Below are 144,179 nucleotides of genomic sequence, written 5' to 3' on the forward strand. Positions count from 1 at the left end.
CCCCTTTTTTTTCCTACCAGTCAATACGTCATCCATTTCCCAAACAGAGCATGAGTTTCTGAGCTGAACATTCCATGATGTCGTATTACTTGGGGCTACTTATTTTTCATCTTGCACCATTCCCATAGGTCACGTTTCAAGCTGATATACTGTGTAACATAATAGGCCATTGCCAATTGTAAGTGCAGATACTATGACTTAACACCCAATGCTACATTAAAAAGTGTAAATAGAAAGTGCTTTCTTCCAGCTCAGGTATCAGTTACTAATCAGGACCAATCCCATTAACATGTATGTGTGTAACTTTATTCATGTGAGTAGTTTTATTGGTGTTTGATGGGATTTCTCAGGAGAATTAAGTGATGTGAATGAGTGTTGGCAGAATTAGACCCTCCGTTAACAATAGTCCATCAGATTTTTGGCAGAAAATGAACTATGTACAAATCCACAAGAAACTGCTGTCTTGACAGGAATAGCAATGATTCCACTGCCTGCTAATCTCTGTTCAGCATAGTTCCTGTTTACAGCAATATTCATCTTAATTACATCATCTATGCATGCATATCATTTAGCAACTCTAGAGGGAAGCAATGTGATTTCTTCCTGTCTGCTTTGTCTTTCTCAAAGGCTGCATGTTCTCTCTTTGAACTAAATAACAAGTCTGCTGCCTTGGGTCCTTCACATAAGGATGTAAGCTACAATTTTTCTGACAGTTCCAAAAGCTCTTTCCCACTTATTTCACTGGTTTTTAATTTATGTTAAATTCCGTCATTGGTACATGCCCCCTTTGTGAGTCACTTATTAGCATACATACAGGTATGGCAAGCTGCCATTTTCCAGCAATATTTGTCATGGTTCTGTGACCTTTCCCAGTGCAGCAAAAATAGAACAGCAAGTAACTACCTCCAGATCAAATAACTTTAGACTCATCAAACTATTTTTTTCTGTCCACTGCTTGGTTTTAATCTTCAGAAACTGCTCTATGTGCAGTGTCAAATCATTTCTCAAAGGAAGAGATCAGATCCAGCCTAAAGACTACATTACAAAGTACAACTACATGGTCACTTTTTTACAGACACTGTGTTAAGGGACTCAGAAGTCCCAGCTGTGCAGTATTTATTCATGTATATAAGAGTTTGCTTGCAGGAACAGAGACTATAAAAGCAATGAATACTGCGCTGCAATACTGTCACCCAATCCGGCTACCTTTGAGGCTGATGGGAGCTTTTCCTTTCACTTCAGTAATAGAATTGGACTCCTTTTTATGCTTTTTTTTTTTTAATTGAGGAACCTACAGAAGTTGACAAAGCATTGTTCTGCTATGTCATGGATGGGATCTCTGCTCTAAACACAAAATAATAAACTTTCAGGACTACATTCAAATAACTTATAAAACTGCAATGCTCACTTGGTTTATTCCACAGCTATAAGTAGTGGGGAATAACATGGTTTAGATTGAGCTTACTGTGAAATGTTATCTAGGGATTTAGAAAGGGAAAATAAAGCAGCATGAAATACTTGGTCAAGTTTCTAAGGGAGTGTCTTTGCAATGGGAGAGTGGGTGTTTATCTATCACGTGGATGATATCATGCCATAATTTCAACTCTTTTTTTTTAATGCAAAAATAACTTCATTCAGATCTCTTTGCATGGAATGATGGCGGATATGGCTCCATTATTGTATGGGAAAAATATTCTAGGCCAGATTTGTGCCTTCCTAATTCAGAAAGTAAGGTACTACTCAATTTGAATAGCCACATTCATTTCAATTGGACTTCTTGAGAAGTGTGGTACTACTCAGCCGGAGTAAAGGTATCTGAATCTGACTCTCTATTTGTGATACCCGTGCCTGACCATACAGTATATACACTTTTTTCACAGGTACTATGTGCTACCTGTTCTGAGATTCTGGAACTTCCTCCCCCACTTGGTCTAAATATTCCAAATTTGGCAACTGTCTGGGAACATTGCACAAGACACCTGTTAGATAAGGTTTTTGCAGAGGGTGGAGGCTGTGCTTCCTACTGCATTGAAAAGGTGAAAAGGAGTTTATGTAAGTGTCGGATTGGTTTAGTTTCTACTGAAACATTTATTTTAGTGCTGGTGGAATTTCCTTGTGTATATTGTATTTATGTGTTGAGGCCCTGAGAGCCTTGGGAATTTGGCAATTCAGTACAGCACTTATTCAGATTTAAGAGTTTGATCCCAACACCAGTGTAAATCTGGAGAAACTTCATTGATTTAAAGTGGCCTTAGCATCAGTGAAGCTGCTCCATGATGGAAATCCAAATCTGGCCCACGCCTTTAAATTACAAAAATATATATAAGTAACTGTGTCTTCTTCGTCAGAAGCCACATGCATACACTATAATTAGAAATCTGTGATGACTTACATAAATGAACTCCAGTTTTCAGGAGTTTATTAACTATCAACATCTGCCCTAAAAAGACTTAGCATAAAGCATTTTAGTTCAACAATAGTCTTGTTTTACAAACTGAAAAGTATTTGTTCAGCCATTTTAAAGCTAAGGTGAGGTAGTCTCTACTTGACATTACAGTGGGCTGGGAAACTTCCACTGCAATGATTTTCTGACAGAATGCAAATTCTAAACTTCACTCAGCTCAACTACACATAATCTTATAACTTCCATTAGTGTAAATGTTAGTCAGTTAAACAACAAGGGATTGGAATTATTTAAGCAAGTGGGGTTTATGATTCTTGTTTTTGTATTTCTTGTATTGGTTTTGTATGTGACATTGTCGGGTAACTAGTCTAATTATATTATTATTATTGTCCTAGTCACTGTGAAAATACATAGTAAGAGTCCTTGATCTGAAGATGTTAAATTGAAATAGATGAGACAGACAAAGAGCGGGAGAAGGGAAAATAAATACTTCTTTAGTTTTACACTTGAGGAACTTGGGCAGAGAGATTACACTGGAAGTCTGTAGCGGAGCAAGGATTTGAACATAAGGAAAAAAAATAGATTAAGATTTCATTAAACTTCATTAACTCATCACTTCTTGGGGTAGAATTGCTTCCCTGGAACTAGGCAGTAGTTCTGGGTCTGAAATTTCTGAAAGAAGTTTGCCTATAGAAGTTTGTGACCACTTCAGTCCAAGGATTGAGGTGTATATAGTGTAAATAAAAGAAATTATACAAAAAAAAAATCCACAACTCTGCTTCTCCAACAGGAAACCAACCTACAAGGCTCAGAAATCTCCTATTGCTTGGCAGATGGCCAAGACCAATATACCTAAGTCAATTCCACTTCCCTGCTTTTCACCATACCCTTCAATCCTCTTTCCTCTCTAGAAACAAAACTCAGGCCTTAAATGTTCTGTATTAAGGAAGGGCATAATGGGCATGATTTTTCATGTTACCTATGAATTTCCTTGCATTGGATGGAAATTGGTTCAAAACAGAGTATAATCTGGAAACTAGGAATGACCCCTTCCCAATAAAAGTGAGGAAATTCACATTAATGCTAAAACATTAGTTCACTGTTTGTGGTTTTGGTTGTTTGGTGTTTTTTTTAACAGCAATTTCAGTACCAAAGTTAATTGTGTAGCCCTGGAATGGCAGAGATCCCTGCCAATCTAGCTCTCTGACCCCTCCCCAAAGCTTATCTTTAACCCTAGGCACACACACCAGATGCAGCCTTAACCCAGTGGCTGTGGGATAAGGAGGGTTGGATCAGATGGGGTATGCTGTGAAGAGGAGACCACTCTGTGGATAGTACCAGTCCACTGTTTTGGCTCCATTAAACCACTGGCCAAAGTATCAGCTTAGGTTTTTCTGATTTTTGTGGCTGAAGTTGCATATCAGCATTATTTAAATGCCACTCTTTTGGTTGCTATTCCTTTCAATGCAAGTTTGATGTATTTATTGGCCTTGGGTTGAAATAGAAATTTCCAGTAGTTGAAAGGCTCCAGTAGGTTCACCTGGGATAATTAATGTCTTGTTATTGTAATTAAATGTCTTAATTCCATCAGAAAACACATGTATTTCCCTCATTTTCACTTGGTGAATCATAGTTTTCTTGTATCAACGGTCTTTTTTACAATTCTGTTAATTTGAGATCTGTGCTCTTATAAAAAAAGTCATTTGATGCACAGAAAATATGTTTAACAATCTCAGATGGATTGCAGCCACAGCAGAAATCAGAGGAATTACACAAGTATATAAAAAAACTGGACAAAAGTCAGTGTGATGAGATTTTAATTCAGATAGTGCAATATAAAGGGAAATAGCAAAGAATAACAAAATGGGAGAAAACTGGTTAGAAAGCAGTAAATGCACAGACTAATTTGTGGATTCACAGATTCCAAGACCAGGAGATATCATTGTGATCATCTGGTCTGACCTCCTGTATGACACAGACCACAGACCTTCTCCAGATAATGCCTAGAGCAGATCTTTTAGAAAAACATCCAATCTTGATTTTAAAATCAACTATGGAGAATCCACCACGACCATTGGTAAATTGTTCCAATGTTAATCACTTTCACTGTTTAAAAAAAAAGAAGTAAACCTTATTTCCAGTATAAATTTGTCTAGCTTCAACTTCCAGCCATTGATTTTCTGCTAAATTGAAGAGCCCATGATTAAATATTTGTTCCCTCTTTAGATTCTTGTAATTGTCACCCCTTGACTCTTTCTGTGTTAAGCTAAATAGATAGGCTGACAGAGCTCAATCACTATAAGGCATGTTTTCTAATCTCTGTCATGGTTCTCTGAACCTGCTTCAATTTATTAACATCCTTCCCGAACTGTGGGCACCAGAACTGGACAGTAGTAGTTATACCTGTGCCAAATATTGAGGTAAAATAACCTCTCTACTCTTACTCCAGATTCCCCTCTTTATGTACCCCAGGATCACATGAGCCCTTTTGGCCACAGCATCACATGGGGAGCTCATGTTCAGCTGACTATCAACCATGACTCCCAAATACTTTTCAGTCACTGCTTTCTAGTCTCCTGTCCTGTAAATATGGCCTATGTTCTTTGCTCCTACATAAATAGTGGACAACAAATTAGACATAATCTCTGTGAAGTTATGGTGTTTATGAAAAAGTAAAGGGTCTATATAAGGATATTCCTCCCTGTTTTGGAGTAGGGGGGTACTTTTTATATATGTTTGATAAGATAACACTTAGATCAGTGTGTACCATTTGAGACTCTTTGCTATACAAGACAACGTTGAATTAAAGGAATCCAAAGGACTGGGGAGGCTCATTAATGAAGACAGAAGATAATTTGATAAGTACAGTATCATTGAGAGAATGAGACTAAACTACTCCTGTCCTCATGGTTGAACAGGAGAATGTGTAGGAATAAGGCTCCACCTCTTGCATGGCAGTGTAGAACCGTAATTCAGGTGGGCTCTAAGCAGACAGGAGAAGTGAGGAAAGCAGTTTCCGAATACTACATTCAGCCCTTCCCTCCCCCCCCCCCCCCCACCCATCTGAGTATATGTGAAGGAGGTGAAGATGGGCAGAAGAGGAGGGAAGTAGGTAAAGCTATGGTTCTACCCTCTATGAACTGACCAGCAGACCTAGGTAGATGCAAAATGGCTGAAACAGCATGTTCCCTCCCACAGAAGAAAAGGTGGTTCAGGTAGAATTGTATTTCAGAGGGGTATCTTTGAGGCACAGTGCCTTCCTGGTGCTCTTCCTTTAGTGGCGCAACTACCTGCTGCTTTATACTCAGCAATGAGACTAAAGGCACGGTCTAGTCCTGACATTGGTGCAAAGATTACTCCCTGAAAATTATTTGTATGTGTTCCCAAATAACTGGACAACTTGGCTCCATTGGAAGATTTTTACTCAAAATCCCAGAACTCTCATACAGCAGGAGGCTAGTATGTTAAGATACAAGGGCAATAATGTATTTTGAGCAATGATGTATTATCAAGTCTCAACTTGTCCCAGCTCTAGCTTGGCATTAATATTAGACTGGCATAAATACTAACTTGTAATTTATCAGTTGAGGGATTATTATTTTTAATATAGTGGGGATAGCAGTCATGCTTTCCTTCCATATCGGATGCACATGGGAAGGGATTCAATAACCATGGACTGGTAGCATTTAGCTTAATTATAGCCAAGTCAAGACGTGAGTTAACAAAATACATGTCTAATTTGGTATTTACCTCATGGAATTGGCATGAAGGTAGGTTTTCCAGTTCACCTTCACAGTTGCACTATCTGGCTTTTCAAGATGAAGTTTCAAGATAAAGAAGTTTTCATTCAAACTATTATGACAACCACATTCTTGTTCTCTTTCTAGATTTCAGATTTAGAATCGTAGAAGATTAGGGATGGAAGGGACCTCAGGAGGTCATGTAATCCAACCCCCTGCTCAAAGAAGGACCAACCGCAACTAAATCATCCCAGCCAGGGCTTCGTCAACCTACACCATAAAAAACCTTTAAGGATGGAGATTCTACCACCTCCCTAGGTAACCCATTCCAGTGCTTCACCAACCTCCTACTGAAAAAGTTTTTCCTAATATCCAGCCTAAACCTCTCTCCCTGCAACTTGAGACCATTGCTCCTAGTTCTGTCATCTGCTACCACTGAGAACAGCCTAGCTCCATCCTCCCTGGAACTCCCTTTCAGATAGTTAAAGGCTGCTATCAAATCCCCCCTCATTCTTCTCTTCTGCAGACTAAACAAGCCTAGTTCCCTCAGCCTCTCCTCATAAGTCATGTGCTCCAACCCCCTAAACATTTTTGTTGCCCTCCTCTGGACTCTCCAATTTGTCCACATCCTTTCTGTAGCAGGGGGCCCAAAACTGGACTCAGTACTCCAAATGAGGCCTCACCAGTGCCGAATAGAGGGGAATAATCACTTCCCTCAATCTGCTGGCAGTGCTCCTACTATTGCAGCCCAATATGCCATTAGCCTTCTTGGCAATAAGGGCACACTGACTCATATCCAGCTTCTTGTCCACTGTAGCTCCCAGGTCCTTTTCTGTAGAACTGCTGCCTGGCCAGTCGATCCCCAGTCTATAGCAGTGCATGGGATTCTTCCGTCCTAAATGCAGGACTCTGCATTTGTCCTTGTTGAACTTAATCAGATATTTTTTGGCCCAGTCCTCCAATTTGTCTAGGTCACTCTGTATCCTATCCCTACTCTCCATTGTATCTACTAGCTCCTCTGCTTAGTGTCACCTGCAAACTTGCTGAAAGTGCAATCCACTCCATCCTCCAGATCATTAATGAAGATGTTGAACAAAACTGGTCCCAGCAATGATCCCTGGGGCACTCCACTTGTTACCAACTGCCAACTACACATGGAGCCGTTGAACACTACCCATTGATCACGATAATCTAGCCAGCTTTCTGGCTCACCAAAAATCATGAGATTGGCTTTCAAATAATGAGATTATGTAAAAATAATAGATTTGGTGTTCTTTTTATTTGCTTCCTGCTTTTTTAAGCCTTTACGTTGCAATTGGGTCACATTCTGAGGATTTCTCCACAGCCATAAGGGCTAGAAATTTACTTCTTCTTTAAGAATGAAGGCTGAAATCAACATATATCCACTTGATGCCAGGAGCTGGGACTTCAAGGAAAACAATAATTATCATGAGACTCATGACAAAAATCATGAGAGTTTGCAACACTATAATTCTATCTCTCTCTGTCTCCTTGTAATATATGAAGAACTTTTAGGCACAAAGCATGTCGTAAAGATAAAAGAGGAAGTTAATTTACAACTTAACAAGATTTGATTTTTATCTTAGTTAGCTAGCTGTTATGGTTACTTAAGTCTTGTCTGTGAAATACACAAGCCGCATCTTCTGTCTGTTTTTTTTAAAAAGCTTAGGTCTGAATTAGGCCAAAATCATTGGCCTATGTGTGGATGTACATATTATTATTTATTAAGTGCCATATTTTCTGTCATTGTGAGCTCCCATTATGTGCTTAAGAGTTCAAGGGGGCACTATTGTGTATGAGGTGTAATGCCTCCCATTGCTGCCCCTGAAGTGATGCAGCCCTCCATTAGGGATTGTGCGGAGTTGCAGCCAAAAGCCATAACACAGGATATAAATTAACGTGACAAGTAAAACCCAGAGTAAGTCACAGTATATGGGCAAAGGAAAAATGACTGTGTATGCAACTTGATATGGGCTTCTCCTGTCAAAATGAGACCAGCCATGATGAATGATGAGGAAATTGGGATGTTTATTATTTTTATTATTATTTATTCTTACCTTCCTGAGGAGAGAGTGTGGGATTATTACTTTTTGTTTTTGTTTTTTATTTGCAGCCCTCATGGACATAATTTCTAATATCTCTTTTTGATAGATTCCACTTGCAAATGAATGGGGAAAAAAGCCCATAGTACGCTCTCAGGTGAATGTTTGAAGGTTACAGGATAAATTATATTTTGCTAATAAATTAAATCAGCCAAATTAATAATAGCAAAATGCATAGAAAATCTCCACCAGGAAGGTTGAATATTTTCCCTCAGTCATGTGAAAGATCCAAATAACTCATGTGCCATTGTTAAAATTTTTCTCCTGCAAGAAAAGCAGATAATAGTTGTATCCATAGTAATAGGAAATAACTTCAGTAGCTCAGATATTGAGCAAACAATTCTTCTTATTAAAAATAACAATTTTAACTGAATCCTCTAGTTGTACATATCACTGACCTAATATCCACACAATCTATGCCCCAATCCTGCATCCTGATCCAACCGGCTAGACCATTGAGGCCACCTAAAGTCGCGTTGTTGATCAATGGTATCTGTGCTAGCACAAGATTCACTTGAGGGGATCAACCTGCAGAATTTAAGCCTTTTTGTTGTAACCTTTCTCCACACCATATTTGCCCTATTGTTTGTTGCCCCTAATTGTCAGGTCCAAAACTGGTCCCACGAACACTTATACATGTGAACAGCTCTTCTCAAGGCAGTGTTTCATTAGTTTAACTGGTACTACTCAGGTGAATAAAGCTGCAAATGTTTGTAGGATGAGGCCCTTATGCTTCATGTTCTTTCTTTCGGGAACCATAGCTTCATATTTGCTCAGTGAAGCCACTAGTTTTTCAACACTATCAAAATAATAAATAGTGATAGTAAAGTGGTAATTTGGTAAACGTTGAGTTTTCATGGTAACTTTTGTTTCCTTTTTATTGACCAATACTCATCTTTTTCTTAAAGGGATTATCAGCAATGTACCATGTGGGAGCTTTGTTTCCCAGTTCAGAGTATACCCACTGACAATTTGCTAGAGGGTTTCACCCTTCAGTACTTGCTACATATGTTTTCAAACTTCCAGTTTTTAGAGCTACATGCAGTAGAATGCATTTTTGTTGCTAATTGGCTTTTAAAATTCTTCATTTTCAGGGAGACGGGTTGTTTTTTTTAGTCAAGACTAAATATGGTGTCTAGAATTATGAAACAAGGTAGGCTGTGTAAGTCTTACCAAAACACTACAACATGGCTTTAGTGAAAACTTATTGGATTTCATAAATCTTTTCAGTCATTTGAAAGCAATTTTTCAAAGTAGCACTGATAAGTTACAAGCAGCTTATATTGTCTGAGTCTGTTCATAACCCTTTTCTTCTAACACAGTTACTTCCTGATTCATTACACATGAGTAAAAGAATGCAAGCAGAAAGAAAAATAGGGTTAAACAAAAAAAATATTTCTTATCATTTTTACTGTTCAAATTGGGGCTGGATTACAATGTCCTTTACTATCATCTCTAAATAATTTAAAGTAAACTAAGCAATCTAAATTCTTTCTGCCTAAATTATTTACGGTATAAATGTTTCCTGTTGAATGCTTTTGTAGTCACGTTATGTGTCTCAATCTAAGTGAATAAAACTATCTTTACTGCAATAATGCAAAGGTAGTGGATAGAAATAATACATGAAGTGCCTACTGTTGTTTTGCTTGTCATGAAAATGATGAAGCACACTTCAGTAACAAATTAATAAAACCCAGAGCCTCTGAAAAACTTGCAGGCTTTTTTTGTTTTTTGTTTTTTTATTTTATATGAAGTCAAAGGAAAATTTATTGGATTTGACACTTATTACTTATGGCAAAACTAGCTTTTGCTCTCATGTTTCAAGATCTATCCAGACTTTTTATGTAAAAAAGGGTTCCAAGGTGTGACAAATTACCTCCCTAAGTGAAAGCATACCTTCTACCATGTATTCAAAACACAATGTGTTATCACTCTAAATAGATACTTTCATATTATTTTGGTAACTATATATTCCATGACTATTGAATACTAAAGAGTTACTCTAAACTTTAAGATCTCAGTCTAAAGTTAATTGAAATCAATGGAAAGACTCCCTATAGACCATAAAATTAGGCCCTCAGGCCCTATAGACCATAGAATTAGAAACTACAGGCCAATAGCTTTACATAAAGTTAGATTTATCAGGAGGAATTCACTGGTCAAGAAGACTATAAAAATTCTAACCAGAATTGCTTACAGCAATCCTCGTTACCCCAACATAATGTAAAATAGTGTATTGCTAGCCTATTGTCAGGTCTGGCAGTGTCTCTGCTTTTATATATCATTTGAAATAACACATCAAAATGGCTTCCCAATATGCCAACCTCTTCATGGGCTAGATTGAATAAGAATTTCTGGAAAAATGCACCAAAAACCCTATGCTATACCTGAGATACATCGATGATATTTTATCCTCTGGACAGAAGACTTAAACTCACTCATAGATTTCACACAACTTCAACAACCACCACGCATCTGTCAAGTTCTTTCTATAACATTCCTACACCAGCAACAGCTTGCTGGACATCACGATTAACTTAAACAATGGAACCCTACAAAGAGCTATTTTCAAGAAACCCACTGATTACCACACTTCTACAGATCCAACAACCACCCCAAATGCACCAAAAACTGTTATCTCCAGCCAGGTGCTCAGATAGCACAGAACATGCCCTAAGGAGAAAGTCTGAGATACACTCATTAACATACTTAAAACTGCCTTCACTAAACAAAGATACTCCACCAGAGAGAAACGAACCACCTGAATACACTGAGAAAATCTGTTTCGAAATAAGGCTAGAGAAATCCACTGATTGCAGATCTCTATTGTCACCTGCCACCACACACTGGACCCCATACATGGTGCCATTAGGCAGTAACAACCAATACTTAAGGGGGACCATATCCTGAAAAATTTCTCCTGAACCCCCTCTTCAGGCCTTCAAACAGCCCCCCCCCAACCTTGCCAAGGTCATCAAAAGCAAGCTCTCCACAGACCAGGACACACCAACTCAAAGCAGCACCTGGCCCCACCAGAACAATAGATGCAAAACCTGCAGCCAACATCACGCCTACAAGGATCAATACCCCCCCACAACACCCCTTTCAAGATTCCTAGGTCCTACACATGCTTATCACATGTGGTGATCCTCATCCAGTGCACCAAATGCCACACTAACAGCTATGTGGGTGAAACCAGACAACCATTCAAATCAAATGAACTCAGACAGAAAAATAATAAGAGACAAAAACATGCGATCACCCATGGGCGAACACTTTTCACACAGGGATCACTCCATATCTGATCTTTCAATACTTATCCTCAAAGGAAACCCGCACAGCACCTTCAAAAGGAGAACTTGGGATCTTGAAGTCATAATTTTGCTGTACATCAAAAACCATGGATTTAACAGAGACACTGATTTTATGGATCATTACAACAATTTGTAACACTACATACTGTCTGCTACTCTTAACTGCCCACTTTGTGCATAACAATCTAACCCCCAGTTGCCCATTTCATTTCAAGTGACCATCTCTAACATGTTATCCATTCTGCTTAACAATCTGTCCCAATTTGTATTTACCTCAGACATTCTGCTTTCTTCCCCAGACCCGAAGAAGAGTTCTGTGTCTCTACCAGAGGGTTGCTCCTTCCACCAGCAGAAGTTGACCCAATAAGATGACCTCACCTACCTTATCTCACACTAAGAAAAAGCCATAGATCTAACAGAAAGCAGTTCCTAGAGCACTGTTTCTCATAAGAAATATGACTGGGCACCTCTCAAAGCAAAATAAAAATCTTTCAGTGTGTTAAAGTGAGCTATTCCACAGAATAGCAAATTAAGAAGGGATTAAATAAAAAGCAAAATCCCTGCATCAGAGCTATAGAATAAAAATGAACTACAAAGTAAATACCTCAGCTCTGGCACATTTAAAAATAAAAACCAAGAACCCCATGCGAAGAAATAAAACTCTTACTAGAAGCCCAGAATTCTCTTACAGACTGAGAGATTCACTTACCCTCCAGCCTCAAATAGAGTGAAACTCACTCATGAACATAATAAGTATCTACCACTTAAATTCCATTCTGGGACTATGTGAACCCTATGTAATTAGGATTTAAGTGGTGCAGAGGAGGTACATTCAATCCATAATGAAGAAGCTTTACTGTGACAATTTAACTTTCTGCAGGACCCCATTGATAAATATGCATATACTTTTCTTGCTTTCTCCAAACAACCTGTTTCTACATAATAGTCGTACCTATTGTTCCTATTTATGTGGTTAGCCTGGGGTAGTTACCAGCATGATATGTAGTCTAGAATTTTCTGTGTTCCTTAGATTTTTTTCTTTTCAATATTTAATACTTGGTGGTTCTTGGCTGTTTGTATTGATTTTTCCTCCTTTCCAAAAAGTGGATAATGAGGTATCAGGTAGGAAACACAGTGCATGTATTTCCCATGGTTGTTATGCAATACCATAATTATAGTGTAGCAAACTGGCTAGTGTTTACGTCAACTGCACTTTGCTGGATGTAATCAGAATTGCTCAGCTGTATGTCATAGGCCCTATGTTGCTTATAGCTAAGGAAATGTGTCCTTTAGCTTAAAAGTAGTCTTTATTTCTGGTGTGTGTCACATTGATACACAGCAGGGTCATTCATAGTGACAACTATGTAGTCATAGCCATGGATTTGCTACAATATTTGTCAATATATTCTATACTTTTGTTTATTTTTAGTAAAAATAAGCCCAATTTTCTGAAAGGAATGGAAACTTCTTATAGAAAATCAGAGCAGGTTGTAGCATTTCACATGTAGCATGAATCTCGTTAAGAGGGAAAAGCATGCCATACAACATCTTTTTTACGGGGCATATCAGTGCTGGCAGTAGCATGCCTTTCACTTCCTGGTATGCATCCTAATTACTACAGAATCCTGATTCTCTAATTGCTTTTTCAGCCTAACTTCTCACTAACACTAATCATGACTTGGCAAAGGAGTTACATGATATTGTGATATATAGGTCCCAGGTATGGTTCTGATACACTTGAGCCATGCTAGGGATCCAACCCCCTGAACCCTTTTCCCAATCTAGTACACCTTTTGCAGGGAGAAATGCAAATGCAACTTGGTCTATATTGGTTTGTTATTTATACCTTCCGACATATATATATATATATATTCACATTTCCCTGAAACCCTATTATCCGAATCTCCATATTATCTGAATTCCTCTGCAACCATGTATCTCATGCTGTGGGACAAGAAAGGGATTTGGATAATGTAGCAGCTAGGATAACACAGCAAACACAGCTAGAACTGCATGAAAATGGATCCTGACCTCTCAATTATTCGAATTCCTAATCCCCCCCCCCCCGCAAAAAAAAAATCCATGTCTCCCATACTATCAGATAATAAGGAGTATATTGTAAACACATTTGACAGTACAACCTTCTTTCCAGTTGCAAAAAGAACCAGTCTGGTGGGTCTGACCTTCAATCTAACCTGGTGTAAGAGAACTGTAACTCCTTTGAAATCAGTGATGTTACATTGGTGCAAAACTTGGGCAAGTCAGAACAGAATCAAGTCCTTTGTCTAGTTATCAACAAATGTATCTTAAAACTTGGATTACAGGCTTTATGGTACAGGGACATTGTCTTTAATGTATGTAAAGCACCGTGCATATTTATTTTATTACCACCAAATCGTTAGCTGAGGATCCGGCCCAATAACTATAACAAGTAATAATATACTGTTTCAAAATTACTCCCTTCCATCACAAATTATTTCTCTTAATATTTCTCAAGCTGGCTGACTACAAGAAAAATGCAGTTGAATAGAACAGACTGGTACTTCATGGGAAGATTGGAAACACAAATATTGGCTTGTGCAGTAATGGCAATTTACTGTAGACTTTGAAAACATCTAGAACTTTCTTTAATTTTTGTATCTCTTTCTTATGTTTTTATTACATTTTCTATCCTCTCAAACTATTTTACTACTTTTAAAACTCATTTTATGCCAACACATCTCCTTTTGCTTTCCTTGTTCGGTCTTTGCAAACAAAATCTAGTGAAACTTGCCTTACACAACCATGCAAGGAAGTAATAAAAATGGCTTGATTAACCCAGACAGTCACTTATTAAAAGTGCAGTATTAAAGTATTAAAAGAACTATACTCAGTAAATTGGAGAGTTTCTTAATACAGGAGATTAGCAGGGAGCAGATCCTTAGCTGGTATACATAGTTGCCACTCCACTAAAGTCAACAGCGATATGACAGTTTACACTAGCTGAAGATTGGTCTATGTGGTTTATTGTGGCCAAAGCAAGGCCCAGTTTTTTGAGTTCCTGAGTGTCTCTTATGCTAGGGCTGGATGGAAAACAATTCTGTTCCTCAAAATTTGTTCAATTTCCTTCAAAATATTTCTTCCTATAAAGAATAAAGCCAAGTCCTTTTGAAGGCTTTCACAAAATGAGGTGAGACTTCCTATATCATGGTGGTTTGGGTACTAAGAGTAGGAGACCCAGATTCAAGTTCCTGCTCCATATGTGAAGAACATTTCAAGTTTGATAAAACAGCTTTCTGTGATGAGAAAATACCTTAACCAGCTCTAATTCACAAATGCTATTTCTGTGGAAGGATAGATCATCGATCTAAAGTGCAGAGTCAGAAGATCTTTTCTTTTAATCAGCGAGGGACTTTGTGATTTCCATGCTATAAATTAACTAGAAATATTTGTTTGCATTTTTATTAGTAATTCCCTTTTGGGGGGAGTCTGATTATCCAGCACACATCCTGATAGTCACTGTACAGAGTGTGCTCATAGCCTCTATCCAATGCTCATTAACAATTGTGGCAAAGGATGTGAAAGAAATGGGGTTTCATTCATCAGAAATGGCAGGACAGTGAGTATCAGCATATTCTTTAATATCATTCCATTTCCCATTAATTCAACCAGTTCTTGTGCATTTAGCCATTAATAGAGGCTGCCTCTTTGTGGCAGCATAACATGCAGTCAATGTCCTATCAATGCAAGGGAAAGAATATGCAAAAAAGTTTGCACATTTGCAGTTCACTCTCTAATAACTCCAGGCCACATTGCATTTTGACTACTCCTTGGAGCAAATGCCATGCTATTAATTCATCAATCCTGCCATACAGAAGATCCATAGAAGAGAGAGATTCTTTGTTACTAAACCACAAAATCCATAAAAACCACACACATTGAATGAAATCTCATTCTAATTCCTTACATACTCTGTAGTTTGTAAGGCTTTCTTGTGATCCCATGTTATCACTGTCTTCAGCGGATCAATATATTCTTGTGATGGTTTAGAGATCATTACAAGCAGAAGCTACAACACCAAATATGTTTAGTGAAAATAGTTTGGCATGAAAAGTAGCAGGCTCTAAGGGAAGTTAATGGTTCTAGAGATTGTTATGGGATATTTTACATATATGTAACCATTTAAATTTTAGCCCAAGTTAGTTGTGACCAAAGTTCACTAGCATTTACAGTTCAGTGAAATGCTATGTGAAAAGAATTGGTGGTCTTCTGTTAATCTACATCACTACTACTATCATTGGCAGTCTGTGCATAAAATATCACAGACATGAAGTCTAAACTTCCTTCTGATGTTATCTCTAGGGCAGGGTGGAGGTACTTGGGTGTGGCAGTGTAAGGAAACATTTGCTACTGCTGCTAAACCTCCAATGGGAATAAAGAAGATTTCAGATACAAAGGATGTCAATCTAGTAACTTTTGTGAGCACTACATTCTCTTAAGTAGCCTGTATTCTCCACTTATTTAAGACTCAGGGCACATGATGGGCAATGATCTGAGTTAAATGGCTTCAGCAACTGAATCAAAAAAGTTTATTACAAATACATTTTATTGACTGCATCAGAAACATGCTCGTTTTTAAAAAGTGTATAACAAACTGTTGTGGTGACATAACAAAATGAGGTTTTACATGCCATTCTTAACCTGCACAGCTCTTGCAGCGCTGTAACCCATTCTCATTGCAAGAGGTACACTTGAGGGCTTTGAAAGAGTCTGTAAAACAGTTCCGAAACACTGACATCTTGCTCCCATGGCACGCTGAGCACGGAAGGAAGCCAAAACCACCACAGGAGGGGCATTCATGGGGATGCTGCACTCTCTGCACAAGGAAAAGGAAAGCAAGAGAGGGGAAAAGTGACTCCATTGTTGACTGTAAGCTTCAGAATAATGAGCATTCACTCTGCAATATCTATTCTAGGAAACAGCAAAATCTGAACACTGAACATTTGTTTTTGTTTTCCTACTGCTATAGAAGCTTGCTTTATCTGACCTTTCAGTTGGTAAGAGCAGCATTCAGCGGTCAGCTGAGTTCATTACAAGCTGGTGCATCTAACACAATGCTTAATGGTTTGTTTTCATTTGCCAAAAAGAACTAGCCAGGTTCTAAATATTTTATGGTCTAGTTATGATCAATTAGGTAACTTAATTGGTCTGTTATAAATTCTGGGACAAGAAACAGGATGTTTTGTGTTTATATTATGTATGGTGCATATTATAATAGTATGACTTGTATAATTTTCATGTTTGTGTTTGAATTGTGAGATTCTGTATTTGACAGTTGCTCATATCCTAAAGTGATTCATACCATCTAAACTAGGCAGAGCTCTTTGGAAAACACGTCTATTCAAATCTAAGTATTAGAGGATTATTTTAAGCTTTAATTGTAAAAAGATATATATACCAGCCACTGGTCTGATTCTTCACACAGTTTCATAAATGCCTTTGAAATCAATAGTTAAACTGGGGTAAAACAGGTGTGAGCAAGGAGAGAATAAGGCTCAGATCTCTCAAATGTTTCTAAATTGTTTTAATAATTCTGTTCTTATTTTGTTTTGCATTATTTTTGTTTTACTTTATGGTGCATTAAATTAAAAATATTTAAGAAGCAGACATAAGTCTCCTTTGATGAAAACATCACCAGTTAATTTAATGATCATCCTAGAATTTTTCATCAGAGAAATGAAATATAGCAAGTACTTACAGTAGCATGGGTATGTGGTTTTTTAGAGCTGCTGTACTGAGTGAAGGCTTTTAAGATTCATTTACAAAAGAGAGTCAATTATACATACAGTCCCTGTTAACACTGCCCAGAGGTATCATAAATAAATAATTAGTAGATTATGCTAAAATACATACAGAGAAGATGCCAATTTTTTGTCATTTCATCAAACAAATCAATAAAAGTTATGCAAAACTGTCCAGAGAAATATTTGTCTATTAGGAATGCAGATCAGTGTACATAGCCATGTAAAAAGTAAAAGGGCAAGGAGAGACAGATCTCTAGCTGGTATCAGTCAGTTGACTTCTCTTGAAGTCAATGTCAGTTAATTTCAGTTGAGGATCTGGCCCAAGACTCCCTTGAATACTTATTTCCAAATGCATCTGATATACTGCATGGAGCAGCATGTCCCAAAGTGTGGGGTGTGCCCCTGAGGCTGGGTGAGGGCAAGGGGATGACCCAGAACAATGACAGTGCGAACTTCCCCTGTGTTGCACTGATAACATGGCAGGGTTATAGAGAGGTGTGGTTAGTTTTATCTTGGGGATCAACCTTCTAATGACTGGGAAAGACCTGTGTAATGCTCCTCTGCTTAAAATGTTTGCCATATGTTTGATAGAAGTGCTACATAGAAAACTAGATAAAGAAATCAATGCTGTGGAAAATGCCTATCTGATCCTGAGTATATGATCTCTATACAAAGCTGTGGAAAAAGATCCCAGCCAAAAGGAAAACATAACTTCCCGACCCCAACTTGGCCATTAAATCATCCCTGTGTTCATGTGGAAGAACTATCATGGTGAAGAAGCTGATCCAATGTATACAAATTTAAGGCAAAGCCAGCTTTTGAATTCTTAGGGTACAGAAAGTCAAACTTAGAGGTAACGTGAATTCCCTCTTGTTTCTCCCTGTATCCCACAGACATGGCTTTTAACACTGTCTCATTCAGTAGGCAATTCCTATTTTTGATTAGTTTCTGTTGGGAAGTGTTTACAGTAAAACTCATTTTTCATATCCAGCAAAGCCCACATTTTCTGTTGCAGTTTATAATATTAACCTTTTCACTTACATGGGTATTTTTGCAACTAACTCCAAAATGATAAGAGAACCATATTCTAATCATTAAATTCCTAAAAAGTCTATTGCTGGCATTCTATGAAAAAGCAATGGAGTGCCACCTAGCAACATTACTGAAGGAATGTTACCCTTTGAAACCCTTTAGCTTTTTTCGTCTAATTTTGCCTTGAAAGAACATCTCCTTGCTGAAAGACTGGACTGCGTATAGTGAATTCCTATGTTCCGAAATCTTGAGTAAAAAGGAGTCATGACTGAATCTTACAGCTGGTTTCAGGCAAAGCCATCTCTGTAACATTTTCATTCTAGACCATGAAAAGAGACTGGTAGTAACACAAATTAACTTCAGTGCATGTACTCTGTGTACAATTATGCTCATAGTCTGCTCTAGTCTGTTATTTGTTATTTTTGTTTTAATGGCATGTAAGTGCTACTGCAGAAATCAGGACACCCATTGTGCTAGGTGCTGCACATACACATAATAAGAGATTGAGGTTACATTCTAAGCAGCCAGGACAGGCAAAGGGTGGGAGAAAAGAAGTGTTTCTGTTTTACAGATAGGGAAACAGGACATAGAGCTTGACTTGCCAGAAATCACATCTATCCAGAAATCTATCTGTGATAGAGCTGGGAATTGAATCCCCAATCTCATTAGTCCCAGACCAGGGCTTTAATCCTTCTGGCTGCTAGAAGGATGCTAGAGACCCTCCCGACAAACACAGCTTAATGACATGTAAACGACATGTCTGAATGGTCAGTCCATGAGTCCAGAGGTGGCCAGCAGATGGAGGAGTGAGGGGTATTCTGCTTCCTTCAGTGATACTACTGCTAAATTCCCACAGAAACACATATTTGTTGAGTGAAGATGGTTCAGTCACTTTTTCAGTTGTACTATATTGGATGCTGCTTTTTGTTGTATACCATGGTGTTTGTCTTCTGTCAGGATCAAACAATTTGCTGTCTGATTAGATATCAGATACCTTATGCCAAATTTGTTCCAACTCAAATAGTGGAAATTGCATAAATAGTTCTTACAGAGGATAAATTTCTTGGGTTAAATTCAGGGAAAGTGGATGTGGTCTGTTGAGTTTGGCATAGTGACAAAACCCCAACCTTCTCATGAAGTGGAGTCTTTGCTTGCTTGTAACACTAAGTAGCCATTCATTTAAAAAAAAATAGGATTTGTGATCAGTTTAAAATAGAGATAAAGGAAATACCTACCAAATAATTGAATTTTTAGTCTTTTAAAACAGTTTGTAAAAATACAATTACCTCAATTTTGGTTAAGAGATCCTGCAGCTCCCCTGATTCATTCATTGATAAAATTTTCTCAGCACCCTATTATCACAAATAAAAAAAAAGAAGGCAGATTTAGCATTGGGGGATTGGAATTAGCTGAGGATTTAACTCTTGGAAACTTAACCAGGTTGAAGAAAAAAATTAAACTTTGTTCACATGAAGCATTTTTTTATTAGATTAACCTTAGGATGGCTAAAAGGAGAAAATAACCTAACCCAAGTTCTTGCAGAACTGTCCAAGGTTTGGTGATTGAACACTATATTGCATTTTTCTTGTGAATTGCACCACAACTTGATTATAGAGTCTGTTTTTACCTTTATTTTACATTATGCACTTCCTGACAGAATAGAAAATGTCTCTCATGTCAAAAATACAATTATATAAATATACAATGCATCAAAGAATGTAGCTAAATGATATAGGGGAAACTGTATTTCAACTATTCTGGCAACTGAGCATTGAATTCAGACATAATATTCCTAATAAGAGTGAGTAAGGGCAATGAAAATTCTGTAACAACTTTGAAGTCAAAACTCTGTAGTGAATAGTAATAATTTAGGTCTGGTACATTAGGCCTGTGGATATTTCTGTGATCTGAACCAGGGCAGTAATGAAATAGTTTCTCATTTTTCTTTCTGAAAGTAAATGTTCAGAGATTACTGCAAACAAAATGAAAGTGCCAAAAAAGATGTAAAACTTTTTTTCTGTTTTTTTGTTTTGCGAATAATTGAGGGTCCAATTTGACTTACATAGCTGTGTCTTGAATAATAATACTTAGCTCTTAGCACTTTTCATCTCTAACTCTCAAAGAGCTTTACAAAGTGGCTACACCTCATTATACCCATTTTACAGATGGGGAAACTGAGGCACAAGGAAATCAAGCGACTTTTCCTGGGTCACCCAAAAGTCCAGTGGTGGTAGAGCCAGGAGTAGAATCCAGTACTTCTGAGTCCCAATCCAGTGCTCTAGTCACTAGGCAATACTGTCTCTCCTGTAGCTCAGTAATTACTCTCATTGCACCAATTACAATATTCTGAAAAAGAGACTGCTGTATGTGCATATTTGAACAGAGGCAGAGTCAGTGAGTGGCTGGAGGTTTATGCCCTAGGTGGACACAGAACTGAAGCCCTTGTGCATGGGAGCATACAGATCCCCAATTACTTCTATAACCTATTAGTTGATTGGGGCAGCAGAGTGGAAACACAGGTGTTCTACACCAATGAGCAGATCCTCAGATGGTATGCTAAGTCCCTCTCTTCAGCCGCTACATAAAATGGCAGAGTTACATTAAAGTCAGAGGTGCTATGATAATTTTTATATCAGCTGCGGATCTGCTTGTATGTAGTGTTGGGGAAGATTCCTCATTGCCTGCCCACCCACTTAGATCCCCTGTACAAAATTGTTTTGCTTTGGCTTCTGCTGAGGAATGGTATTTTTTTCTCTCTAGGTAGATACACAAGAGATGATGTGGGTAATTTTTTAATATAGCTATTGGCTCATATTCAGAGACAGTTTATAATTACAGTATTTTATTTCTTCAGATAGCAACATATGAATATTTTAGCTAACACTTGTTTAACAACGGATTGGTATTCTACTATTTCACATTCAAAGGAATTAAAAAGGAGAAGCAATATGTATCTGGCTGTGGTTAATCACAGAAGCAAAGTGACTGTGCACTCAGCTCTGCCATCTTTGTTCATGATGAATAGTGCCTTCCTCCATGAGTTGTCCTATTGAAATGTACTACAGATCATGGGGTTGATGAAATACTGCTACAAAGACTATTCCATGGCACTCTGACACCTACACATGAGCTTCTGGAGCTCTACCAGCAGCTCCCACTCCACCTCAAGCTTGAACACACCACCCTTTCATTTCAATAGGATGACTGGAGGAGGGTGCTAGTTAATGTGGGTAAGGGTGGCAGAATTTGGCACATTAACAACTCAATCATACCACATAACTGTCATTACAAATGCCAACTTAGGCCTGTCTATATGAGGTGAGAGGAGCTAAGCTCATTAGCAACTCCTGGTATAGATGCACTGAACTGGTATAAGACAGTTTGCAATGCTGTGATTTACCGTGTAACATAGCTACATTTAGGGGTTTACAGCTGCACTGATGTAGCTACATCATTGCAAATTTCCCTAAATCTAGCCAAGCCCTGAGATGACTACAGTTTATTTCCATTTAGAATAGAAATATCTATTGTAACTATGTGGTAACAGTTGGCAAAAACTATTTCTGTGGTTCGTGCTTTATGCTATTTTAATACTGAATTATTGTGTAAAGCTACTGTCACAACAGTATAATTAAAAATTTGACAGGCTTTCCATTATGAACTCAGAATTTAAAGGATTTATATTTCAACTTGCATTCACCTAAACCTTATCATCGCACCTGCAAACCAGAAATTCACTGCACCATTTTTTAATGGTACAGTAGTCAGCAAGACCTTTAAAGTCTTGAATATGCTTTTTTCTGATTAGTCTGAACTAGAAATGAAATGTAAGACTATTTTATCGGGAGTTAATCCATACTGTGGACCTGTGACTCTAAGAATAAAAAGCAAGGCTCTGTTGCTTAGGTCAGAATGCAGCAACTGTGTTTGTATGGTAGCTGCTTTTCATAACATCTGAATTAATGACACAGGCTGTGGACTAGTTTACGCCCTTCACTTATGCAGGTTCACTGGGGTGTTAAGGAGTAAGGGCTCTGCCCCATCTGAGGCCAACATAAGGGCCATCCATAAGGGCCCTAGTACTTATGGGAATCATATAGACTGTGTCCCTGATGCACATCCCCCATATCCCGGGAACAAGGGTGTAGAGAATGGGTTGTGATGACAGTCTGAGAGACGACACAACTATGGGCCTCCCTCCTCCTCCGACGCCCATATGTACCAGTTGAGTATGTGCCATGCTTTAAATAAGTGTGATCAACGAGGGTGCAATAGCTCTATCTGCATACTATTTCAAAACAGGGTCTCTGAGACTACCTCTCTCTGAAGAGCTGAAATAACTTAACTTCAAGTGCTGGATCTAGAACTATAATCCAAATCATTAAGGTTATTCATTTTAGACCCTTAAATCTACTAAAGTAAAAACCCTGCCTTTCTACATGTTTCATTTAAAAAAAAATAAATCCATCTCTATTCCACAATTAAATAACAATCTCAGAGTGTGAGGAATTTCTAGTTCAAGGAAATCCTATTGTCCGTTAGTAATCTAACATTAACCTAATATTAGTGTGGATTTAAATGTAAGCCAGAGCACTTAATGCTTGCATTAACTTTTTTGCACAGAAATGGCAAACAAAAGTCATATGTGAAAAAGGTTCCACAGGGAGCATTGTCTTAAATAATTATTTTCTTTTTAATTTTCCTTCATTTTGAGTGAGTTTTAATGCACAGGAAAGTAAGGACTAAGTTACACACTTTGCAGTCCTTGTTTAGACAATGGTTCAATGAAAGTTTTGCCCTAGTTAAGGACCACAGGATTTGGTCCTAAGAGAATTAGCAAGAGGCATAGTTCAGGGACATAGTGTCTCACACTGTCATGCCGATTAATGCACCATATGCCTTATTTGCATGAGGAGAATTGCAGAGGTGTTGTGTCTCTCTGAGCAAGAACTATCTCACAGTCTCCGTATGGGAAATTTGTGACGTGTGTATCTTTCTGTATATACCAAATCAGAGTGTGGTGTGAATAAGATATGTTGAATGAAGATACCCAAAGATCATGTCATGATCTGGGCTCCTGATGCAGAATCTGGGCCTAAATTTGTCTCTCTGAATCTCCTTTCCTCTTTATCCCCCATCTCTTTGATATATAAACTCATTTATTTTTCATTTGATTTTCAGACTGTCCTCTTTCTCTAATCTAAAGAGAGCTATCATTCACACACAACTATTTTTATCAACCAGCAATGAAAAGGAAAAAATATTATGTTTTAATGGCGTCTTAGTAAAATAAATCTGCTGCTGTAGGGCTGGGATTTATTAAAAGTTTGAAAAAATGAAAGGAGAACCAATCTAAAACTAAAACACAGAACTATCATTCTCTACCCTCCACTACACTGCAGTGGAAGTGCATTTGAGTTTAGATTAAATCCATCTTTCTTTTTGGGAGGAAAGTGTACAGTTGTGAATAGAGCTGTGCAAATAACTGATTTTTCAGTTCAGTGGCAGTTCGAAAAAGTAATAAAATGAAAAAAGTGAAAGTTTGGTTCAACCAAAACACAATGGGGTTTGATTGTTAGCTATATGATGTTTTTTAAAAAATAAATAAAAGGAATTTCAAAATAAAAGTATTATTTTGAAAATGTCAACGTTTCTATTTTTTCAGAATTTCGTTTTGGGCTTTTCCAATAAAAAAATTCAGTGAAATTAACATGAATTTACAAAATATCTTGATTGACTCCAATCTTCATTTTTTTCAGAAAAAAAAAATGATTGAAAAATTTCTCCCAGCTCTAGTTATGAATACTTCCAAAATACTAGAAGATTTTAACAAGACTTCACTTGGTTTAACTGCAACTGGCTATGTCTGGTAGTTAGCTGCTTTGGTAAAACATCCCCTGCAGTGAGTCTAGGAAGTCTTCCTCTTCAGTCATTAAATCTGCTTTTGGGTCAGTAGATTAAGGACTGACCCCTCTGCCAAAAATCATATACTTTCTTGTTTTGGTGCATCTCTCTGGATTGCCAACCTCACTGTTGGGTCATTCTTACTATTTGCTTGGCTTTTGGCAGATTTATCCCCATACAGCTAATAAAAGAGAACATTTGTATTGATGTCAAGTCTGTCAGTGAGAAGAGAAATATACAGGGAGCTTGAATGCAGCAAGCCATGTTATTAACTGAAGTTGTTTATTTTATTAAGGCCATTGTGCCAAATTCTGGTCTCACTTATATTGTTATTAATCCTGGGTACCTTCTTTGATTCTCGCTGCAGAACCCTCATTCCACAGCTGAGTGGATGATCACTCTCTTCTTTTAGAAGACTGAGTGGAACGTATGTGGCATAGCAAGTGAAGCTTAATATCACCCTCAGTTCACAAACTGTAGTTTATGAAACAGTGGCAATCTCTGTGGAACAGTAAGGTAGCCCAGCAAAGCTCCCATGTATAGAATATCTGTTCTAAGATTGCCATTAAACAATTGCAAGAAACCAAGATTAAACAGTGGTTGCTGGACTTACCAGTTTATGAAGGCAACACCTGTAGCTTCATAGATCTATAGATTATAAGGCCCAAAGGTACCTTTATGATCTTCCAATCCGACTTCCTGCATAACAAAGACCCTAATTTCTCATTGAACTAAAACATGTCTTTTATAAAACTGGCTGATATTAATATGAATAATCCACCACATTGCTGGATAAATTGTTCCAATGATTAATTACCTTCACTGTTTCTTATTTTCAGTTTGAATTTATCTACTTCAACTTCCTGCCATTGAATCTTTTTATGCCTTTGTCTGCTAATTAAAAAGCTCTCTTCTATCAGAGACAGTCTTCCATGGAGGAACTCATAGGCCATAATTAAGTCACCTATTAACCTTTTCTTTGATAATCTAATTGGGTTGAGTTTCTTCAATCTCTCAGTGTAAGGCAGGCTTTCTAAACCTCTAGTTCTTGTTGCTCTTTTTTGAACCCTTCCCAACTTTTCAATATCTCATTTTAAAGTGTGACCACCAGACATGACATGGTATTCCAGAAATGATCTCACCAAATACAGAAATAATAACACCTTCCTTCTCTGACTCTGTATTCTCCTGTGTACATTCTTATAGCCATAGCATTGCACTGGAAGCTTGTGTTCAATTGATTATTCACTATGACCTGTAAATCCTTTCCTGAGTCACTGTTTTCCACAAAACAATCCCTCATCCTGGAAATATGAACTACAGTCATGGTTCTTGGACGTATGACCTTGCATTTGTTCATATTAAAATGTATGTTGCTTGTTTCAGGGAGTAGACACTGGTTTATATCACTTTGTATAAAGACAAATAACAATACTGCAACTTTAAATGAGGTAGGGTGTATGTGGCAGCAGTAAGTACTGCCTGAGAAGAGTGGGTTTATAAGAAATGAGGCTCAAGATAAAATGGCAAACCCCAGGACATCTCTTTGAACCTGCTTATCCTAGAGAATAGGTCCCTTTCCTTGCTCCTAAAAAATATCCCTCAGAAAGTTAAAGAGCCAACCCCCCTGTCCTCCGCCATCTTTGAGGATGGTTCTCCCAGCACAGAGGAATTAATGCAACTCCAAGCTGCATTAAATCTGCTAGTTTTTCATAGGGACTTGTGGGTGTTGGTAGAGACACAATACATGTGAGCTGGGGAGAGTCAGGCATTCATCTTTACACATTCACATGATCCTACTGTTGGACAGATGATCTCAACCATTGTAATAAGAAGTAGTGATACATGTTTAAATGCCTGGGAACCTTGTCACAAAATGAGAACTGTGATTGCAGTATGGTTACATAGTCTAGGAAAGGAAAACCTAAATTTAGTTTTCAAAAGGCTAAATTGCTGGATTATTGGTCTCTAAAAATATATTATTAAAGCCTATCCTTTAGGAGTGTTATCTGCAAAATGGGGAAAACAGGTGGGGAAAAAACACCATAGGATTGTTGTGATGACATGTAAAATAGTTATGCCACACTCATAATAGTGGGGCAATGGCTGTAAGGCATTCACCATTCATACCAACAAAGGAAAATCATAGAATGTTACCACTGTTTCAAAATACAAATGCATTTTATAGAAAGATAATCAGATAAATTCACCGCAGTGTCAGTGACCGAAACACTACAACCATCACTACTTAATTTATAATAAAACCACATTTTACAAATTGTATTTTCTTAAAGAATTACACAAATTTAAATGTCATCTTCATCATCAGTAATCTTCACAGAACATGAAGCAAATAAAAATCTAATTCTTAAACCTGCTACCCATTAAAACTAGCCAAATTAAGGGGAGAAATACATTATAAAATATATTGGAAAAAATATTAAATGGATATAACTGAATTCTGGAACTATAAGCTGAATGAATAATGGAAGAGAAAATTAATCAAATATTTCATAGGAAAATAAATTATTCAGTAAGTTCTACTTAAATTTGCAAAATATCATTCAACCAGCCACTTTGCATATTTTATATACATTCTTTTCTTCCCATCACCAAAAGAGACCCCCTAGGACTTTACATCAAACAGGCCTCTGACAGCTCTGAATGCCATTGGAAAAGGATAAACGAATGCTCCGATTCTCTTTTTATATGACCCTTTTGCTGAAAATGCTGGGATACTGAAGCCAGGTGAGAAATCAGAAGGCATAACTTAGTTTCAGAGAGAGGCAGGCCCCAAACAAATGTTAGAGGAGATATCTGAGATTTAACCAGATTTTTCCATGACACGTAAACTATTTAGAAAATAGTTGGAAAAAATGTTACAAGACTTGTATCTGCTCTCATATCTGAGCCACTCTTAAAGAAGTCCCTTTCCTAAATCTCATTATCTACCTTATTTGTCTACTATAGCAAGAAAGTCAGCTGTTGGCATCTCTTCTGTGTTGGTGTAATGAATTCAACCTACAGCCCAGACAGAAGTCACTCTGCAGCTTCTGTCTAAATATCAATATCTGCATCTGAATCCAAATAGTAAGTGTGTGGCTGCAGGAGAAGTACAATAAACACATCATTTTATTTACTACCCATCTATATCAATTGTACTATTACTGCTACTGTTCAAATTGAAATGTGTGGACCATTCAAACGTGCCAAAAATAGAGAGACTCACTTGTCCCTGGGATATCTCTTCCTTAAACTAGCAATGTGAAGGAAAATGAACAGAGTATTATTGTGATGACTGGATTTGAGGAGTAACCACTGAAATAAAGCAGTGTATCAATATAACACAATCAGTTTTGGGAGAATAGGATATCTTGTCTTTTTTTTTTTTTTTTTTTTTTCCCTGTCTCCAAACACAGTTTTCCAGGTAATTAACTGAAAATCTCCACCAATTTCAAGAAAACTTGGCAAGGTGTCCGTGGATTCAACTTTTTCTTTTTATGTTTTGATTCAACATATGGCTGTTTTGGTGAACATGCCTGGCAGTAAACTCATTTGCTAGATTATTCGGAGAAAGCCAACACCAATAAAGACAAACACAGTCCAAGCCAATCCAAATGCATATTTGTGGATTTTTTATTTTTTTTCCACTGTTAGCTCAGCTTCAATATCAAGAATCTCCTGTTTTTCTATTCCATTTATTTTAATCAAATACATCTTTAATAAAACAAGTATTTAGCAACACAAACAAAATAGTTTGTCTGTCAAGTCACTAACTCACCTGTAGTGATGGCTATCAGAGTCCCTTAACACTTGCTTCATATATACATAAAGAATATTTTCTGACCTCTCAAGCTTCTCTGTTTTGGGCTTCTCCAATTCCCCTTTCTTTGGAAAACACCAATCTTTACAAACCTTTGTTGATGTGGAAGTCTTCAGGACTCTGCATAACTACAAATTAAACACTTTAAAGATCTTTAAGTAAGAAAGGTGTGTTGAACAGAGGAGATGGACCCAAACCAAAACCTGATTTCAAACATCTGTGAACTTTTAGCCTCATGGCTTGAGAATCCAAGTCTGGATTTTAAAAAAAATATCCATTTGGCCTTTAGGTCTCAACATAATAACACGTTGCTCTTTTTCTCCTCACTGTGTTTTCTTTCAGGATTATGCAGCTCTCTTCCTCCATACATAAAATGAAGAGACAGCAACTTGTGTGCAAACAAAGGGAATTTAACCACTTATGTACCTGATGTAAAAGAGTGTAAAGCTGCATGAAGATTGAAGGAGCTGAGCCCCAAACTCATAGAACAATTTCATATTTAAATATAGAGATTATTAAATAGCAGTCAATTGCTGACTGTTCTCAGCGGTGATTATTGGATATATTAGCTTTCATAAATGTGATATGAAGCCCATTTCCTGAGATTCTTATGGTTTGAACTGTAAAGATGAACTATTTCTTCAGAGGCTGAGCATAACTTGTTCACTTCCTTGTTACTTAATCATGGGCCACACCCCTACACCTTTCTCTGTTTGTTTCATCCACCTTTTGCATCTTGTAGTAACCTAGACTGTGGGCTCTTTGGGACAGGGACCATGTTTCACTGTACATCGATACAGAGCCCTGCACAATCCTTGATTGCTCCTGTAATACAAATAATAAAAGAAAATAATTTCCTATTCTTACTGGTTAGCATCTACACACAGGCTGTCAAGTGAAATTTACACATGTGCAGAACTTACCCCAAGATATTGGCCATCAATAAATACAACAGGTAGTGATGGGATTTCACATACCCTCCTGCATCTTTCATCTAGTTCTTTTCCATAGTCGCTGTTCAGAGCAATGTTTTTTTCTTCAAATTTCACTCTGTGATTTTGGAAGATCTTTCTAACAAGCTCACATCTTTCAAATGTGGTTCTCACCACGCGAAGGCTGGTAGTGTAAATTATGATGCGACCAAATTCTAGAACCGTAGATACCTGGAAAACAAAATGTTTTTAGTGTCCACTTCAGTAAAGGAAATGTTGGTGGATATATTTATTTCATGGCTATATAGATACCTTTCAGTTATTATTCTGTTCATTTGCAATATTATTTAAGCAGTAAGTACATCTTAACCTCTTTTCCAACATTATTGTTTTGGTTTGTTTTTTTCCCTCAAGCATAAGGATGAAAGAGGAGGAGGAGGTGTGATTTGGGATTAAGTTGTCATAATTATCATAAGGGTCCTAATTAAAATGGGTTTATGGTGGCTTTGCACAGTGGTGCAAGCATCTCTGAACCCTGGTAAATCAGCCCCAGTGGTTATAGTCTCCTAAAAGCATAAATCTCCAATTCTGCAGCTGTGACCTTCATGTAGGTTTGCAATGAATTCATTTTTCTTGGATTTGCCAGATACCGTATCAAATACTGTTTTGATTTCCCCACACAGTTGGGACAAAATATAACTGACTTCCCCTGCTATAGCCCATGCTAACAGATTCCTCATGAAAAACCAGTGCTTCTACCAGTAAACAAGGATGCAAGAGAAAGTGAGACAACTTTGTCTGTCTAACTAAAAAGGACCAGCATTTCTTGAGGGGCAGCTCAATACTTTGCTGAGGATTCAATCAACCGTTTTTACTTTTATAATGGTAAACTTATAATAAGGGTCAGATCCAAAGCCTATTGTAGCTAATGGAAGGGCTCCCATTGATTGCAATGAGCTTTGAATCAGAATCTATGTCTGCATATCTACGTCTTCTTCTCTGTGATAATGTCTAATGACTGGTGTATCCTCTCTGGTCAAGAGCCACAAGGAAATGTAATTACTACAGGTCTCAGCATTTAGAGGCTGAAAGACAGAGAGCGCATGGAATGCCTCCCCTCTTTAAAAATGGCTTGCATTTATAATAATGTCCAAGAACCACTGTTGTAGTTCCAAGAGATATTAAGCTCAGATAAACACTGGATAAATAGTAAAACTCCTAGATTTTTAATTAAAGCAAAATGAACTTCCAAGCCTTTTGTGTTATCCAGTGCAAGAGCCAGCACAAGGTTTCATTATTTTGGCAATGTTACAGATGTAGTCATAAGTTAGGAAACACTACAAAACAGAGATTTACAACATAGTGTAGCAATTTGTAGAAAGTGATTCCTGATGGATGATTATGCAGTTTTGAATTATGGAACATAACTGTAAAGGTAAAATTGCAGTCAAACTGCAATAAACACCACTGGGAGTGCTTGTAGTTAATGAAGTCATGATTTATCTTACTAGTCAAATTCTCAAAAATGTCACTTAGATTTTTAAAGAGTTTAATTTGTAGTTAAGAAGAATCCTCAAGAAGAACTTTCAGGTCTTCCAGATCACCAAAAGGATGCTTCAAAAATATGGAATTTACTAATTTCCTATCCACCATCCCAGGTGGTGTCATAAAAGGTCCAAGTGTTCTTTCTCTCTGGTTATACTTCTTGGCTCTTCTATTTAGGTAGGAAAAGTTAGTAGAGTATATTACTCATTGGCCTATATTCTATGGCTAGAGTATGATATAGCTCTGCTGAGGCAATTAACTCTTTCCTCATAGCTTTCACACCTCCTGAATGAGAGGAATAACTTGTCCCATATTAAAAGATTCACTATTCTACAGTAATGGTCCAAAATATTTCAGTAAGCCGCACCTGTCATCTTAGTCTTGTAAATTATATCCTCCTCCTTTCTGGTTATTATATTATTACTAACATCCATTATGCACATTTCTAAAGTACCCATCCTCATAGTATCTTGGTCCATAAAATAATATTTTTCACTTTTAGAACATTGTGCACACAGACATCTCAGATCTCTTTATGAACATTAATTTATTCTTGTAATGCCCATTTGAGATAGTGTAGTATGACAATTCCTATTTCACAAATGGGAAAACTGAGGCACATAGCAATTGAGCAATGTCACACAGGAAGGCTGCAGCACAACCATGATTAGAATCTGCTTTGGGTCTCAGTTTTATGCTTTAACCATAAGACATGCTTAACAAAACAAAGAAAACTAAACTAAAAGAAAACAAATCTTGACAATATGGTTACAGATTTGTTATGGAACTAGGATTGCTGAGTAATGATCCACAGTTAAACAAGATTCCTTATGGAGCGGAAGAGCTGATGCTGAAGTCCAAAAGATTTGCAAAAGTATTAAAAATAGAGAAGTACTGTGAATTACTTCAAAGCAGATGTTTAACATGTTTCACAGTTTCTGGGGGGAAAACAGCTACTTATGCACAAGGCAAACGTGGGTAAAAAGTTGAGCAGCTAGATATTTTTGAACTAATGGAAATGCCAACTCCAAAGAATTCTTTAACAGTGCTAATTCACAATGCAACATTTTCTGCAGGACAGAAATTCCAGTTACCGCACAGCTCTAATTTCTAAGCGCTAGTGGTTCCCCAGTCATAGCAGACAGGCTTGAAAACAAACGGTCATTATCTGGATTAGCATCAGCACTTGAGGTGTCTCAGTTGCATACAAATCAACAGAGACATGAGGAAAGTGGAGAGCTGAGGGCCTATTTGGAGTGATATCAACCAGAGATTAGGCAGGTGTATGTGTCTGCGTCTGCTTTTATGTTTCTTTATTTTGCCTAATAGTGTAGTGAAGAAACACACTTGTTTGCTTCAAAGATGTATCAAGGGCACAAGATAAATAGGAGTTCAGGGACATCTTAGTAAGCTTTCTGCAAATGGCTTTCTGAGTTAGAGACAGATTGTACTTGGCGTTGGCAGGACATTAAGGTTTTCTCCTTGGCACTATGCTGTCGCCTTCATATAGCTGCACTTGATAATTCAAAATCATACCTGTAAATATACATAAAATGGGGAAGTTAAATTATTTTTTCTCTTATTGGTACTAATTCCTATTTTGTTACCCATCTGAAGGATATTAATCCATGATGGGTACTATAGAGTATAAACCTTTATAGTAAATCAGCAGAATTCTATTCTGAACCAGTCACCCTCTGTCTTTGCCTTTCTGAGTTGTAAATGTAGGTTCTTATCCATGTTAGTTCTTACATCGCAGCAGAACTGTAATAAACTAATGGAAGCAAAAATAAATTAATGGAAAAGCATTTCAGAAAATGAGCTTTCACAATTACTCTAATGGACCTTAAAATGAGATACATTTCACTAAATATATGGTTGCATTTCAAGTTTTGAGTTGGAATAAAACAGGGGGTGTTAATTTAATTCATGGGTCAATAAACATTGAAAAGCTGTTGTTCACCCAACAGTGGTTTGATAATGTAGTAAATTACAAAGGTTCAGCTGCAATGGTTTATACTGTCCATTGAACATCCTTTTGAAAAGCTTTTATAGTGAATCCTGAAGCAACTGGAAATTGGTTTTGATTTGAGGTATCATTACCAACCCAAATTTGGCTCGGGTTCACCAAGACTTATGAACTTGGGTCAAGTTTCAGGTGAATCTGCACTGAGTTCCAGAGAAGACATCTTCATGGAATGAGTGTCAGTGAGAGATTTATGGATTCAGAAAAAAAATAAGCTTACTTTCACATCAATCCTTATACTATTTACAGCTGTTAATTTAACAGTGAAGTGCTTCCATTTGCCAATGAAGGGTCCATGTGTGGTAGCTGCTCCAGTGCCTCAAACTCTACAGCCTGTATTTCATTTGACAACTTCAAGGCAGCAGCCGCATAACTTTCAAGGGGCAAGCCCCAGTAGCTTGTCACGGTGGATAAACACAAAGGAGCAAGGCTCAGTAAGATCTGCCCTTTTTTCTATTCGGAGATAAAAATGAAACATGGGGCTAGTATGATCCTTTGTACTGTGAGGTGCAAAAAGATGAGTCAGCCCTTTTCAGACTTTGGATCTGATCCATTGTGTTTCCATTGACTTCACGGAGATTTGGGTCAAACCTTTGGTGATGAAGGAGCACACACGATTTGGGGATCCTGCCCATGCACCATCTTCCCTGATCTGCCATTGTTGGAAATAAATGCAATAATTAGCAGACTGGAGGGACTGGGAGTAGCATGAAAAGGGCTATGATGTAGGGTTAGAGAATGGTGCAGGTGAGTTTGGGGTAGGGGAGACAGCATTGGAGAGAAGGAAACAAGGGAAAGACTTAAAAGTGAGAGGAATAGCATGAGGGGGGAGAGATTGAGTTGCAAAGCTCTGAAGGAAGGATGGTGAGAAGAGATAACAGAAAACAGACTAAAATGTGAATCAAGCTAGTGAAAAGAGAGATGATAAGGAGAAGAAAGATAAAAATCACAACATCAAGTACCTTTTGTTTAAAGAAAGTTTGATAGCCAGAGTAATTGTGTGATAAAAACTGTTATGAAGTCCATGAATCCTCATGTTGTATTAATATTTTGGAGAACATTTTTCAAAGCACTACAGTGGTTTAGTTGCACAGCTATCACTAAAGTAGGAATCACACTGCTAAAATACCACAAAGCATTGGAGAATAAACTTTTTTTAACAACTTATAAACATAACACATAAATAACTATCAGTAATCTGTTATAAACTCCATTGGTATCTTTGAGAATAATGTATTGTGCTCTCATATATACCTAAATACAGCATTTTCTGTGTTTAATATTTTAAACACTTATGATGAGTGTGTCATTAAATTCCCTTCATACTGTGTGAATTCAGATCCTCCACATATTATTGTGACCTCGGTCTACTGGGCCTGGAATAGATTAAGACCAGTTACTTAGAAGTTAAAGGGTTCATGTCCCCTTATCAATCACATGAGCTGTTCTGTCCTCATTCAGTTTTCACTTTCTTTAGATTGATATCTGGTATAGGAATTTTAAAAATGAGTTACTAAATAACAATAGGTAATGCACTCCTTACTTGGTAATGGGATAATTTTTATTCAGCACTGTTTGCCCAACCTATGACTTCTTTCTAACCTGTTTTATGACATTTTTAGTAGGTGCCTGTAGAACCTATTTTGCCACCCTTACTAACACTGGATAATTCTTTACTTCTTGAATAGTCCTGCTGAAATAAATGATAACATTTAACAATTCCTTACTCTGATAATGTGAACAAGGACATCAGAATCTTCCCTTGAATGATTTTCTTATCAGCAATGTAGTCTTGTAACATAGATACTTGCTTACTGCTGCTCTGTGTGGGCCATATTCAGAGGAGACACAAGTGCTGGTCTAAGTTCCATGTCAATACAGCTTCCTGCTGGTTGCTATTCCTGTTACAACTCTCTTTTTGCCTCCTGAGTGTGAAAGTGATATCAGCTTACACTCACACCTGTGTATAATTATACCACCAATTTTTTCATTTCTGAATTTAGCCCTGTGTCTTTTAATGTACTTGTCTTTTCCCCAGTCTTGATTGGTTCAAAAAGCATATGTAATGAAACTTGGTTTTATACTTTGTACTCTAGCTAAGGCAAAATATCTCATCTGCTGCATTTGATGGTCTGGAATAATACTTTGAATCATTAATCCTGAAATGTTAACATCAACCTTTAGTAAAAATGAGATTTCTTAAGGCTCTTAGTATGTTAATATATATCATTCAAATAATTCTATTCAAGCAATAGCAAAATCCTTCACTGATGGATATAAATTACTGATACTTCCTTCTCAGGATATCATCTTGCCACATCTTGAAATGTTCTACTGAAATATGCTCCCCTTGGCCTTGTAATTAGATCATATCAGGCTGCCACAGGTATCTACTATCTGCTGACTCTTATGAAGAAGAAATTCACAGTACATCGCAAGACCTGTGCCAGAGCTGTTTTATTGGGCGAATATAGCCTTTGTAGCTGATAGTGAATCTTGCATTGAAAAAAAATATTTGGCCAACATTTTCATTCATGAGTATTAAATTAGGCTTTAGTCCATATGTAGGCATCTACATATATTGTAGCCTCAGCTGGTAAAATTCTCTGGAGCAGAAGGCTGTAGGCTTAAGATTCATACCCAGACTCGGGATTCTACCCACTGCTAACACAAGAATACAGTATTGGTTCTATTGTACCAGTAAAGGTGCCATCCATTTGATGACATGTTAAACTCAGGTCCCTTCTGTCTGTCATTGGTGGCTGACCATTTGAAAGTAAAGGTATAATGGCACCTTTAAAAAAGAATAAATAACTGGTTTCCTGACCACCATTCATTCTCCCTCAATAAGCAGGTCCTAACCTCCAATGCTTTCTGAGCAAGAAGGAATTGCAAACAGTAAGATATATATAGATACATAGATATATATATACACACACAGGTAGTTCCTATGAGCTTGTCATGTTCAAACTTAATCATCACAGTATATATCTGATTATTTGTGATGTGCTTTCAGTATACAATCACTTTGCATTTCATTTAGCTATTTATTTTCTGAACCCTTATAGTCCCCGATTCAATGAGGCACTTAAACACATATTTAGCTTTAAATTTAAGCATGAGCTTAAGTGCTTGACTGAACTGAGGTCATAGCCCTGCTTACACTTGGCTTACACAAGTACCTGACACCCTAGCAATATCTGGGAGCAAACAAACCCTGAATTTTATTTAATTTAGAAAGCCATGTGCCTTACTAGGCCTCAGGAGAATAGAGAATACATTTTAAAAACCATAAAAAGAACAGTATTCATTCCAATCCTATTATATGTTAACAGGATTTGTGTCTTCCTGCCATCTACATCATTTCAAAAACATAACCCTTTTTCTTATACCATACCTATATATCTATTTCAGGTACTATAATAGATATTGTGAATTTCTCTAGCAACTGAGCAACTCACAATCTTCAGTGTATTTGCCCTCATGACACAGGTACTCATCCTCAGTCTACAGATTAGGAACTGAGGCATAGAGAGACTAAGGCTTAATACACACCAGGAAATTCAGTAGCAGTCGATGGGAGTTACCCAAGTACATAGAGTAGCTTGCGTAACTCACATCGACTTACTAAATCCTCTTCTGCGCTCCGTCTCCACTACGCTACGCTGACTGGAAATGCCTTCCTGTCAACGCAGCATTAAGCCTTTTAAAGAGGTGGTTTAATTGAATCAACTTCCGGATCTATTGACTGGGTCTTCACTGCCACTCAATCAATCCAGATAGATCAATTTGACGGTGGTGAATTTGCCATGTGTACATAACCTTAGTGAATGGTAGGAAATCTGTGGCCCATCAGGGACTTGCATCTTAATCTCCTAAACCTAAACTAGTGCCCTCATCACTAGACCATCCTTCCTCTCTAGAGCTTTCTCAAACAGCTACTGGGACTATAGCCCATTTTCTTGCAACTTCCTATTTTGTCTGTTTAAGGTTTGTCCTCTCAGAAATACTCAAACAGTAGTATAGTTAAGAAAAATAGTTGTTACACTATTTCAGTATCCATTGGCATACAATCCAATCCAGACCAGGCAGTATGGTATCAATAATAAAACATGTTTATAAAACATATAATATGGAAGGTTGTAATCCATTTTTACATTTAAGACAACATATGTGTTTTAGGGATATCATTAAAAGAAATGACTGTAATAATAGTATTAATATATCATATTTATATTGTACCTCTATCTTAAAGTATCCCAAACCATTTGACAAATTTAATGTAGTTTTTTGATGGAATTGTGACTAAGAATGTTCAAATTGTCATATGACTAAGCACTCAAAAGACAGGAGATGAAGTTAAGGCTGGAAGGGCTGCATTTCCTCTGATCCCATCTGTGTATGCATTACGATTAGAAATGGGTGGAATTTTTTGACAAAAACATTTTTTGGTGAATTATTCATTTTGGAAAAAGAAACAAAGATGGTTCTGAAAACCTCAAGTTCCATTTTGACATTTTTTAAACAAAACATTTTGATTCTTTGATTCAAAACATCTGTAACTTTAGGTTTTTTTAAAAAAACAACAAAAATATTAAATGCTCAAAATCAAAATGAAACATTTTGTTTGACCCAACACAGTATTTTTTACTTTTCAATTTGTCAAAAATTTAACCACTTTTTTGAAATTGCCAGCAAACTGAAAAATGAATTATTTGTCCCGCAGTTATTATGATCCCACGTTATTTCTCAAATAGTACAATGTAATATCATACTGTTTTTCTGCAAGCTTAAATTTACCTACGTCTTGTCAGTCAGAATCCTGCTCTGTGCATGTTAACTAAAAGATGTGTTTTAAAGCAAGAAAAAATACTTGAAATACCAGTGAAAGGGCATAGAGCATGGCCCTTCACTGTCACAGTTTCATGGCAACAGTGCCTGTATTACCCCTCCATTCTCCACTAAGGGCACCCACTTTAGGCTTCTAGCTCCCAGCCATCACCTCTCCTGGGCAGGCACCTGTGTCCTACTCCCTCGTGATCAGGGATTTTAAAGCTGCCCAGCTCCCTATCTTGCATAGTGATATCCCCAGCAAACCAGACTGCCTGAAAATGGCAAGGCCTATGCTTTGCTTTCTCTCCAAGGGCTATGAACAGTAGGATGCCAGCAGTTATAAGCTCATTCTAAGCAAGCACATTTATTTTTAAGGTAAAAGCATTACAGAGAAAACATATTAAAAGGAGCTATATGCATGCTAAAATGTTTACCCGAGGTAACCCAACTCCAAGCTAGGGCTCTGGTTGATTTTAGTCCTTCAAAATTTACAAATGGGTTTTCCCCATGTTTACTATTCATAGGTCTTAAATCCAGGACCAAGGCTGGGCAGATAATATGCTCCTTGATACAACTCAGACCTTTGATCTTAGCCTTCTGTATCAGATAAGCACCAGACAACAACCCTCTCCTCAGGGCGTAGCTTCAAAATGCTGGGGGTTTTGCATAATCGGAGTTGAGGAATTTGCATTAATTTCTCCCTAGGAATTACCCAGCAAATCCGCTTAAAACTTGCTATCCCAAAAGTCCAGACTTGTCTGGCACATTTTCAGTACAGTCTTTTGAACTCCCAGGTCCGACATCAGTTACATCTCCCCCATAGAGAGTTCATAATAATCCATAAATTTATTGCAATAAAGTCTTTCAAAGATCCAGGCCATATCTGTCACAGGAGTAGCACTTCACATAGCACTAGGCTGGAGCACTTATTGTGCTCAAGGAGGTCAAAGACTGCAATTGTGCCTGGCTCTTTATGCTCTTGTTTCTCCTTACCCTGCACATCCACATAGGGACAGGCCTTCCAGTGTCCCTCAGAGACTTCCAATGGCCATAAAATGAGCTAATATCAGAGCATGGACTAGCACTCTGGAATTCCTAGCTTCCTGCTCCTTGGTCATTAGCTTCTGCTGCCCTGACTTCATAAGCTCAGACACAAATTTACAGCTACTAATATGCAACCAGCTCTAGGGAGGAATGCAGTTCCTGTTTAACAACAATTAAACAAAGGAAAATACTATATCCAAATAAAACTGCAAGGAGGAAGTAAGACAGGCAGAATGCATTTACTCAACTTGGAATTTGTCCAGGACATAATTTGTAACAACGATCAAATTACTAGCAAAAGATCAGTATCTGCCCATACTTGGCTGGACTTTATTTATGAAGAGTGCTCTCCCAAAAAGAACCATCAGCATTTTCTCTTTAGGGTGCACATCACTGTGTGCTTCATGATTTATTCCTTTCTACATATTCCGATAACAGAGGGATATTACTTCTGGCTTTTCATAGATTCTGGGACCTCTGCAAACCAGGAACCATAGGTATAGCAGAATGGATATCAATAATCTATTCCTTAATCTTCCAGTAACAAGGCATGGTTTTGACATACTTCTCATCTCCCTATCTCTGGGAACACTCTCCTGGAAATGGAAAGTTGGTATGTAAGAAAGGAAAACCACTCTCTGGTTCTCCCCGGCATCAGCCTGGAAAGGAGTATTTGTACAGCCAATTTATAAGCATCAAGTGTTGCTCTCCATTAAAACACAATAAAAAAAGAGAAAACATCTAGCAAGGAGAGAATGAGGAGAAACAAGAATTATTGAAAATAATTCTGTTCTCAGCAGCTCACATGATGCACTTCAAGAGGTTATTTCATTACAACATCTAACAATCTAATCTAATATCATGCCATGCGCTGATCTGCAGCGTACAATGGGCTCTCATTATTCAGCAGCACAGGTGTCACGCTAAACAAACTGCAGCTAGATGGTCTTGTAAAACTGCTGTAGTCACCATTAGATAATCTGATATTTAGGGCTCAGATTAAGATGTATATTTGCAAATCAGCTGTTTGCTAGCTGAGTGCTTTTCTCATCTACATTTACAGTCGTCATCATAATAAGTAAATCTCATCCTTCACTTCATTTCCAAAGAAAACATACTGACTTAACACAAGCAGTAGTATTTCTAAACAGAAAGGATTCTAATCTGTTTTGTGAAGCACAATAGAATATTTGATGGGTGGTAAAATACCAGTATTTAGAGGGTCTTTGTAAAGACCTCAGAGGCCCAATTCAGGCTTCGGTGGTGCACTGCCTGTTTACACCAGCTCCTAGTATGGCCTATTGTACCTATTTCTGGAAGGAAATGACTGCAGTAAGCTGTAACAATGATCAAATTTCTGTCATAAAAACAACAGACAACTGCAATAGAGCAGATGCATTAGCTGCATTTGGGCAATCTTATTATCCATACAGAGCTTTTCTTAATGAGTTACAAAAAAGCTTCGGATATTAAATTCCACTTATTGTCCTGTTTACACCCACAGATGGCTAGAAATGAACTCACCATCTCTGTATGAATGTAGTTTCCTAAAATGCTACTTATATTAGTGAGTGAAATATAATTATAATGCTAATTGACATAAATGCCTTTACCACTAAAATGCAGTCAAAATGCTGTCTCAAGAAAATCCAAAACCAGACATTAGAATCATCTGCTTAACATCCTACTTCTTAGTTCATTGATTATTCTAGCACAGACTTTCTCATTATTTTAAAATTGCACAGATCTCTGAAATGAAATTTGCTAGTCTCCCCATCCTTTTCATAAAGCTTATAAAGACAGAGAATAAGACTGCACAAGGAAAATAGCATTAAAATGTTATAGCCAGGCTAATGATCACACTAACAGCTTTTTCACAGTTGGCTTCTACAGCCTTGGGGGCATAGATAGATTTGAATCTCCCACTCTCAATTCAGAGAAAATCTGCATAGTTGCAACTACACTGGCAAAATTCAGACACAGAATTCACCACCAGTGCAGTTCCACCAATAGTAATGGCAACAGAACCTGTGTCCATATGAATTTCATCACCCACCAGCGAAACGTTGCCAGCACTGAAATGTAATGTGATTACTGTGGAAGAGCTCACAGCAAGATTGCACAACAGTTTAGGAAAGGAGGTGAAGGATATTTTATTCAACTGCAACCACAGGGCAAATTTTAAGTAAGCAGACTGGAATTACTCAAACTGAATTTTAAACAAGGTATACAACACCCCTTCTTTTGCAGAATGTACATTGGGAATTTATTCAACCACATGAAGTTAGGAACTTTTAATATATTTTATAACTTTTAATAAAGTTTTTATAACTTTTAATAACAAGTGCATGTTATCCCTCTCATCTTAGTAGGATTCCTCATGCAAAGTGTGGATACAGATCTCTCAGGCTTACTAGTGCTTGGATTCAGGGAGTCAGTTTGGTCCCACTCCTAGCTAACATACTTTCATTCCCTTAACTATATTAACCATACTGCTTTTAGCAGATCCAAGACAATACTGTATATGAATCCACTTGAGGGAGATAACCCTTTGTCATTCTATTCTGAAGAGAATGATACTGTAACATATTCCAGAATGTACTGCGTTAGAGGACGTTACCCCTAAGAAAGTTAATAGGAAGTGAATTCAGTAGGATTTCTTAAACTCTTAGGCCCCAATCTTACAAGTTGACTTCAGTAGGGCTTTCCATAGGCACAGAAGCCTACCCGCAAATCTGGGTTTGCAAGATCAAGACCTTAAGAATTTTTAGCTATATTTATTTTGCTGATTATAGAGTTAGTTATTCTGAAAGATTTTAGGGTTTACAAATTGGCCTACTAACATATGAGAGAGAGAGATCCTATTTTTGGCATTAGTCTCCTGTTCCACAGATTGAGACCCTCTCATTACTCAATGGTAGGCACTCTAGTTTAGTGAGAAATGACAATGACAGGATCAGAACATAGTCCAATCTAGTCCTCTTTGGCCAACAGTTTGTTTTTACATATACAGTTATGTTTTACTGCATATAAAATATACAGTTATATTTTACATGAAAGGAGAGAGGTTAAAAACAGAGATGAATGGGTATTTTTATGGGCAAAATCAGGGATACAAAGTCCCTGTCATGACTGTGTATAGGTGGAACAATATTTGGATTGTTTTGGTTCCATGATGTAATAGCATCATGTGAAGTTCATAAATGCAGTTCTTTTCAAATGGCTTTTCTGAGCCAGTTTACAAGAAAAAATCTAAACAGTAGAAGCCTTTTTCCCTGCATAATGAATACATGGAAAAATGCTTCTGTATCCAAAGCTAGATTCATAAGCCACATTTAATGTTAGCATTATAAACATCTATCCTGTACTTTGTATATCATCATCAGATTTGAGCACTTGTCCTAAAAATTAGCTTTCTATAGCATCTGAGCTTCCCCCAGTATGCCTACTCTGTTATGCTCTTGCTTTATGCATCAGTATGGCTCCTGTAACCACAAGTTTAATATATGGCTATAGAAACCATATTTATTGTGTGTATTGGTGTGCTATTGCCCAAGGTAGGAAATTAATTCTAACATTGTTTAATTACCTGTTGTGTAATAAATGGTTTCTCTGCTGAACAGTTTGCATCCTATTACAGAGATAAGCAGGTTCTTTTTGCTTGAGGTAACCACTGGATCCAGTGTTCGCTGCAAACTGAAGTCTTTTCCCTTTGCTGGTCCGAAATGGTGCTACAGGGTTATACCAGAAAGAATTAGTCTGGTACTCTCCTTGATTCTTTGACTGCTGAAAACAAATCATTCATTTAAGCAGCAGTTTTTAAAAGGAGCTTGTACCAATCCTCTATTACTAGTGATTCATATGAGGAGGTAGAGACTCAGGAAAATGAAAGGGGGAAAACTCCTACAGTTCAAGAATCTAAGAGAACCTCGCTCTCCTTTCAGTCCAGATGCTGAAGTCCTATTCTGGAGAACTATGCATGAATCCCATCAGGATGGTGCCAACTGGTCACAGGAAGGGACAGAAAGAAAACCCACCTGAGGATAGGGCTAGGCAATAAACACCTTTAAGAAAACAGTAATCCAATGTGTCATGCCGGTACAGACTGGGATCACTACCAAAGGGCTCAAAGAATGACCTATCCACCCTCTATTCCATTCTCAAGTTATTTTTTCCCTCAAGATAGGCTGGAATTCCTCTCCCGCTCATGAAGCTTCCAAACATTTTGTGAACTCGATCAGAGGGGAAAACTCAGGTATTCCCTTACTCATGAAAACCAATCAATCTTCCTACATACTGAGCAGAGAACAGTCTTCTTTTGAGCTGCCCTTCCCCTCAGAGAAGGTCCACTCTCTCTCTTGTAGGTCAACTTCAATTCTTAGGTTTCTATCGCCTAGTTCTGCCCAGGCCTCCAAGAGACATCCCTCCTCTGCCAGGGCAGCCAGCTCGCAGAAAGCTGCATCCTCTCTCTTAGCTCCTTTTCCCCTCCTGATTTGTTCCCTCCAGCTGGAAGGCTTTTCCTCCCAGCTTGACATTGCCAGCAACTGTTGAGGGACAGAGAGGTTTTCAGCCCATCTATAGCCCAGATGATCATCTTCTTTCTTCTTGTGCCAGCCCAGTCATATAGTAAACAACTCAGTAGTCAGGTCCGCATAGATTATTCATCAGCTATTACATAGCTGCTCCAAATGCATCATACCAGCTGCCTCTCAGCCACTTAGCTGCCCTCCTCTATACCCAGCCTAACTCAACTGCTCCCAGATTCTCCCCCCAGCTATTACGTCTCTCTCTTTGGACACCTCCACAAAGCTAGCTGCTCCCTCCAGCTTTCCCCAGCCCCCAGTCACCTCATGGACACAATCACAATCCCCACTCTTCCCCTCCAAGTTATCCAGCTACCTCCTAGAAACCCTCATTATCCCAGCTCTTCCCATCTTTTCCCTCCCCACCCCAACCTCTTCCTCCAGCTTCCTCCAACCACTGAGCTTGTTCCTATCTTTCTCTCCTGGACACTCCTGCAAACCCAGCCTCTCTCACCAGCTCTCTGAACACCTGCACAAACCCAGCTTCTCTTAACTACGTCACAGCTTCCCTCAGCTCCCAGTTAACTCCCTCTTCCCCTAGACACCTCCACAAAACAGCTTCCCTTATTTGCCATCCAGCTTCCGCAGCTACCTCCACCCTCATAGCCCCTCCACAGCTCCCCACCATCTCTATCTTCCACCCAGACACCCCCACAAACCCAACTGCCCTGACTTTTCCTCACAAGAATGCACCCACATACTCTCCAGACATCTTTCCGTATACAGTCACTTGCCATAGATGTCAAATTTTGTACAGCTCTAAGTCCTACCCCACCACTGCTTGGTGCAAGGTATATTGCTGTTAAGCTGTAGTTTATGGTCATATGTAAATTATTTGCAAACATGCAAATTATTTAAAGAGAAAATTTGCATTTAAAAATAATTTGTATAAATCTTGACCGCTATGAAGACTCCTGAACTGGCAATGGCTCTAATGGACCTTGTCCCACTTCCCTAACTCCTGCATGCAGAATATTACTTCTGGCAGGAATAACTTGTGTTGCCGGAGGACTTCACAGAGCTGCTAATGGTCAAAATATGTATGCACATGAATACTGTTTTGGCTGCATAACTATGTGCCCGTTTTGGAATCCTTTTAGTTTAGTTCCTGATTATGGCCTAAGTTCTCGGGCTATTTTAAATATGCCTTGACTCCAGCTGAATGTTTTGCATATCTAGAACAAACAATGTTCTGTGCTACTGTAAATGATCCTTGCAGGTTTTGATGTTCACATTTCATACATGAGAATGCAGGGGGGAAGAGGTAGAATTCCTAGCTTGCAGTTGTCATTGTTTAACTGGAGATGATTTTCTAAAGGCTATGTTAGCAGGACAGCAGCGTAACAGCTTAGATAATGAAAGATGCAATAAATGCAATATGCATTTTTGCAATAGAAATATATAGAAATTTTGGAATATATGGAAAGTTGTGGAGTAAAGCAAAAAGTGTAGAGCAAGACCATAACATTGCAGAACTCATAATTTTTCATTATTTCAAATTTTCCCTGTCTCTGATCACTAACACAAAATATGAAGTTAGTAAGTTAGCAAAGCGTTAAGATCATCTTTGCATCTCCAAAGTACTTAACAAATATTAACTGGTTAATCTAAGAGCAAAGGAAAAAAACTCCACTGCATGTCAATTTCAGAAAGGTAGCACTCAGCATAATAAAAATGTATGCCATGGTGTGCATAGCGTATGCCTGTCTAAACTTATGTCTATAAACAGTGAAAGATCAAGGGTTTAAACAATGGATCACATATGTGGCAATTAATTAGGATGCTAATATTAATTATAGCTAGACCTGGCTGAAATTTGACATTTTTTTTTGCCAAAAACTGAAGATTCAGGTTGACTATAACATTTCACAAATCCATGTAGAATTCATCAAATTGTTTCAGTCAGAAAAAAAATGTAAAATGAAAACATGTCATTTCAATATTTTATAAACTAAACATTTCCATTTTTCAATTTGAAACCAATTTTTGTGTAGAATTTTAGTTCAGGTTTTTTTTTTTTAAATAAAGGTAAGAAAACCTCAAAAATAAAACAAAACATTTTGTTTTAGGTCGAATGAAACATTTTGTTCAACCAAAAATGAAATTTTTTCAACTTTTTCAGTTCACTGAAAAATTTTCATTCCAGGTCAACCAGAAAAGAATAATTTTCAATTTTTTTGATTCAGCTACTAAACCAAAAAAAATGTTTTTTGCATAGCTCTAATTATAACACTCTAATCAATATGTAAAGGTTGGGAATACAAACAATCAAACATTACCTTCATGGCAGAAAATTGCACCTAGATAATGTAATTTAAATTCCTACAACTTAAGGCTAATGTGTCACCAACTGGTGACAAAGATTGTACGTAGGGATGTAGGAAAAAATGTTGGTTACCTATTGTATTACTATTTATCAATTTTCCTTATTCCTCTGCATTTCCTGCTTCTGACTGAAGAAGCAGAAGTGCTGGAAATCCCAAAACACAACTGGTACTTTAAAGATTTTCCGATGCGATTTGGAAACCAAAGGGGTTCATAGAGTTCAAATAAGTATCCAGACTTCTGATTGCTTAACCAAACTGAACTTCTAAACATCCAGAGAATTGCCTGTCACTATTTAATACTGATTGATTAAACATTATAACAAGTGGTTATTTTGTTTAAATCATAAATAGCATACAGTCAATACACTTTTTTGAGATCTTTCTTTTTTCAATTATACAAAGGGTAAAATTTCTCATACTTGCTTAATTGTCCAGTGTGAGAATGTTTCAACCTGCTATTCACTCTGGTTATAATTATAATAATACTTGGCACTAAAATCATACCACTTTCCATCAGAGAATCTTAAAGCACTTTATAAACATTCATGAATTAAGCCTTAACAGCCCCCCTCTGACACAGAACCCAAGTCTTCTGCTTTAGCTATAAGATTATATTCTGCTCATTCATTTATTTGTCCCACTTTTCAGCACAGATTAAGCTTGAGTATCATATAGCAGAAGGGATCATTGTGCTGCTTGTGTCTTCCTCAGGCACATGCTGTATCACACAGTAGAACATATTACACAACAAGGAAGCATAATTGTACAGGTGGGGAGTACAAGTAGTGTATGGCAGTCATGAAAAATATTATGCTACTTTTGCCCATTTCTTTTCAGCTTGTCAATGTTTTTGAAAAAACACCTGTTTGTCCTCAGGCAACCAGCTGAAGTTAGAAAAAGGATGCTGTTTCTTCTTCCTGTATTAGTTTTGCCTTGCAAAAGAAACCACTCTCTCCCTTCTGTCTTCTTCCAGGCTCCTTTTTTTCCCCTTCTCAGATACACCCCTTATATCCCTAAATCTCAACAATGATTTATAGAGATTAATAATAACACAATAATACATACATGGAACTATGGCTCAGCCACTTCACATTTAAACCCAAGTGGGTGCAGTTTACTCATTCAATGATCCCTATACACATCTCAAAGAGCTGACGGCGTTTAATTTAATTAAGAAGCATTATTGCTCAGTGAAAATGAAATCCAGATTGCCAAACTCCCTACTATTGTGACTCATTATATCGCTGGCTGGAGGAAAGTATGGTTAGATGGTAAGGACTGTATGATGATGAGCATTTGTCAGGTTTCTTTTCTCTCTCCAAGATGTGCTTCCTGTGCTGAATGGATCAGTTTTCTGAGCCTGGCTTTTAACATTCCAGAGAAACATAAGAAATGTCTGTGTGTGCAGTATTCCTGGCTTTATTTTTATTTGCCAACCATTTGAGATACCTTATTTTAATTAAAACAAGTGTCACTGCTTCTGTTAGTAACCCTCTAGTGTTCTAGATAGTAATCAGCTAGTAAACAAGCAGTTGCCAGTAAAGATCATATCAGTTAGACTTAGCTCAGTTGAAAATTTACAGTGTTTTTATTGGCCGCTGATCCAGCCTTTCATCATGAATTAATTACACTCCAAGATCAGTCTGACTGGCATAACAATACAACTTCCGTTCACCCAGTGCAGGTGAAAGATTAAAGAAAGCAATGGTTTTACTGAAATAAGGTGTGACTCCAGACTGCTACATGTGCAATCAGTAATGGAGAAAATGTAAAAATCTAATACATTCTTTACAATTTACTCTTTCAATAAATTCAATCACAGGAATCAGTTAGAGTCTGGGATACACACTTGAGTTTGCATATTTGGCAGACATTTAGTTTTCTTTTAAAAGACAGCTCATATTTTGCAAACTTTCCTTTGAGTGGAACTTGAAACAGGATGAACAGAGACCATGAAAGTGAGTCACTATTAAATAAAACTGCAAAACCAGATCCATAGTAGGTAGTACCCAGTATATTTAATTTCCATTTCTAAATTTTTGCCACTTACGTGTAAGATAAATCTGCCACTTTTTTCTCAGTAGTTGTAATATACAGTGTGCCCATTATTTCAGTGATACCTTACTGGTGAAAATGTTAATCAACTGAGCTAAAAGGTAATAATAAACAGAAAATAGCCATCTCTGTAAAAGCTGAAGTTTTCATTTGTACTGCACAGTTAGTGTAAATAACAATAATAATACTTTACCCACACACATTTCCTCTCAAAGGATCCCAAAACACTATGTAAACTTTAATGACTTTTGCATTGAGACCTCAGTGAGACCAAAGAAAAAAATGGACTATGTTTAAACTGACACGGGGCTCTTAAAGTGTTGACTCAGTCCTGAGTTTGTAGTGATGCTGCTGTGCCTTATTGAACTCAAAACATAGATGTGATAAAAAGGGACCTCTTCAAGTAATCATGCTATGTGGTTCTATACTAGCACTGAATGTTAAAAGACTTCAGTCCCCTTGCTACCACATCTCAGCTATTCCTTATTACTTAATACCTGGAACTTGGCTACCCCCTTTCATCTTCAGATTTTAATGAAGTCATTAACGAATTACATAGTCAATCCTCTCATTTTGTAACCAAATTTACCTCTGATTCTCACACACTGGTGTTTCCTCCCTTTTCTTGTAAATTATATCTGAACAACAAAAGCACAAATCTGAAGTTATAGGACCAAGGTATGAGGGTATTTTATGCAGACATAAGGGGTGCATAACCCATACATAGCAATGTGAACTGGCTCTACACTGGACCAACTTCTCCTGAGGCCAGATGGCTCAGTATGCAAGTTGGGACACACTGTGCACACACACATTTTGTGAGAGCAAAACATGGAGCATCTAGGTAGGCCACAGGTTTTGTGCCTGGGAGCATGTCTAGACTAGGATACAAGATGTGGGGAGTATAAACATATTAGCTAGCACATTTTAAGTAAAATTTTAAAACCCTCCTCTAGACCGGTCAAGCTATATTTTAACATATGTTGGCTGATTGACATGAATCCCAGTAGGGATCCAATGAGGACCAGCTAATACATATTAGAATACAATGTATACATGAGGATATAAAACATGTTAGTTAACATATTATTTTAAAAACACCTTTTATCCTAGTTTAGACATAGGCAGCCACATAGGCCCTATGCTGATACCCTGGGGACACCATATCTCACAATCAGAGTAGGTTTCTGTCTGCAGAGCCTGGGTAGTCCAGATCCACTGGGTTCCATGCCATAGATGTGCCTACTACAGGATTTTGCTCATAGAAAATATTACATATTTTTTAAATGAAGCAAATTTTGAATTCGTTCTTCTGACACCAATGATTTTCCTGTGTACCTCATTTTAGGGCTATGTCCTACACGGTGTCACCTATTTGAGCCTTGAGAGATCTATTCACAAGTGGAGCTACCCCGGTTATTCAAGCCATCTACATATGTGGTGTTCTCCTTGGAGCAATAGGGCTTCCTGGGGATATGAGTCATCCTTGAACCTCCCAATACAAAGAATTTCTTTAACTTTGCTTGAGCAACCCCATGCAGTTCTCTCTGAAGCAACTGTTTAGTAGTTCCTGAGCTGAACTCAACCATGCCCACAACAGCTTCCTTGTACTAATTCAATTTCAGAGACTCCTCACAGAATCTTAGAAATCAGAAATAGGAAAGACCTATCAGGTCATCTACTACATCTTTTTGCTGTGCAAGATTATTCCCTATAGTGTGTTCTTGAGCACTTTGTCCAAATTAGATTTAAATGACTGTTATCTAATTAACAAGAGTTATAAAACACCACTGAAATGAGTGCAACGAATCACCACAGCCTCTGTAGAGAAAAATTATGTCTCTCGAATCTACTAGAATTCTTTCAGCATTTGAACAAAATAGTGGACAAAGGAGGACAGGGAGGTATCATTTACTTGGACTTTCAAAAAGTTTATGTCTATGTCCACACTACAGATTACTTCAGTGTAAATTATGCCACTCATGGGGTGTGAATAATCCACACCCTTAAGCAACATAAATTATACTGATCTAAGCACCAGTGTAGAGCTTCTCCCACTGACATAGCTACCGCCTCTCACAGAGGCAGGAGTTATTAAATGATGGGAGCGCTCTCTCCTATCAGCTTAGAGCGTCTTCACCAGAAGCACTACAGCAGCGCAGCTGCTTCGCTGCTGTAAATGATGTAGTGTAGACATAGCCTATGACAAAATCACCTCAGGAGGCTATTAAAGAACCTAAAGTTGTTATGGGGTGAAAGGTGAAGTACAGCCATTGGTTAGGAAATAAAAGACAGAAAACACAGGGTAGAAATAAATGGTCAGTTTTCAACATGGCAAAAAGTTAACACTGATGTACCCAACAATCTATATAGGACTCATGGATATTTTATATATTAATGATCTGGAAAGGGGAATGAACAGATGGGTGGCAAAATTTGCAGGCAGCAAAAAATCATCTAATATTGTTAATAAAAAAGAAGAGTGAAAAAATTCAAAAGCCTAAAAAGCTAGATGAATGGGCAGCAAGATGGCAGATTAAATTTGCTGCTGACAATTGCAAGTTTATGTATGTTGGAATACTATCATTTGAAGTATTCATACCCTTTGGTTATTCTAAATTAACTTTAACCACTCAGGAAAAAGACCTGTGCATCACTGGGAACAGCTCAATGAAAACCTCTGTTCAATATAGTGTGGGGGTTCAAAAGAAAACAAAATATTAGCAAACAGGAAGAATGGGATTGAAAGAAATACTCAGAATATAATGCCAGTATATAAAGTGGTGATTCTTCAAGCTACTCAGTAGGGTTGGTCAGAATCCAGAATTCCTGTTTCATGGGAAATTCAGAAATTTTGACAAAAATTGTCACTCCGCATCAGAACAAAAACTTCATAATTTCAAAATTTCCCAGAGACCAAGGATTTGAAATGACATTCCATTTCAACTTTTTGTAAATGAAATTCATGCGGTCCCTTAACTGCCTGGAGTTCTGACTCCCCACCAAGCAGGCTACTGAGAAGCTGGGCACCTCAAAGCCCTGACAACCCCAAATTTCTGAGCAGCTACACTGTTCAGGCCTTTTATTGTAACATCTTTTGTTCTAGCACCCAGTAAGCATTACACCATTCTATTTTCTTTACCTGTACCGTAGATGTCTTGTATCAGATATTTTACTAGGCCAGGCCAAACTAAGGCATAGTCATTCTAGGCCCATCCCTAGGATGTGGGCTTTGGGAGTCATGTGCTTACATCAGAATCTCAGCTTTCATTCAAAATAAAAAATAACTTTCTTGCCCTTGGGGTTGCAAAGAAAAACTTGAAGACGTGACTAACGTGTAACCAACACAGTGATGACTGTCTAAGTCTACAGAGAGCCTGAAGCAATAGCTACAAGAGATGTGAACTTCCCCATTCAGTTCAATAGGATGTTAACTCCTAGACACATTGCTCTGCAGGTCCCACCAATATCACCACAACCAAGAACTCAATGTGTGGCAGAAAAAGAGGAGTGCAGTGGGCCTGGCCACCCACACATGCAGATACAACCCCAGTGCTGGGGTAAATAGTGGGGCCACTTTCCACTGCCAATCCAGGGAAAGAGATGGGACTCCTGCAGCTCCCAAAGGGAAAGAGGAGCCCTGCTACTATTCCAGTGGGGGATATAAGAGCCTCTTTTTGCTTCTACCCTTCCTCCCTGCAACCCTCACTCCAAGTGGACAGGGACGTGCTCAAGGGGGAGACAAGCAGAGGTGTGGGTTCCCCCAGTAATCATCAGGGGCACAGAACTCCTCCGGCCCCAGGGCCAGAGTGGCATGGGGGAAGAACGAGCTACTCCTCCCGGAGCCAAGCCGGGGGACTGGGGAGAGCGTGAGGGGGACAAAGAACATACCCCATCAAAAGGGATCAAAGTTAAATTTCTGTACATGTCCCTGCAGAGGTGGGGCTGTGGCAGCCATGTGTCATGATGTGCCTATGGTCCTGAATTGCTTTCATCCAACCCGATTACTAGAGTGTCACCAGTCAGGGTTACAATGAAAACAACAGAAATACATGGGAGAACAAAATCAAAATGGAAAAACCCTGGATTTATTGTTTTCATAGATCCTTGGAGTGAGGGGAAAATAGGGAAAAGAGTGTCTGGCAAAGTGTTCATGAGATTTCAAGAAAGTGCTCTGATACTTTAGTGATAAGTGCTATAGAAATATTAAAATAAGCAGATAGATTGCCAAGCTTCTCAATGGATGCCTAAAAATAGGCACCTAAATAAGTAGCCTGATTTTCCAAAAGTGCGAGCACCTAGATCCTCCCACTAAAGTCAGAATATAGACAGAATAAAATCTTGGGCTGAAATTTTTTTCAGTGTGGGACATCTTCACTGTTCTTATCTCTTACCCTCATGTATTATGCCTTCATGAGAGAATTTTTAGAACAGCTGAGGATGTGATGTCTCCACACTCTACAAGGTTACTTACAGGAACACCAGGTGCTGCAAGTGCAGATTAAATAATTTGCACTTAGATGCAAATGTTAACTAAAAATGCCCTTCCAAACAGTCACATGAAGAATGTGTGACTACTATTCTATCTATCATGACTAACATTCTCAAAATTGGGTGCTCAGAGATAGCTTGCTAGGTCCAGATCTAATCTCTCTAAAGGTAGCCTGGTTTTCAAAAGTCCTGAGCCCCCACCTGCTCCCCCAGAACATGGGAGATGCACAGGAATCCAATGAATCACTTAGGAAGTACTTGCTCTTGTAAATTACTTTCCTCTTTTGGTGCTTGGTTTTTTGAGGGTTTTTTTTTTTTTTTTTTTTGGTCGGTGTGTTTGTTTGTTTGTTTTGGTTGGTTAGTTTTGGTAGGTGTTTGTTTTTGTTTAGGGTGATTGAGGCTGGCTGTTCTTTGTGGGGGCAAGGTTGAGAAGGGTTGTGTTTTTGTTTTGTTGTTTCTTTAGATGGGGGGGGCAATTGTGGCTTATGGATGCTTAAGTTGTTCATCAGCTGTGTATTTGATTGAAAGCACCAAACTGTAGCTCTGAAAAGAAGCTTTCAAGAAACACCCTAAGATTGGTGGAGGGACACGCGGCAGTATTTAAAAGGGTCATTTTTCACGAGTTCTGTTATTCTGAATCATGGGCCACTCTCTGTCTGAAGTGAAAAAGAAAAGCAACTGCTTCACAGATGACGCTGCAGCATGCAGACAGGCTCCTTTTACAATTAAAGATGCAGTACATGGAAAGCAGAAGCACATTATCATTCAGTTACACACACAACACTGCACTATTGCAGGATCAGAACCTTTTTTGGGTTCTGACTGCATTCTATACCGTATTCACTGTGAACAAGAAGGATTTTGTAAAATAATTTGTATATAACTAGCTGCTGGCACTTTTTTTAAACCTTAGTTTTTCTATGGGCTTCTTTTGAAACTATTATCACCCATTCAGTAGTCACTGATGTTCCAAATTAAGTTACCAGGGGACAACTTGATACAGAAGAATTTTATGATAGGACTTCTGCATTGGTATTTACTGAGTGGTTCAGGGGTCTTATGTATGAAACATGATATTGTTTGTTGCTGTAGACCTGTGCAAATATCAGCTGAGGATAAACTTTTGCATGTTTCTGGGAAAGGAGGGAGGGCAAAGGAAAGATTGTCTGGTGTTTTTGTGGCACAACAGACATTTTCCTGATAGTATTGATGGATGGTGTCTCTGGAGATAGTTAATAGCAGAGTTGTAGTAGGGTGTTAAAATGCTTCCCCCAACTTGCACTAGATATACAAATGGCTTTTCTGTCATCTTTCTTGTCATGTGTGAAATGGGTCTATACCTCACTGATTCCAGCAGCATTTCTGGGATCAGTTTCGGTGATTTGGATAGTGGAGGCTTGAAGAATCATGCTGCCACTGCATCATGTGATTCTTGTGTCTAGCAAAAACACTGCATAGGCTGTTTGGTTTGGGAGGAATCATTTCTCCTGCACCTTATCCAGCACCAACAGAAAAAGGGTAGTACTCTAATTATTACTTATAAATAGGGACTGGCTTAAATTGTGAATTTTGGTGATGATTTATACTTCAGTACTTTTCATACCTGATAACAGATGCTGTGAGCTTGTGAGAAAAGGGGACAAAGGAAAACTAAAAGTCACATACTTTTCTTTCTGGCTGCAAATTTCCCTCGTTTTAAAACATGCTTTACAGCAGTTAAACCAGGGATTACTCATAATCCTACAGGATGCTGCAGTCACTGGTAAAAACTTTGTTCCTAGCCAACCTATAGACCACCTATGGAATACTTTTAACTGTTTCTTTCTTTAAGCTGTTAATTATGTATCTTGTGTTGGTGCAGTGTGCAATAAACTGCCAGTAGCAGGACCCAAAGGTCAGAGCTGACTGTAGAGAAGACCTGAGTAGTCTAGCTGCTGCTCATCTGCAAATACAGCATTGCTTTCTCTTTTTGTTTGAAGAAAGAAACTGCTTCTTGTCTGAAGAAAGAAACTGCTCCTTAACCACTTCCATATGCCAGTTATGTAGGTTAGCAGATGGTTGACTGTATTGTCACTAGTTCATGATCAGGTGCTAAAATTGTATATCAAATTTCCTCTTTTGCTCAACATCAGTATTGCATGATTATGTAATTTTCTTGTTCAGTTAGTTTGTGTTCGCAAACCCCAGGGTAGACTCAGAGAACTATACTTCTGAGGTGCTGTTATAAGAGTGTTACAAAACTTCAGAACTAAATGGTCTTATACTGTAAATTAACTGGATGTGTATTTGTACCATTGACTTCTACTGGATATAATCAGCCCTGTTAGTATGTGTCATGGGCCCCATATCAGTAGCAGTTATAGGAGATTCCCTTTTAGTTCAAGTGCTAAAAGTATGTGCTTTTGGAATAGGAGGAACTGAGTTTGGTCCCCATTTTCATCATACCAATAGTTGCACAGTTTAGGGACAAACGTGAAGTCTAAAGAAGCCATGGTTTGTTTAAACATTTTCATGGTTTAGACATAACTATAAATTACCTCCCATGCAAATATAAAAAAAATCAGTTGCAAGCTATTCAGTTTCCACATATGCAGTAGTCCTGAGCAAGCATGACTGATTCCAGCTACTAAGCACATAGGACAGTTTAGAAATGTAAACAATTTTACATTTACATTTCACCTTTCAACTTAAAGTGCTTCACAAACTATGTACCTACAGCACCACAGGAATGCAGCCAGCAGAGAGGTGAAAGGCAGCAGCCAAGCAACCAGAGAATAGCTTGTTATTCAATAATGAGGGGAGGGGCAGGAATTTACTTCAGAACAGTAAGGAAAACCCCCTATGCCTACAACCATGACAAGCATTTTTAATGTCTGTGGACAGGACCTAGTTTTAAGGTTAGTTCAGAAAAACCCTGCAAACAGGAACACATTTATTGTTCGGTTGAGTCACCCTATAAAACTCACGTGGTAGACTTTGTAAAAAGGTGCAGGGTTATTACTGCTGATTAATCATTAATGCTGGCAGATAGATCTTGTTAGTTCTAGCCTGGATATAAGAGAAGTTGGGGGACTCCCTAGCAGACAGAACTGGTGGGGGTAGGAAAAGGATAGAAACCCCAAGAACAACTAGCTTTAGAGTGGTTGCATTATTGATAATGCTACACTGAGGAAAGGGAATGCATTTGGCTATTAATTCACAATCTGAATGTCTTGTTGAAGACAGACTAAAGCTAAGAGCTTGGTTCACTGTTGCCCCTGTGTGCTGACTCTACTGCTAAGAGGCCATAAAGCCACTGGATGTGTCTAGAGAATCACTTCTCTTTAAGGAAAGCATTCATGTGGTATAGAAGTGGCTGAAGAGCTCTAGCCTGCTCCTGTCCTTCCTTTGCAGCTGTGGCAACAGCTTACTATTCTGAGCTCAGCAAGAGTCCTTTGTGACCACAGGCAGTTGGGCACAAGTTAGGGTAGTCCTCAGGCTTTCTAATGTGTTTTGACTTCTTGCACAGCCCCCAGCCAGACTGAGAATAGTTTAGGTGTGACATTACCATTGCTTTCCCACCTCTGGATCCTGCATCTAGCACAGCTGGGTGGCATGTGAGACTCAACCCCTGAATGTGTTTCACAGACCCATGTGTGGAAACTGCATAAAGATCAGTTTTTTTACCACTGAAGGAGAGAATGCAGAGGCAATACTGTTTGGATTTGAACCTGTGGTTCTAGGTTGTCTAGAGGTTTTAAACTAAAATCCTCTTTCATACTGTAGTGCAAATGCATAAGGCAAATCTTAACTGCCTTGTGTGTATTGTGGTCATTTACAACTATGCACAATGGATATAAATGCTGTTGCCTTTGTGAAAAGCGAATTCAGTTTGGTAACAATATGCATCCACCGTAAAGGGGTGAAAATGACTACACAGGATCCAAGGAGCAGTGGATGAACATATACATTTTCTGATTCAGGAAGTATCCTGGACAATTAGATAGGTATGCAAATGTGGAAAAGAAGTGCCTCATGCTGCCAAGGAATCCCATCTTTTATCCAGTGCACCCCTGGTTTCACCAGCACTCCACATGGGAATAAGGGTTCACACTTATGGATCCCTTAGCAGGACAAAGCAAAAGTCATCTAAAGGCACCAATAGAGCTCTGATTACATGCAGGTCATGGTCTAAGATCCTGCAATACACACATTTGGATGAAGTTTTCAAAATAAAAATGTATTACTTTTTTTCTCCAAAATAAAAACAACTAATCCACTTTATGAAACAATCACTGATGAAATTTAACAATCAAATATCAGGATTTGCTTTGATTGCTGGGTTTCTTTAAGTTCAATAAATCAATCAGACAAGAGATTTTTCCTCCATAACTTAGGAAAAATGGCAGGGGGGGGAGTCTCTTGTGTCTGAAATCTTGTATATCAGCTTTCAGACATTGGTATTTTTTTCAGTTTATTTATAAACCCTGACAGTAAGGTCTTTCAACAGCTAACTCAGCAAACCCTTAACTATAACAGCATGAACAGTGACACTATAATAGTGCACTTGTATGAACCTGCTGATATATATCTGTTTTTTCTGTCTGGGAACAACAAGTACTAATACACTAATTAATGATCAACCATAGATTCCAATTCAAAGATCATTAACCAGAGTTTAAAATCCTCCTTTTGGAATAAATATAATTAGTCAGCATGTGACTCTATAAAACTATAGGTAAACTACAGTATTACGCACAGTCCCAAGTAGCTGAGGTACAAGTTGAAACAACTTAAGAAACTATGAAAATTGTTTTACAACAACAGTTTCTCCCTCTCAAATTTTGGACACTCCAGTTATGCCCTTTCAATCTTCTATTTTCTAATGAACAGGAATCTAATTTTCCTAACTTCTCATAACTGTCACCCCTACTGCATTTAGCAGCCTTATTACCTTTTTTCATACACTCTCTAATTCTTCAATAGACTTCTATGATATAGTGCTCAGAAAGACTGCAATATTCCAAGTGAAAGGGCAGATTCACCAAAGATGGCACAGGGAGCTGTAAGTTAAACAAACTTACCTACACCAGCTAATAAATCCTGATGAGATGCATGCAGGTGTATCCCAAAGGAGGATAGGTAATGCTGCTGCCACTCTCCTTCAACATTCATACTAGAGGATGTAGCCTTAGATTACAGCTGGGGTTCCATAGCAGCCTGGCTGGTAGGTGACCTGGCAATTCCCTTTTCTGTGAAATCTGCCATTTTGGAATTTATGTTTGTGCTGTATAGGCATCTCAGAGGGAGGCACTGGGCACAAGAAGCCTCTCTTGCTCTTGCTCCCCATAAGTATGAGCCAGGTCCAGTTGAGCCTTTATGTTAAGGGAGTCAAAGGACTCTGCAGGCATTGCCAACGTTGAAAATCTGACCAGGGAGTGGGGAGGGCAAGACCAATGACTCTCTCCAAATTACGGACACAGTAGTCATTCTTCCCCATGATACCTAGAGTTCTGGAGATTATGAACCTCCACACTGCCCCCAGTGAAGGGCTGTAGCTACATACCATCCAGCCTATAATTTTAAAGGTTTTCTGCTATCTGTTGCTCCCAGATCCTTTCCCAATTAGCATTTTGCAGCTTGAACTCTTTAGAGCACAATTCTTTTTCCAGCTACCTTTGACTCTATTCTGCTTGATCAGCCCTCTTATTTTTGCAGCATCTGCAAAGTTGACTACTTTGCCACATACTCACACCCCCAGGTCACTGATGAATAGAGAAAATGACAACAGACCTGGAAAAGAATCCCTGAAGCACTCCATTTGTTATTACATTTGTATCTGATCTTTAATCATTTACGACCCCTATTCAGCCTTAACAAGGTAACACTTTATCTAGCTGAGTATTTCCTTGTTAATTCTATACTTTGCAACCTTACACATTAGTCTTGTCTATGACGTATTGGAAAAGAACTTGAAGACCAAAAAAATTATCTTTCTTCACCAGTATCACTTCTCATTGCTACATCCACAAATACATTAATCAGATTTGTTAACCATATCTCCCACTTTATAATGGATGCTGGCAGGCTTGACTTAGATTTAGTTCTGTAGTTAATCAAGCAGCAAGTGACCTTTCCGAACATACTAGATGCCCAACAAAATGATCTCTGCTGGAACTGTGATAAGGAGGGAGGCTTGTTCAAATATTTTTGCTGGACTTCAGTGTACCACACTCTGTGGTTGGAAATCCAGCATGTACTGAACATCATGCTACTCAGTGATGTTCCAAATGATCCAAGCATTTTTTACCTATATTGCCTAGAGGCTATAAGAGGCATGAGCAAGTCACAAAAGGTTGGTTATGAAGAGTATTAGCATTTATTTTAAGAAAACCGAAATCATGCCATTCTTAAATTCTCTAGAAAAATCTCAGGCACATTCAAGCCTGTAGAGGAACTAAAAACCTGTGTCCTATTTGATTAAGTGTATTTAATTAACAAGTGTGCAAAATATGTTAGTATAAAACATAAACCAATATTAATATACTAATCTAAAGACAACAATTAAATCACATCCACATCCAATCGGTATATGCTCCTAAAATAGGATCCGAGAAAGAATTTAGGCACCTAAACCTCAGACTGAAGCAACTAAGTTCCTGTTTTAGGTGTGTACATCCCAGTTTTGGTTCCACTGCCACCTAACCTCATTCAGTGCCTCCATTTTTTCAGACTAAAATTTCCTTATGTTTCGGTCTCTGAATATGCACAACGCTACTCTGGGTATCTGAACTCCTCTCTGACCTAAGTCCCAGTGCAATTCACAAACTAGGAGAAGACAGGCATTCATCCACCTAACTCACATGTGGGGGCTCAATATAGGAGGCATGTTCAGACTGCACCCCTTGCATGGGGTACCATTCAAAATCCAGATGAAGGAGATGGTGGTGCCCACCTTATAACTTTTAGCCCAGTGCTTAGAGCACTCACTTGAGATACAGTAGACTGAGGTGTAAGTCCTTGTTCTCTGCCAGAGGATGAGAAAGGATTTGAACAGGGGTCTCCCACCTACCAGGACAGAGCTCTAACCCCTGAGTGATTCTGATGTGGGGCTCCTCAAAATCCCTGCTGAAGTTGTTACACTGTGGATAAATAATGAGAGTGGTTGGAACAGGGGGACTGAGACTCAGGGTTTCTGACATCCAGGTGGGTGCCCCAACCACTGGGCTACAGTCCTCCTCTCTCTCCCCATTCATGGTATAAGAAGCCTAGGTGCCTTACTTAGCTTTGTGGATTGCAGTCTTGTTCTTATGATTTTGTAGGCACCTAAAAGTTAGGTACCATGACAGTCAGTATTGCAACACATAAGTCCCTTCATGGATCCCACCCTGAATATAAGAAGCAGGTCAATCCCAGACCGTATACCAGCAGGTGGTATCTTCCTTCCCACTGAAGGGGTGCAGCAGTGGGGCAATCATGGAGTGCAGTTCCTTTTTAAATGCTGCTAGCTGAGGATCTCCAGCTTGATTGTCTGTCTGTTGTAGCTTCAGCCATAAATAGCTAAATTTAGCTACACTGAACTCCCAGTCTGAGACACAGAAGGTCTTGTCACCAGCACACTGAGTCCTGAGTGCACATCAACCTGTCTTAGGCCTGGTCCTGAGCATTCAAAAAGGTTATCAGTATGTCCCACTCCTAGTACTGAATACCCAAAGGAGTCATCCTTGAGGTTCAGACCTCATGATAACATTAGCATCAATAGGCCCCAGGCCTAGTCTTGAGCATCCAACAAGCTCACTGACATTGCTTAAGCCTGGTTCCAAGTGGAGTCACTGACAGGGTCTCAGGCCTAGTGCTGAATAGCCAGTGAAGGTCATTAATGGGGAACCCCGCTCTGGACGCAGCAGAAAGTGCTTATATCAATTGGGTCAATGCATCCCCCACCCCTATGTTCCAAGCTGGACACAAAGTGAGCCTTCCACCCACAGATTTCAGAGCACACTGCAGGAAGACCTGGGAATTGCTATTTCACCTTTCTTGCTGGAGGCAACAACTCACATTAAGAGGGAGTGGGAGATGTAGCTATGGCAACTTTCTTCCACTCTTCACTGAAGCACAAGGAGAAGCTGAGGGGGTTGCTATGACAACATTCTCTATTTCAGGCACCAGCAGCTAAGAGGGAAAGTCTGAAGGTGTTGCTATAGAAACAATGTTCCCATTGGGGCATCAGCAGGGTTCTGTCCCTACTTGCCAATCTCCCTATCCCGATTTCAAAGCATCCACATCCTAAAGTGGAACTAACTCCCTCCCCTACCCCAAACCCCAGTATAATTCCCCTCATACCATGCAGTTCCCTGCATTATCTGGTTAAATTGCCAGGGGTAATAACATCCCTACCCTTCACCCTGAGAAGTAACCTTATTTGTTTTGTCTTAACAATCTTTCAGCACCTTCAATATCTGCCTCACACCTCGGGTGTCAATGATTATGCTCAGTCGAATTGCTGTGACCCCCTCTTAGTTATAGAGCATTTCAAGATAGGGTTGGACCCAAAAGTATACACAGGGACCAATTATTAGATAAACTGAGGTGTCAGTCCCAGTTACTCTTTCACAGAATGGCTCGAATCAGTAGCCATCCATCTGGCTTGTGGCAGAGATGCTCCAAGTGTTCTTGTAGGAGTGAACAAATGATCTATGTGTATACTCTCTCTCAGACTGGGCTTCCACAATCAGGCAAATTCTTGTTTTATCTAGGAATACTTCCCACCTAGCAGACTGACCCTACTCATATTCAATAAAGGTGTGGCAGTCATAAGCTCTGTCCAGTCAGACGGCCTTTTTTAAAGAAATTATCTGAACCACTTCCATAGGGGTACACTCAGTAGGATTAATAGAAAATTATTCAAATTCCAAAAATATTTCTGGGACATTTAAAATTCACATAAGGCTTGCTGGGCACAATACTTGAAGTCTTCCTTCTGAGTATAAAAGATGAAAACAACTTGATTGCTTGGGTAGGATTCACCCAACTCCATTTACCGAAATCCCAGCTGGTCTCTGTACATATATGGAGTCTGTTTCAAATTCCTGCTAAGAATGACCTGTTTTGAAGCCTCCCTTGCTCTACACTAGGGAATATTTGCCACAGTTAGTAGTTGTTAGCAAAAGTTCTGATGTGGAAGTTGAGCCAGAGGACCAAAATAATGCAGCCACAATTAACAGTGTACTTCAAAGAGAAGCCACTGTTAATGATCCTAGGGCACACACATACTCCATATTTGACATCCCAAATAACATTTTTCATTATAAATAATTTCTTAGTTACTCTGATCCGAATAATAACATTCAAGAATCCATCCACAGTTTAGCCTCAGGACTCACCCAGGAATTTCTGTGCATACTTTGGGATTTCAAATGACTATTTCAGGTAATGATCCTGACAAACATCAGGTCACCTAGCTCTGAAACAACATGCAAGTAGGGACAGAATCTCACCCCAGATATTGGAACCTCCATAAATGTTTGACTGAACTGTTCTGCAGCTAGTTGCCCCTTCTCTAGCAGCGGAAAAAAGACAACTGTGGACAGTCACAGCTGTTCAACGTTAAACCCTCTAGAAGATCACTAGACCTGAGGGTTATGAAGCAAATTGTTTTGAGAGAAAAACAAAATGATCTTGTCATACCTTTGACCACAAAATACTATTTGCTACATTCTTTTTCTGGTCCTGATCAAGTTCATGGAATAAAAGAAATCATGTGGTAATGATCTTTTTCAAGAGGAGGGCAGTTGCTATTCCATTTTTAATAAGGCAGGATATTAGAACATATCTCACACAAAACTCCAGCAGTCTTAAAGGAAACCTTTGCACTCTGGTATCCCATATTTATACTGATCAGTGTTACAGACTTCATACCATAGAAATCATTGGCTTGTTCTATGATGTGAGAAACATACAAAAGATAACTCCTCTGCACTAAACTTTGAACCTTGAATTTGTGGTGACTGTTGTGCAGAGACCTTTCCTCATGGCTTTCTCCAAACTGTTCAATATGTCTGTGTTCCACTTTTTCAGAGTAGCTTCTTTCTCTCGGCAATGATATCATCCACTGGAGTAACACAAATGAAAACTCAGAGTCTGATCTACCTTCTCTGTGTATAGTTTTCTCCAGCTTTTTTCCTGTGAGGCCTTTCCCCTTTCTTGAATGCCATCCTGCTAGATATTTCACAGAAATAAGTAAAGTTGCTGGACAAGATTCTTACTGCACTTATAGCAGGAGTGACTCCACTGAAGTCAATGGAATTACATTGGTATAAAATTGGTGAGAGCAGAATTAGGCCCATGGTTCCTGCCCTGAAGAGCTTACAGTCTAAACCTGGCGATAGGAAAGTAAGGATGACTGTAATAAGATCACATGGTTACTAAATAAGACCTTTCATAAATAGACCATTTCAATAAATAAGTGCTTATATAAAACCCTACCCCTCTCAGATATTGCACAAATGCTTCTAAAACAATACACTTGCTAAAACTAGCAAATGTTAATTTTCAATATCATGATAAACATAATAGACCTTGACACCTGCTAGAAAACAGTGAATACCAACATGTATGCTACCACAATCTGAACATTAATAATTCAAAAATAATTTAGTAGAGCTATTGAATAGTGTATATATTACAGTATTGTGTATAAATCTAAACTATTTTTAAAAATAACAATTTTATTTTATCTTTCTGAGAAATCTAGGTCTCAGCCTAAAGGTTCAAGGTATCATAAACCATTTCAAATATAGATATTCAGTTCCTTCCAGCAAATTAGTGAAAAACAGACCTTAATAAGAGAGACTTTTGACTAGATATCATTCATCTAAAACCTTAAATGGAAGAAGTGTCATTAGCGATATTCTGCATCTAATTTGACTTACTTATCTGGTTAAACACAACAGAATTTACAAGTATAAATATTTATATAGAGAGGATAGCAGATCTCATGGTAAACCTGTTAAAACTGAAACCAGAGGGCTGGATATTGCATATAACCCCATATATCACTCTTAATACCTCTAATGAAGCTGAAAATTAATTCTCCAGTCATATCTTCTCACTAGGTCTTTACATGCTTGGTAAAGAGTATCCCATTTTTAGCCAGCAAATCCCAGGGGAGGTGAATACTGAGAGAGAAGTTTCAAAACCAATTTGTGCTGTGGAGTTGGTATAGGAACAATGATTCTCTCCTGTTTAGGGAAGCTTTCAGTGGCATCAGTTATGAATACTGAAATATGATAACTCATAAATAAGAGAGGCTTAGAAGAAATAGGAGAAAAAGTTGAGACATGAGGTAAATGAGAAAGAGAGCGTTTTCCCAGTTAGCAAAGCTGCTTCACTTACCTGAAATATTTTTGACAAATTGTTGAAGAGGGCTTGACCAGCACTGACTTTGTGTTTGACTCCTCTGACAGTACCATTTTTGCTTAGAATGTTGACTCGTTTTGTACCAAAACCCCTCTCTTTAGTAGCTCTCACTAAAATGAGCAAGTCATCTTGCTCATTTTCATTTTCATCACACTCTGATCCTAACTGTCCGTTCTGCTGTCCATCCCCTTCACTCAGTCTGCTGTTTTGGTCAGTGTCTGAGCTACTGGCACATTCAGAATCCAAAGAGTCTGCTGCTTCTCCATCTGCATACACTTCCCTCAGTATTCTCCCACTATGAGAAGAAGCAATTCGAAATCGGACTTTCCTCAGCTGCCTTTCACCTTCAGTCTTCATCTGAGTTTTAAGCATTGTCCCATCTATTGATATCAGCAGTTTACATTGTTTTGCCAATTTCTCACACTTGAAACAATATCAGAGCAGTTTTCCAGAGACGGCAGTACTCATATTAAACTGAAGTGTAAAAGAAAGAGGATTCCCAAGAACATACACTGCAGTTCTGCAGTTAATAATGAATGAGTTTGTGCTATGGTTACCTTTAAACTAAAACCTGCAAAATGATATCATCAATTAAATATTAAAGAGCCATTGTGTCATTTTTTAGCAGTTAGAGGGAGAGAATATTAATTGATTAAAACCAAAATTCAGATCTGCATCTAAGAAACATTCAAGTTACATTAGTTTATGTGAATTAAACTTTGTTGAAAAGCGCAAAAAGAAAGGAAGAATTTTCCTCAGGATTCATCTGTGTAGAATTATATATACACTTTCCATTTCAGGCGAAAATCCTGAGCTCCAGTTTTGGAGAGGTGTGGATGGTGGGAACATTGCTCTCAGTAGCTGATCAGCTCTCATTCCCAGGTTCATCCAAAATATATTCTTCATGTAACTCCATGCAATCTCAATGGAATTATATGAATAGAAGCACAATTATGGCTGTTTTAGAGGGGTAGCCGTGTTAGTCTGTATGCAGCAAAAACAACAAGAGTTCTGTAGCACTTTAAAGACTAACAAATTTAATTTCAGCAGGCATAAGCTTTCATGGGCTTCAGCCCACTTCCTCAGATGCAGTTGAGGAAGTGGGCTGAAGCCCACAAAAGCTTATGCCGGCTGAAATTAAATTTGTTAGTCTTTAATTATGGCTGTGTGTGTGTGTTGATGGTGGCCTTTTAATTGTGGTAGAGTACAAGAGCAAAATGGAAAAGAAGAATAAGGCCAGTGATCACATTATGATACATAAAGTAACAAACTGATATAAAAATAACACTGGTCTCTATTTTTGTTAGGTAAATTGCACAGTGTGCTTGTCAAGGGAGTCTGGAAAAATATAGAAGAGAGGTAATGAACTGAGACAAACAGTGATCAAACAAAGAAAAGTGGGGCAAGATTGACTTAATGACAGAACAAGCTGGGACCCTCCACAACAAACCATGAATAATAGGGCTTCCCCTTAGGTTGAGTAGTATTTCACTCCACGAGTGGTCCTACTGAAACCAATAATACTACTTGTGACGTAACTATACAATGTAAGAGTGGCAGAACTGAGCTTTTACTGATGTAAAAGTCAATGGTATATTAGTGCAACTACCATCACCCATGACTCCAGTGGGACATCTCAGATATTTTCAGTTCCACCTATGCTAAGGGCTTCAAGAATCCAGAGGGCTAGCTTTAAAGTCAGTGATACCTTTTAGACATCTAGTGTGAAAACATCCATGAGCCAGTTGCAATTTCTTCAGCTATATCCATTATATTCACCAAACCATTGAGAACAGCTCACAATGAGTATTCACTATTTAATATTGACTTATGATTGGTCATAAAGTCACATGGACATCCTCAGAAATAATCCTAAACAGTAACACAGTGTGAAAATTATTTCTCACATTTGAAAACCCCAGAGGATTAGAAACTGTGAAACACTGTGATCAGACTCTTGGCTTGTTTTTTAAATGCTAACAGATAAATGCCATTTCTCCCTCTTTAAAATATGAAAGCAGATAAATAACTAACATTTAAAATGATACTGAATGTTCTACATTTATAGTTAACTACAATCATGAATAAATATTGAATTATACTGTTATTTATATTCCAATACTTTAATCGGTTCCCACCTATTTAAAAGGGATAGTCTGCCCTTCTATTGAAACCAATTGAGAGCTAGCAGCCATAGATGCATGTACAGTGAAAGTAACACTGAAAGGTGACACAACTCAGCTTTTAACAGGCATAGAGGGACCAGAGAAATATATATATAATGATAGACTTAGCCAATGATTCTCCATTAAAACCAGAAGATGTTCTTCCCGCAACTATTCGTATACTGTTTTTTTTTCTCCTGAGGTTCGTTTTCGAAATCTTTGTTCGGTTCTCAATCAACACAGTAAAAGAGATAATATTGCCCATTCCCTGTGAATGAAAACAGTACATTTTACATTATGGATAAGAAAGCATACTAAAATACTCTTAGCAGTATTTGTTTATTAATTCTTTGATCTCAGAAAGTTTTTAAGTGTTTTGAAAAGCAACTCCTAAGATTTAAATCAGTTGTTTTATATCTGGGTTGGCTTTGTAGAAATGATACTTTCTACACTATGTGGTGGATTTTGCAGATTCTGGGGTCCCACTGTTCTGTATTTTTCATATTGGACTATCAATCTGAAATAATCAAATTCCATTGCTCCAAAAGTACTGTAGACTGTCCCAATAACAGGACGCTACATTACTTCACCAAATCCATAAATCTTTTTAAAGTTACTGTTGTAACTTAAACGCCTACTTCAACACTATGTTAGTCCCTTTTTATGCTATTATAACCTCATTGAAATCAATGGAATTGCACTGGCCAAAAATTAATACAAGATAGCAGTGAAGCATGATGGTTTTTGCAGACTAAAATCTTAACATTCAGATCAAATCCAACATTTCAGATATAACCAAAATAGTGCTATTTGTGAAATAACATTTATAGGGGAAAAAAGAAACCAATGAATATAGGCGACAAGCCATATTAAAATGTTTGAAACATGTTACCCAATAAATCCCAAGCTATTTGCATCTCAACCTATTGCCACTACATGTACTTTACATATTTCTGTCATAAATTAATTAAATGTTTAGATGTAATATTACATACTGAATTTATTCTTCCTGTCTACATTCTTCAGTGTGTGAGAATTCTATTAAAATTAATCCTTCTATTGCCATGGCTGATGCATCTATTTTAAGTCAAAGTCTAATTGTGACTCCCATCTCTCTATTAGTAATGGACATAAAATTGTGTGTATATTTATGTGTTTATTTTAGTATAAAGATGCTGTGACTTTTTAAAAATGATCAAAAGAAAAATAGGCACGATGGAGTTGACCTTATCCTGACTTCCTCAGAGGATGATGATGATTTATTTGTATTACCGTAGTGCCTAGGACTCCTCTTCATGACCAAGGACTCCGTTGTGCTAGGTGCTGTACAAAAACAGGAAAAAAATGAAAGTCCCTGCCTGAAACAAGTATAAGATAAGAGACAACATACAGACAACATACAGAGCAACAGGGAGTACCAGGAAACAATGAGACAATAAGCATAAAAAGGTGGTGATCTCAGCACATCAGCAGCCTCGCTGATGTCAAGTTTTTTTTATAGGCATCAGTGAAAAGGAGAATTTTAAGAAGGGTTTTGAAGGTGGATAATGAGGTAATTTTGCAGATATCTGCAGAGAACTCCTTCCCTAGCATATTCAGCAGCATGGGAGAAAGCGCAAAAGTTCTTGTTTGAAAATTTAACAAAAGGGCAATGGAGGCTGGAATCATGTGTCCGTTCAAGGTGGGGATCAGTAGCTATTGAAGGTTAATACATAGGGTGAAGATAGGCCCTGAAGGATATTGAAGGTTTTAAGACAAGTGGCTTGTGAGAGTTTGGCTTTGTGGGATAGTGCCAAATGACTTTCCATCAGACCCATGGTCCCTCTGGTCCAATATCCTGTCTCTGACAGTGGCTAGTACCAGACTCTTCAGCAGAAGGTGCAGGGAAAATAGCAGCAGGCCAGTATGGAATAATCTGCTCCCCCATGAAGGTCTCATTCTAATCCCGATAAATTAGAGATTATTTTAAAGACTGAAGGATAGTAGCTTGCAAATTTATCTTTTTAAAAGATCCAATATAAATAATAACACATACGTAGTTTAGTTATGTTTAACTGTCAAGAAGAAACGTTGGTGTTTAGTGGTTTTGTCGCTCTTTCTTACCAGTGAAGCATGATATGTTAGCAAAGCATGAATTACTTCCCTTACTGTTGCTTTTTAACATTGGCATTCTTCAAGTGAAATGTTTGAGGAACTTCTGGAGTCATTAGGACTTTTGCCTTGGATTTCATTGGAGCCAGGATTTCACCTTCCGTTTACAATTTCACCCAATTATTATCATAAACACAATTTTATTTTATTGTTTAGTTTGTATAAGATTCTGTTTTGTCAGCGATTTACTGCCAGTTGATAATGACTAAACTGGCTGGCAAGCTGTGCTTTGCACACGGTCTACACAAAAACATGTTCATATTATTGTTACCTCATCCCCTTTAGGATATGTCTGCACTGCACTTGGGAGCGAGTCTCCCAACCCGGGCGAACAGACTCATGCAAGTGCAGCTCAAATTGGCATGCTATAAATAACATTGTGGACATTGCAGCCCCAGATGAGACTCGAGTTAGCCACACTTGCTCAGACCCAAAGAGTCTTGAGAGCCTGAGCTCCCCCCAAGCCACAAAATTCACACAGCCATTTTTAGCACACTTGTTCAAGCCCCACTAGCATGAATCTGTCTGCTTAGACTGGAAGGCTTACTCCCAGCTGTAGTGTAGAAATACCCTCAGTGCCCTGACTATTTGCAGTTGATGTGACCCTAGACTGTAACCTCCTTGAGGACAGCCTTCATGTTTTCACAGCACATTAGAAATAAGGAGGGAAGTAGGGCAGAGTGAGACCGGTGGCTTCGACAGATGTTACTAAGCATGCTCAGTATAAACCAAGCAGCAAACTGAGAGAGACGGGGGGAGGCACATTCCCCATGCCCTCCCATATGTCGTCTCTGCAGCACATAACAAAATAGACACATGATGCTTGATTGGAGCATCTAGTCTCTACTGTAGTACAAATAGTAATGATTCATTATTAATTTAATATTTTCTAAAATCAAAATAAAATATTACAAAATAAAAAACCATATGTATAATGAGCCAAATTTTCAAACATTTGCTTAAGTACCTGAAAAATATGTGTCAATTCCCATTGTTCTTGAAAGCCTAGCACCTCGCATATTCTTGGGGCAATGCAACTAAAAGCAATGCCTTTAGGTCTGGAATTGGTTCCCCTGTTTATGTTCAACACAGTTTAGATATGTTGAGTGCAAAGTTTAAGTTTTTTAAAGCTTCCCTTAGGAAAAGGTCAAATGGTGGAGTTAGGCATAAGGGTTGTGAGAGGGAAGAGGTGGTGTTGGGAATTGGGAAATGGATTATGGAGATGCTTTGGGAGCATTAGCCCCTTAACAATTTTTTTAATAATTTCCAAACTCTCGATAGGCATGTATGTAAATAAATAAATAAAATTCTACATACATTCTCGTTCGCAGTGTTGTTATAGTTGTGTTGGTCCCAGGATGTTAGAGAGACAAGGTGTGTGAGGCAATAACTTTTATTGGGCCAACTTCTGTCAGTTAAAGAGACAAGAGTTTACATAGCACTCTTCTTCCAGTCTGGGAAAGGTTTGCTGAGTGTCACAGCTCAGTATATGGTGGAACAGGTTGTTTAGCATAAGGAGTTAACCGTATTGTAAGATACCATTCAAGGTGAAGAGGGCAATCAACACATCTGCAGTCATAGGACAAAAGAGGGTTAGTGGGTTATAGATTGCTGTAATGAGTCACGCATCCAGTGTCTTTACTGAGTCCATGATTTTTAGCGTCTAACAGAGTTATGAATTTAAGATCCCAGGCCAATCTTTTGAAGGTGTTGAGCAGGTTTCCTTTGAAGATGAGGACTAAGAGGTCAGACATGGAGCAACTGCTTTGTGAGAAGTGTTCACCCGTGGGTGAAAATGTATTTTTTTTCCTTCCTCATTTTTCTATACGAGTTCATTCAAGAGCGTAATGAGTATCTCATTTCTTGTCTTGAATACATTATAATCAAGTCCTCCATTTGCACACACATGCAGGCACTTTTGTGTGTATAATAAGTATGTGTCTGTATGCACACATGCCTGTTTACACAAATGTATGCAGATTCTGGGGGTGTAAAGGTCAGTTTCTTGCAGATCTTACTTGGGTGCTCGCTTCTGAAAATTCAGCCATGACTGTATTTGATTGAAGTTGGCTAAAAGGAGAATATATACTGGGATATGGAGAGATTTGCTGTGATCAAATAATTCTCTTACTTTCTATATTCTGGTTAAGGTTCTGATGACTAAAGGAAGCAGTTCCATGTCTAATGCAGAATATAAATTAAAGGGAGGAGGGTAAGAATTTTTGTGCTAGAAAAAGCTTTCAGCCTTTTACTCTCAACAGACCACACTTAACTAGGTTAGGGTTGTAGCTACCTTAAATAGGCAAGAATAAAACACAGAAATGTAAAGTAGCACCTTTAAAAAAAATTTTTTTTTACCCAGAGTTTATTAGATTGGGTGGAGTTATCTGTTTACGTCCCTGAATGAGTATTGGATGCCCAAGTACAGATATGCTGACCCATCTCTGCTTTGCACCCTAAGGCTGACTGGGGATAAAGTGCAACTAAGGAGGAATTAAATTTCTGCAATTTAAGGAATCTAGTGCACAAGGCGTGATTCTTATCTCACTTAAATTGGTTACAATTAGGAGTAACTCTTTAAAGCTAAAGAAATGTATACTAGTGTAAATCCTATGTAATAGCAGTCAGAATCAGGCCTCCAGAATCTGATAACTTCTTATCTTTAATCTATGAACTAGATATACTAATGATTAATGATATTTCATAACATTAGTGTCTGGTTGTCAGACATATTTTCCTGCTGAAAAGAGGTGATTTATTGTATTATCAACTATTATTTACGCAGAAGAAATGAACTAAAAATAATAAATGACAAGATCAAATATTATCTTTCATCCATTCAAGAAGAAAAACAACTTATATCAAACTCTGCTTGTATCAAATACTTGTAGCAGACACTGTATAAAATTCATTCTCTCCAGGGGCTGAATCACAGTGACTGCAAAATTGCTGCTTACTCGCATGAACTGTGACAGCCAACATAATTCATTTCTACACACTAACTTAAAATTAAGAACATTCTTGAAGAAGAAGAATAGCTTCTGTATACTTTTTTTATTAATACTTTTCCTTAAACTTCTACAGTAAAGTTCAACTGCTTAGAAAACACTTTGGATTGAATTAAGAGATGTGAATTTCTGTGTAAGTATCACTTTACACAAGAAATTTAAATTATTTATTTTTTTCTCTCTAGCAGATTCTGCGTGAACTTTACCATGGCTTTGATCTCATGTCCACTGGAGTCAGTGACAAAGCTCCCATTGACTTCAGTATGCAGGATTAGCTCGGTAGTTAAAAGATGGCCTGGCACATTTAATGAAAATGATGATAATGTAACAGCAAGTAAATGCAGAATTAATCAGACTCTCATTTTAACATACATTCTAAACCGTATTAACCGAATATTATTGTTGCATTATGATGACCATCATTCAGTCACATGGTAATTCAGTTTTTCATTAGAAAATATTTTATGTGACTGTGTATGGTCATGACCATGAGAAATTGAATGCATTGGTTGCTCTGAGCGAGATTGGCGAACACTGTGCAAACTGCCCAATAGCTCTCTCCCTCCATGCACCTCAATCCTCACCTGCAATCAATGCCAGTATTCGAGTTGTTGACCTCTCCTGAGCAAACATGTGCCTCTTTTGATAGTTTTGGGATATGTGCAAACATCTACCAGGAAGCAGATCAAAATCCCCAAACTAGTTTCATTTGTGACATAAGAAAATTTGAATACATGATCAAAGAACTGAAAGGCATTTGTTTGTATTGTCTCACACAAGCACTATGGTCTCCATGAAGTTCAGTATTTTCAGTGGAGGCTTTTTGAGGATAGGAAAGGTAGATTTTTGCTACCCTGTTTTTGCCCCATCTACAGATTCAGATTTTTTACCTACTGCTGTAAACTGACTGACATATCTTTACTTGTCAATTTTGCCTCTGCACTTTCAGATGTCATCAGCTACCACTGCATATTCTTCTTCATCTTTTTCTGGTTTCTATGGCCAAAGTACTTTTTATTCATCAGGATGTTTCATTTAGTGGACAATATCAATCCAAACTTAATGCAGTGGAACTTTGCAGTAATGACACATTTCTTACCTGCTAAAGGCACTCTTTCTGAAGCACCTATTTTTTTAGTTCTTTGTCACTGGATTTTCTTTTCAAATCCTAACTTACTACTTTTCTCTTTCTCTCTCTTTGGTGCTTTTAGTTTTAACTGTTGGTGTTCAGTGCTGAGTGACTCTTTACCCTTCTTCCATTTCACTCTCTCTCTTTTAAATGTTTCAGTTCAGCTTTCTTTGCCACCTTTGTTTTGTATGTCCTGTCTCCTGGCAAGAATATTTGTAAATTGCATTTTTAATGTGATCTCAAGAAGTACATTTTAGATTTTTCTAACAGACACAGAAGTACAGTACATGAATAAAACAAGTTTAAACTCCTTTCTATTTGTTTGTTCGTTTTCATGAGTGATATTTATCCCTTGTGAAAATGAGGAATACGTCACACTGAACAAAGCAAGGTATAGTGCAGATATGTAATGAGAAAGCTTCACTCTCCTAAATGCTTGTCAGTATCGTTGCCACAGCTCCAATCCTGGACCTTCATAGAGCAGAGACTGTCAAGCACAGCTAAAATGTATGTTTTCCTGTAGTGATGGGAACCATGTAGGTAATAAGTAGATTTGTGATATGAACAAAATGTAGGGCCAGTGCGAATGTGACCCTTTCACAGTCTGGTACTCCTAATACCCTCATACACACTCAAAACTCCTATTTCCCCTCCTTTAGGTTTCACACCCAACCACTACCTAACTTAACACCATCCTGCTCTTATGTCAGTGCAAGCCCCAAATAATAACTTTTCCAGGAATCTTTGGCAGCAGATCCTCTTCTTCCTCCTGCTGGCAAAAGGGGTCCCTTCTTCCTCTTCCCCCGGCTCCTAATTAACTCCTACCCTGATCCTTTCCTTCCTAACCACTTCCCACTGTGCTGCACTGAAATAAGAAACAAAGAATATTAGGCAGAAGGAAAAAGAAAAGTAACTGCTGGCTGCTCCTCAGCAGATGTGGGAGGGACCCCTAACATTTGGAGGGCAACCTCAGAGAGAAGTTATTTTTTCTCCCCTGTGCAAGAGACAAGGAGTCCAATAATAATTTCTCTTCACATCTCTATTCTTCTCATGAACAACAAAAAGGAAATCTCTGAGAGAGCACACCAAGTCCAGGAGAAAAAGGATGGTGATACAGAAACCCATCACTAACTGAGAAGAACTTTTTAGAAAATGATGGAGGGAGTAGCCACACCCATCCATCGCTGCATCTCACAACACTGGATAAGCATGTTAGTTTGAGGTCTGCTAACTAACATATTCTATAGAGAAAGAGTTAATGGTATTGACACTTTGATTGGGCTTCATTTGATTTCAGAGTTCTTATCCAACTGAGATGAAGTTAGAATTTTTATGTCCCACTTCTACCATCAACTAGAGTCTTGTAAAGTACATTTTATGGTGCTTTAAAAGTACTGTTTGAATCTCTTCAGCAAAGCTAGTAAATGAATATGGCAAATGTTCTTTGTCAATCTATAGTCCTTAACTAGACTCTGCTTACTTCTTTTAGAGCTATTGATTCAGTCTCTCTTTCTGCAAACTCAAGAAAACAGCACTGCATTGATCTAAATGTGAAAAGCTATCCCTCTTACCAGAAAAGGGTAGACATTTAATGGCTTTAAGATGAAAGCTGGAATCCTGCAGAAGCTAATGGAGGAATAAAATTGTGGGTGAAACCCTCATAGCCACTCCAGTGCTTGTTCCCAAGAGAACAGAAGGTGGAAACCAAATGCACACCTTTGAAACCGTACTGTGAATGTACGGAGCCAGATCTTGAATGTTTGGAGCCAGATCTCAGGTGATTTAAATCTGCTTAGCTCAATTTACTTCAACTGACCCTATCGATTTATAGCAGCTGAGGATCTGGCCCATGATCTCCATATTTGAAAGTTTAGTGTGTATAATTTAGTTCTGTGAGTTCATTTTTTATTCTTGGCTTTATGTTGCTCATGTTGGCTATCCTTCACTTCGGGAAAGGACCATAAATTACGGAGATTGGATTGTAGCAATATAAAATCCACACAAATGAAGGACAGTCTAGCAAAGGACTATGGATTGATAAAGAACATTTGTCATATTCATTTACTAGCTCTACTGCAGAGATTCAAGCTTTACTTTTTAAAAGCACCATAAAAATGTACTTTACAAGACTCTCTAGGTGGTAAGCTGATGGTAGAAGTGGGACATAAAGAGCAAACATGACAAAGAACTGTTGGAATGAATCATGTAAAAATAGCAGTAAATAGGAAATTGAACCATGGAAAAGAGAGAAGTATTGAATAACATTTCAAAATCATGAAAAGGAAAAGAGGAAATAGCTAGATTAAATAAATTAAAGTCTACTTCATTTGCACTCATGTAATAAAATTTTTAGGGTACCTTACCATATGACAAACTATTACAATCTCTCTCTTCTTGTACATAATAACTGAGACCATTTTACCGTATTTACACATCTTGTGGATGTTTTAAATTGTTTTCAGATTATTAAGTATTATAGCAAATCTGAAAGTAATAGCTATGGCACAACAGTACCATTCATTGATAGTCATATGGTATGAATTATTACTGACATCTATTGTGATATTAACTTTTGAGTACATTATGGTATCTATTTGCAGCTGGCTGCAGACTCTGGTATGGAGAGAGCAACCCATGATCATTTCACTGTTACCTGTAATTTTTAATAAATAAGTAAAATAAAAAAGAACCAGGCCCTAGATTTTTCAAAAGCACACATGAGCTTGGGAAGTGCATGCTCTGGTCTATGCATGAACATTTGAAAATCTGGCCCTGATAGTTCTGTGTGGATTAAGTGAGGTTATTCAATACTATGTGCAACTAAAATGTGAAATTAATTGCCCAAGAGTAGTTGGAGGTAGATAAACTGGTCTGTGTAAGATAAACGTGCCTCAAGTTGAAACAAATGTAGTGCATTTCCCATTGTCTCAGCCAAAGAAATATTCCCTTTGCTCACGTGATAAAACAGTCATGGAAGTGGTGATAATATGATATGTGTTAATACCTAAGTGGCTTGCCAAGGTTTTAATTTAAAACGAAAATCCATAACACAGTACTTGGTAACTACAAATCTTACAAATAATTAGTCTGGAACTAAATGTGTATGTTGTTCTTCATGAAGCTATTGGTTATACTTCCTCCATTGTTCCAGTTAGGATTGAAAAGGTGAAATCATTGAGAATTGTATTTGAGATTTCAGGAAAAAAAATAGTGGCTTTATAACAATGGAGGAAATAAACACACTTACTGAATCTTATTTCGCTAGCATGGAGCATTCTATCATACAGTGCATAGATAGCCAGCTAGATGTATTATTACCAAATTGACAAAATGGATAAAGGGATGATGCTCTAGAAGGTATCCACTGCTAATGAAAAAACTGCTAATCCAGTTGTTTTGCTGAAATGATTTCTTGTGCGGGCTGCAAGCCTTAGTGCAAGTGTTACTGTTCTTATGTCAAAGGTAGTATGTTGAGCATTGGACTAATCCATATGATTGCAGGAACATGCTTGAACCAGCCAGTTATTTAAACTGTTGTAACTTATACTGATTCAGTAAACAATGGTGATGATGGTTAATCTTTGCTGTTGTGTGACAATTGACCTTGTCACCAGCATATTATAAGATGACATCTGTTTGTGTAGTCTTTGATTGTTTTTACTGCTAATATGTAAAATACTCTACCATAGTCAAAAGGTCATTAATGTATGCAATAGTGCAACCTATCAGACAATTAATGATAGGTAATGTGATACACTGTAATGTTCATAATGTGTGGCATGCATCATAAATATATATAATGAATATTAAAAGCGCTGTGATGTAATATCCTGTACCCCATGGGACAGCTAATATTGGCCTTCTAATATACATCATTGTGAAGCCTCTGTGACTGATAGTATATTCCCTGCACACAGGCAATTTTTTCTTGAACTGATGGGAAGCTATAATTTTTTAAAAAACCATAGGATTACACCTTTTGTGTTCTGCCTATTTAAGTGTAATTTTATGAACTGGAAAGAGAAGCTGCAGGTTCCCCTCAGAGTTTTCTTTAAATTCTTCCATTGGAGAGGTTGAGGATGGGTTTGTACAAGCATTGTGGACATCTTGGGGACAATACCATTCAAAGGGTAGGCCTGTGTCTTCAAAAGAGTTCCAAGCTCACTGCACCTTTCCACCAACCTTAATGGAGAGTACAGTTTGTGTACAAGGCATCTGGAAGAGGAAGTGAGTCCCAACCACACCCAAGGCAGCCTCTGTGCTGGTGAGGCTCCACAAGCCCTATCCTTAGGCCTGTGCCTTTATGTCATACTCTAGCACTCAAGGTCACAATCCAAAAGATTGTTCCACAATGGACCAACCCAGACCATAATTTTTAAAATAGTTGTTTTCTCTGTCATACATACCAAAGATCGTGTAATTTTTCTGTTTGAACCTTTGTCAAATTATATTTACTCTGACTAATTGTGAGGGATACCATACATAAATGATAGATTTGATTAATAGATGGATAAATATTACACTAAAAGAAAGCAGTGGGAACTAGAAGTAGGTGAATATTGGGGAAAATATTTGCAAATATTTTTATTAATTCTGAATTACATTTTTGGTTTGGATTATTCTATTCAGATTCATATGCCACACCCATCACCATTGTAACTCAGAGGCTTCCCAACTGTGAAACAAGCTTAGTCCTTTTTGTAGTATAGTTTACAAGCATTTGGTATGTAATCTGACATACAGCTATACTATCTTCTGATGTGATCCCCATCAGATCTCACAATCCACGTACCACCAAATTAGGTCAGATTTGGATGAAAGAACTCCAAGGATTACCTAAGAGCTACAGGGAATGGTTGTGATTCATTAGATCAAACACAGTATGTACACAGTTCTTATTCATCCTGGACAAAGATGACAAAGACAACATTTCAGTTTCACAGACAATTCCAGTCTCATAACTCCACATAAAATAGTAAGTCTATCTAAGTATCTTTTCAAGCAGAAGTCTCTCTGTCTGCTTCCCAAATCCCAACTTCTCCTGTATGTGTGTCTGTCTTAACCTGCACCATAAACAAATACATCTTTTTATGTTTGGATTATGGATCAAAAGCTGCTGCTTTAATATGAAAATAGTACCATATTCTGGGATTGGGACAAATTGGGTGGCGGTTACATTGGAATAAAAAAGGTGCAACAACATAGATTCTCAGATACCGTTCATTTAAATGATGCATTTCTTCACACTATTCATTATTTGCAAAGCACAAACAGTGCATGAGGGTTCCTATATAGTATTAGGGGGTATTATGTTGCTCCAGATAAAATCATTTGACTCAGAGGTGAAACAGAAATCATAACCCATTTATAGTTATCTTGTGGCTCCAAAAATATATATTAAAGAAAATTCCTAGACCATTTTTTGCAAGAATAGAGATGTTAGTCCTAGTATTCTGACCAAATTCCAACCCAGATAATAGCATTCTGCAGTGTTAAAGTTCTCCTGAAGTTATCATTGGGTATGATATTCTTCACTTAATGTCCAAAAGCTCATGGCGCAATATGCTGCTAAACAGCTCCCGAAATCTACCATAGCATTAGCTGTATTTTATTATTGAGTGAAGTTACTTCAACTTATCTTTCTTGTCTCCACAGAGATGTTGTAATATTTAATTAAATGGTTGTATTAAAGAACTGAGAATCTTGGATAAAAGTGTAAATTATTATTACATTTTTCACTAGCTATCAAACCAATCTCATTTAGAAAATGATTTTTGCTTATTCTGAATAGAGATCAGAAATACAAAGTAGAGTCTGGAGAATTTCTTTAGTAATAGATCCACTAAAGTTAATGCAGATGTGGTGTGTGGCAATCCCTCTATGGAGCATATAAGAAACTTCATAAGTCACATTTCTGCTTTGAAACAGAGATTGGCACTGCTTTTCTCAGATTGTCCCTGTGAATCTGATGCAAGAATCTCACCATTAATGCTTTTTCTTCACATAACTTTTACTTCTCAGTAATTTACATAGTTGCTGTGATCTTGTCTTCATTTTAGACACCTAGATACTATAGTGATAAATAATAATAAAACTTAGATCTCATCCAGCATGTGCGTGATAGAGAGCAAGACTTTCACATAGCTGCATCGTTGCCAAACAAATGTGCATTCTCTGATTCCCCAGCTGGCTTCTAATTGTGGGAAATCCAGCCCGCTGACTGGACTTTTATTTTACTAAAAACAATGAGAATTCTGTGGCACCTTAAAGAATAACAAATTTATTTGGGCATAAGCTTTCGCGGGCAGAAACCCACTTCGTCAGATGCATGAAGTGGAAACTTCAGTTAGGTAGGTATATATACACATATATACACACTATTTTATTGTTTAGCTGAGAATATGATCCTGAGCCTATATCAGTATTAAATTTAGGAACTATATATCAAGTATATCAAATTACAGTTGGAAAGATGAGATAGTACTAACTACATCCATTGTTTTTAAATAAAAAATCTGTCCTCCATCTTCACCCTGTATTCCCCTGAGTAGATTTTAAACATAAACAATTATTTTTGGAAATGTGTCTAATACCAAAGTACCTTGAGAGAGAAAATCTGCACATGGATATGGAATGGATAGGACTGGTTTGATTTTCACCATGGCAGAGAGAGCTTCCAACAGCTTGAGTCTTGGCATGAACTGTGAAAGCTGAAAGAAAGCTTGTACAAGTGATTAGGGCAGCATTCTGTTTAATGGCTAATTGCTAAAGAGATCATTCACTAAGCCACTTAGGCTCTGTTGATGCTAGTCCAGGAACTGTGATCACTTCTAAAAGTATCTTTCAATTGCTTCAGTTTGACTCTGTTTTAAAACTGACTCAGGTTAACTCTGATCAGCTAGTGTGAACAGGGCCACTCTGTCTGGAAACACTTATCTACACTGACTGATCAAGCCACGTTTATACTGAGTGAGCTAAAACAAATTTTAGAAGGGTTTTTAAAACTGCCTCAGCAAACTTGGTTCCTCTCCCCATGTAGACAGGGCCTCAGAAAATCAGAAGTTAGATATGTAAGGATGAAAGGAGGATGGACTAATGATCTGAAGGTTAGGGATCCTTAGGAGCCTGTCAGCACCATCTTCTTGGTGAGGCCTGGCACACCCACAGGACACCCAATGATCAGGTGTATCAGGGGCTGGAAGAGTAACACCACAAACAAATATTAGGAGAGAGAAAACATTTACCAGATAAATAACTATCTGTATTTTTATCTAAGGTGGGGAGAAAAAAAAGTAAAAAACAGCTTCACTTTGTCATCACTAGCAAATGATAAACTACTAACTAACCTACACAAGTCAGTGCATAGCAGTTATCATGACTATAAGTTATTCATTACTGTAATTTGTAAATCTCTTCCTCTATTCATTCTGTTGCCATCAAAAAGAACAAACATGTCAGCAGTTTCCAGGAAGAAGATGTAGGCAGTTTTGCATCAAGAAAAGGAGAGGAAAGGAACTGAAATGCCTTCTTATTTTGGTATTAACATCGTTAATATTGCTGTTTCAAAATTATTATTTTAGTCTTACTTTAGTGTCTGAGAAACTGAATAAAAAACCAAGCACAGCTTCCATCCACAATAGTTTTGTCCTACTGTGATCTCATTTTCTTATTTCATCATGGATTTTGAGCACTTAGACTGAGCTAATTCAATTTACGGGCTCATTAACCAGACAGCAAACCAAATGGGAATACAGTATGTCTCCACAGGAGTTCTCAATACCAGTTGTAGTGCCTACGACTTTTAAATCTCTTAGGTTACTGCTGCAGCATAAATCTTCCTGCCCTATAGCTGAAATCCACAAGGGGATCTACCTGGTAGCCAGGAAGGGAAGAGTTTCATGGGAGAGCAATTTAATGCCCCTTACTACAGCTAAATATATATACTTGAGCACTCTGAGGAAGTATATAAAAGTGATCAACTTGACAAAAAGGGGAAATAATATTTATATTAATATTTTTTTCTAAATGCCAGTTACTTCTGGTGTAATTTTAAGAATGTTTTGCCTCAACATCAAATAAACTCCCACCTGTTATTTGTCCTTATGAAATCCATTTTCTTACATTGTAACTCTGCAAGCAGCACGGACAGCATTTCTCAAAGCAGCTGTCTCAAGAGCAGGTCAACCTGATTTGACTATTTAGATTTTGGTGATATCTCTGGACTACTTCTTAGGAATTGTTTGAAAATTAGGGGAAATATTTTTCCTTCCTTTTTAACTAATTGAGTGCTGCTGATTAAACCTTATATTTGGGACAAATGCCTCATATGTCATGCTACAAAGGGAGTTTGCCTGAGTGAAGGCTGGACTCTATGTTTCACCACATGTACTTTAGTATGTGCATGTTCCCCATAAAGACTAATAAGCTGAGTCTCCCTGTCAAGACAATGTGGCCCATCCAACTCCACAGTCTAACTGTTAGCCATGTAGGAGAAAGATCTAGGACAGTGAGTCCTGTTTCTGACACACTTACCACTAATGCTACATTTATTTAATATGTAATAGAGATAGGAAATACTTTCCTGGTCAGCGTATTATGTTCATATAACTGTTTGCTAATGCTCTTTCTCTCTCTCTTTAGTCTCTCTTTTCTCTGGAGCTGAATATACATCTGTTTTCATTCAAATCTAAATGAAAATAGATGTGTCTACTACTTCTTATGCATTTTATTTTCCTCATAAGCTAATTCCAAGGCTTCCTCTCATTTTATTAGATTCTCAAGTTGATGGGGAGGGGATAGGGGAGTATATTCACAAATGTTAAGTCTCAAGGTCTCCCGCACTGTGTGATAAGAACCCTCAACTCTCAATAAATTCAGTAGGAGTCGTGGGTTCTCAACGCCTCACAGAATTAGTGCTGATCAAAAGATATTGCCTGTACCATTATGTAGCCATGTTAGCCATTCAGCCCTCATCCCCATTTACACCACACACAAAAATCCCTTTTGGTTCAGATAATTAACGCCTAGTATCACCTCTCAAAGAAGAAAGCTATTTAATGGCCAGGACTGTGCCTAGTACATTCAGCAGTACAATAATTATTGATACAATAGGCACCTGGAATGTTTGACACTACAGTGACTCTTCACAGATTCACATTGACATGAGAAGTCCATTTTAATGTCCAGGGACTTACATTTATAGGATTTTAAATCTTCCTTCTGCCATTTTGCTTCCCTTCTCTTATGTGGCCAAATGGCATGTGAAGCCTTCCTCAATACTTTGTATCCTTCAGGTTCTGAGCCAGATCTTCCATTGCTCTGCAGTAGCTTCATGCCATTCCAGCAACAGAAACCAACCTGAAAGCTGATTTTTGGCTCACCTGATGAGAATTCCCCTTAGGCTTCGGAATTGATTGCATGGTGCAGATCTACCACAGTGGCTTTGTTGTGCAAAATTAAGCACTCGGGACTTTTTCAAGGGGAAAAGGCAGTATGCCGCATTTATTGACAAAAACTAAAGTAATAACTAACTTAAACCTACACACACACACATACACACACATACACGCACCCAAATGTACCAGAAAGCGTTCTATAGTTATATATATAGCTACCAGTCCTGGTCATGGCTTGAAATCGTAGCTAGGGTCCGTTGCTGGAGTTCGTGGCTCATGGCAGCTACCTGGCCAGGGAAGCTGGGCACGAGGAGAGCAGGGTCCTTGTCGGGCGCGCACCGACGCTCTTCTTTAGATGATGTGTAGAACGCTGTTTTTCCCCAAAGCCTTGAAATCTCACCCAGTCTTTTATAGGTTTTTCAGTTCTGCTGTGTCACGTCGCTTCTCTGTGACCGTTGATTGCTGGTACAATAGCAGACGTGACTTTCAGCTTGTTCTTTGATGTCTTTGATTAGGTTTGATTAAGTTTTTCTGGGGTGGATCCTTCTTTGCTTTTTGGGGCTATGTACACACTCTTCAGCCTAGGATGGACTTCACACTTCATCAGGACAACTTCATCAGGACAACTTCATCAGGACAAGCTGGCAGTTTGGGTCTGACTCACACACACATACACCCTCCATTCATACCTTGTTCAGATAACTATCTTATTCATCTAAAGGTTTAGAAAGGGTTTGACACAAGATGGAGTACATAGGGTCAAAATGGGGTTTTTACACAAGATGGAGTACATAGGTCAAAATGGGGTTTTACATTCACAATATGGAGTATGGCTGAGAGAAGTTCAAATGTTACATGATTTCAATAATAACCATATAGAGGTTGACACAAATAAGGGTATGAATTAAAAGCTATGAATTAATCTACAGGGTTACAATTACAATTAAAAACTCTGAATTCAGCTACAGGGTTACAATTACAATTTTATTCCTACAGCTTCTACAGCACCTTCCCCCCAGCTTCCCCAACAGAGGGGTCATGACACAGGAAACAAGGACATTCACATCCACACACTGATATCCACCTGCCATAATGGCTCTGGGGGCAGTTTAGAACAGCCATCAAGTTATTTTAACATGTGCCAAGAAATAGCCTTGCTCTGTTATCTGCAGTACTGCTAGCCCCAAGTATTCAAAAAATTATGAGATTAAATGATTTTAAGCCAAATAAATTTTTGCGGGGTACAAAGTGTCTTTGTTTCTGGTTTCTGGGGCTTTAACTTGCACTTGTTTCATATTTTCAAACATTACTCTGCAAACATGAGAGTTAAAAAGGTGTTTTTTTAAAAAAACCAAAAAAACTTGAGATTCTCATGCAATCTCTGGGTTCCAGCCACTGGGGCTTTAAAAAAAAAAGTGAGACTTGTGATAAAAATTGTGAGAGTGGGCACCACTGCATGTGAGGATCGGGAAGTGGAGAGTAGAAACAGCACCTTTGCTCCGCTCCCCTGAGCTACACTGAGTATTCAGCTGAAGCTAAATCTGATTAATTGGGCATACAGGATAGTTATAAAACAATACATCACAAGCTATTAAAATCTCCATCAGAGCTAAATATATAAAATGAGCTTTGTGTTACCTATCAAATGACCAGCCGGAAGATTATTTTTAACAGTCTGTTGTGTGTATGTGAGATTGCTTAACAGTGTGTTTCACAATATGCTAGAGACCATGTTGTTGCCACTTAAACTAAAAAGTGCTGAATCAGTAACACAGAGAAATTCTAAGAGGTGCTGCAAATGAAGAATTAATACAATCCAGCTAGGATGACATAAACATATACCACATGAAACAGAGAAAAATGGCTGAACTTCAGCTTTGACTACTAACACAAGCAACATCGAATTTTAAGTATGAGTGAATATAATTTTAAAATAATTTAGGATAAAAAATGTATACTGTGAAGGAGTTCTAACGTCACCACTGTAAATCAAATAAAGTCACCACTTTAAATACCATTGAAGTAATTAGAATTATTCTGTATTTTTAGTCATGTAACAGAATAGAATTAGGCCCCACGAGCAATTGCAGGAATTTACAGCTGGAACCCAGGAATGAGCATTAAATAGAAATAGAAGACTTTAGGGAACACTAAGAATCAATCAGTATGAACTCCTTTTTCCCACAGTTATTTAATTTAGGTATGGAAGATGTTGCAAATTCGATATTTTATATTTGCTAGTTATGAGGAGATACTTGACAAGTCCTAATTAATGTTGAAAAAAAACATACTTTGAAAATGTAATGTGATCCCAAAAGCTCAAAAATAGAAACACTATTAAAAAAAAAACCTCTCCAGAGATGTGTGACTTACGATGAATCCACCACTATGTAGCCTAACCTGATTTAGTGAATTTCAACAAATCTGGGATGTTCTCTTCAGTTACCCAGAGGTAAAAAAAATTATCCATGCACTATTTAACCTCAGATATATCAGGCAAACAATTTTATCTAAGGTATTTACATGACCTGTTCCCATTACCATAGTATCAGAGCACCTCCCAATCTGTGATATCTTTATCTTCACAATAGCCCCATGAGATAGGGAGGTTCTATTATCGGATTGGAATCTGGGGCACAGAGAGACTAAGTGACTTGCCCGAGGTCATATAGGAAGTTTATGGTTCAGTATAACATTGAACTGGTCCCACTCCCAGGTTAGCATCCAAAACACTGAACCATCCTTCCTGGCTGTAGAGAAAATTAAGGCCAGACCATCTCTTCAAATACTGTCTCTGTTGAATCATTCTCACCTTCCCCTAAACCATACAGAAGTCGTGGATGGCTCAAGGTTAAGCATCCACACAAGAATATAAGGAGGTCAGACTGCAAAATGGATATTTTGGGGGGCATTTTCCCTTTTCGGCAGCTTGTTGGTGAGGTGCAGAGGGGCAATAACCCTATGTAGGATCTGGTCCAGTATTCGTCTGATCATGATTCACACCAGCAAGTTCATTGTGAAAGATGACTGCTGCATGATCTCTAAAACACTTGGAAAGAAATCCTTGAATATTTTTATTTCTTTTCCTTTTTGGCAAAAGTTGACTTTTGCCTTCCACTCTGAATAAATCTGAAGTTAATAAGTGTTATACAGTTGTAATCCGTATTCCACCAATCAATGTGTCTGAGGTGATTGGGTTCATAGGTTGGGTGATATTTCCCTGACTTGTGATATTATCTGTTGAATGGAAGTTAGACCTGGTATAAATTGGTGTCAGAGTGGTATCACACTGGATGTCACTCTGCTTCAGAGAATAGTTTAACTGTACAACAGAGATGTTCAGAAAATTCTATATATTTACCTCATGAAACTTCAAATGACATGAAAAATATTTATCTGGCATTTTCACACAATTGTTCAGGTTTGACAATAATTTGCATACTGTTTCTCCTGCTTTAGTAACCCATGAGATGCAACGTATACCATTTTCATCCAGTATTTGGACACCATCTGGGAGAATGCTGAGGAGAGAGAGTATATGGAATTTAATCCTGTGCAGAGGACCCCCAAAAGGAATAGGGTTATTTTGAGTGGATTTAGAACTCCATTGGCCACATGCAGCCCCTGTGTAGAAAGTGGGGGGTGAATTTCATCCATAGAAAGCAGTACAGTCCAGAAGACTTGCAATGTTATGGTTATAACAATTTTAAAGTAGCTAAATTTTGACCCTAGAAGTCCTGCTAACATCCATTTAATACAGTGGCATAGTATGAACTATTTTGTGAAATTTTTAAAAGTACAAGAACCTCAAAAAATTACTCAATGTTTCATCCTTCATGAAACAATTCATACAATGGATATCAAATCTGTTGATTTATACTTTGATTTTCATGTTCTGGGAAGTCTTGTTTTGGTAATCCAAGTTTACATAATCCCTGAGATTAGAACAAACTCCATGAGAGCACATTCATGTCATAAACTGCTGGACACCTCAAATCTGCTGTTTCATGATCAATAGATCATGTAATGTAAAGAAGTGATTTCATAGCTCTTTGGAACCTGTAATGAAAGTGTTTTAGTATACCAGAACCATGTGAATTATCCTCAGACTATTAACATAGCTAAAAGTGTTGTCTAGGAACATATTTCTATCATAAGCAAACAACTGATACTCTACTAGCACTTTATTTTGTAATGCAGTTTGCTGACCCCAGAGAGTTATCTATCTTATGTATATCTAAGGCACCTAACATTTTGATATGTATGGGCAGAAATGAAATGTTTGGATTGGTTTGGGGATTGGATTGTTTTTATTATTATTTCCTATGCTTGGCTCAGTCAAATAAGCCAAAAATTATTCAGGAATAAGAAATGCAAAACACCTTTTCAGTAGGGCTTGAACTCTGGTAGGGAAACCAGTTCCTCTTGTTTAGATATTTAAAAGAAGAAATTGGTTTATAAAGCTGGGGAGACAGAATAGACTTTTCTTAACTAAAGCTGGTCAAACATTGCAAAAATTAGAGTTCATGATTATTTGTTTGCTCTTTTAAACAAATTTCATGAGGATTCTTGGAGTTATGCTCATCCAATCATAGAACAAATATATACCATGTGACTTATGCTTCCAGTCAAAATTTACCACCACAGCTTTAATTTTGAATACTCAGAGGGAATAACTTGCAAACAATCAGATCAATAATTATTTGCTAAAATACTCAGCTAACAATTTTTAATATTGAATGCATTTGAGAAAATCATAATCTGTGCATGGGCAATCCCCAAACAGACAGAAAAGAAAACCATCACATAAATAATTTGGTTATTCACCCTGTTCTCATTTTTACCCATTGAGTCCTGCTTTTTAGCTGATACTAGTGGATGGAGGGGAGAAAAACCCAGACAGAACATTCCAAACATTTTCTGTAAGGTGTCTAGATTATTATGACCCTCCCAGATTCATGTGAAAGGGTAAATATCAGATTCTACAACCAATTTCTAAAATTATCTTGATTTAAAATCCCAGTCTAGACCCATAGTTGGAATAAATCAGCAGATCTCCACTTTAATGTAGCTACATTAATTTAAACCCACTTGGGATCTGGCCCTTTACTTGTGTCACCAGTTATTTAAAAAGTATTAGATTTTTCACTTTACTTTAGCTTGGGTGATGAAATACACTAGTAAATTTCACTTTGGTACTTGTGCAATGCTGCAAAGCCTGCAGTAATCCGGTAGAATGTTTAAACCAAACAAATCTAATCCTAGTGGAAATCATAAAGAAGTTTCGTGACTAAACGCTATTGCTGGGCAATAATCTATACTCCAATTCTGTGCTTGGTGGGTAGCCTAAAGTGAAAGGAATCTTGACTAAGGGTCATGGAAGTGCTAGGGCCACAACATGCTCCTTCCTCCCTACAGAAATTCCTGGCAAAAGACAGAGCATGGGAATAGCTGCTCTGTATGGCACCCATGCTGACTTTCTGGATGTCCAATTGGGAGTTTATGCTGCTTCAAAATACTGCCACTACATAGCCATGTAGGAAGACAGCTAAGGGCACAAGGGGTCATACTATCAAGGAGAGGGGGAAGCAGGACTGTTGTGTAGGGGCCCTTGAACCACCCTGAATCTTTTAAGGCTACTTGTTTAGGAGATGGAATTCCCTTATTCCATGGTGAGGAAAAGGGAAAAAGAAATCCCTCCATAACAAGCAAATGATGACTAGGAAACCCCATGTTTTAAAACCAGAATAGGGGAGAATATGGTTCAACACTAAAACAACTTTACATTTGATACATTCCCCTGTAAACTTGCATTTATGGATCATTTAAGATCTTGCACAGATGGAAAAGGAATGTAAAGTTTGAAGAATGTAAATGTGCTAAGGGCAATTGGGAATTGGTGGAGATCTATAAAGGGAAATTGTTGTGTTCTCAGTCTGCCTATTATCAATGTTTTGTGTGCTATACAAATATAGGAGTGGCAGAGGTGATGGAATTATACAATACTGCATGGTGTTTTGAGGTAATTAATCTACACCGTACCTTCTTTGGAAACTATAGCAACGACACAGTTACTAAACTGTGTTATCTAGTGATAGCCTAATAAATAACTAGTGCCAATGCTGTAATATATTAATTACCTGCTATTTCATCAGTATGCATTAGACAGTCAGCAGTTGTATACAAATGGAGTTTGTGTTGTGGGTTTCTTAGCAAGGAAATATGTTAAACAAAGAAGGGGTAATTTCACATGTTTATGTGACAACAAAAAGTACTGTGTCAGGGCATCAACCTAATGCTTTGTCCACTCTGAATTATCAGCCATTTACCCCACACTGCTTCTGCCACTTTGTGGAGTGCTATTAAACTAATCACCAAGTTCACTGGAATATGGAAAGGCACAAAAATTATAAATATTGTGTTCAAACTAAACTTATTTTTAATATTCTTACATCATGATGTACAGACCTTAGACTTCTGTAAAGTCTTTGACTTGGTACTGCATGACATTTTAATTAAAAACTTGAATGATATAAAATTAACATGCCACACATTAAATGTGTCTAACAGATAGGTTTCAAAATGTAATTGTAAACAGGGAATCATCGAACAGGTATGTTTCTAGTGGGTTCATGTAGGGATCTGTTCTTCATCCTGCACTATTTAACATTTTTTATATTAATGACCTAAAGGAAAACAAAATAACTGATAAAGTTTGCAGGTGATAAAAATTGTGGAAGAGGTAAATAATGAAGAGCTACACTGCTACAGAGCTATCTGGGGGCAAGCAAACAATAAGATTTAATACAGCTAAATCTAAATGCAACAAAGAAACAAAGAATGTAGGCCATATTTACAGGATGGGGGACTTTATCCTGGGAAGCAATGACTGAAAAAGATTTGGGGGTTATGCTGGATAATCAGCTGAACATAAACTCCCAGTGCAATGCTGTGGCCAAAAGAGCTAACCCAATCCTTGGATGCATAACCAGGGGAATCTCATGTATGAGTAGAAAGTTATTTTCTCTCTTTATTTGGCACTGGTGTGCTGGCTGCTGAAACACTATGCACAGTTGTGGTGTCCATAATTCCAGATAGATGTTGATAAATTGAAGAGGGTTCACAGAAGAGCTATGAGAATAAATGATTAGAAAACATGCCTTATTAAGAAGACTCAAGGAGCTAAATCTATTTAGCTTAACAAAGAGAAGGCTCAAGATTGTAATTGTCATTCCTTTAGTACCTAATAAGGAAAAAATATTTAATAATGGGTTCTTCAATCTAGCAGGGACAGGTATAACACGAAGCTGAAGCTAGATAAAGTCAGACCGGAATAAGGTATACATTTAACAGTGAGGGTAATTAACCCTCAGAACAATTTAGTATGGGTCATTTTGGATTGTCCATCAGTGGCAATTTTTCTATAAGATTAGATGTTTTTCTAAAAGCTATGCTCTAGAAATTATTTTGGGGAAGTTCTATGGTGTGTATGAAAAAAATTACTTCTGTTTGAATATTAACTTGCTTTTCAAAATCTTCAAAGAGAAGAGCCTATGAACTAAGTGACTACATAATCTTACTCCTGCAACCTTCTTCATATCCACATGTGTCTTGGCTAGAAATCCAGGTTTTCAACTCCTCAGGATGGGTATCTATCACTCCTTTGAACCAGATACAAATAATGAGTTTAAGAACAGTTTTCACAGAAAAGGGCAGAAGTGACCACTGCGATTATCTAGTCTGACCTCCAGAGAAAACTAAAAGCCTCACAAAGCCTATCATGGAACTATATATCTTTAGATCTTCAGTCTCCCAACTAATCTACTTCAACTGCTGCTCAAGCACAGCTTGTTGTCAGGAGCAGGACAATGGTGTTAAAACTACTAATAAACAAACAGGCACAGAACTCAGTGTTTCCCAAATGTGGTGATAAACTACAGTGTACTCGGATACTAAAAATAGTTATTTATCCAAACATACACAAAGGACTTTTAACAGCAGTATAAAATAATCACATACCGAGTTATTCTTCCATCCATCTTGATTCATATTTTGGTTCACTTGATAAGTGAAATTATTTGGGTCACAGTGTTAGCTTTCACAAGGAACAGAATCCAGGCAGTTGAGTTGTATTTGCTTGGTACTGGTGATGGTACTACACTGCCATACCCAAATGTTTGGGGGTAAACTAAAACTTACCAGCTCTAATTTTTTGATGAATGAGATCCCATTCAAGCTTGTTGAAGTAAACAGGACAACACAGAATATCAGTCTGTTCAGAACTGTGACCACTGTAGTATACTCCTTCATGGCAAACTGTTAAGTATTGCCACAAAAATGTAATATGTCATGAAGAAAAATATTTTTCAACATTTTCAACTGTTCATTTTTCTATGTAGATGTAATACTTATGTTCTGCCACATGAGGGTATGTATCCCAGTAAATAAACACGCTGAGGATGCTACTTCATCAAATAGAGATTCTAGTTACACTTTCTTTTTTAAAAAATAAAATCAGTATCACTAGCAACTTGAATTATTGTATTAAGACCGCTAATATTGTACTGGAAAAGTTAACAACAACATCACTGCAATTGCAATTCTTGAGAAAAACACTTTAAAAAATATCATGTACTGCAGCCTGGAAAAAAAAATCACTACAATCATTTAACAGATCAGGTATAAAAGTCTTCTTCTCCACCCATAATTAGATGCAGAATCTAATGCTCTTTCATTAATTTCAGGAAATCAGATGAGTAGAAATTTGTTAAATTGATGCACAAACAGGGAAAGTAAAAATAAAGATCCAGTTTCTGCTCAGTTATGCCAATTTCAATCTAGAGTAACTGCATTGACGTTAGTGGGGGAGGGGGGGGGGAACTATGGCTTTACACAAATGTAGCTGATAGCAATGTCTGGCCACATGTGTCTTTATTCTGCTTCCCTTATATCTATATTCTTTATGGCTCATCTTTAGATAAATTGGGAGTTGAGCACAAAAATTATAGATGTGTGTATGTGTATCTAAAAAGATCTGGAAAATTTCAGAATAAATTATGAGTTCTGGTGAGCACTGTTATTTTATAGCAATTGTACAGAGCTCACTACTATGATTGCTTTTGGGGAAAGCCATAGTGAAACTAATAAGAATAATTTAAATGACATGTGATTTATAATGCAGGTGTCCACCTTTCTTTTGCTGAAATTGGCTGGTGCCAGTGGAAACAGACTAAATCACTGTCTGTTTTCTGTAAACGAAAGGAAGTGTTGGGGTGGGGTGTATTTATTTTCCCCTGCATTGCTGTGACTTGAATTTCAATGTGAGAAGCAACTTTTACCTTTAGAATCTCAATAGCACTGAGTTAATAGCAAGTCACAGTCAGCTGTGACTATGTCCTTACTTGACATTTCTGGGTATATGCCAAAAGTTTGTTCCTGATGAAACCGAATCTGAAGAGTGCAAAAGTCCTCACCATTACTAATGAGCTTAAATGAGACACTTCAACAACCAGAATTCACAGCCTCATCAGTCACAATTAGCCAACTAATTCAAATCTTTTACAGCTTGGACAGGATGAGCTCTTCCCCTCTGGCTCCTATTAATCTACAGAATCATATAGATAAACCCCCCTGAACAAGACAGATGTTGGATACCCCTACTCTGATATTGCTCAGACTTCTTCCTGGATCCTCTGAAAATGGATACTAGTGTCCAAAATATGGGGTTCAATCTTGCCATTCTTACAAGGGAAAACTCCAGCTGAACACGGTGTCCCCCAAAGTCAAAAAGGAATAATTAAAGAGTTAGCCCTTCCACCCCCAGGGAGAAACTCACTCACTTGCATCATAAAATGCCTCATTCTCAGCTTTTCTTCTTTATTTCTCTCTTCAGTCTAGCTAAAATATCGGCCCACTTTTTATTTAATCATTCTATTTCTTATACAGTGCCTGAGCTGAGTGTGGCTGCCTTTGGAACAGGAGTTCTTGGGGGCAGTGGTGAGTTGCTATGTAGAAATAAATAAAAGAAAAGGAGAATTCTGAGTGCTTTCTTGCTGGTTGCAAGGTATAATATTGCCTTGTTCTGCTCACTTATAGGGCACTGCAACTTTTATATATGAGTCAAAAAAATCTCATATTAAGTTTTACTTTTAATTGTAAAAGTATTTTTCCCCTTTTTGTTTTGTAGAAGGTGCCAGAGTGGCAGCCCCATAAGCCACTGTTTATAGAACCAGTGCTAATTTACTGTATTATCTCACCCATAGAACAAGGGCTTGAATACTTAGTGTGAAAAATATATTAATTAATGACCTAATTAAAATCAGAGAGCCTAATCATTTCTGTGGTGTATGCAGTAGAGTAATTGTCATGGTTTTGTTTTCTTTTTGTTGCCTCTTAATTTTTTAAGGTGTTTGCCTGTCTTCAGGAGCAGATGCCATTTCACCATGCAGAACACTAGAGAAAACACTAGGAGCTCTCATGTTTTTGCAGTTTCCCCTTCATCTAAACTAGGAATAATTCAGATTTAAAGTATGTGATTGTTCTTAAAAGCGTACTGTAAACTTTGAGATATACCTCATAAAGGGAGAATGGGTAGGCTTTCAACCTCACACAGTGACTGGAAACTCTGATTAGGCTCTGCAAAGAAACTGGGTGCAGTCTTGTGATTTCCAGGGTTGTTGACCAGGAGCTAGTCCCACTATAATGCTGTCAGGCTATCCTGATATTCCAGCTCTTTCAGAGGTCATGCTGCTATTGCTCTTACCCACATTCCCACAAAGTGGATAGAGCGTGAGGAACGAGGAGTTAATGCTTCCTTAAACTGCATTAACAACCAGTAGGTTTTTGGTTAGATATCTAGCAGGTTAGGAGGTAAGCATGCCAAAAAGTGGCTGCTCACCTAGGCACCACCTTTTATTTCCAGCATTCCCAAAACCACATTATCCCTGTTTAGAGGCTCTTCAGCCTCTGTGGGAGCATGTTGCTTTCCCCCACTCTCTAATTTAGTCAGGTATGTCTCCTCTCCACATGTACAAGTATGCCTTTTCTATTACATGCCTCAACGTCTTGATGCACAGTAATGACAAAATTCTGTCAAAACATGTTTCGACATCTTTTTTTTACAAGACTAAAATTACACACATTTTCAAATAACCCCATTAGGCAGAAATTTCTGAAAACATTGAAGACTAAGGTTATCATTGTCATACTATCTGGAGTGGCACATGACCATTAGTGCCAACATCAGGGCAGACTGACAAAAAGCAGGACAGAATCCCAAAACTGGCTGTAAGTTCTATAATTACATTTCACCAATCCAATAACAAGTGTAAACGCCTAAAGCACTATAGTAGTCTTACCATAGGGTCACAGACAGTCCCCTTGGGTATTCCAGTCTATCTTACCACCCAGGCAAGCTAGACTATGTGATAATGGTCACTTTACACCCAAAATCACAATAATATTCAGGTTATTCCCAGTCCCAAAGGACCAGTCAGTCACATACCCCAGGTCAATTGTACTCAAATCTCAAAGTAAAGACAGCTCTTGTAACCAATCCTGTAATAAACAAACTAAAGATTTATTAACTAAGGAAAAGAAATAAGTTATTTGTAAAGTTAAAACAGGAAACAGACAAATGAGTTACAGTCTTAGATTCAAAAGAGGTAATATAAGCTTCTATCAGAAGCAGTTCTGTATGTCTTTAGGGCTGACCCAAGTAAGGAGCATTGGGATCTCTTGCTTATATTTAGGAAGCTTTGCCCCTCAGAGTCCAGACAGCATGAAGTTTCTCCTTGTGAGTGATTTTTATCCCCTTCACCGCAGAATCCAAACTGCTGAGATGAGTTCATGCACAGGGCTCCCCTTCCTGGAGCAAGTGAGGAATGCAATCAGCAAGGTCTTTGTCCTTTGATGCTACACAGTGTCTCATTTGCCTTCAATGGACCATCTTGAGTACAGGACAAGCAGTTTATCTTAATTAATGCTTCTTTTCCTGTTTGGTGAGTTGCACAATTAGAAGGAAATATGATGCACAAACTCAATATATCTATATTCCATGGTATAAAGTTGTTATAAGGAGGATTGATACATGCAGCATCCTACAAGCAGTCCATATAGACTAAATACATTCTTATAACTCTAATATCTGTTTTAACTCTACTAAGCCGCAGGTCAGACAAACTGGTTTCCAGCAATGCATTTGTCAGTGTTCAGTGAGGCCCTGGCATGAGCTGGCACCTGGTCTGCCAGCATCACAATCATGATTATCATAATACATTTGTTTTTCATCAGGAAAGTCTACAAATAATTCAATTATAATTAAGTAACTGATAGAAATAGTAAACCAGTACTAGAGCCCCATATGTCTTGGACTGTAGTACGTTTATGTGAACCTAAGTGCTGAGCAGGAAGATGTAATCAATGAAAACATTATTAAAGATCTGTGTCACTTCTAGGAAACAAATTGAAAAGCTGTTCTCCATTCTTTTCTTTATTTGCCTTTGCCATATTAAACAGTAGTTGTACTTGGCAAGTGACTTATTCTGCTACACGATTACTTGAAAAATAGAAGAATGGAGCAGTAAGTACAACAGTGAGAAAAGAGGATGATTGCATTCATATTTCACCCTGCTTTCTTTTTAAAGCTTAAAAATGGGGCCTTTTTCTTTTAGCAGCTTCTGAGCCAAGGTTACTAGTTGTTGAAATGTTACTTTAGAGTAATATACATCCCACAGACTCTCAGCCTGCTTACCACAGATTGCTTATACTCTTTTTGGGGGATAACAATGTGGATTTCTGTGATACACTGGACCTAAATTCTGCATCAGGGGCCCCTGAATTCTTCATGGACCAGTGGTAAATTCTGCAGCAAACAAAGTCATCCATCGCTGATAACTGATTGCAAAGTCATTATACAATGTAGGGTTTTACTAAGTGTAAAAATACACCAGACAATCAGCATAATTTAACATCCTCAGGCCCTTTGTTCTGGGAAGATAGTCATCACAGTCAAACTTACAAAGTTTTTCTGCAGAAGACAGAATGTATGGCCTGGAAACAGGTCTCTTTGGAGTCAATCCTAAAATGTCCTCCATTGGAATTAAAAATAATATTTGAAATTATTAATAAGGGAAACCACCAAGCACAAATTTAACCATAAATTCCTTTAAGTCCAAAGGCCAAATGCTATTTTATACAGTTGTTGTAAACATGTCTAACAGCATAAAAATAAGCAGTCACTACACTCAAACAGTAACAAAATATTGATAAGCATTTGATCAAATTACTTACAAAGAGGCTAAACCCGGGGCATTTACACCCATCTTGGTTGGCTTCAATGTGGTCAGGCAGGTATTAGCAATAAACCCTTTAAAAGTTTACTTTTTATACTCTTTAACAAACCAGTGATGTCATTGCCAGTTACTGACTTCAGCTAAAAACCAACCTGGGACAATTCACCCTTATTTCCAGTCTTAATCCAGATAAGATTTATTATCTCTTTTTTCCCCAAGGCCTGTCCCCCTTTTTCTTCCTCCTCCTTGCGTACTTGTGGAACAGTGGGAAGGTTTGTTTCTTTTCAGACTGTTTCTTTTTCTTGTTACTGCAGCTGTTTATTGTATTAGTTACCTTTTGAGCCATATATCTGTCCCACACTACAAGTAATACTACTTATTCTCACAGCCTTCTTTTACTTGCTGATTGGGGTCTTTTCCTTATTAGTCACAAACCACAAAGCAAATATATTGTTTTCTTAACCAAACTTAAGCTAACTTTAATTCTTTTAATTTCATAAGTATCCTACACCCTCAACAAGGGTAGATCCCCACCCTGAACCTGTGAAGTGCCCTTGTGGTGTTAAAATCAGTGAGACTCCACATGGATGTAGAACAGTTTTGCCAGTGCTAGGTGATCAAAAATGATGAGTTAAGCCCCCCAAAATCATGAGATTGACATAAATATCATGAGATTTAAAAAAGAATGTTTATTTTTTATTTGCCTTCCAGTATTTGAGCCTCTACAAGTTACAGTTTCAAACTCCTCAATAGCAATGAGGGCTAGAATAAAACCATGAGAGTTGGCAACAGTGGCAGATGCCCACTTGCTTTAGAGCTCAATGTGAGTCCAAAGTCTCAGATCATTCCTGGAATATGGAGTAATAAAGGCAGCCTTTTGCTGCACGTACACTAAGTGTGAGCAAAGATGGGGAAAGCACAAAATGTCAGTCTATCCCCAGAAAACATATATGGATTACAAAGGGCAACCACAAAAAAACATGAAAAACAATTTTTTAAAAAGTAAAACCCTTGAGGAAAAATATAAAAGAACAGAAGTCAAATATATACAAAAGGAAAACTATGAAAAATCATTGTACCACAAGTGAAAATATATATAGTTACTGGGCCAACCACATGGAGATGTAATTTCTCCAAGAACTTTCCTAATGTTTAATAGCATCCAATATCTAACAAAATCTAACAAAATGCACCAAAAAAATTTTTTTTAATTATGTGGCAACTGGAAGAAATGATAAGTTCTGCAGCAAATGTTGGCATGAAATTGCAATAAACATGAGATTCAGAATATAAAGTCAATGAAAGCTGTCTTGCTTCTTTTCCATCACAGCCTGTTAAAATAATGCCCCCTACTTTTCTTCCCCTTCACCAAGTATATGACCTGGCAACCTCTCAAATTATATACTCAAAACAAACCTATAGATGGATTTCTAGTTTGTCAAATTTACATATTCGGTATATGTAGGTTATTAGTTATCTGCAGTATCTGTGCATAGCTCAAGATGAAAGCCTTTATTTTCCTTCCGCTTTAAAAAAATACCAATAGCAGTAAATTCTTAGATATTTCAATAATCAAAGATTTAAGATCAAAACATTCTTCTAAAACTGTGTTTCTCAATTGTGAATTGGCCTCAGTGAAAAGTCTCCAATATCTTCCACAGGAGGCACAAAGAATGTCCAGTAGAAATGGATAAAACAAATATTTTTCTTAGGATAAATGGTTTCGATTCTGTTGAGGCACAAGTTGAATGACCCTGCAGGATAGATATCAAGGCTCTGATTCAGAGGCCACTGAAGTCAATGGAAAGAGTCCCACTGGTTTCAGTGGATGTTGGATTCCACTTACTGCTTAACTTGTAAAGAAAGATGTGCCAGGGCTCAAGCAATGAATTAATTTAAAACTTGTTATGACTTTGAATATGTGGACAATTGGTAATGACAATAATACCGCTGCACATTCAGTCATAAGTTTATTTGAAAGAGTAGCCTACTTTACCTACTACTGTTAGATGGTTACAACCATGTATTTTACATCATATACAGCGTAGTAGTTTGTGTAGAAAAATAAATTAAAAGCAACTGCAAACAAAAATAAATTTTAAAAAGTCTGAATGTATTCTCTGGCTACAGACCTATCCACCTTTGCTCTGCCTTTCTCCCCAGTGTTATTTACAGAATATTATTCTCATACCTCTCTCGTTCTCTGCCCTCCTGTAACACCCCTTTCCCAACACACACACATTCTCCATAACCATTCAGCTGAAATAACATCTGCAGTATTATACTGTACTTTCAGTTGAAATAACAATAATTGCAGTATTCTACTGTACTAATACTTAACAACCAGCAATGGTACATTGCAATAACAACTGTAAAATAAATCAATAATCAATAAAAGTAGTTAACTATGTCTCCCTTGTTTTCTATATTATTAAAGAACATTGTTAATAGAAAACAAATTATATTTTAGTATGGCCTGAACAAATGTACCCAAACTTCAAAAAAGAAATTAAGACTTTTCCTTTCCCGATCCCTGTAGTGCTTGGGAAAGGTAGTACTGGATGTGTTTTGCTTCTCCAGAAAAGTCCATAAAATAGTCATATTTGCCTGGCTATCTCCCATTTTCTCTTCTTGCTTCTTGTGTCATTGGCTCCTCTGCATCCTCTGCATCATCCGGGCTCCCAGCAGCAGCACGGAAGTAAGGGTGGGATGGTATGATAATGGGACCTGCAGAATCCCAGTCCCACTGCAGAGCTCTACCCCCTACCATTTTTTTCATCCGCCCCATTTTTCCACATGCACCCTAGTTTTGCACCTTGGGCGGCTGCCCCACTCACCACACTCAGGTCCCTAAAAGGGTATTGTAGTGTCCAGACCACCCAGTGGTCCACCCCAAGTTACACTTCTCTCTGGGTCACTTCTTACTGGGCTGAAGCTTCTCCCCTGGGGGCACAGACACAGTCTTAGTAGTAGCAGTTTACTCTGCCTGTGGGGTTAACATCCTGATCTTCAGGACGTCTCATGGTTTCCCACCTCCAAAAATAGGAAGAGGAATCCAGATCATTGCTTCTGAAGTGGACTTGCCAGTGTCAAAGTCACTCTGCCCACAGTTCCACGTGTTACCCTCATTGCCTGCTATAGCCTGTAGTCCCTTCCCCTGGGGCATGCCCCACAGCTGCTGAGGGGCAGAGCCCCCTTAGCCCACTATTACTTCAGGCCTTGTTCTGATTTAGTATGGAGTTTGATATCTGAATGAGAGTTAATGCTCCTCGAAGTACATTAATTTTCTTTGGGATCCCTTCTGCAGTTGCTACTGAGCATATGAAAAATGGACACAACCAACTGCAACCTGGCTCCTACTGCAGGGAAGATGAGATGAGATGTCTGGACAAGGCAGTTTATCTCTTCCACACAGATCTCCAGGATTCATAGGGCAAAGATGACTTTCCCCTGTAAATTTTACAGGGTATCAGACACCTAACCCTTATAAATATTTGCAGGGAACTCTGTGAAGAAAACTTGTTGTATTCTCTTGCTTCTCTGATCCTTCCTGTGAGAAGGTGAGCTGGTCCTTGGAGTTTTGCTCTAGTATGATCCCATTAATGTAATATTCATCTGAATGGCTGAACACAAAATTAGGGAGAGAAGCTATTATAAGTCTGCTTTTGAGCCCACTCAAGTTGGCCAAAACTAAACCGATTCACTTTTATTTCAAACATTATTTTATGCCAAGACAGATATTTTCTGTAATGTCTGAGGCAAGTCAGGTAAGACATTTCTGACATATTAGGAAAATGAGGTGATCTTACTTTTTAAAGATTTTCCTAATCATTTTGGGTGGCTATAATTCCAAAACAGCTAGCTCTAAAAATCTCCACATATGTTTTTATCATTTATTCATGGTTCCTCTGACGAGTTCTAGGTTTCTTTGTGAAATTATTTATTGAAATCTCTAGCAAAATTCCTTATTTCAAAATTATTTATTTCATTAAACCTGACTGGGCAATAATGAGCAATGTCCATGTTTTGGGGCATCACAGAGCTTGTAAAGCCAGCAGGACTGCAGTGTAAATGGGCACAAGGGTAGAAGTAGCAAATAAAAAAATGTGTACAAGTGGGTAAGCATCTGTAGGGGAATAGGCGAAAGAACTACATGGGAGCAGCAGAGGCTGATCTGTGGGTGAGCAGAAGGGATAGAGTCACATGGGGAGTAGTGCAGACAGTCCAGTAGGAAAGAAGAGCCATCTACCATTCCACAGATTATTCCTCAATTCCATTAAATTCAGTTGATATGTCCTCTAACTTCAATGATGGAGCAAGCAAGAATCAAGCAAACCCCACAGGGGGACAGAATGGTCCAACCTAGAGATTGAGAGAGGAAGCCAAATGTAGAGACAGAGGGTGATCTGGGGAGGAACGTGGCCCGTCTCTTAGCAGCATGTAGGCTCTTCAGGGACATGGGTTACAGACATGAGAAGGCAGTATTCACATGGGCGGAAGTATTAATCACATAGGAAGCTCCAGTAATAAAAGGTTGGGAAGCATAGTTTAAGAAGAAAAGACCCTCATAAGAACATTATACTTGTTTCAAAGACAAACATATTAGCCTGGAACTTTAAAGTTACTATCACAATTTTAAAAATTCAGAAGCATGGAAACATACAAGATAATCTAAACATCAATTTGCCCTTGCATCACCAACCTCATTGCAGCCAAAAAATAAGAGACAATCTTACCCTTAAACAATGTACTTTGCATCACAGGCTCTAAAACTTGAGGATTGAACTGATACACAGTACCTGACTCTTGTTGATGTATTGTGTACTGCTGTGGCATTTAATGCAAAGTGCCCATTTTTACAACAGTGCAGTGAACTACGTCTGACTTCCATAAATCTGTGTAGTCATCAGAAAAAGACAGGATTTTACATCTCTTCACTAAAAGTGCCCACATTCAGGACAATCTTCAGTACAATTTCCCAAAGAAAGATATATTTGTTTTCATATGTATATGTATTATCATACTGTGAGACTTTGCTACACAATCTAGGTCTACAAACTTCTTAAGGGGTAGACCAATATTAGGTACAAAGATGCCAGGAATGCAGAATGAGGGGGAAATTGCACTTAGCTTTCAAAAGTTTGTGTACAAAACCAAAGGTAAGTGCTACAGAGTTCCTGACCATGCATACAAACTACATAAATAGATTCAATTTACAGGACTTTAAATGTCTGCAGCCAAAGGCTCTCTCAGGTTCCCCTTTGCCCCCGGGCAATCTTAATTCCAGATTAATGAAGTTATTTTGCTTGAGGTTATTGTTAGTGATGGTACTATGTGCTGAATAACTGTGTACTGAATAACTATGTGCTGAAGTCACTTACTACGGGACAGACCCAACAAAGAAAACAACAGAACACCATTGGCCATCACCTACAGCCCCCAGATAAAATCTCTCCAACACATCATTAATCATCTACAACCTACCCTAGCAGATGATCTCTCACTCGCTCAAGCAGTGTGAGGCAGGCCTATCCTTGCTTACAGACAGCCCCACAACCTGAAGCAAATACTCACCAGCAACCGTACACTATACAACAAGAACACTAACCCAGGAACCTATCCCTGCAACAAACCCCATTGCCAACTCTTCCCGCACATCGACTCTAGTGACACCATCACAGGTCCTAACCACATCAGCCACACCATAAGGAGCTCATTCACCTGCACATCTAGTAATGTAACATATGCCATCATGTGCCAGCAATGCCCCTCTGCCATGTACATTGGCCAACCTGACTGTCACTACGCAAAAGAATAAATGGACACAAATCAGACATAAAAAATGGTAATATCCATAAGCCAGTAGGAGAGCACTTCAATCTCCCAAGACACTCTGTAACTGATTTGAAAGTTGCCATACTTCTACAAAAAAACCTCAGAAACAGACTTCAGCGAGAAACTACAGAGCTGGAACTCATATGCAAACTTACACAATCAGACTGGATCTGAACAGGGACTTGGAATGGTTATCTCATTACAAGAAGTAATTGTCACTGTTCACACATTCTCACCTTCTAATCAACGGTTGTGGATAGGCCTCATCTACTCTAACTGAATTGACTTTGTTACCACTTGCCCTCCCCATTGTTGTTTCTTACCCTTGGGTGTATATATATACCTCCTATCTGTGATTTCCATTTCATGCATCTAACGAAGTGGGTTGCAGCCCATGAAAGTTTATGCCCACATGAATTCGTTAGTCTTTAAGGTGCTACAGGACTCATTGTTTTTGCTGTATACAAACTAACATGGCTACCCCTCTGGAACTTTTCACTGTGAGCACAGCCACTCCTTGAGTCAGCAGGAGTTCAGAGCACTGTCAAATCAGGGTGACAAGTCTACGGGAGAATGGATCAGCTGTTGCCCCTCTTGCATGATCCTCCTTGTATTCTCCTGGTTCATCCAAGCAGTACTGATAAATTTAAGAGAGAATTATACAGACTACAGTTCTCTCTGCATGCCCCTTTCTTGCTAGATAGTGTCAGTATTGCTTTTGAAAACATCCTGAGTAAAGAATGATTTCACATTGAGGCCACAGTCTAGCAATCAGATCTGGAGGGATGAATCTGATTGCAAGACTGGGATTTATGAAAGAAGATGAAAAGAATGTTTAAGGAAAAAATACTGAAGGTACAGACAAGCTAGTAGGTCTTGGAGTATCCGGGGAAAGGCTGAAGAAGTATTGAGCCAGAACAGCTCCACCCCTCAAGCACTGCTGAGCGCTCCTGGGGAAAGGAGTATAAAAACTGCTCCAGCAGCCCAAGTAGGGGAGGAGAAAAGCTATTTCTAGGAGGAGCACTGTCTTGAGACAGAAGGAGAAGAGACTTTTAGTGAGGGGGTCTGGCTGTGAGTCTTCTCCTCCCTCCTTTCAGACATCAACCCAGGTGTAGAGAGAGCCAGGAATGGGGGCACCAGAGGGCTGTCTGCAACAGCCCTGAGACTTCTGGGGTTTGGAGCAAAAGACTATAATGAAAGAGCAGCCATGCTCCAAACTGAGACAGTGGGTGAGATAGGAAGTAGCTCAGGAGAAGATGAATAGGTGGTGGGCCAAGTATAGGCCATCCTGTGCTGTCATTCTTTCAGGGCCGTGGGTTGGGACCTGTTGGAGTGGGAAGTGCACAAGACCAAAAATTTACCAGTGAGGAAACTGATCCCTTCAGGGATCCTGGACACACTGGATGAAAAGAGAGACCACTAGGCCTGTGACTCAACCAACAGCCCTGCTACATATCTCTTAAGAAATACCCTTTTGTAAGGTAAATGAGACAGGATCCTCTTTTTGTAATTTTACATTAGAACATACTGCCCAGATCCTCAGCTGGTGCAAATCTGCATACTCCCCTGAAGACAATGTTGCTACACCAGTTTCCATCCTCTGAGGATCTGGCCTATTTTTTTTTGGTGGGGTGGGATATCTAATATGTGGTGGAGAAGGAGGGAGGGCTAAAACCTAAATAATGCGTATCTATGGCACACATCTTACTTTTAAAAACTATTAATAGGGTTGGTGCCAGTGCACCAAAAAAAACCTAGTAGACTGTGGAGTTTTCTTTGGCCAGCAAATGACCTCTAAAATAATTACTGGGAGTGAAATGTTGGTTGTGTTGCTCTTTGCTGAAAGCAATCACTTTTTAAAAAATACAATTGCAAAAACTTTGAGATGTTTAATACACGTCTGTTAATTGCTCAGCTGAGCTAGTACACCGTTCCTTTCTGGGTTTGTTTAACTATTTGAATAAATATAGTATAATCTAAATGTTATATTTCAATGAGCACTATGAAGGGGAGTTTACAATATCATTTCTCCAAAGGAAAAAATTATACAATTCCCCAGCTCTCTGACTGACTTAGTTTCTGAGTTAAATAATTGTCTAACGTTGATATACAAATGGCTTGTAAGTTTCCTAAAAGTTATTACAAATTCCAAAACTTGGAGAGGGATATTAAGTGAAGGTAGGCAGTGCTGCAGAAAGGTGAATTCCTTACAGTGGAACAAACTTCAGAAAATAAATCCTGTGAATGTCTTATTGTGTATCCCATAAAAGACTGTGAATATCTTTGTATTGTTACTGCTTTTATTGTCTTTTTATTTATTACTACTTTTGCAGTTAGACATAGCATCCATTCTTCTACTAGCAAAAAAAGGATTATGCCATAAAACAGCTTGAGTCATTCAGGGATATTATTTTCTTGGACAATACATTTCTGAACAATAACTTACTTAACAATCACAAAGTAGCAGTTTGTGAAATGCTGCCTTGAACCCAGACTCCCTGTTGCCCTCAACATATCCTTTCACCACTCTCCCTTCTTTTCTGGTCTCCATCAAAGAAATTATCATTAATCTGATGGCCTCTATGAAGTAAAGAAATCCCCTCCCTTAGACCTCTTTGCAACTCCAGTTTTCACCCTATATTCACCCTACAGGACACCTTATATTACTACCATTGTTTCAACAGGATTTCCCATCTCACTTAAAGCTGCTGCACCCCTCTTCTGCAAAAACTTCAGTTGCTAATTCTCATCTTGCCTCAAACCTCCATTTCTAGAGCAAAAAGTCTTCTCTTAAACCATCTCTCCCAGTTGAATCTTCTTGCTTTCAGCCTGACTTCAACCCTCTAACAGCCATGTACGCACACCCTTTCTCCAGCTGCCTCATGACCTACTTCTTGCCTGTGAGCATGGATCCATTTCACATCTCATTGTATTTGATCTCAAAGTGATGTTTGATATGATCATTCACCCTTCTTGATTGCCTGCAAAAGAGTGGGGGAAGGATCTGTAAGTGCAAAGCCGTGATGGAAAAGGAGACTTGAGCTGTGTGAGAGCAGCAGGGGAGAAGAAGATTAGTTTAAAAAATGGAAATTCTATAAGAATGTGTTTTGTGTCTTGAAGTGGAAAACAGCAGGTTTCCCTCTCGTGTTTTTAAATCGCTCATCTTGATATCATTACCTATGAGGAGATTGCCTTACAGTGTGAGAGTAATACAGCCATTTTCCAGATGACTTCCTCTCCTGTTACAACATTGTTTTGGCTGCTTCAGAAGCACTAGCTCTTCTCTGTTTTACATTTTCAGATGCTGTCTCTTCTTTGCTCTCACAATGATTCTTTCCACTCTGTTGTAATTATGCTTTTTTTTTAATGAAGGTGACTTCATTTTTAATAGACTTCCATGCATTTATTCAAAGACTGTAGTAACTGATATTCCCAGCTGTAATGCTGAAAGTCAGCACCTCAGACTGATGGGAGGAGAAGATTAACCAGACTACATAAATTGGGGGAAGGAGGGAAATGAGAGAAAAGAGGTGTGGCGAGAAAAAGACAGGACCTGACGTTGCACAAATTGGGAGTGGAAGGAGACAGGACAAATAGGAGGGGGGGAAGAGAGGACCAAGAAGGAGGTAGAAGTGAGGGAGACAGGGAAAACAGTAAAATGAGGGAGGGAGAAGAAAAAAACTTCTTAAATTAAAATCAGTCTGTGGAAATCAGGTCGAGTCAGAAAAAGCTCACTCTCATCTGTGAAAAATGTCACTCAGGGAGCTGCATAGATCTTGGCAGCTATTTAAAGCAATAATATGGCAACAGGATCGTCACTGATCATAGCTGTGTGTTTACATAGTTTAACCTAAAAAGGTGAGTTTCCAAAGTTCCTAAAAATGCTTTTGAGAAAAAATTGGGGGCAGTAAATGAAAATCAAGCCAACCAACTGATGTTGATTTGGAGAAGCAGAGATTATGATTCATTGTGTAAAGTGTTAAGAAATTGCATACAAAATTCAGGCCAAAAAGTAGACTTGGGAAGAGAAGTGCAATAATGAATAACACATTGACATCTCTGCAATGTTGATGGCATCTTAAAGAAAGAAGGCACAAAGGTGTGGAGTTCTACAGAAATATGTGAAACATTGGATGGCAGACATTCCTGTCTTTGGAATATTTTGGTGTTTGATTAGTGAGATTGTATCTGGGCCTTTCACGTGTGTGGGAGGGAGGGTGTGAGGAGTTTCTTCCACACAGTGCAAGACCCATGTAACAACCAGGCATGATTGGGGTCGGAGGAGCTGGCTCGGCCCCCCTGCAGCCCAGGAGGAGTTCTGTGCTGCAGATTGCAGGGTAGGAGGGAAGTCTGCTTGCCCCTGCCTTGCAGATGCCCCTGTTCATGTCTGGTTATATGTGTTCATCTCTGAAGGAATATGGTATTTCAAACATTTAAGTTTAAAGTTAGAGCTCTTATTGCCTACTACCATTCATCTTGTAAAACCACCAGGTTTGTATTCACTGTTACACCAAGCACAGCCTACCTATGTATGAATGATGCATTAAAATATCTACAGTATATTAGTCCACAGCTGTATCTACTTTAGCATCTTGTCTGTTGCTGTGGTTATATAATTCCCAAAAATATGATCTCAAGAAGGGTGATAATGTTACAGTGGTTACAAATCAGCATAGGTAGCTCTGAATTAATGTCTTCCTTCCAGAAATGACATCAGAAACCATAGCAGCAACAACCTGCAGATATAACAAACACTTGCTTACCAGAATATCCAGCCTGCAGCTACCCAGATGTTTAATGGGAAATCCACAACATCTCAGTGGAATCTCTTCCCTTTTCATAAAGAACCACTAATTGCTTGCATACTTTCTTGGCAACAGCCATATTGAAATAACCATTAAGATACAGCACAGAGGAAACTTAAATCCCCTTCTGAAAAGATGAGTCTTGTTGGTTAGTGTTTTGTTTGGAGGGAGATCAAAGAGTGAAACTGCAATATTTTATAGCAAAGAGTGAAACTGCAATATTTTGACAATGATATAGTTTTTGTTTGAAGTCTGGTATTTCAGTAGCACCAGAGAATGTTATAATCTTAAATTTAACCACAGACTATTATTAGGAACTATTCAAAGTGCTTAATTGACTGGACCTTTCCTTCACCAAACAGGGATTCACAGAAGTTAAACAAAACATGTACCTCTCTATAGATATTTTAAATATGCTATTAATTTTTATTTCCATTCCGTCTATATCTCTACTTTAAGATTTCTTAACATCTCCGGTCAGTCCAGAACAAAGCCAAACTCCTCCTGCCACCTGCACTCCCCAGAGGAATTGCTGCAGTGAGCTGCATTACATCATTATATAGTGCAGCAAACTCTGAAACATCTGGTACTTTCCACAATTAGAAATACAATACTAGCCTAGATGGATCACTTGTCTGATCAATCTGGCAATTCCTGTGCTCCAAAGTGAAACCATGGCACAGTGGTTCTCAGCCTTTCAAAACTACCATAGCCCTTTCAGGAGGCTGAAGCCCAAGCTCCACTGCCAAGGGGCTGAAGCTCAAGTCCTGCTGCCCAGAGCTGAAACACATAACTTAGTTTCCTGGGGCCTGGGCATTTGCCTTTCTTGCCACCCGCTAATGCCAGCCCTGCACTTGCATTCCCCCCTAAACCCATCCTGTGACCCCCTGGGTTGAGAAACACTGATCTAGATGAGTTGATATACCCCCTGGAAGACCTCTGTGTACACCAAGGGGTACACATACCCCTGGTTGAGAACCACTGGTGTTGCAGACTTGAATGTGGCCAGTTTGAGCAAGTAAGTAGTTTCATTTGAATCATAAAGCCAGCATTAGTTGAGAGGCATGTCAATGGATTTCAGGTAAACACAATAGGTAGAATAAAAGCACGTGTGCAATTTAATAGGTAATAATATTATAATAATATTAAGAGAATTGTACATAAGTTTGCACACCATCTCCATTTGTTTGTACAGTGCCTAGATCATTTTTGGTGCTGTATCAATATAAAAATAATACATGGTATCTTATTCCCCTCAGTAAGTGGTATAAAAGAAAATATAGTGTGCAAAAGGATTTTTCATAGCCTGTTTAATTTACTGTGGGTAGCATTAACCATGCAGGACTTCTCATGAGTAGCATGGTAAATCACTACACAGGAGGTGATGCCCCCCATCAATATTCTCTTTAACAAAGTAGTCTTGTCCACTATATTATTCTTTATGAAGCATCCTATAAAAAGGGGTGCCTTTGTAGGAAGGGGAAAATTTTGATAGCTCAGAGCCCAGTAACATGCCTAGACCACTGCCAGCAACTGGAATATCAATTGTTATGCTCATTGCTGAAAACAGCTAGAAAGGCTTTTTTTTTTTTTTAAAGATGAACAAGCTATGTAATAGTAGAAATTGGGTATAAAAAGAGGAAGAGATCTGAGCTCGGTGGACACTTTAATACTTGGACACCTCTCAAATTCCCTTGCAGACAGAAATCTGGCCACTGGATGTCTACAGAAATCCACAAAAGAAGTTTAGATGGATGGGAAATGATTTTCTAATCCCTTTAATATTTTTGAGAGTTTGAAAATTTTTATTGTCTCAGATTTGAATAAAAATTCAAATTTCAAATGTCCATGAATTGAAAATAGATTTTTTTCCAGTTGGCCAATGACTGTGGAGCATTGGACTAATCTCTCTGTGTCTCCATGTAGCCAGCTGAAAAATGCTATTGTAAATAATACCTCCCAGGAGTGTACTGCAAATGAGATGGGTTTGTTAAGCTGACCTTATAGAGGAGTTCTCCAAATCTTAACCAAAAAGTCTCACCAGAAGGTAAATATGTGGATTTTGTCCTATCTGCATATTAGCAGGTGCTCACCTGCTCATAAGTATCTGAATCTTCACAGAGTTTGACAGGATGTATAACTAGGGATGGAGTTATACTCTTTCTCTAGCCAGAGGAAGAACCACAGTTGCATGATCTAAGTGCAGCTATTTGTGAGTGGGTCAGCTCTAGAAAGTTAATTTCCCTGGCCCCCCAGACACTGAGAGGTGTATTGGGTGGAGTTTGGAAGTGAGTCTAGCAGCAAAGAGTTGGGATTCCTTGCAGGATGGATGAAGCTAAGAGGGAAGTAAGAACATTTTTTCCTCTTGGCCTCTGAAACCTGAATGAATTGAGCCTAATTTTAGTCAAACTGTACAGAAAACAGAAATTCCATGTCACAGCAGATTTTTGATGTTTTGAAATTTGTTTTTGTTCCAGTTAGGAATGAAACTAAAAAAATCTCTGCAAAAGGCAATCTGGGAAAAAATAATTTTAGATTGATCAAAACATTTCATTTTGACAAAATCAAAATCTTTCATTGTTGCTTTTGACTTTTATTTTATATAGTATAATACAAAATTTTAAAATACCAAATGATAAGTAATTTCAAAAGGATAAAACCAAAACTTTTCAACCTTTTGACATCTTCATCTTTTTTTCTGAAATGAAATTTCAGCTAAATGAATACGATTTCACAATTTATTTCAATTTTGATGGAACTGCATTCTCCAATGAAAACCTGTTCCATTGAAGTTTTACTGACCTGCTTTATATTTCAGACCTTTGGTTCATACTTTATCTGAGGAAAGCCTTTATAAAGGACAGGGGACATTCCTTACAACTGCTTTTCTATTTTACTATCACACACACAAATGCCTCTCATATATGCAGAATTCTTTGCTGCTCTGACCATAGGACTTGCTACCCAAAGTATTCCAAGTTAAAATCATATAATGAAGCATTATCATACATTAGGCTTACTATTTTTGCAGCAGCTTCAGATACAGATTATATAAAACTCCTCGTTCTGACAAGAAGATAAGCCTTACAAGAGTTTCTTGATGAAGTTGAAATGTATTAGTATGTACTGCTGTGTGAAAGATCATTTAGTTTCCATAGCAGCTGAAAAATTTGGATAGTTGTCAGGGTCTTTTCATTCTTTTTGTTATTGTTATGGTTGCAAAGAAGGAAGAAGAACATTTTTATATCAGTGGGAGGGCAGAATATACCTCAGAGGTTAAGGTGGCTCTAAGCTAGAATGAGACCCAAGGAACCTGTCGTTATACAACTCTCTAGTATGTCCTGATTGCACTTTTAATAGGTTAAGGGTTTTTTAATATTCTATTTACATTTGTTTCATGTGTAGAAGGGTAATTATATGGAAAGAACAGCCAGCCCAGGTGTCCAGCTTCCTCAAGCCACTGGTATAGAAACAGACAGCATGGAAATGTACATGGGGCTATTTTATTATACACATCAACTTCACAGGCCCTTCTGGATTCCAGGCTAAAGAACCTCTAGCCAAAAGACTACACAAGATTATTTCAGCCAAATTCACCCCTCTGTGAGTCAAGAAAAAAATTTTTAAAATGACATTCCAGGCACAGTTATGCCTCTTGTACGGCCATAACAGTCTCAGGAGAGGTAGGAGTAGACACATTACCCCAGCTGACATAGCTGGAAGCAGCATCTGTTAGGTCATGGTGACAGTGTAATCACAGGTGTGATTGCAGCATGTGTAGATGTACCTGAGCTAACTTTAATTGAGGTAGCTTGGGTCCCACTAGCATTGAAGCTGCAGCAGCATGAGCTAACCTCCCAAGTGCAAGCCCACTAGGGAATTTGGCTATATACTCTTGCAGCTGCAACTTCACTGCTATTGGTACCTGAGCTAACTAGATTAAAGCTAGCATAGATGTGTCTACACCACTCCAGAGTACATATATCCTCAGCGAGGAATTTACCTCTTGTGCTTTGCTCTAGGAAGCACCTTTACTCCTTCTGCAAAACAGTGTAGGCAGCAGTCCCTGTGATGGGGTATACAAAGCCCAACCTGGGCCCAAAAGGGTTAAAAGGCAACTCTGGCCCCAGGTGGCCCTATTCCAACTGGAGGAGTGAGTTAAAAAGGAGTTTAGAAGACCTGGCAAGGGGTGGTGGACAGGCTGCAGAACAGAACAGAACAGAACAGAGTACTTGTCTGGGAAGCCAGACAGAGAGGCAATAACTGAGTGAGTAAGTAAGTAAGTAAAACCTCCAAGCCGTGCCTTCTACAACCACACTCACCTGCAGGTCTTGCAGGACCCAGCTCGTTTGGACTTTTTGTGAAATTACTGATTGGACTATAGGGGCCATGCCCCAAAGTGCAGGAGCACATAGGTAGGAAGCAGTCTCGGGTGGCAACGAAGGGCTCTGGGCTGGGACCTGGTGAAGGGAGAATGCCAGGGACCCCACTACCATGCCATACTTAAGGACAAAACACCTAGATGCAGGGGGAAGGCCCAAATGCTCCTGACCTTGTGTCAGGAATCAGCCACCACTACTGCCCCCAAGAGACAGACAGATAGCGTAGAAGAGAAGGCAGAGGTGCTAACAAATAAGCCACCTGGCCCTCTGAGCACCCTGTCACAGTTCTCTATAGGAAGTGAAGCCCCACTCTCTCTCAACAGTCCTATACTGCACCTTCCTATGCCAGCCTGCCTACTGCACTTGAGTGGATAGTCACTAAGGGTTGTAACGCCACCTGCCCTCCTTCAGAGTTTCTGCTGGGAAAGGGCAACTTCATTTCCACTAGGGACTCCATAACTGGAGGCTGCTGAAGAGGTGCATTCAATCAATGCATTGCCCAGCCTCTCTCCAGTCAACAATGACCACTTGGAGGGCTGCACTGGTGAGCTGCAGGCCTCTGAAAGATCATGGAAGGGAGACGTGGCTGTCTTATGCTACAGTAAATCTCTCTCCAAGTGTAACTTGATGCAGATCTTGGGTATATTTAGCCTTCTTGCATCCTCCTACTGGTTGCTTTTCCCTCAAAAACCCCACCTTCTCAGCAGGCAAGTTATACGAGTTATACCCTTTTATACTTGCATGCACTGGCTTATTCTGACTTAGTAACATTAAATTTACAGCATTGTTTTTGGCAGCCATGAATTTGGCCCTGCATTCTTGTGAATAATAGAAAACTATATTATATTCCTAGCCTAGCACCATGAACAGGGTGGGGGTAAGAAACAAACAATGTTAAATTAATAACTATGCCTTGCCAGCTGATAATATAACAGTGTTACACATTTACTGGAGGATGTTAAAAAAATCAAAAAAACCACCCCATTATTCACTGCCAGGTATTTAATAATGTTAATGTATTTGCTATATTGCTATACACTGAGCATCTACCTCCTAGGATAATGGCAGAATTTAACATCAGAAGAGCTGCAGGTAGTAAATGGAGAAAGGCTTAACTAATTTGTCAAAACATCCTGTACCTCTGATCATGTATTACTTAAGTAATTAAGCACAGATAGGGTGGGTATATTATTGTAGGTGCAGCTGGTAATGCGGCCTATTGTTAAAGTTGCCTGACAGTTCCATTATAAGACCATATTTTCAATTGCTCATAACTTTGATTCACTTTAACCAATTGGACTGAAATTTTCTGTGCCAGTTGTCTCCTTAGACTGAATTGCTCTGGAAAAATTCAGCAAAAATGGTTTAGCTGTTTCTGAGAATGAGATGAGAGGAATATTATATATAATCTTGTTAAAAATATTCCTAGAGTCCTATCATTGAGAAACTTAATTGCTTCTATGTTTTGGAGCAGGGACTTGAAATTTGGTAGGAGCCTCATCCTGATTTCAGCAATGTCCTTTTGCTATCCCTGTGAAAACTGCCTGAATTTGTCCTAATTTATAAGCTTTAAAAAAAAATCTCAGTTTCTATGTACTACATAGAGATAAGTGAGAGTTAATCAGGTAAAATTCCAAAGATTCTGTCTGCAGCAAGCATGCTCCAGCCTGGGGCAACATGGACTAAAAGGACTTTCCCTGCACTGGCTCCTACCACCAGCTGTGGCAGAGCACACAAGGAACTGAGAGCAGGGAGTTTGTCTCCCCTGTGATCTCACTTCTGGCACCGAGCAGCATAGTGGAGGAAGTGGCTCGACTGAAATGCATTGGTGAGGAGCTGAGCCTGGGAATAGGCAGGATGGAAGAGGCAGTAGATAGGGACAAGGTGCCTGGGAAGGGAGACTGGGGCTAAGAGCTGGTGAGTACTGGGACTGGCTGGGCAGGAATGCTAGGATTGGGAGCCAGGAGAGGAAACAGAATGAGGAAGTTAGGGGAGGGAGAGGGAGCCAATGGGGGTGGGGAGCACAGATCAGACAAGGAGCCAGCAGTGGGGGGATTGAGACTGGCTGGAAAAGGAGATTGGATCTGGGACTGTGTTGAGGAACTGGAGGGAGGAGGAGTGACAGGACTGGCACTGGGCAGGTTGTAGGGTACATGGCAAAAGGGAGGGGAGGGAAACAAGAGCAAAAGAGTCTGTGCCCAGTAGAAAAGTCCCCTCCAGAGCCTGAGTCTCACCATTCTTCTATTGTCAGCAAATAGCTGTCAATCCTAACTGCAAAAATGAGCCATCCCTCTTTAGTGGTCCACATAGCGGATGACAACCAAAAACTCCTGCTCTCAATTACTCCACTAGCTCAAATGGCAGGGCTCTGTGAGGTGGATATAAAGGTTTCAATCCTGCTGATGAACCATCTGGCTGTCAGTATGATTGCACATGATGAAATTTTTGTTTTCTCAGTTTGCTTTCTTATTAAAAAAAAAAGGAAATTGCATATAAAAACTATGTTGAAAGAACATTAAAGTTACAAAGGCAAGCACTCAAAAGTTAGGAAATGCCAGAATTAAGATTGCCCGCACATCTCCCTCACCTCCACCACTGTTCACACATGCCTGTCCTGCTTATTTAACTGCCTTTAGCATTCAACTGCCAAGTTTTGTCTATATGCTTCAAGTGGAGAGAAATCCTGATGAGTGACATAGAACAGGTAGATAGGCTGAGCAGAACTGGCATACATGGTACCCTTAGTAGTGCAAGTCCCTGCAGAACCAAAGGAATGGGATTGACATTGAAAGAACCAGAGTTGGGGTTAAAACCAAGCATGTGGTAATTTTAGTATTAAACCCGTATGTATGATAATTCCAATTTAGTTCTAAACCTCAATTCCAAGCTCTGTCTCACTAGATAATAGATTTCTTTGAAAGGCTTTTATTTTTCATTTGCCACATTAATACTTCTAGTCAAAACACTGCCAGTACCTGATACCGCTTCCCATATTTGTGATGATAAACAATAATTCACAGTATCCTACACAAAAAATTATTTACAAATCAAGTTATGCAGGAGGCTTCTAGATTCCAAATACCTGCAAGCACTGAAATCAATGTAATGAATCATAAGCACAGCCTCAATGGATGATGGATGAATGGAAAGCTACTGAAATCAATGTTACTGAAAAAAGGTTTTCTGCTGCAGGGTTAAAAGTACACATTTTCATGATATTACAGAGGGAGAAAATATTCATCTTTAAAATATGTTAGTGAATCAATTGTTTTAGCCCCAGTGGAAGGAAAACACCAAAGCCAGCTACCTTAGAATGCTAAATTTTTCATGAAATCAAGAATAATGGGCAAAGTCTGACTAATTGCTTCATGAGGCACTGAATGCACTGTGTTTCTCCCTCACTCTGAAGACATCATGTTTTACAGTCACATCAGATGAAAACAGAATGACTGATTTTAGGGGGATTAATTTTAATCACAATAAAATTCTCACAGTTCTCACAGGATAAGGTCCACTGTTCACTTCTTGCACTGTTGAAGACTAGGTAAGTCTCCAAGGTGACGCATTTAGAGTAGAAGAGAAATGTGTCATCTGGCCAATCAGCGGTGTAGTACCATGATAGCAGCTTCAGAGGAAAAGAGCCAAAACAGTCACAGCGACCAGGGAGGAGGATTTATGACAAGGATGAAGGAGTAAAAAGCAACCTGTGAATGCAGAAGACCTAGTTATCTCCTATCCAAATATCTGGGTGTTCCCCTTCATTAAACAGATAAAATAAATTAACTGACTCAAGATCAAAAGCACTGGCACTGGATTAGTTGTTATGATAATATTCCTCTACAGCACACCCTCAATAGCAGATTTCATGATAATCCGGATGAATCTTTTTTAACAAATCCAAAAGAGGTAGGTCCCATTTAGGAAAGGATGATAATCAGTACAGGTACACCCTATATTTATCAGTGATTCTTATTCAAACCTGATGCCAACAGTTTCACTTCACTGTATGCAGTCACATACACGTTATGGAAATAGATAGTCACTGGATCATTGCAATTGATGGAGTTACAGCAGGAGGGTGAATTTTATCTGTTGTGTTTATCAAAGATTTACTAAAAACATGACAAATTGTATACAAATTACTAAGCATATTATCAATTACCTGGAGTGCAGTGGAAGTCTTGACATAAATAACATCAGTTCACTGGAAGGAAAGAGCGAGACTATCAGTTAATGGTCAAACAGAAATGCAAGTAAACCCAACAAATAAAACACAGATTTGCCTTGGGCATATTTCTCTCTAATGAAGAGGAGAAAAATCATTTCCACAAGCTGCAGGAAGAAATGAGCATAAGATTCTGCTACAATCTGCAACAAAAAAGCCTGGAGTAGAATGATAACCAGAGAAAAGCACTTCATTCCTTTTAAATTATACATTGTTTTTTTTCCATCAGAAACCACAGAGTCATGATAAAAGTATCTCACCAGATCCTGATAAACGCAGTTAGGATAAAATGATAAAAATGGAAAATGAAATCAGTTCACTGTGTAGGATAGTTTAAAAAAAAAAAAAAAAAAAAAAAAGCTTCCCAGCTCAGTTTACTATTTTAGAGGCAAATCTTGACTACCCCACCCAGGTCATGAAAAGCCCAGATTGCTTTACAACCACACTAATTCTCTTGGATAGGAGGGGTGGGCAGGATACTAAGTGGGGCTTTTATGCCCTGCATACCAGAATCCTGATCCATAGTGGCTCCTAATACTCTGTTGACCGTGCAGCTGAGGTGGACCAGCATAGAAGTGGAGGCAGTGCTGGGGGATCTGCAACTATGTAGAGTCATCAACTATTTCTCCCACTCCAATAGGCGGAGCACAGAATTCAGAGTCCATTGCAGTTCTGAAACTGCAAATACTCCACAGCCTTAGGGGAGGATTTCTTCCTTACCACTAGATTCCAGTGGATCCCCTGGCATACAGCCCAGTCACTTGACTTGTGTGCAGAAAGAATTTAGCCCTAAATGTCAATGCCTAGAATGGACTAAACGGTCTCCAAAAAACTGAAGCAGAAATGAATTTAGGGTAGTAAATAGAAACAATAAAAGTAATATTTTATATTGCTCTGATTCCCACAACCAACCCAAGTATTTTACAAACATTACAAAATACAGCAATCATTTCATTCACCCTGGAAATGCAGCAATCTCTGGGACAGAATACAGCAGCTGTTTACTGCCACACAAAAAAACCCCCAAAAGTTTAGGAGAAGTGAAAAACACTACTGTAGGCCATATTTTCAAAAGTTGCTGCTTAAAAAGAATGCACAAATCTTATCTTTGAGTTAGTGATTTAGGTGACAAATTTGATTCTAGATCCAAATCAAACTGCAGTAGGATTTAAAGCAGGCAGAACATAATTATCCAAATTACAGTTTGACCAGGGTCATGAGACTAACCACTTTCATCCTGTAAAAATATGTGATTAAATCTCTGTTGATTGCAACAAATAGGATTTTGATTATACAGCACAGCCCAAAGACAGAACCTTGATTAACGCAGTACTTCCCTACAGAGAGGTTTTCACATCGTGATCTCAAGAGCACTTGCTAGTGATCCTCAGCAAGCTGGCTGACCACATGGTATTGGAGCCTCACTCTTTTTTCCAGCTGAGAAAAAAAGAAGAGATGGAAGAAGAGATGAAATGAAACAATGAGCAAAAGTAGGCAGTGTTTTCTTTTATGAAAGGGGTCATAAAGATATAGCCTGTGGAATTCATTATAGGGGATATTGTGAAGGCCACAAGTATAACTGGGTTCAAAAAAGAATTACATTAATTCCTGGAGGATAAGTCCATCAATGACTATTAGCCAAGATAGTCAGGGCTACCCTCCACATGCTCTGGGTGTCCCTAAATCTCTGCCAGAAGTTGTGAATGGATGACAGGGGATGAGTCACTCAAAATTGCCCTGTTTTATTCATTCCCCCTGAAGCACCTGGCATTGGCCACTGTCAGAGACAAGATATTGGGCTAGATGGATCATTGGTTTGACCAAGTATGGTTGCTCTTATAGTTTTATGACAACACGCAGAGGAAAGCTAAATTCTCCATGATTTTTTGAGTGTAAACCAGCTGCTGATCAGGTGTGGAGTTCCTTAAAAGATAAAGAAAGATTTATTAATAGGTCTCAATTGTTACTGACTCTCAATATTTTGTTTTTAAAGATTCATAAATTCCCACTGGCCGATGGTGATAGTTGAACATGACTATATAAAGCTGTCTGCTAATGGTGCACTCAGAGCTATTTTACAGTAGTGAGTAAAGTTTCTTCGGTGTCTGACCCAAAATAGGGCAAGCAGTAGCTACCCCGAGGAGCCTTTGCTGTAAATTAATGTAATTAGAAGTTGCAAAAGTGCTTCCTGAATTGTTTAGGAGAGAAAACAATTTATAATAATGTAGTCATTTCTCTAACCTGGTGCAAATTAATGGAAATCTTGATGCTTTTCCCAATACTTTAAATCTTAGATTTCCAGGACATTTTCCAGGCTGCCTCTTTGTAAAGTAATTGGAAGTGCCTATAGTTTGCTGGAAAAAGCTGTAATGATTATTTCAAATGGATTTTGTGGCACAAGTTCATAAATCCAGTCCAGTGGTCCTTAAAAAAAAAAAAAAAAAAAAAAGATGCAAAGAGTTCAAATAAAATAGCCAACATTTTCATTTTTGCTATATATAAAGCCAGTTGCAAATGACTGTCACAGGTGCATGGGGAGGAGTACAAGGAGCTGCACACCCCTCACTGCATACACCACATAAAAGTCACAGCAAATTCCAGTTCTGCTCCCTCCAAGCAATTCTGAAGGCACATATTACCTCAAAGGGAACAAAGAAGAGGTGGGGCCATAGCCTTGTTCTAAACCCACAAAGGAGGCACAATGGCCTAGGAGGAACAGGCTTCACCAAATTAAAGGTGCCTGTGCATCTCATCCCACACTGCACAGCAGGGAAAGCCCTGGGGTTGGTGTAACTCCGTATCACCCATTACTCAGGTATGTGTCTCTGCCACAATCTAGCCCATAACTTTTTTTTTGTTGCTAAGCATACAGAATAGCTACATCTAAATACAATGAATATATACTGTCCCTTACTTGAGCTACTCCTGCATACATGACCAGGGCCCCCACATGGGGGAGGGGGACAGGAAAAGTACACTTTACCAGGGCACGGAGGCCCTGGCATCCTGGCCCAGGCTGCAACCCCCATTACCATGAGGAAAAAATTGAGGCTAAATTGTAGACCGTGCCTGAGGATATTTATAGAAACTTATTTCCCTGTATCTATGGATCTATTGTCCAGATCTTGTGAGATTTGCTGGAGCCAGTCAGAAGCAGTGTTAGAGCAGTCTCAAGCAACATGCTGAACAGTGAATTGTTGGGCCTGCTGGCCCAGCCCAGGCCCTTCTCTAGAATAGAAAGTGTGTGCTTGTGCAGTTAAACGAGGACTTGTAGTTTGAGACTGAGAGACAGAGAGATTTTTGCTCCTCTCTGTGACATGGTCTATCATATCAAGATTAAGAACTACCAGCCCCAGAGTTTCTTGTGCATAGGCAGGAGGGAGGGACAGCTGGTGGGAGGGGCAAAGCAAAGCGCCATAAGACAGTGGGAGCCAGTACTGCTTCTTCTTCTGGTAGGATTTGCAGGCCTAAAATATATGTGAGTAAGTGTCTAATTCACTCACAGTCACATACACACCTCATACTGCCATGTCTGGTGGTGGCTATAAATGCAAATCAGGCAGCCAGAAATGTAAGGAGGTAAAAGAAAGGAAACTAAAAGAAGCTAGAGGACACCAATTTATCTTCCAGTTTTTCAGATTAGACAAGACCTTTCTGCAGTCAGGGAATATACTAACTAGGGAAGCAGATGAACAAAATCAAGATGAAAATTATTTCAATATAGAGACTGTATCTGTAGCACTGGCAAATGATGGCAAAGAAAAGCTGCCAGAATGTGCATCATGTAACTCTAATCTAATGCTGGAAGATAGTAGGTAGTATCACCATTAGCACCACCACATTCAAAAGGTTTACAAGAAGCAGGAGAGAGTAGTGCTACACTATCTGCTTCTTGTCTTTTCAAAGATCCAGGCTTGTGACCTGAAAACATAACAGATTCGATCCATCAAAAAATTGTTCTGTCTGGTGTCCTGACTTTTGAAGAAATGCGGAAGCTAGCAAAGCCAATGCCAAAAGATGTTGATGGGCATAATTTTCCTGAATTTCTTCTCAAAGGTAAGACGTCCAACAAGAGAAAAAAAGATACCAAGGGACTGGCTTGTTTGAAGTGCTACCAACCAAGCACTGTATTGTTTTCCATGTTGGCTGTTTCCTGAAGGGAGGCTTAAACAACGCAGTACGCTGGCAAAAAATGAAGGGTATTCACCAACTGTGACAAAATGGCATAAACTATATACTGAAAAGAGCATAGAACATAAAACTTGCTACTGCCAGTGGAAGCAATTATAGCAGTCAAACAAATATTAACAGAAGCTACAAGATGGAAAGAAATATTGGAAAGATTGTTGGATGTTAATTTATTTCTTACTTCACGAGGTTTAGCATTCCAAGGAGATGATAATCTGATAATAATCTGACCCACACAATGGTAACTTTCTTGGAACTCTTGAGATTATAGGTCATTATGACAGCATCATTCATGATCATTTGGCTAAAGTCAAACAGAAGCAAACAGAGGGCAGAACAATGAAAAGACAGGCTCATTATCTCTTGGGAGAGTCAGAATGAGTTTATTGAATTATGTGGTAAGAGTGTGCAGAAGGCCATCCTTGCAGAGAGAGAAAAGGCCATTTATTATTCTATCATATGTGATGCTACTCCTGATGCCTCTCATCATGAACAACATGTGTTAATATTGTGATTTGTAGTTCACAACAAAGACAGTGGTACATTTAACATTAAAGAAAGGTTTCTTGAGTTTATTAACTTTGATTTTAAAAAAGGAGAACAGATAGCTGAAATGCTAATTGGCAGCTTCCTCTGAATGACTGTAGAGGTCAAGGATTTGATAATGGCTCTAATATGTCAGGGAAAATAAAAGGTGTTCAGGCGTGCATTATGTCCAAAAATGAACTTGCTGTGTATTCTCCTTGTGGTTCACATTCACTAAATCTTGTAGGGGGTTAATGCTGCTGCAGCCCGTTCTGAAACATTAACATTTTTAGTTGTGTTCAGCAACTTTTTGTGTTTTTCAGTGCTAGCCCAGTGAGGTGGAAGATTAGAACAGATCTTTCTGAGAATTTTCCTTGTGAAATGTTGCACCTGAAAAAAATCTTCAAGTCTACTTTTGGAAAACAATATGAACTACCCCCACTTATTAAATGAGATCTACAAAAAACAACTGCAACTAATTTTCAGTGAAGTGTGCATAGCCCTATGGATTTTTTACACACTGCCAATGACCGTGGCAGAAGCTGAAAGAAGTTTCAGCAAGCTAGCACTCATCAAAACTGCAGGAGTTCTACAATGGGGTAAGAACAGTTAAGCCACCTAGCTATCTTGTCTTTTGAGTGTGAACTTGCAAGAGAAATTGACTTTGGGGGGATAATTCATGATTTTGCAATGAAAAAGGCCAGAAAAATAAAGCTTTAAATTTAATTGGCCTAATTATAAAATGTTTGCAGTCACATTGGTCCATTAGAATAAAATATTCAAGACATTGATGGGATATAATACCTATATAATGACCAAAAAGTTACAAAATAGTCAACAAACTTGTAGGACTCTCAGGCTGGGTGTTCTGTTAAACAAAAATAGCAAAGGGGGGGGGCATTTTTCAGAAATGTAGAATATGTTACAATAATTTCAGGATTCAAACCTTTTTCATGGCTCATGAGATTGTATGTATGGGATGAGGGATTGTGGTATGTGTGTGGGAGGGGGCCCATGTTACAAGTTTGTACTGGGCCTGAAAAAATTATGGTTGGGCCCTGTACATGACATGAAATGCCACAGGTTTGACCTCTAGGACCATGTCTACATGAGCATTTTTCTTAAACTCTCACTGACCTCCCTGTGCTCCGCCACACACACACACACACAACTGTTGCAGCAGTTCAGCTCCACTGGTGAGAGCAATGATGGGAATGCTAGTGTAGATGGAACGCTAGCATTTTTGCCAGCTTGTTGTCTAATTCCACTTAGAGCAAATCAAATAGAGACCATGCAGAAAAGATGGCAGTTTCTCTATGCTAGTAGTCCCACTTATCAGTATTAGTGCAGCTCCACCAGTGATATTTTAAGAAAAACTTAAATGAAATTTTAAGACAAAAGTTAGTGTAGACGATGTCATGGATTTTCCTTCACATCATTATCACAGGGAGTGAGATGGAGGCTAGTTTGTCTTGCTCGAAGTAGAAACTGGGATAGTGGGAATTTAGACATCAGAACTAGCAGATTCGCCCACTCTCCCAAATTCTACAGATGCTGGGGATATGTGTGTGGAAAATCTGTACATCTTTGCTCTTTTAGGCCCTTCCAGTCCTCACTCCCCTCAGAATCCATGTTTGTGGCTACCTGGTTACTCAGTCGCAAGGAAGGAGACAGGTATATTAATACTAACAAGATTAGGATTACATTTACACAGTAAAGTTGTTGGTTTTTTTCACTATTGCTGGCCCTCTGCTTTCACTTCAATAAAATCATAATTAATCAAAATTTAACAGCTTTTTGTCAACAACAGAATGCTCAAAGAACTACTCTCAAATTCTGACAACTACTGTTCCCCGCTCTCCACAAAGCAGTTACTCAAACTACGTCCAATCTACTTAAAGTCAAGGCCTCAGCAAACAGTATGGCTTAGTACACTGTTCTGGGAGTCAGAAGACCTGAGTTCCAGTTCTAGCTCTGCCACTGGCCTTCTGAGTGATCTAAAGCAAGTTACTTCACTTCTCTATACCTCATTCTCTTCCCTTGTAAAATAAGCATAATGATACTGGCCTCCTTTGTAAATCCTTTGAGATCTACTGATGAAAAGTACAATATAAGAGTTAGGAACTATTATTATCACATCAAATATATGAGGACACCTAAAGGATTATAACTGTAAGGTTAAGCATGGTATAGCACTCTTCTTTGTTTGAAGTCAAATGTTACATGTTATTTAATTTATACTTTTTTAGACAACCAGGTTTGATGTCAAGCAAATCGTCATGTCTAGAGAGTTCACCAAAAACATCATTGATTTGATCATTTTATTAAAATGTCTCACAGCTTGAATTCTGCATTATTTGCCAACACAGAACCCAGATCCAATGCAAAAAGAGAAACTATACTGAAACACTAGTTTGCTTTGTGTTGCAAGGCATGGGGAGAATTAAGATAAGTTACGTTTAGATAAGTTAGAGAAACTATATTGAAACACTAGTTTGCTTTGTGTTCCAAGGCATGGAGAGAAATAAGATAAGTTAAGTTACATTTATCTTTTACATTTATCAGAGGTCATTCTTAATATGTAGCAGAGACAGAATGTCTGCAGCAGATTATATACAAAACAAACACACACTTTTTAATTACTTCTCTGCAGAAAACTTGAGTAGAAAGAGGGATGGAGATAGTTCCTGTAAACTCATGGTGATAGGCAAAAGAGGGCCCAATAGAAGTTTATTTTGCATTTTGGAGAGGCAGACCTGAAGGCTATCGAACACTGAATTAAACTAAGAGATATTACAACATGAGCTCCTATAGCATACAACATTTATCTCATGAGTCAGGAGTAACTGAATAATTCTTAAGTGTTGCAGAGTGAATATTCTGGAGCTGAGGTTTGAGTCAGAAGTGAAGCTAGTTGGAGGAAGGGTCTGCTCAGATTTCAGATTTTGGTCTCAACTGTACATAAAAAGACAGGGACTTCATTTCCTACAAATCAGGAATGTTATTAATTTCATTCACCACCACCTTGGTATTCAGTAGTATGAAATAAAGAACCAGTTACTTTTTCACTAGCACATGCATCTCTGGAAATCATTACAACATGAAACTAAAGGAATTATATTGTTATTGGTTAATGCTAATTACACCAATTAGTGTATAATGTCATCTTGGTTTTACCTTATCTCCCCTGTGTGGTATTGGGGATTTTAAAAGCTGAATTTACAAGTCAGATAGTCTGGGTTGGGCATTGTGAAGTTTTTGTTTTTGTTATATGCAGTCAGCTGGGACTGAACACAGAATAAAGCAGAGCTCTTGCAAGATCGGAGTAATCACTGAATGCCACATGGTACCACATGTAAAAAGGAACTCAGAAAATATCCTGAGTGGAAGAATGTGGAAAACATTCCTAGAGAGGGTTTAAACTGTGCTTCTCTCTGTATCTGCAAGGAATAGGTGCCAGCAAAAAGGATGACAGTCAGAAGGATAGCCTGATATCTGACAATAGCTGGTTCTGAAGCACTGGCTGTGTTTCATAGTTTTCAGTTACTTACGCAAAGAAAGCTAACTATGGAATTGTATTACAGAAATTTGAGGACTTCTGCAGTCCATGTAAAAATGAGGCATCTGAGAGGTACATAGTTAAGCAGAGCACAAAAAGATGAAACCATAGAGTTTGCCCTTCTTGCAGTTTGGGGGTGGGGAGGAAGGAGGGTTAACTGAGTCCCTAATAAAACACCAGATAGTGTTTACCAATAGAGGGATTAAACCGTTGCCATCACTACTTACCTGGGTCTCTTGTACACCTAGCACTTGGTACCACTGTTCAATGTTCTCCACCATCTTAAGCTGATGAAGAAAGAAAAGCAACTGCAATCACAGGGAAGTTTACAAATTCAGTCCTAATCAGCAGCCCCTCCTATATCCAATTCTCAAAATCTCTGTCCATCCCCATTCTGCAATATAAAGATGAGTCCACTCTACGTGACATGACCATAAAGATAAAACCCTCACTCACCCAACCTGAATGATTAACTTGTCCACCCAAACACATATCTGCTCCACTGCACCTGTTGTGTATGAGGTGGCAGAAAAGAGGGTGGTGTTTTTTAAAAGTGTTCATCCCTCCTACTATAAATTAGGTCTTGGCCGCTGAGAGATAGTAGGCCAGCCACAATTTCTGATGGATCCCCTGTGTCAGCAAGGCAACTTATCAAGTTATCAGACTGTCAAAAACCCTTCTCTACACATTACCCTTCCCATGTCACCTTAAATTTCATTTTCAATTTCATTCTCCCTATCTTCTTTGATATGTTTTTAGGAGCCTGGCATTAGACATCCTGGTTTGAAATGTTTCACCTAAGGGCCAAGTGCTGCCCTTATGAAATCTATAGTAGTTTTACCAATGACTTCACTGAAGCAGGTTTAGGCCTTGACCCTTTGTGCTTCTATAACAGGGAGAATTCCAGCTTAATGATATAAATCACCCATTTCTAGCCCTGACCATTTGTGAGCTGTTGCTGATCCCGCAGTCTGGCACTGCTTTTTTTGGCAATAGTGAAGGTTTGAATAGAATGAGTCTAGGACTTTTTTATAACTCTACCATATCTACTTAATAATTCTCCATAGTTCCCTTCCATTTCCTTCTCTGACAGCACTTGAATATTCTGATTACAATAGCTGTACATGCAGGTTATTCTGAGATGGACCGAGGGCCATTTAAGAAAGCAACTTCCACACCTCAGATTGCCCCTTCTATTTCCAATATACTAAATTCCATTCTTCAGAATTCCAGTTCAAGCAGTCTCACTGAGACAAGTTCAGCTCTCCCTTAAAGGCTGGCTGTAGCATATAGTATCTTAGCCAGCCTATCATCCTTCCTTCCAAACCTTTTCTTGTCCCTTTTTTTTATTCTTCTCATAAGGGAGTCACTTTGTAATTTCTACTGTCTATTTCTAAAACTCTATCACTCCCTCCTATGCATCTTTGACCAGGGATGTCAAACTAATTCACGGACAGGGTCAAATTCCATATTTCATTATGGTGCATGGACTGGCATATTAATTTAGGTCTATAGATTCCCCTCAATCCACAGCAGAACTCCCAGTTAAGTCAATGAGAGATCTGCACACAGAGTAAGGGGAGAAAATGGCTTTTATGTACTGACTATACTTTAAAGTTATCCTGAGTTTGGTAATTTATTCTCACAAACAGCATCACTCAGGTGTATACCACTACTTCTGTCTTTTGTTACTCTTCCTTCCTTCTCATCTTTCTTTGTCTGTTTCATTCCCTCACCTCTATCTTTGCATCTCTCCTTTCTTCCTTCTTCCTTTTTTTCCTGCAGAAATACTCAGTTCTCCCCCCTGCTCCCATTATCTTCACTCCTATCGTCTTCCTCATCCTATTTGCTATGAAAAAGGAATTAAATAGTTAAAGATGAAATTTATAGTGCCATCATTTTATCATTAGCCTTTAAAGTTAACACCTTACTAAGACGAATGGAGTGAGGTTAGAGGCGTTTACAGATCTGAGTCATTGTTGCAGGCTGTGCGTAAACTCAGGTAGACAATGCCATATCACCTTACACTCAGTTCATATTTGAAAGGTTTCACATTCTGTAAACCCTGAATAAGTCACCTGAGTCATAAACCAATGGTCTGGCTGTTGAGACCTCTTCTTTAGATTATTAGTATTTGTAAAGCGCTTTTTTTAGATAAAAACTGTTATGAAAGCACCATCATGATTGACAATAAACCTCACTAACTTTTTCCTTTCCCCATTATTTCATCCTCCAATTTTCTCCTTATAATAGCTAGTCTGGAGAAATATTTATTTACATTTGGAGGAACTTGGCTCCACGCACCCTTTACTCCCCATTCAGAATCACTGGGCAGACACACTGGAGGAGGGGGTATGCTACATTCCCAAAAGTGATGAAGTTCCTACTCCCTCCCTCCCTCGGAACAAGCAAGGGAGAAGTTGTGTTATTCTAGCCTATGCAGAATACTATAGGTAAACAAATGTATCCCTGTGTCAATTTATAATGCATTATATTCTTAGTAATATGATATCTGCTTTGATCTTGATAAAAATCTCAGATTTTGTAACTGAAGAATATTTGTATAGTCATTTTATGTTAGCTAAAGCTCTATTTGAAAAGTAGATGAATCCATCTTTTTTCATGTTCACATTGCGTGTGGAAAAGGAAATTAAGAAGACTGCATGCTGACTGCTGAATCACTGTTTTGATTTAAAAACCCTATGCAGTTAACAGTTTTTGATTTCTTGGGAATGGATAATGATTCAGCATCAACAATGCATAGTGTAATCTCTAAAACTACCACAATTTCCTATGGAATAAATGAAAAAACTAGAAGTACAGTGTTTATACAATTATATGAAAGATTTAATAACTTTTTTAAATCATTCTTTTTAGATACTTGTTTAAATCTGGGCTTTAATTGCTTTTGTCCCTTAAAAATGAAAAATGCAATTTACAAAAAAAATTAAGAACTATAAAAATGTTAATAAAGGAGCTGCTATCACTACATTTTAATGGTAGGCACAGCTATTTGTGCAAAGTATTATAATAAATGAGGAATTATCTGCAGCTTGATCATAATCAAATACCAGTATGATAGACTTGTTAGCACTGTGGGTCATTGTGAAGGTATAAGGAATACCATTCCTCTGGGGTCAGAGACCAGCAGGTGCCTGGCTGGCTGATTACCCCTACCTACTGCACCTTGGAAAAGAGCAAGGCGGGGGACTTAATTGGCTGATCCTCAGGAAGTGAAGTAGGGAGACCGCAATATTATCCAGAAAGCTGTGAGTGGGGGAGGGGGTTAGAAGCTGTGTGCCCAATGCATTACTATTAGGGCAATTTCAGAGAGGAATTGTTCTAGAAACCAAATGGACAGACAGCAGACTTTGTGAGGTTCTTTAATACTGAGGTAAGAGCCAGGAAAATTCGGGTTGCTGAAGTTACTGATGAGAGGGGCCAGACTCAGGAAAGTAACTAACTAGTCAGTCTGCACTGACTTCAAGGGAAGAGTATGTAAGGTTTTGATTTCTTTTGTTGAGAAGGCTTGAAATAAAAACAACTCATCTGGCTGGGAGCTACTTACCTGGATTCTGTGAGAGTGCCTCAGACAAGATTACCCCAGGGAGTGAGCTGGCTCAGCAAGAGCAGATCTGTCTATTTGGAGGAGGGTTCTATAAGAGAGGCCCTAATCCTTTATAATCATGTTCTTTTCTTTTTAAAGGAGAAAATAAGTGATTAAGAAACCTGAGAAAGTGGCAAGGGAATGTACCCTGCTTTCTAAAATGGCTTCATCCTCTTCTTTCAGAAAGCACTTTTTTTCATGATCAGTGGCCGATGGAAATGCCATTCTTTTTTAAAGGTTCTTCTGTGTTAAATGCAAATCAGCATCTCCCAGTAAATCCACTCTAAATGGAGTGAGCTATTTGTTTTATATTCCATTTAGTTCCAGATCACTGTGCCTTCTGGATCTTAAATATTCTGTTAATGAGCCTAGTATTACACAAATAGGTTACTGTGTAAGTAGCAGAATTCCACTGGTGATGGTGATTTTATAATTATTAGGATATTGCAGAATCGACATGTTACAGTTCTGATTAAGTCCTTCACATTTACTGATATTAAAATACAAAAGAAAAGGGTAGTGAAAAAATATTTATTCTTCCTCTCTTTAGATGTGATCTTACAGTAGGTGTTTGCTTGAGAGAGGATCCAGGGTTGAGCCCTTTATTGGCAATCAAACATTTTGAAAAGGAAAAAGATAGTAAAACAATTAAGTGACTACTTTTGGTTCAGAGAGAATGGAAAGACCCTTTTTGTACCAATGGAATGTGCTTGGGTCCAAATGTAGAGGATAGTGATCTATGCATTTGTGAAGTTCTTTTCTGGTGTAGTTTTAACATTAATTATCTGGAAAGTTTCATATGTATAATGTCATAGCAGTTGTCATGCAACATGCTCAATTCAAAAGGGAGAAACAAACCATGCTGCAACAACTCATATGCAATTGAATCCCATTGGACTGTAGTCCACAAATACCACTATCCAAGATGTCTCAAAGATAAGTCTAGAACAAAAATATCAAAAACATAGTCCACAGGACAGATTTGTCCTGCTTGATGCTTTTATGTGGACTGTAGGACATACTCAAATTGTGCAGAACCTCAACTTTCTTTTTTTTTTTTTTTAAAGTTTCTAGCCTTCATAGTTTGTAAAGAAAACCTTCCAAGTGTAACCAATGCAGTGACGGCTGCCTTAGTTTACAGACAGTTTCAGACAATAACTTAGAGGTGTGAACTCCCCTGCCTCTATTAATCTCATTGAACTGTCATCTTTAAACCCTAGTGATGAAAAGTCTGTCAGCATTAACTATTCCATTGCTCACCAACTTAGCAGATGCAATGAGGTGAAAGGTGAGGTCCAACGGTAGGAGTTTGAATTGGGAGTTGTTGCAGGGAATGAAACATAGAGGGAAGACCAGCAATAACTTGGAAGGAGGGAGAGATTGCAACCCCTTCAGGCCAGTGCTCATTTTTTTTCAGCAAGTGCTGCTGAATGTAACAGTAAAAGACTGGCCTGAATAAACAATACCTATGAGCTCAGTTAATACGTAAACTGTATCTTCACTTTGATCTCTGTTAATCTTTGTGACACCAATGATAGTTTTCTGTGGATTGGATGGAGTAGGAGGTCTCATATCTTGGTTCGCAGACTGTAGTTAATTTATAACATAAACTCATTCGGTGCAGAGGGTCAGATTCTAACACCTCTAGTCTAGAGCTCTTATGCTTGTAAATTTATCAATACACTTCTGAGCACATCACAGATGTGGGGTTTTTGGCTGTCTTAACTATGCGAGTCAATAAGTGACTTAACCTGGCATTCGTGATTCTATCATTTACATAATTTATGTATTTATTACTTGGGAGTTCAATAAAAACATATTACCAATACACATCCCAAACACTGGGTGCTCCTCACATTGTTGATTTCTTGAGAAAAGCCTTCACCGAGGCACCCTACCCTCACTCAGGAAGGTGCTAACAATCTCCATGACCAAAGGATCTACAGTCTCATTACTGGCCTTTACCACCTGCAAGAGCAGTGGCTCCTGCTGCCCCAACATTTCCATAACTGAGCAATACTTGCTGAAACGCAAAACAAGAAGATGCTGCATTTGTCCCATAAAGACTATTGCCTTACACCCACAGACATAGTGACCTCCATATGAACCTGAACAATCTTTATCTGCAAAGTAACCAGCAAATTCCTCACAAAATGAAAAACTGGATTCCATATTGAAGTGGAGGTAGCTTAAATTAGCCAAGATATCCATCAGCTGTTGTGGGTGATTTTGTACATGCAATGGTGTAGACAAATCTATCTTGGTCTTCGGCACAGCCACAGTGGTTTTTAATTTTTTTACATTGCAACAGGTTGTACTTTTTGATCAGGACTTTGACCACAGACACCGTAGTAATAATTTGTCTAATTTTCTTCCATTATAAATCTTCTGTATGACACAGTGACCTGTGAATGCACAATTTGGGGAGAGGACACTGAAGAGGCATTGTATCAATAGGTATCAGCAGAAGATATCCATAATATCCCATTGTATAATCAACAAGTAGGACAGTACTTTCTCTCAGATCTCTAAACCTGTCCTGTACCATCAGTGTCCTTATGTTAACTTTCAAAAATTTCTGATGGAAAAGGAGCATGCCTCACCTCAAACTGCACCTCCTCCTCCCTGTCAGTTAATGATTAAATGAGTACCCAGTGAAAATTAGTTGGGACAATGTTGGCACTGCAGCCTGATCCAGTCAGATCTTGGTTATGCATTTACAGTAATTACATAGAGAGACTAATATGTATTCTAGAATTGTAGTGACTGGCTAAATTAAACCAAGTTGAGTCTTCACTGGCTTCAGTGAAGTTAGAGGAAGGATGAATCTGGCTCAGTAAGGCTTAATTAAAGTAATAAGGACATGCTCATGTTCTTTCATCTGAAAATGATATATCAAAAGCTTACTTTATTAATACAATATGGTAGACTTTCTAATTAAATATTCATAGTCATCGTTCTGGTATTTCAGTGCTATGCTGGAAAAGCAAACAGTTTACGGCAGTGTGATAGAAATACTTTAACACAGCCTATATTTCACACGTACACTATCTGGTGGTAAAGAAAAACACAATAGTACAATATAGCTGGACTTCTAAAGTGTGACTACCATGTTGATTACACTTGTTGGAATAAACAATGCAAACAGGACTCCTCAGATGCTTAAAAAAGAGGGAGCTGTTTGTCTAGATGTGATTTTTATATACTATCAGACAAACGGCTATTCAAATGCAAAGTTTAGCAGTCAGTGATAACGCATGGGTTTTTTTCATACTCTCCTAATATAGTTTTCATCTGATACAGTAGATATAAAATATATTTTCATTTCAATAATGATGTAGTTCAATTCAAACTGAAAAAATAAGTTTAGGACATTGCTGAAACTGTTTCATATGAGCATGTGGGAGATCACAACAGACTGGAAATGGATTATGTAAAATGTAACAGTGGGGAATCACATTATTTTGCAGCATGCTGGTCACCCAAGTCACACTTTTTTTTTCTCTGCGTAAACCCCAACACAGTAGGTTTATAACAGCATGTGGATGAGGTCCTGGCCCTGCTTGAAGTCAATGGTAAAAGTCCCATTGACTTCAATGGGGCCAGAATGTCACACTGTGCTTGTCTTTGCTGAGAGTCAAATTGTTGTCATGGCAAATGGGATACAAAAATTAAACTGGTACTTTAGAGTCGTATGGGAAAAGTAATAAGTGATCATGTAATTAAAAGCTACATCTTAATGTTCATATATGAAGGCTGTATTAAGATTGCATGGGCAACCTTAATTTGGGCATTTCCTAACTTTTGCGGGGTTTACTTTGCGACCTTAAGTTCCTTTTGGAGTAGATATGTTATGTAATTTCCTGTCATTTTTAAAAAACAAAAATCCATCATGTGGAACCATATTGACTCACATATGGTTCATTAGTGGAACTATAGATCTGTTGCACTAGAGCTTCTCAAGGAAATAGTATTATAACTTTTTTTTAATGGGCAAAACTAGGTATTTATTCTTATCCTCATTCTGAAATGTAACTGAACTCTTTTTGCTGAACTAAATTTAAAAAAAAAAAAAAAAAAGCCAGAGCCAGACACCTATCATGGAAAATTTCAGCCCAAACTATTTAGGTCTGGCAACGTTATAAGCAACTGAAAACAGGGTCTTATAATGGAAAACATCGGGCTACCTAAGTTAAAAGTGTTGCTACTTGGCTTTCCATAATATGCTATTGGACTTCGTGTTTATACAGTATATATGATAGTTAAACCATTTTAGAAGAAGAAATACTTCCTATGAAGAACAAAAATGCAGTTATTATACTGCCTTATGCTATAGCCTGTAAGGAAAGGGGTAGACAGACAAAATAAAGCAAAAAAGAAATGTTTAAACAGAGACCTACACATGAGACTGGGTATGGGGAAAATACCAACCTGTTTTGTTGGAAACAGATCAAGAAACCTTGCCTACAGTCAAATCTACATAGACAAATCTGCCACATCATAACGAATTTTATGGTGTCAGTTGAGCTGCCATAGTAGCATGCATAGATAAATTTTGCTCATTCAGAGTTGAATCCTGCAATGTCATTTCCATTGCTAACAATCTGTTCAATGTGTTCACTTCTGAGTAGGTTTCAGATTGCTGAGCTGCTGCATTCTCTTCTATATCTTCTTTCACTTTACTAATATTTGGGTGTTCCTGTCTCCCGGATACCAAGTGTATACTTAGAATTCTTCCTTTTAGATCTGACTGACTGTGTAGAAAACTGAAAGCTGTTTACCTTGATCCACCCCAACCAAAAATCAGAATCTTAACAATTCCACTGAAGAGTATTCAACTGCTTTCAGCCTAAACTCTGGGGGCCTGATTCATCACTGTTAATCCACTTTTACAACTCCATTGATTTCAGTAGTGTTAAAACAGCATGAAACTGGAGCAATGCAACAATGAATCAAGCCATAGGTCATGTTCTCACTGAAATTGGTCACCAAAACAAGTGTTTGCTTGTATTTAAGGCAAACTTAAACTCTGACAAGTCAGAGTAATCAGCCATGTATTATGTTATCAAGACTTGTGGAAGAACAATTCCCCTGACACTTCCTTGTTTTATGGTTGTCCTAGTAAAAATAAATGCCTACCTCCCATCCCTTTTGTGGATGATTAAATGGATGATTGATTAACCACAAATAAGGAAGCTGGCTGGTCACACTCTTCCTCCTTTGTTTCCCTTTATGACAAAAATGTTCCCTTGGCACGCCATTTCCCTTAAGTGACAAAATTGCTTACCACAGTACTGAGATTGGCAGTTTCTCTCTGCTGAGTAATGATTGCTATAGTATATGTCCAGATAGCTTCATATGTATTGTAGCACTGTGCATGTAATGTTCAACAGTCCTGAACTCAATGTGAATACAAAGTGCTCTAGTAATGAGATCAGATTTTTAGTCATGTTTGCTGGTGGATCATTTTTTCAGGCATGACATTCTTCTTTTAGAATTACATGATTGTCAGGAAATCTTGTACAGTTGGAAGTCCTTTTTAAGGAGAGAACAGATCCTCACTTTATGGGTCCCATTAGCTAACTGCTACTTTCCTTTTTCTGTTTATCCTGTTATAGCTTATGTGATCTAGTGGTTAAAGCCAGGGCACTAGGATTCAATTCTGCAACTGTGTTCCCAGCTCTGCCAAACTTGTTATCTAATTTTGGGTAGGTTACATAACCTTTCTGTATCTCTAGGGCCATGCTGGCAGCCAGAATTTGGGAGGAATATGGGAACACCCTGGCCATCTCCCAGTTTTCCTGGACACACTATGGTAACTCTGCACTCTGAAACCCCACCCCCAACCTTTTCCAGTGGGATTCCTGCCGGGGGTGGATCCCCTAGGTTTACGTCAGCTTTACTGTGGGGCCAGTACAAAACAGCCACAACAGATCTGAGAATCAGGCCCAATAAAATTTATAAAATACAGAATTGCAGAAATGACCAATTAACTCAATAAGCTCAAAAAAAAAATTGAAAAGTTTTGATGTGAATGGGTATTAGGCTAGTATTACTGTCAAGGATATAGAATGCTCCAAACTTGGAGGTACACAACATCTAACAGGGCCTGATCCTGTAAGAGACTGAGCATTTCCTGTGAGGAACTCCCTCAACATCCACTTTTAAGATAATAGGAGCCTAAAATCATTAGTGCTGAACAGGAAGCATTCCACACTCTGCAAGATTGGGCTTAAAGCACCTATTATATTTATTAACATTAACTTCTATTACTGAGCTCAAGGCTCCATTGTGCTGGTGCCGTACAACCAGTCACTGCACTAAAAAGCTTACAGTCTAAATAGACAGAAGTGTGGAGTAGAAACAGTCATAGAAAGGTGAAGTAACTTGCCCAACATCACACTGCATGTTCCATGGTAGAGTCTATTCCTGAATCTGTCTTCTGACTCTCAGTACTTTGCCTTATTCACTGAACCGCCCAAACTCAACGACTGGACAGGATCCAGAGACACATGAATGGCTTAAGAGAGTCAAGATTTGGAGCCACTGACTGGCCTCAAAGATTGTTTATTTACCTGTTATCATTCCTACACTGTTTGCAAATTGCCAAATGCACATCTTTTGGTAAGTAATTAAAGCAATTTAAAAACCAACTCAATGTTTAAAAGAAGGTCAATGTATCCAACCCAGAACTGGAATAACACATCAAGCCAATTTCATGTGTATTAAAATTCTAGTCGCAGCATTTGGCACAAATAAGGGGAGATGCTATTTGGTGCTGGAAGGGATCCCCCGATGTCTCCTAATAATTCATTTAGGTAGCATCCATCTCTTCTTCCTGTTATATCACCACTTCCATTTGACTACTCTCCATAGCACATATGAGTCCTAAACTCTTTCTCTTTCAGTAGCATGATGGTAGGTTGACACACCTAGAATTCCAGTGACTGCTACAATAACTGAGTGGAAACTAACATTACATTTTATAGATATTGTAAATCAGCCTAGCAGATTTATTATCTGATATATTTAGTGGTATGTTTCTTATGAGTCTAAATATTTATAGTAAAAGGTATTTTATTATATCTTTTCAAGAGAGAAGCATTTTTCTTGTATTTATACATAGTATAAATTTACTCGGACCAGTACTGATCAAATATATCTGTTTGATCCTTTAAATGATGCTTTCCAACTTGTTCAGCTCAGCTGCCCAACCTTGCAACCCACTCTTAAACTGGTGTAATTGGATAGGGAATCTTCTCCAGAATACCATCTTTTATTTATTTTTTTTAAAAACCCAACAATTATTCATGGTGTGTAGCTACTGCTATTGTGAAGTACTGGCATGCGCGCACATGCGTGTGTATGTATTGGATGGAATATGTCAGAGCTAATCAAACGTATTCAAGGTCAGATGAGACCATTGTGATCATCTAGTCTGATCTCCTGTATAACACAGGCAATAGAACTCCTACAAAATAATTCCTAGAAAATATCTTTTAGAAAAACCTCTGATCTTGATTTTAAAAATTGTCAGTGATAGAGAATCCATCATGACCCTTAGTAAATTGCGCCAATTATTAATATTTACTGTCAAAAATATACACCTTATTTCCAGTCTGAATCTAGCTTTGACTTCCAGCCATTGGATCACGTTACAACTTTCTCTGCTAGACTGAAATATCTGTTCCTCACGTAGGTACTTAGGCAGTAATCAAATCACCCCTCAACCATCTCTTTAAATTAAATAGATTGAGCTCTTTGAGTTTATCACTATAAGGCATGTTTTCTAATCCTTTCAACATTCTCTGAAATTTAGAAAATTTGTTTTACAGGGGAGACTTAAGCAATCCAATCCTTTTAGTTTATCAAGGAGACGGTTGAAAGGTGACTTAACTACAATTTAGAAGTATTGATGTGGGGAGAAGATGTCTGATGATAGAAGGCTCTTTAATCTAGGTGCAGGCAAAGGCATAACAAGATCTAGTGGTTGATAGCTGTAGCTGGACATTTTCAGATGGGAAAAAATAACACATTTTTAACATCCCCGCAGGCAGCAGTGTCAGTAACCAGGAGAACCTGTTCTTGGGGCAGCTACGCAAAATTCTTGTTCTGGGTTTTGTGGATAATGACGCCTCCAGCAGAAGTTACGCTAAAAACCCCTTTCACTTTAAACATTACAATATTAATTTTGTGGCCTTGTACGTGGATGGCGAACAGATACCCACCAAGCCTCTGCAACCAGACTTCGAGGCTGGGCGCTGCGTGAGGGAGTACATGAATCTGGTACAGATGGCTGGTGTAAACATGAAAGACCATGAGCTGCTCATCGACCGTGTGGAATTTGCACAGGGTTACACATTGTTTGCCTTTGACCTGTCTCCCGACCAGGAATGCGCCGACCACTATTCCCTGATTAAAACCGGGAACCTGAGAGCACAAATACGTTTTGCGACGGCTTTGACGGTCACCGTCAATATGCTCGTGTATGGGGTTTTTGACAACATCATAGAGATAAATCAGAGGAGAATCGTTCTGTTTGTCTACATGTGAACATGGACACCATGAAGTTTTTGCGCGTCTTATCAGCAGACCCTGACATGAAAGAGAGTTTCTTAGATGTGTTCCCTAGCGATTGGCTCCCCGGCGGCAGGCTGTTGCGGAGACCCCTGGGTTTGGTGGTCAACACGCATCCGCACAGCCAACCGGGTGAACACTGGCTCGCCTTGTACCTAGCAGAGCATGACCGTGGAGAGTTTTTTGACTCATACGGACACCCTCTGAACAGTGTGTTGTTTCCTAGAAGTATTATGAAATTTTTTAACAAAAATGACACCGACATCACGTTTCACACTAGACAATTACAAGACCCCCGTTCTGTCGCCTGTGGCTATCCCTGCATTTTTTTTTTTTTTTTTTTTTTTTTAAACACCACTGTAGCAAGGGTTTACCTTTTGACCAGATTTTAAAACTGTATTCTAACGACTTAGTGCAAAACAACCAGATGGTGGTGAATTTTGTAAGAAATATAAAAAGTAAATTCTTGGGCATTCCCGGGCTTGCTCAAAACATGTTTACACACGTCTGGGCATGTTGATCTTGTAATGACTTTTATAGCCATGTTTCTCAAAGTGCCCCTGGAGAGGGTTTTTAAAAAAACAATTGATGTCTGTGGTTTTGTTTTGTTTTTTTAAAGCACACACATTAAATGGTGTTTAAAAAAAAAAAAAAAAAAGTACATTTTTTTTTTTTTATTTAAAGCAAAAACATTACCATTTTAGAGCATGAAAAAAACATTACACACTGAGCCATTCAGATCTTTTAGTCAGTTTCTGTTTTTTAGGAGGCAAAAAAGGTTTATGATTAACCCCGGCCTCAGTCTTCAGGCGTTCCAAAAGACCCCTGTTGGTCACGTTGCCCATGACGGAAGAAGGCACATTTAGCTCTGCCATGACACTCAACGTGTCCCATCCTTTTGGTTCGTGTCTGCTAGGAATGGAGCGTGTTTGGGTGACGGCCCTGACCAAGTCGAGCATGTTAGAGCCATTAACCACCGAGCCTTTGTACACAAAAGTCCCTTTATCGTCCCACGAAGATATATTTTTATCCTGTACCAGCTTATTTAGCGATACTGTTGCATTTTTCTTACAGCACTTACCGACACTATCCAATACTTCCTAAGTAACAGGGTCAAAGGTTTTTGGTGGTTCTAGGGGCATATTCTGTTCCTGGTCCTGTTTTGGTAGAAAGAGACTTATTTTTTCTTGAACCACATCTTTCTGCTTCATGTATGTTAGTCACTTCTGAAGCATGGCAGCATATAGTTTAGCCTTTTCATGGTCATTTAAGTCAGTCCTCTGAAGAACAGACTTCATTTCAGCATCCAGCAAGCGAGTTGCGGTCTTTCTGATATTTTCCTCCAGGGCAGCCCTTAATTGCTCCAACTGGTGGGTAGGCACAAGGTACATTTTTTCCACGTGCTCCATTATTGATTAGGCAAAAGTCCAGTTAGCAGAGGGATAGCAAAATGTAACAGAGGTCTGATTAAACCCTCCAGACTATTTCACCAGATTTTTTTTCTTTTAAACGACACCCTCTTATCACAGAGAGTTTTTGTAAATGTGCGTCCCTTTCTCAACATGCGCACTCGATTCTGTGTCAAAGGTATGTTTCCTTTTAAAGTATTCAACGCTATTTCTGAGACGGCTGCCACTAAATCATCAGAAGACGAACACAGTATAGCCTTCCTTTGCTGCGGGGACGATTTGCTAAGTAATTTTAAAAAGACCAGGTTTCTTTTCACACATCTAGACATGTTTTTGGCCAGCCGGCCGGCCTGACTGTTAAAAAGGGCCGCCCGACAAGTCACCTCTTTTTATACCTGGCTGTTGTTCTTTTTAAAGTGTAAACCGCCAGCCAGTCTGGAGGGAAAAGATCGGTTCTTTGTCTATTAGTCTCTGGTGTGGAAGTGTTTAAATCCACCACCGGGTAGCTGTAAGGTTTTTTGGTAGAATTCTCAAAAGCTTCTAAAAAGAATTGTGTCTTGCTGGGGTACATTTGCCAGGTGAGTGTGGGGATTTGTAATTTATCCCTGGGGTTTTTAAACAGAACCATGTACTTGGCATTTAGGCTAATTGTGCGACTCTTTTTTTTTTTTTTTTTTCCCCCCTGACAAAACACGTTCTGAACTATATACATAATGCTCAGGTTCCTGTGATGCACATACTTGGTAAAGGCTTTCTCAATTTCATCACTTTCACAAGCAGAGTTCATCAGATCGTCTACGATAACCATATTTACCTTACTGGTTGGAAACAAATGGTCATCGTCAAAAGCATCGGGCATCCCTCTACAAAACTGATAAAGGGATATTTGCTGAGCAGCTCTTTATACAGAGGTTGCCAACAACTGTAACACCACACAATGTTCTCAGGCATGACAGACAACATTCGCTTGGCATTATCCAAAATGTTTTTTATAAAGTAACTTTTCCCACAGGTGCTAGGCCCTGCGAGAATTACAGAAAATGGGTGTTTCCACCATGTGTCCATTTTTTTCAAAAGTCATAGGGCAGCGTTTTAAACCCTTCTCTGAGGACCCTTTTGTTGTAAATGACTTTTTGCATTTTCTTAAGAATCTTTGTTTCTATTTGCCACTGTTTTTTGTTCCTCACAATAGAGGTTTGCTGTACCTCTATTTTTTTGGAGGTGTTTTCCCCTGGGTTGGCGCTATAGTACAGGACCAGATCTTTCAAACTGTCAAAGTTGATCTTTTCACAGTTTGCTACATTTAGGGTAATACCTTTTGACTTTCATAGTGGCCTTTCCTTCCGACAGCTTGTACCTATAAGTTTTCAGACCGGCTGACACAAATTCGGTGATGTGCTGATCTGGCGGGATTTCGCTTGTGAGGTCCCCTAAATAATCCCCCAAAGGGGGATTCCAGTCACCCTCCCTTTGCACAAATATCACTGAGTCCATGTCATGGTACAGGCACTGATCTTGCAACCTGTCTAACAGGTTGTACAGTTCCAGACGGGCATAAGCGGTGGTGAAACAGGCAATGAAGATGTTGGTATTGCCAGAGATGGACTAGCAGTTTTTCACGTGCTTCCAAGATAGTCTTTCGCGTGCTTCCAAGTTCATTATCGATAAACCCGCAGGACAAAACCTCGTAATTGGGGGAAAACAGGTACCCAAAGAGTTCATCGGGGTCTCTCATGACGCTGGTTTTGGGCAGGTTTGTTCCTTGTCCAAATTTATCCCACAGAGAATTTAAAAACAGTTTAGCGATTTGACACTTAGCGGGGTTCACGGTGATTTCGTGCGGTCGTAAACGCACGCCTTCTTTCTGATAAAAATCATTAACATACTTATTTTGCTTTTCTTCATCAGCGCACCAGCTGGGATATCCCGAAGCTTCTTGTTTTTGATGCAGGTGTAATTTTATGTACTCTGAAAAGAGTTTGTCAGTTTTTTCTTCAAAATGCCAGATTTCGTAGATTTTTGCCATCACCTACCCCTTCGCTACGGTCACGTTCAGTTCCACCGTGCACTAAGTCCCCAGGAGAGCCCATTCCTCATCAGTGTGGGTGCATGTCTCCCTCTGTTCAGTTTCCGCACAGGTCCGACATAGCGGGAACATGAGTTTGCCACCCACTCTGACAGGCAACAACGGGAAAAAGAACCCTCACGGGGGGTACACTTTAACTTTCACGATTCCGAAATAATTTGTGAAAGGTCCCAATTTGCCACCAATGATATCGGGGTGTCTGATAGGGTATTCTTTGATTTTGTTTACGAAAGGGTACAGGCTGGTAAAATCGTAATAGTGGATTTCTTCACTGAGATTAGGTTTGTAATACAGACAGATGGTGTTAGTCCTACCCCCAAAAAGAGCAACCCTAAGGACCAGAGGTTGAGGCAACTGCGCTTCATTTAAGAAATCCGCAAGATCCCTATCCATTTCTATCATCACCTCCAATTCGTGTCCCCAAAGAGTCCTGACTACATATCCTAGTCTTTTCAGATAGTCAGTCTTGAGCTGCATTTTGTATTAAAGAAACCTGAAAGTCATCCCCATCATAGGGTTCAGGGTTTTTTCACGGTAACAGGTGATGCAGCCGTGAAAAAAACACCCGTTAAACTCAAAGGCCGTGCGTACCCCATCAATGAAACCATCTAGAAAGTAGGGGCCTACCTGTATCTCCCTGCCCCGTAATGCGTGACGTATTTCTATATTTTCTTTGTGAGCTGTATAGAGCAGCCACTGAATAGATGGGATCAAATATCTCTTTTTCTGCCGGTGATAGCTGTCGGGCGGGAAAAGGGATATTGTGTTAGACTCTAAAAACATAAATCTGTACATGGCCATGCAGACAGATGCCAGAGTTATGTACTGGAAATGATCTACACACAATTTCACCTCCACGAATGTGCCAGAGCCCCTCTCCACCACATCTGACTTGGCCATCATTTTCATGATCTCTTCTCTGTACAGCATACAGGCCTGTCTCAAAATTTTAACATCCTGCTGACAGTAATACACAAGCTCTTTCTGCAAGTCAAACATATCATTTTGGTGGTCCTGGTACCAGTCGAGAAAGTCTGCTTTCTCTGGGGCATCATGCTGTCGATGCCATAGTGCTCCACCCTGGGCACAGGTCCCACGTAACTTTGGTTTTCTAAAGTGTTAAAAAAATGTGGGAAGTACTCTTTGCAGCCTTCAAAACCCATAGCCTGGGGGAGCTTGCTAAGCTTCATGGGCAGGAAGTTTAAAGAATCTATAAAACGGACACCCAGAATCTTAACTTCCACACACAACAGTTTACTGCCCTGAGTTATCAACTCTATGCCCATCTTTTCCTTCAGTAACTCCCTGACGACAAAGTAAGCACCATAACCTTTGGAATTGTGCTCTATGAACGTGTAGCCCCCAAATTTTTTGCTAATAAAGGCTTGAACAAAATTAGAAAGGCACTCACTGCCCTTAAATTCCAAAGATTTTTCCAGCTTTAGGAACATAGCGAAAATGTAGTTGGGCACGTGCAACCCCGTCTCCTGCGTGCACTCAAAATCGTAAAAAAAATACTTTTCTGACTTTTCAGGCTTTCTAATGCTGTCCATAAAACACACATGGTCATCTACACCACTGGTGGTGAAACCGTTACACTGCTTACAGCACCGCTCTTTGCACTTATGCCCTTTGTCCATGTAAGATTGACACTTAACGCACAAAGTTTTAGACTGGCATTCAACTTGGTTTTTGGACACCGCTTCTGCATAACCGTCAAAACACTCTTGGGACCAGCAATACAGTCTGCAGCTAGGAGTTCTCAGCAGTGTGCCCAGATTGTCCGAACAAGCTGCGCTCAAGCAGAGGTGGCAACGGTATCTGCAAGAGTGGTTGTGACTGAACACTGTGTGGCAAAACTCACAAGAATTTTTTGCCCCAAACAATCTTTTCACATCCAAAACACCATAGTAATGCTCATCATGCAGCAGGATAAAAAATGTCTTGGGGTACACTGGACCCCCCGTTTTAAAAAAAACCCACCTTCCTTTCATTGTGTAAAGCGCCACCTGTATGTTGACATGCAAATGGTGTTCAAGTGCTGCCAAATCACTGAGCATAACCTTTTTTTGGTCTGACCAACCCAGTTTTTCATGCAACTTTCTCGCCCCATCTAACAATTCTGCATCTGTAGGTTTGTGGTCGGACATGATGGCCAAGAGCCCACCCGCAAAACACAGATTGGTGCCGGTGTAAGCCAGGTCCACTAAACACTGCCTCTTTTTATGGACGATTTGACTGTTGAGGATAGAATTTAAAACCCTATGGCCGCCCCCACCCATGTTTTTCACAACCATCACGAGACGTAACATCCCATCGACGTGCACCTCTCTGCAACAGGCTAGAGGCCTGATTTCAAAAATCCTCAGCAGACAGGTCGTCCCTATTTCTTTTGACCGAAACAAAGGATTGTTTAAATTACGACCCTCTAAACATAACTGAACTTAATCGTCCGGGTCTAGCCTGACATTAACACCATCGAGAACAAACTGTATCCCCCTGTGCACGGTTTCAATGACCTGCTCAGCTGATTTGATTAGCTCAAGATTGACAAAACGAAATTCCTCACAATACACCAAACCCCTAAATCTAGGTAACTCCCTTTGCCAGCTTCTTACCCGCTCCATATACACAGCGGGCCTGGAATCATTTGGGGTTTCCTCTATGGGACCGTCTTCTATGTCAAACTCCAAAGGGTCATCAGGAGCAGATGGGGGCACGCCTAGAGAGATTTCTGAATCAGTCATCGCCACCCCACAAGTCTGTTTCCACCTCCCCATTCGCAGACACACCAGTTTGAGAATCTCCACTAGGGGGCATCTCTTTTTGTTTTTTTCTCCTCATCATCTCTTTAGCCTTTCAAAAAAATTTTACAATGACCCTGGCCTGTAACTTTTTGGCAGCCGTCCGTCTATCCATCAAATGACGTCTCCATTTTTAATTACACTTTAACGGTTGGGTGCCCCTTTTCATGACTGACTGTGTGACTTCAGAACCACCCTCTGGAAAACTGAAATATTTTTCAGTGTATTTATTAAGAGCTTTTGCATTTTTTACATGTTTTTTGGTTATTCTTTCTTCTGGACCCCGGAGAATACAGAGCCCATTTGCACTCTGAATAAAGTGTCATATTTTTCCCACATCTTTTTAGAATAACAAAGAGCTGCATCAGACGTATTGAGGTGGGTATCTGATTTGTAATAATTCTCAGATACCCCAGTATCGTAGGAGCTTTCAGTCCTTGGTTTTTGATTCACAACCCCTAGAGCGAGTGCTCCGGGTTTCTGAATGCGTGTGTTTTTGCTCACAGCTATCTCAGGGCTTGGTGTGGTGTCAACCGCTGAGAAACTGGAGGTGTGCTGGTGCTTTTTACCAGAGTCCTTGGGCTTGACATATCTGAGCTCGGGACTTTCCTGTTGCTTCATCTGGACTCCTCTGCTGTTTTGAGCAGGCGTCGTCAATGGCCTTGGAGAATATTTCTGTTTCTTTGGAGGTGTCCTTGGAATTCCAGCTACAACAGCGTCAGAAAATCAGGCCGTGCCTGATTAGGAAAACAAATGTTCCAATTTAGCATCAAATATAACATTTTTAGAAAATGTAACTTTATCACACCGGCTACATATTTGTTTAAAATAAAAAACACATCAACAAATATATTTACTGGATTTCATCTCTCTGTCTGTTGCTGACAGTGGTGAATTTTCCTCTTTCCTTTTTCTTTTGAGCTTGTTTACTCCCAGGTTTAAAGTTCTTTCATGTTTTGACTGTACTGTAAAGCAAAAACAACATTAATATAAAATGGTTTTATCGGCTTTTAAAATAAAATACTCATTGGGTTTAATCTTTCCATACTATTTAAAAAATATCTATTTCAATCTGTACAGCAAACACAGATTTCTACCCTTAGTGTATCCTCAACGCCGATACAAGTCGATGAAGAGGATGACCCTGAGAATGACGCCTATGTGGAGTTTAAGAGGAGTCTTGGCATGAACGAACTGAGCCAGTGCCAGCTTGTGAGCATAAAAAAGTCATGCGGGCTATTGTACGTGTTGCTGTTTATGCTACCCTTAATCACTGTCTTAGGGAAAAGCTTTTTGAAGATTGTGAGGGTTGTGTCATAGACGCTCCACGCCAATGGGACCATGACTGGGTGACTTGGATTTCAGAGGATATAAACTGCAAGCTTTGGGACCTGTGTGCTGAACTATGTTTTGAAAGCTTGTTGAACTCTATTATTTCCATAAGTTATGTTATGCAATGTCTCTGCTTAACTCAAGAACATTTAGCATTTAGCATTTAGCAAGAACATTTAACTTTGGTAAAGGCTGTGCAATTTGGTCAAGACCCATGTGGTGTTTTAAAGAAAATGACCAAACCGGAGGATGCCTGTTTAGAGCATTATGTGGACCGTCTGGTCCACACAAAAAGCTACAGAGCCTTACTTAGGAAGCAGACTATTTGTAAGAAATCCAAAAGGATTAAGTTAGAGAATGGCGAGGGGCCCTACACGCGATATCAGGCTTGTTAGCTGTAAATAAAAGCATTGAAAAGAGGCTTGTAATTATCTGTGTTTCTGTAAGATGGCCTGCGTGAGCCTTATATATATGATGATGTTTCCAGACGGCTGCATGTCTTTTAAATAAAAAACGTTTTTGTGAGAACCCAGCTATTGTGTCTTTGTGTATTTACAGCAAAAAGCTGAAATGTATGTAGTGGAAACCTGTAGGAAAAAACAAACCAAAAAAAAATGTTTTAAAAAAATCTGTAAAAAACAGGAATGTCTGAGACATGGGTCTGACTCACCAAACCCCGAACCACTGAACTCCAAGAAGCCAACCTTTGTTTTCATCAGAGGCTAGAATAACATTAAGGACTGTTATGTATGGCCATTATTGTTTAATACTATAAGAAGACCCTACAGTTGCATTTAAACAGGAAAATGTTTTTTTAATTTAAAAATTAAAAAGTACCCCAGCTGTACAGATCTCAAAAAAACCCCAAAATAGTTGTGGATGTTACAAAAGGGAACATTTGGGGTGGGGTATAGTGATCAAATCACCTTGCTAACTGGACTTTGAAAAACTCAGAATGGTATAAAAACCTCAGCTTTTTTTTTTGTTGGAGACTGTCCTTTCTCCTAAGACACACTATTTGAACTGCTGCTGAACTAGGTATGTTGCTTATTCTTAACTTTGAAAACTGTATATATTGTAGGAAAGTAAAGAGTTAAAAGCTGGACAAGTAGCCAGGCCTAAATTAGAGGAAACAGAGTTAAGGCAAGGGCAAACTTTGTTTCTGTGAATCTTAGTTAGAGTTTGTTATCTTGTTTTTTCTTCTTCCTTCCTGGCAAACTGTGAAGGGGATAAGTTTATTGGCATCCCTATGCAAGGTCTTTTGGTGGGAAGGAAGTATTATCTATTTTCTCCCCTGTTGGAGGCCAGGACAATTTGAGTTGCTTGACCACTGTCCTACAGGCCTAGCATAGTTTCAGTTGCTTGCTTGGTTATTCTGACCCCTGTAGCATGACATCTTCCAGTTGGCAGAGACTGACTAACCTTGTAGATGTCACAGTTTCTGCATATCACAGCACATAACAAGACAAAATACAGATACTGTATGCTTGCAGCTGCACATAGATAACGGTGATAGGAACAACAAGTTATCCTTGAACGTCTGTTTTATTGACAAGGGGCATACTTTTACTCCGCCGCTCCTATCACCAGATGTTGTTTTGATGACCCCAATTATCATGGTAAGAATGAAATGTAGTTAAGGGTGAAAACCCAATGTAGGTAATTAGCGTATATGATAATGAAAGAGATAATTAGGTGAAGGTTGTTTATGGAAGGGTATAAGTCGTCACCACTTAGACAAAGGGGTGCGCTCCATCAACACCTGACTCCACGGGAGGTGCTGCCGGTTGGAGCAGAGGATCCACTGACTCCCTGGTGGGGCCCCTGAAGAAAGCCGTTCCTGTATACAGCCTTCTGAGTAACTGCTTAGCTCTCCAGGCTTAGTGAGTATGATATATTGTAGTTAATTTTAGGCTTTGTATCTAACTAGTATATTTATAGAAAATCTTGCACATTAAACCTTATTGATCTGCAAATCGGGCGTACTGTGTCTCACTGGTATCCACACTGATCACAAAGTGTCCAGAATCAACATCCCCCTGGCAGGCCTTTATTTTAAAGAATGTTAGTGGAAAATGTATAGGTTTTAGGGTGATGTGCCTGACCTCTGTATGGTAATCCTGTAAACAACAAACAGGGGCGAGTATAATTGTATTCATTATGTAGTTGTTAATATTCATTTTATAGGGGTCGATGTAACCAAATAAGGGTCTATGGGGTTTGCTGGAAATGTATACATTTACATACTATTATGGATAAAAGAATTGTAAAGTAACCCCCTCACCCCTTGTTGCTCACTCCCGACGTGGAGGTGGAAAGAGCAGGCAATAAAGGGTGCCATCTTCGTTA

The 144,179-nt window shown here is 38.6% G+C and overlaps 1 protein-coding gene and 2 long non-coding RNA genes across 3 annotated transcripts; all 3 read right to left on the reverse strand.

The window, feature by feature from the left end:
* Nucleotides 1-16,139: 16,139 nt before the first annotated feature.
* On the reverse strand, nt 16,140-64,482 carry GRXCR1 (glutaredoxin and cysteine rich domain containing 1). Its single transcript, XM_067531182.1, has 4 exons — nt 63,333-64,482; nt 29,047-29,286; nt 19,683-19,748; nt 16,140-16,436 (listed from the first exon to the last, which is right to left on the reverse strand). Exons 1-4 carry the CDS (start codon nt 63,726-63,728, stop codon nt 16,257-16,259), a joined length of 882 nt encoding a protein of 293 aa, XP_067387283.1. The 5' UTR covers nt 63,729-64,482; the 3' UTR covers nt 16,140-16,256.
* A 2,172-nt stretch (nt 64,483-66,654) lies between these two features.
* Nucleotides 66,655-78,485, reverse strand: LOC137142047 (uncharacterized). Its single transcript, XR_010916838.1, has 3 exons — nt 78,411-78,485; nt 68,990-69,241; nt 66,655-66,844 (listed from the first exon to the last, which is right to left on the reverse strand). It is a non-coding gene; the product is annotated as an uncharacterized lncRNA (long non-coding RNA).
* Nucleotides 78,486-112,444: 33,959 nt separating this feature from the next.
* LOC137142019 (uncharacterized) lies at nt 112,445-125,648 on the reverse strand. Its single transcript, XR_010916822.1, has 5 exons — nt 125,584-125,648; nt 123,752-123,864; nt 122,243-122,302; nt 113,681-113,722; nt 112,445-113,222 (listed from the first exon to the last, which is right to left on the reverse strand). It is a non-coding gene; the product is annotated as an uncharacterized lncRNA (long non-coding RNA).
* Nucleotides 125,649-144,179: the final 18,531 nt, after the last annotated feature.

Source organism: Emydura macquarii, unplaced genomic scaffold, assembly GCF_026122565.2.
Source record: "Emydura macquarii macquarii isolate MOO-44397 ecotype Brisbane River unplaced genomic scaffold, CSIRO-AGI_Emac_v2 contig_3128, whole genome shotgun sequence".
In the NCBI taxonomy this organism is placed as follows: Eukaryota; Metazoa; Chordata; order Testudines; family Chelidae; genus Emydura; species Emydura macquarii.

Bases quoted from the DNA above. Each gene is read 5' to 3' on its own strand.
- GRXCR1 (XM_067531182.1), bottom strand. From the start codon at position 63,728: ATGCTTAAAACTCAGATGAAGACTGAAGGTGAAAGGCAGCTGAGGAAA. The intron at 29,287-63,332 runs GTAAGTGAAGCA...TTTGTTTTCCAG, and splicing joins ATTTGTCAAAAATATTTCAG to GTATCTACGGTTCTAGAATT. The intron at 19,749-29,046 runs GTAAGTTCTGCA...TTGTGATAATAG, and splicing joins TTGATGGCCAATATCTTGGG to GGTGCTGAGAAAATTTTATC.